The sequence below is a fragment of the Pseudopodoces humilis genome, chromosome 1 (genome assembly GCF_049639895.1).
Source record: "Pseudopodoces humilis isolate 2021_Gansu_Grassland_sample_001 chromosome 1, ASM4963989v1, whole genome shotgun sequence".
Taxonomy (NCBI): Eukaryota; Metazoa; Chordata; class Aves; order Passeriformes; family Paridae; genus Pseudopodoces; species Pseudopodoces humilis.
The window spans coordinates 147,076,962-147,221,140 of NC_142200.1; the positions used below are offsets into that span (position 1 = coordinate 147,076,962).

Sequence of the window (144,179 nt, forward strand, 5' to 3'; positions counted from 1 at the left end):
GACCCCATATTGACTAAAATTTAAGATTTTTTACCTGATTATTATAATATATGTAGAGAGATAAGGTTTAAAGCTATCCAAACCCTCATCTCTGCCCCATTTTAAACAAAACTCACATCTTCTTTACTTTTTCTTCTTCTTTCTTATATAGCCAATGATTTACTTATTACTGTTTCAGCCTCCTATTCATGGTCTAACTCTCTTTTACACTGGAAATTCTCACTCATTTTGTTTTCTGAACTTTAAACTGCAGTTTTCTTTTAGAACCACCCTCCTCCCCCTCCCTCTAAGCTCTCTGCTTCCTGTTAATACTTCCTGCTAATACTGTAATACTTTTACAGTATTAACAATTATTTATCTGTTCAGGTTTCACTTTACTTGAGACACGTGCCCCACTATTTTTTAATTTTTTTTGACTTTGAAAATGTCATTTTGATTGAAAACCACTAGGAGGAAGCATTCAACAAGTTTCCCTGTCCAGGTGTAGATGCCAGTCTTCATTTTATTAAATTCAAACGGTTTTGAGCAGGAACTAAGGGGCCTGATGGATCACAGATCCCCTCAAAAGTGCTGTGGCACATAACCCCCTGAAACCTGTGCAATCATTTACCTGCCTGTCAAACTGGCTTCTCTGCTCCTGCTAAAAACAGTTTTGTGAATCCATCCTCCAAAGAACAGAAGCCACCTCTAATTTAAAAGTTAATTTTCCCCTGACTATTCTGTTTTTCTTTTAAACATTTTTCTCCCTTCCTCATGTTTTCCCACCTGCTTTATTTACTGAGAGTTACAATGCATCATCTCAGCTGTTATTTCCAGGCTGAAAACACTAAGCTTGGATGTCTTCTCATATCACACATCATTTTTCATCCTAGTACTGTTTCCCAGCACATGATCGAGTTTTAATTCACAGCTGTTGGATTGCAAAGATCTCTGGTGAATGGGAGGAAAAGATGTTGCCTTTCTTTCAAGCACAAATAGAATTTCATGCTGCTCCATCAATTTGCCCAAGAGTTGAGAAACACTGAACTAAATTATTCACGTGGTTCAATTAATGAGAGTCTCAATGGTAAAGTCAGTTTAGCTTATGGAACATAAGTCCTGAAGAAAATATTACTGAAGAAAATAGCTTTTTTTTTCATTAGTTTCTTTTTTTTTTTCCATCCCCGTTAACATTTTTGACTGGTTTGTAATTATTCAAGGATTTTCCATTACTTTGATTTCCTATGAAAAATGTGTGTGCTTTAGGTGGTAAAATGAAGCTCACTACAGAGAGGTACAGATGTTCTGGAATTCTCATGTCATTCATTCATATATTCATTATTCCACATCACTGTCAAAGGAACAAACTGATACGTTATGTTGTTGAGCTTGTGTTTCTCATGGGCTGTCAGAGGGAAAAGCTCTCAAGCCTCAATTTTTTTTTTTTTTTCCTTTTGTCTGTATTAATAACCTCTTTAAAAATGCAATCATTTGGGGTAAGATTTTAAGTATAATAATATATGTATAATGTAAGATATATAGTTTATAGAAGATGTAAGTGTTGAAAAGACCAGGCTATTAATGCAGCCAGGATTAAATAATGACTAAAATCACACTAAATATTGCTCTGAATGACCAAAAAAAAGGAAAGCAATCCATCTGGAAATAAGGCTGTGTGTTACACAGCCACCACAGGAAAGCACGATGTTTGTAAGGACATCAGTAGGATCCAAAATTGAGAGGCTCAGAGGAGAAGCAGAAGGATTTGGAAGATTATTTATTTGTAAGAGCACATTTTCTACTGCTGCGCTTACATTCATAATTTTATCTCCCAAATGGTTGGGACTTCCTTGTGGCTTGGAAGATTTTATTGTGGCCTTCCATTACATAAAGAGGGTTAATAAGAAAGATGGAGGGAGACTTTTCATCAGGGTTTTAGACTGAAAGAGGGTAGGTTCATCTTTGGCATAAGATATTTTTGCTGTAAGGATAGGCCCTGACAAAGGCTGTCCAGAGAAGCTGTGGCTTTCCCTGGATCCCTGGAAGTGTTCAAGACCAGGTTGGATGGGGCTTGGAGCACCCTGGGGTCGTGGAAGTTGTCCCTGCCCGTGGCAGGGGGTGGAACTGAGTGGTCTTTAAGGTCCCTTCCAGCCCAACCCATTCTTTGATTCTGTGATTAAAGAACATGACAGCTGTCTTCCCTTAAAGAGTATCACCTTTACTCAGAGTTTCTGCAGAAGGTAAAATCCAAGTGTTTTTTGAGGGTATTTATAATTTCTTACACCAACCAACAATTCCCTTAGGGTACCAAATGAAATTTAGCATCTGATCTCCTGCACTGGTGGAGCTCTGGCTCTGTTCCAGGGTGGCCTTTCCAGAGAAAAAATCAGTAATGCTTGTGTAAATCTGACCAACAATTAACTTCTCTGACAGTAAAAAAATTTTTTCCTGGCACACAAACTGGCAGAGATGAGTGGCATCACATTTAGGCATGGATGTGTTTAACACAATCTCCTGGGAGGATGTGATACCAGGGCTGTTCTGTGCACCCCCAAATCCATGAGAATGATGCATGTGGCTCATTACTGCTCCTCAATGCATCCTGCACATCTTGGGAAGCTGACACTGAGCAGGCTGGAGCTGGGGAACACCATCCCACCAGTGCCATGTAGTCAGCTTCTCAGCTGTGCTTGTTCATATGCTGTGAAAGTGGTTAAAAAATAATTTTAGCCAAATAAACCCATTTAATTTCATTAATTCTTTTATAGTTGTTAGATATATTTTTTTATTTGAAGGAATAGAGCCCTTGGGTTCTAAAGGCACAGAGCTGTTGACTTTTCTGGTATAACACAGATTCATTGTACACCTACCTTAAAATCTGAGGGAGTATTAGTCAAAACTAATTAAAGGTGCTACATTTTAGGAATGGGTAGGGAGAAGTTAAAGGAATACCATAGATGAAAATAAAAGGCACTATAAATATTATTTATTTGCATCAGTATTCAGACAATATTAACTGAAAACAGAGTCTCGTTATCAGGTGTAATCTACCATCCACAGTAAAAGAGAATTTCTGTCCAAAAAGCTCACAGTCTGAAGAGATGGAAAACACAGGAGAGGAAAGCAACCCAAGACATGAGAATATAACTGCTACCAGAGAGAAGGGGCATTCAGGAGAGAAGAAAACTTGCTGCAGGCCGCAAACAAGTGCACAGCAGGACCCACTCAATCACTGTTCTCTCCTCTGGCTGAAATCAGTGTGGAGGGAAAAATCTCACTCGAGCCTTGCCAGAACCTGCCAAACCCAACAGTGATCACAGAGCTGCAGCCTTGCAACTAAGAAAAATAAAAAACATCTTAAAAATGTTAGTGTATGTAAGAAATTAAAATGTCAGGGGTAATTTGTGACTACATCTTGTACGAGACAAAGGGAAAAACACAACAGTCCTTAGACAGCAAGGTGCATCAGCTGAACGTACCTCCAAAGTAAATATACAAAAGATAAAAGATTAAGTAGTGTTTGGACATGTGTTTATCTAAGAAGCCTGAGCTATAAGGATATGAAGAAAAAGGACTTCATAAGGAAAATGTGGTGAGATGGGAAACCATGAGAGCCCATCTGCACACGTGGTTCCATGAGAAGTAGAATTTGTGATTACATCCTCAGTCTTTCATTAACCCCAGATCCAAGTACTTCAACCCAGATTTCCTGATTGTCTACATTACTCATAATATAGTTTCTTCTAACCTGTGTAGGAGAGAGAAGGCTGGTTCTCCCATCAGAGAAACACAGGCAGGGGGGAGAAAGGCTCCTATCCCAAGGGACACATCCAGGGCCGTAGATGATGTTCATCACTACAACCACAGACACTTCTGGTGGGTACCTTGTGGAGCTCCCCAGCCTTGGTTTCTGATGTCTAAGGGAGTGCCTGAGGTGATATTACCAATTTCCAGCCAGTGTTATTTGTGTATCTCTTCTCTAACAAATTATCAAGACTGAATTTGAACACAAAACTCAACCATTAGGAGAAGTTTGAGGAAAGTTTGCAATAAATAAATTTTTACGGGGTGACTGATGGCACAGCTGCCTTCACCTCACTGCCAGAGGAAAACAGGTCAAAAAAAAGAAACAAACCTTCCAGGCAAAACATAAAACAAGGTTTTTCTCTGCTCAGTATGACTTCTGTAATACTTGTATTTATTATTTCATTAAACTTCAGTAACACAACTATGATAATGTACATGCCATGGTTTATTCTGTAAATTGATCACATGGGAAGAAGTCCACTACATTGTGGAATATCTGTGGATCATGCAGGGTCTCTGTTTGTGGCACATCTGTACCCAAACATAAAAAATAAAGGATTTAAAAAATCATCAGAGATTTGTTAAACAGGTTTATAATGATAGAGTCAGTTAGGAATTGAGTAAATTTTATCTCCTTTCCATTCCTCAATTTATACTCATATTAACATTAATTTCCTGTTCTCCAGTAGATCCACCGGTGCTTGGACTTTTCTCTGCTTCCTGTACAGGGGAAGTATCATCTGAGGTTGCCTTTCACTGCTGTGAACATGTCACAGCACCCAGGCACTGTGGGACCTGCTTTGCAGTAAGATGCCATTGATCAAACAGACCCAAAACCTTTCTCTGCATAGGTAAATATTGAAGAAAACTGAACACAGCAGAGCCAAAGGCCACGATTCTCAGCTGCCATAATTAACTGATCACCATCAGCAGACCTGGTTTCATAGGGAGGCTGCCTCCACTGACATGTATTTACAATATCTTCTGTGAAAATTTAAAAAATATTCTTAACAGCTTTGTCACCAATTAACTACTTAATGTCTGGAGATTGTTGATTGCCCGTTATTTCTCCATTTTCAACCACAAGATTGCCACTACTCTCTCTTGTGACGCTGTCATACGATGGAGGGATGGACACTGAGGACAAAGTTTCAGACCTGTTAGGACTCCTACCATAATATGCACGCAGCATAGATGCAATGAGTCCTTTGTTTTCTGGAGCAGCATCTCCCAGAGTGTCAGAGCTGCAAGTTCTGCGCTGGTACAGGTGGGAAGCCTGTCTGAGGGAGCGCTGGAGCAGGTGACTCCTGTAGGCTCGCTGGATCACCGTGGCCGACGCTTCCTCCTGCCTGTGGCTGAGCGTAGTCGATATTGGCTCGTAGGATTGTTTTGACGGATTGGCAGCCATGAATTTCTCCTCCATTTGTAGTTTCAGAGTATCCAGGTCCTCAGAATCTCCCAACACCCTCTTGGTGAAAGCAAACAAGATATCCAAGCAGTGTATCTTGTCCCCACTGACCACAGGCAGGTCCATTGCTGTGAGTTCAACTTTGTTTGGTTTTGGTACACGCAAAGGCTTAGGCAGAGCATCTGCAAAGTCTGAAAGTGCAGAGAAAGTTATAAACTGGGTTGCTTCAGGATCAAACTTCTCCCAGATTTCATAAAAGATATCAAAGTCATCTTCCCCTAAAGGCTCTGTACTTTCCTCAGTGGCAGCATTGAAGTTCTCCAGAATTACGGCTATATACATGTTTACAACAATGAGAAATGATATAATGATGTAACTTACAAAATAAATAATACCTATGGCAGGTTTGCCACATTCACCGATGGTACCATTTATGTTTGGATCACAGAATGGTGGCCCAGTGTTTAAAATAGGACTGAGAAGACCATCCCAGCCAGCTGATGTGGTGATTTGGAAGAGACAGAGCATGCTGTTAGCAAAGGTTTGGAAGTTGAACATGTCGTCAATGCCATCTTCCATCTTCACATAGGCAAAGTTAGCCATGCCAAAAATGGCATAAATGAACATGACCAGAAACAGCAAGAGGCCAATGTTGAACAGGGCAGGTAGGGACATCATTAAGGCAAAGAGCAGAGTTCGAATTCCTTTGGCTGCCCGGATGAGTCTCAGGATCCGGCCAATCCGGGCCAAACGAATGACTCTGAACAGTGTGGGTGGTAAGAAATGTTCAAAGGCTTTGCCAATGCTGGAAAGCAGTAAGGCTGAAAAGGAGAGGATAACAACTTGTTAGAATATAATATTTTTTCTTAACTAGTAAAGAGGCTTTAATGATAACATATTCACAGCTCAAAAATATCTGATGTGTGTTTGCTAACCCCTACCAGAACAACTTTTAGGAGAAGCTGAATTGAAATAATAGTTGCTGAAATCAGTAATTATGGACTACACTTTTCAGCCATCAGAGAACAGTCCCTGTTGCACTGAAGATGACAAGGAATTTTTTGTGCACAATTTCAAATATCTGTATCAGGTGACATTTGAAGACTGATGGTTTTCTTTGACTCTGGTTGCATGAATATTTCAGCAGATTCAAGTTGCCTTCTACATTTGTCTTCAAATACTGACACTACAAATCTAAACTAAGAAAACAAGATATAATGCAATGTCATGGTTATCATTTAGATAATATAGGCATGATATGTAGAAGCAAACAGAGTGATGAACATAGAAGTTGTGCATGCCACTCTACAATGGCTTTTGGTTCATCCAGGGACAGGGCTACACATGGATGTTATTTTTCCTTTGTTTGAATGGAATAAATGGCATCTAGTAGCACTAGAAGAGGCTTGACTTTTATAAGTGTAGCTGTTTTGGATACATTTTTTCTGTATTTACAATCCAGAAATTTAATTTCTCAAGAAAGAGCCATAGTCTTACTGGAATCTTACTGACCCAAAACATGAGTCATAGTAAAATGAAATATCCTTCTTCCACTAAATGCCTGTTGCTAGGGCAGTACTAGCCCTGGGAATAGTTAAATTGGCAGGAAGTTCAAATTTGCAACAGAGCTCTTTACCCCATTCCTCCACTGCAATCCCTTAAAAACAAAGAAACAAACAAACAAACAAACATTTTTGGTGATCTTTTCTATGGTGTTACAAAGTGGGGACCCTTATTTTCAGTCAGCAATGCCTGAGTTTACAGAAACTGGATTCTACAGGCTATAATCTAATTCCAGTCTTCCTATTCTGTACGTATTCCTATTTTTCTATATATTTCAGTCATATGTCAAAAACTCCTATGACAAAACCCAATAATTGATTGGATTGAATATTTCTTAGTTGATGCTAAATCTGTGACAATGGAAATTATCATGTAATGTGATACTGCTATGATGGATTATTCATTCTGTATTTTAGATGAGACGAAAAAACCCTAAAGAACCATTGAAAATATAGACACACTTTTACTAAAGGAATTGTTTTAAATCTCATTTAATATTATTCAATATAATCTTAAGGCTGGTTGCTTATTTTTTCCTTAAGACTTTACAGTATTACAACTTACATTTCAATGACTATTTGCAGTTAAAAAAAATTTAACTACTTTTTTTTCCTCTCTAAAAAGAATAATAATTGATATAGTAAAGAATTTTCAAGAGAATTTTACTTACCAACAAGTGACATAATAACAACAACTAAATCAAATATGTTCCAGGCATTTGAGAAATAGTACTGCCTCAGAGCCAGCAATTTCAGCACACATTCTGCAGTAAAGATGGTAACAAAGAGTATATTGATTTTGCTGAGGATGTTTGTCTTCGTTTCACTTTGCTCATAGGTTTCCACCATCATAGTGATCATGTTGAGGCAGATGAGACCCATGATGACAACATCAAACATTTGGGATGTTAAAATGTCGAAAAGAAAACCTTGGTATCTGTTCTAGAGGGGGGAAAAAAAATACTTTTGACTCCAGTTATGAAAATAAGGAGTGCCCATCCATACATGTTTCCAACATTTCCAATTTTTATGTCTCAAAGTCACTCAGCAACAATGAAATTGGAGAAACTGGAGAAAAGCAGAATACAAAAATGGTATTAAAAATCCCTTTCCATCCTGAAGTTTTATCAGTTCCAAGGTGAATATAAAAGCCAGTAATGTTTATGAAGAGGACTTAATAAATTTTTAACTTGTAAAATAATTCAGTCAACTTTTTGGTGTGGAACTGACTTTAGAGCACCATGTATCAATGTAAAGATAACAGGAATAATATACATGCAATATATAAATACATGCACTTTTCAGTGAATTAAATTGTATTTTTGCAGTGCATTTTCTCAGTGAAGAATTCAGTTTACCAAGGGTCTTGGAATGGGTTTTTGAGGCTTCTTGGATCCCAGCTTTTTCATTGCATTGTAGTATTTTTTCTGTTCTTCTGTCATAAAGATATCTTCCCCACCTAAGTATACAAAGAAGTGTCATTGTTATTTGGTGAGAAGAAAAAGCATTATACTTAAAATGTCTAAAATTTCTGAAAATGGGCATTCCTTCCTTTTTTACACCTTGCTGTTACTGGCTCTTTTCATATCATGTGTCCGAAAAGTCAGTGGCATAAACCAGCCATTCACAAGAGTAGAAGTCTTGGTGTGAAACTCAGCTCACTCAAAAGACATGCAGACAAAAAGCATGGACAGGATCAAATCTTTCCCTGGCTTCTCATGTGCTGGGCTTGCTGAATCTCCAAATCAGTCCTCAGAGGATGTGTAGCAGACCACTTTTTAAATAAACTGTTATGTTGAGTACCCCAAAAGGAGTGAAATTTTAATTGGCAGTGAAATGTTTGGGGAAGATCTAGGTGTTCAGGTTACAGGGGAAAAGAAAGCAGAAAATTATTTATTGCAATTTAATTATTAATATTCTGGTTCATGCCAATTGTAGTTTTAGATTCCATGTGTAGGACCTTGTTCTCTAAAGCACAACCAATACACTTATCTTTTTCTTTTGCTGGTTGAAGTTGTCAATGATTACGCCAACAAAGAGATTCAGGGTGAAAAAAGATCCAAAGATGATGAAATTCACAAAGTAGAGATACATATACAGACTGTTCTCCATCTTTGGCTGATCATCTTTCTGCAAGAATCAGAAGCAACTTGAGAAATAACACACAGCAACATGGGCCCAACTGAGAATAATCTTCATATTGAAACTCCTCTCAAAAATTGATTCCAGGAGGAGCTAAGATTTAGAGCCTTACTGCTAATTGTGATAAAAGTGATATAGTTTAAAACTAGCAAGAGTGCATAACACAAAATTTTGTTTGAATATTCTTGACATGATTTTCACAGGCACTGCAGAAACACCAGTTCAGTTCCTTCCAATAAGAACAGGAGCTGTGAACTTTTCAGTAGGTGAAAAATCAACTATGCAGAAGTCAAATTCCAAGCCCTTGTCATTAAAATTCTTGGCCTAGATATGTTGTTCTTTTAAAACTTCTGTGATGGCTATTATGAATAAAAACAAAATTGGAGGAAAAATAACTTTTCAAATTGAAGAAAAAAGAAGAAAAAAATTAAAACACACACACAAAACCACATAAATATATGAAAATACTACTATTAGCATTTTCATATTTTATATATGATTTATATTTTCATATAAAATATTAGCAATATTATAATATTAAAATACTTTAAAAATTCTTTTGTTCCTTTGAACTCCTGATGAAATTAAGACATCCTCTACATCTCAATTTATTTCCTTACTAATTCATACCACTTTGTTCTTTTTAAGCAGGTGGATCAAGAGCTGAAACCCTTTCCCCATTGCAACAGAGGAGCTTTAGGATACTATGAGTCATTTGCAGATTAAATGTTTACATCATCTGACAGAAAATAATTACTGGTAGTGTTTAGCACAGACAAACAGCAGATGTAGAACTGCAAAACAAATACTGCATTTGCAGAAAGCAGTAGCATTCACAAAAAATATGGTTTGAATACAGTTACTGACCTCTCGTGAATCTACTGCAGCATACATGATGTCCATCCAACCCTTAAATGTTGCCTGGAATGAGAGATTATGGAAAATGTGTTGAACCTTGACCTTAAAAGTCTTCCCATAATTTGCAATATCTGAATAATGATGACTGGAGAAGAGCCTTTGCTGTGTTCACATGCACAAAACACCGAGCTCTGGCTGCTGCTGCTGCGTGTGGCATTCTCAGCCTCATTAGGATATGAAAGCTCTCAAGGGGGAGACAGAACACTTTAACCTAGGATTCTGACAGAGCAAACCTTCATCAGCATGGCATTGAAGGCCATGCAACCCTCATGGCTGAACAAGTGCACATTTTGTCAGAAAAGGTCGCTATTTGCCCCAGAATTCCTTCTGAGATGGACTTTGGCTCTCAGGATCCTGAAACTGGTGGGAGCTGCAACAGCACTTGACCACCAAATGTTCCTTTATCACCTGGAAAATCACGTCAGGGTCTCATCTAACCTGCTTTTCCCATTTGTGTGCATGAATAGCCAGCAACAAGGATATTTCCTTGCAAGCTGCAGGATATTTCACTGCCTGTATCACCCTCAGAGATGAATTAGGAACTGGTGAAAGGTCCAGCCCATCTGACAGGGTGCTGGCTACTGAGGACAAGCAGCACTTACCACCTGAAGGAGAGCCAGGTAGCCAGAGCCAACATTATCAAAATTGACTTTAACGTTGACCCAGAATATTTTTCCAGTGTTGTTATACATCCCACAGTCTGTTTTGTTATCGATCTCACTGCTTAATTTGGAATTCTCATCTGTCATATTGACACATTTCCCAAACTTCCCAGCAAAGAGGTTCACTCCCATGATGCTGAAGATGAGCCAGAAGATGAGGCAGACGAGGAGAACATTCATGATGGAAGGGATTGCTCCCAGGAGGGCATTGACCACAACCTTGGATGAAAAGGGAGAGAAAAAATACTCTTCAGAAAAAGGATGAGCCCAGGTTTCTGTAAGCAGTCACTTAATCATCTCTACAAACAAAAACCTGATGTTTTCCTTGTAAATACTAGTCACAGCTGAACCATATCTTTAGTATTTATTAGGCATTCAAAGAAATAGTTGATGCTTCTTGGTATTCTGTGAGACCCTACTACTACTAAATTGTAAGCCCACTCAGGTTTTTTTTTACTTTCCTTTGTTTTTTGGAATAGGACATAATCCATTTTTTTCTTTGTTTCAGACTTTTTTAACACAAGATTTCTGAAGTATTCATCCATGAGCACTAGTGCAGAGGACTATTTTTAAGACTCTCAAAAGCAGTTCTTAAAAGGACAGCAGAAATAATTCTCCACTAGTAATTTGCTTCATTTATTTTTAGGGGATTATGATTTTGTTTGGGTACAGCCATAAGCCAGGTATGTTTTCTGTGCTAGGTGCTGCACAACCAGAGAAAAGTGTCCATGCAGATTTTAAATGTATGCTAAGACATAGCAGATTGCTTCAAAAAACTGGGTAAGGGAATGGTGGGAACATTTCTTTGGGTTTCACAGTGAAGGCAGTGAACTCATCTGTCAGGTAGCAAAGAAAAACTTGATGGACCAGCAGAAAAATTTGAAGGCTTTGTGGAAGTTTTTTGGAGACTGCCTCACACATTCTTCATAGCAAGACAGAAAGTATGACGTCCCCTGTTTCAATATCAAAATTTACTCCAGACATGGAAATTTTGATACATTCTGCTAATTAATTTAATGATTTTTCTCTCTGTCTTCACAGTGTCAAGCTTATACACAAAATATTTTCAGTCTCACTTCCAGAGTAAAAAATAATAAATAAATGTGCTCTTTAAATGGGAAAATCTAGTGTTCTAGAGACAAACACTTTTGTTTTCTAGAAGAACTCTATTTGAAACAATAATTTGAGTAAAATACTTTTTAACAGGCTACAGATTTTTGTAAATCCATCCATTACAAACTTTAAAAATTGATGTGACTCCTCTGAGTTAGTTTGTTATCAGATTTCAAAAATTATAATTGTGCTCACAGTTCTTATTCTTCACGAAATTCTTGCCTCAGTAAGACAGGAACATGAGAATTAGCAGCAAGGGAACAAAGTTCCTCCTAGGCCAGTTTTAGTTTCAACAGCACTTGGATCAATCACTCCAGGAAAGTCTGTAAGGAATGCCCACGAACAGAAGATTGCAACCATGGGTCTCTTTAAAAATTCATTTTATAGTTCCTAAACTGATCTCTGGGTGAACATGTGAACTTCATAAAGACACAGTGGTGAGTCACAAACCTGCTATGTGCTCATCAGTTCTGACAAGCTTTAGTTTGCAATCAGTCTTACCCTCATCCCCTCAAACCGTGACAGCGCTCTCAAGGGCCTCAGAGCTCGCAGAGTCCTAAGAGATTTCATGGGGCCAAAGGTACTGCCAAAGAGGTTTACCAAAGAGACCTGAGTGGGAAGGAAAAGGAAAAGTATTAGCAGTGTCCTGTCATCTGCTTCCTTTATTTCTGTTAAAAAAAGCCAAAACCCAACCAACAAACAAAACCATGCTTTCAGTGCCTGGAGTACAGTGAAGGGCACTGTCTGGCATTTACATCCAGAAAATAATCAGGGATTCTGCTGCTAATGCTGTGTAGGGACAGCAAAGGCTGAACTCACGCCTACAATGAGGAAGTCCAGCCAGCACCAGGCATTGGTGAAATACTTCTTGAAGCCATAAGCCACCCACTTCAGGAGCATCTCCAGGACAAAAATGAAAGTGAACATTTTGTCAAGAAATAACAATATCGCTTGAATTCTTTCTCTCTTATGTATATGGATGTCTTCAAATGCCTGAAATCATAATAGGTATAGATAGATGGTAAAAAATCAGAAATTAACCTAGTACAATTAAAGTCAAGCAACACTGAAACCCCTTCATCATTCAATTTGTTTTAATACAGATCTGAACACCATTTGTTACTCAAATCTATGCCAGCTGATAAAATTCTCCCTGTGCCTTCTCTTTCTCTATATAATACAGCCCTGTGGATGCATCCTTCCTGCACAATGAAATCCCAGGAGAACAGTACATATTTTTAGAAATTTATATCGTAAAGTTTATCTATTGAAGAGAACTAAGTATTTTTTTCCAAGTATTAAGAGTTATTTGTTTGCTTTAATGGTATAAAATCCCCTTAATGTTTCACAATTGTGACTGACTTCCTGACTTCCTGAGAAAAATTCAGTATACAACCTTATACTAAGGTATACTAACCTATATACAACCTTATACTAACCTATATACAAAGAGAAACCTTCTGAGATTCATATATTCTTAGCTTAGCTCATGTTCTCTAATAATTTTTAATAATATCAATAACAGATTTTCAATAATTAAAATGGTGAATAAATGACTGCTATTTGAAGACTTTTCCCTCATTATGAGTTCAAAGATATTCACTTTGTTTGTTGCTAAAAACAACTTCTCTGGGTGCAAAGTAAAGCCAAAAATCCTTCACGAATACATGAAACTGTGCTACACCAACCAGGGCTCCACTGCTCAGAAGAATCATGAACACGATAAAGGATTCAAACCAGGAATGTTCAACAATCTGGTAGCAGGTTTTTCTCAGGTTCCACCAGGTTTCTCCTCCAAACTTTTCAGCACTGCCCAGGCAACAATGAATGTACCGAGCACAACCTGAGGGACAGCAAGGAGAGCATGGAAGGAAAGCACATGAATGAGAAGGCATGGCCTGGAAACTTCTGGGAATGGGACAAAGTCAATGGTCACAGTTACTGCACCATTGTTGTTGGCTTTCCCTGCTTTACCAAAAGAAAAAACCATGGGGTACATCTAGTTTAATTTGCCTTGTAGCCCCTATTCATAAACACAGCAAGTAGAGCCCCTTTGGACAACTTTCCATTATTTCAAGATATTCCTGAGACACTGGACAGGCTCTCACTGACCTGCTGCTGGAGCACAGAAAACTTCAGGGCCATGGGAAGAGTCTTGGTGTTACAAAAGCCTTTCTCAGTTTCTGCACACTCTTTGGAAAGCAGAGATGAGATTCTGTAACCCCAGTGTAGAAAGCCACCAAATTTGTCAGGATTGATATTATGAAGCCAGTGTTGTTACATATTAGGGTAGGAAGAAATCATAAAAGTATTGAACACATCCTAGAACAATTTTCAAAGCTAGATATTGTCTGATGACTTTAAAAGTCCTCAGATTACTGGATGATATTTAAGGCCCTTTCCAACCCAAGTCATTCTATAATTCTCTAATCATCACCCTATAGAAATTCAATTAATCTTAGCAGCTTCTATTGCTCCTTTCACTCCTTTGAGATTGTTCATGAAATGTTAACCAAGGAATATTTTACTGCTGCAAAGTATTAATAAATCTGATGTGCCACTTGAGACATGATCCTACACACTTCTCTTATGTTAAAGCCCCAGAGTGACTTGGTTGTTGTCAAACCGAGTGAAATTCAACTCACCTCAAATCCTATTTTATTTAATGGGGTCTGTGCCAATCTCTTGGCCCACTTGGAAGGAACTGGCTTTTAGGGGTTTTATTTTTCATGTATCCCAGTCTCTGTGTTGACTAGATAGGGACAACTATTTAGCTTTTTTTCAGATAAGTAAAATTAACTGAAAATAATTTGACCCTACTGGCTCAGCATCACCAGAGAAACAAGCTGAGTTTTCAGTCTTCTCACTTCCCAGCAGTGAAACCATGAGAGTCTTACCTTCTGGAAAACATTGTTCTGGAGTCTTGAAGTCTTCAGAAAATTCTGGAATCTGTTTTAAAACATCTTCTGGGTTTGCCAGATCCACTGTGCTGGCTTCAGAAGAGCTGACACTGTCCAACTACCAAGCAAATAATATCAGTTATTGATTCTTTCTAATTCGGGTCCAAATGAATAAATAATCCATAAACAAATAAAACTCAAAATTAAAGCTTTTTATGTACTAATATTACTAATATTATTGGGTAATGGAGTTTTTAATTTTAAAAGATCTAAGCTTAGAAGTGGATCCAATATGTGCATTGAAATAGAGGCCAAAGCTCTGTAATCCCAATATCTATCTACATGAACCAGATGTAACTGCCTAATCAGCTGGGAAATTGAAAAGCTTTTAAATTGCATATTAATGTATATGGTTCTCAAAACAGGAGAAATTACTTGGGTTAAAACCATGAAATCATGGAAAGATGCATTCACACAGGAGACTCAAATAAATATATCTGTTATCATGCCAGGAACTGAGCACCCATGACGGTATTTAGGAAGTAGAAATTTGAATCCTACCCTGTATTCTTCAGTTACAAAGCTTTTTTTCCTTCCCATTAAATCAAAGACAATTTGTTATGAGTCAGCAGTTTGTTAGCAATTACTCTATGATTTTGTTCTTTCATGTTTCCATAATGTTGTTTTTTATTTCTTAGAATGTGTTCTACATTCCAAATTATTTTAAAAATATTGTAAACTGGTAACAACAATCTTTAATGACATAGAGAGAAACTCATTTCAAGCATTATGTTTCTTGAATCCAAGATACTTAGGATACAGGCAGACTTGATGGAATTTCCCACATGGAAGGTTATTTATCTCTCTCTTTTTTCTTTTTTTTTTCTTCTCTTTTTTTTATTTATTTCTCTTTTTTTAATCCTCCTTTTTTGTGGAGACAGAATTTAATAAATGGAAGGTATCAGAGAGTCTTTTATAACTTATTCAAAATTACTACCAAAATTACATTGTAGTTTTCCCATTTCTACATGCTCTCTTTCCTATACTTATATTTTTCTTTAAAATAAATACCTAGAAACCCTTTGATTTGGCTCACAGAATTCCAGCTCCAGTATTGGTTCTTGTGCTGCCAGACCAGGTATTGCAAATTCGGAGCTTCTTATGCACTAAACTTCTCTCTGGTAAATCCCTGAACAGGAATATGCCTGTGTTTGATCAGTACTGGAAAATCAACATCACTGAAAAAAAAATTAAATTTTTACCTCTTTATCTTCTGGTGATGAGAGTTCACCCTTCCTGTCCTTTTCTAGATAAAGCACACTGAATTCTTCAGAGGCAAATCCTGATCCTTTACTCCAGCTGCCTGAATTTTTTGCTCTGTCTCCCCTTTGCCTCAGTTGATTTTCATCCTGAAATTAATCTGTGGATTAGAGGGGCTTTCTTTTGCCTTTTTCAGGAGTGCACAAGTCAGAGGGGAAAAAAACCAATAATCTGTACATTTCATTTAAAGTGGGAATCTCCAGACAAGAGTTATAAGAAAGGATCATTTCGAGTCTCTGATTTTGCCTAAGGATAGAACTTTTCCCTAATAGACATGCAGCAAATGAAGGCATTTTGGTGACCTATTCAAAATTTAAATGAGAATTCTTACACAGGAATTAAGAGGGAAATTTAAGGTGGGAAATTGTGATACCAGAATGACAACTGTAATTGAAACAGAACTGAAAAATTCATAGAGCACAAAGAAATAGGGTAAATATATGATGTAGTATAAAAAATATGTCCTTAGTAGAGCCACTCCATACTTAATCCCATCCACTTCTAATAATTACTACATACTACACAGAGCAAGGAAAAATACAAAGTAAGGATCAGAAATATAAATTCATGTTCTGAATCCATGATAATGTTCTGCATGCAGAACATGTATTTTTGCTCTTTTGTGCAAATAATACCAAAACAGTTGACATTATTCATAAATATTTACATTTAAAAATTACATGTTTGCCAAGGACTGCCACAATTACCTGTGTGCACCACATCAGCTAGAATTCCTGTGTAAATTTTCTTTTTAAACTATGAAAACATCTTGATTTTAAACATTCGAGATTCAAGATTAAAAATCAAGTGATGATTTACCCTTGCTGAAAATATTTTTACTTTTGGTTCTAGTTCAGGACTTTGTAACTCTCTGGAAACAGATCAACACACCCCACCCTGCTCTGCTAGAGACCATCTTCTCCTGCACATCCCTGCCTCTCTTCATCTCTCTCCACAATTCTACTCTTCCAACACAAATAAAGAAATCCATTACCTGTTTGCTGCATTCTGTGTCAGTAAATGTGCTCAGTTTATCATCATCTTCGAAACCCTCACTCGTATTCTCTGCCTCAGCAATAGGGACACAAACAAATATGTTGGGATTTCTAACAAAATCTTCAAGACCTGGGCACTTATCCCCGTTTTTCTCAATCCATTCATTATTGTAATTCTCTTTACAACTCTTTGTCTCTTCACTCTTGAACCCAAGTGAGTTTTGTGCAGTCAATTTGATTTTCTTCCTGTGCACTGTCTTTATCTGCCTGAGCTTCCTACAACAGGCATCCCACGTCGCGCTCTTGACAAAGTGGAATCCCTTGCGGATCCGAGCGAAGGCAATCCGAAGATTGTTCATCTCTCCATCATCCTCTGTTGTCTGGAGACTGTCAGCACTAAAAGAGCTCAGCAGCAGTGCAATGAAAAGGTTGAGAACCTGAAAGCAATTGAAATAATAATAATAAAAAAAAATAAAATTAAAGTCCAGACACCAGCATTCAGAAATCTGAATTCTAACGTTTGAAGAACACAGATGCTACCAAAGTTCAGTCTGTCCTGAGCAAACCAAAACAAGGTGAAAAGGAAATGATTATGACTGATCACATTGTGGTTGATGAAATCAACTTCTCTGTCAGAAATTTCAATGTTCCCATTCCTCTCTCCTCAAAAAATGTAAGTTAAACTACAAGAGAAACAGGCCTGTGTGCCAAACACATTATTTGGCAGAAGTAACTTTTCAAAGGTTAAAGTGGTAACATAGACTCACATCCTGTCAGTTTAATAATTGTCTCTTCATTCTTCAAATTATAATTAAATTGGGCCTCTGTGGAGTTATTTCTGTGAGATCAGATTCAGGCCCAGAAAATTCCTCAAATCTGCCACATTATCACAAAAATCAAAACCAAGAGAAACTCAAATTTCTCATTTTTAAGGACCTTCAAATAAAGGAATTTTTAAACCTCCATTTGGTTTTTGTTTCTTTGCTTTTAAGGGAACGAGCAAATTTAATTTTTCACTAGTATTTTGGTTTCTAATGGGTTTTGTGTATCTTAACTTTTATCATGTCAGAACTGGGCAGGTTACACCCCTGAGCCATCCAAGAACCACAGGCTGTGGAGAATAGCAGCTCTCCAGAGATCAATTCATCCCATGTGTCTTAGTTACTGACTTTTGGCTGGAATCAGTCTCAGTCCCAGATACCTCTCTCTGCATCCTTGGACCATAAGAAAGCCTGGACAAAAAGTGGGGGCTAAACATTTCATTGTTTTACAGTTAACATTATGTGATATAAATCTCACTCACAGCATTTCATCACTGACATCAACCCTTGCAGTGTGGAACAGGCAGAACATTAAATACATATTTAGGATTCATCCACAGAGCAGAGATTTCCCATAAAAGTCTGCCCAGAGTTAAATATGTTCAGAATTTTTTTTTTACAGTTAAGAGAAGTTTTCCATATGAAGGAAGGACATGAGGAGCAAAGATACTAACAAAAGATATTTATGATTTAGTCATCAAGAAAGGACAGCACAGGACCAGGGAAGGCAGGCTGTCCCTTATGTCCCAGCACAGAGTGTTGAGGCAGTGTAGCTTATGCTATTGCAAGAGTGAGCTCTTGGATATAAATATACTTTGAGATGCCTAAAAATAATCTCAATTTCTGTGGTAGAACTGCAGATTCTGCCATTTGCTGATAAAGAATTCAGTACTTGCATGAGGTCTTAAAAAAAAATAAATAGAATTGATTTAGAGAGGGACTTAAGCACTTGGCCTAATTAATTCAAGCAGGTAAGCCATAAGCCTCACTGATTATTTACATCCAAATCCCAAGATATGAAGAAACATTGCCTGTGGTGTATTTACTGCAAAGGTATTTCTCGTCACACTGCCACATGAAAAGGTCAAGTGATGCTGTGTGCAGAGCTCACAAAATGGGAAAATACAGACAGTGGCTCAGAGGTGAAAGGAAAAAGAGGATTTTGCAGACTATAACATGCATAGGTAACTTTTCCACCTGTTTTTAGGGCAGCTACCTTTTGTTGTCAGAACAGCCATTAACTGCAGTCCACCACAGACAGGATGTGGAGAACACATTGAGAAACTTACCACCAAATTTCCTATCACCATCACCAGCAGAAAGACAACCAGACACAGGGATGGTTCAGCAACCACCATGCAGTCCCACATGGTCTCAATCCACTCTCCACACAGAATTCGGAAAATGACGAGGAATGAATGGAAAAAGTCCTTCATGTGCCAGCGTGGCTTGCAGTCTTTGCTTATTTTAGAGCAGTTGAGCACATAATTTCTCCCAAAAAGTTGCACCCCTACTATAGCAAAAATGAAAATGATGATTGCCAGGACGAGGGTCAGATTACTGAGTGCTCCCAGGGAGTTACAAATTATTTTAATTAGAGTGTTTAAAGTTGGCCAGGACTTTGCCAGTTTGAAGACCCTCAGCTGTGTAGCAACATAAAACATAGTGTTAGACATCGGTAGAGATAACTCATCTTTGCACCATGCAAATCTACAATAACCAAATTACTGATATTCTGAACTATTCCAGCAATGCTACATTCATGGCACATTAATACTTTAAAAAAGTATTTATAGATATTTTTTCTTTTGACTGGGCAACTGTGCAAACATAAATTAATCAATTAATTTGAGACCCTGATGAATGCTTGGCCCACACAGGCAGGTGTCCATGCAATGCTCTTTATGTAGATTATGGTGCTTAATTTACATGTAAAGCAAGGGACCAAAAGCTCAGGGACTGCTGTTGTAGCACTATGAAAAGAGTCTATATTTTGGCAAAGCAATTTAAATCAGTCCCTGGTATATGAAGTGGATGCCTTAACATAATTTCACACTTCTCTTTAAATATGGTTTATTTCTGTTTGTACACTGACACTTTTTTCTCTAATTTCCTGTGCTAGTTTTTAATTATTTGCATCAGTTTTATAACCTGTCCATTCTAGAATATTTTTTCCTTTTAATATTTCTCACTGAATTCAAAAGAAATATATGTCTTAAACTCTGACTTTAACATCAAAAGGAGTTTGAGTTTGTTTGTTAAAGCCAAGGAAATAAAAATAATTGGGGTTAAAAAAATAGAGAAATAAATTCTTGCCACCTAACTACAGAAGTATTCTCTATTAAATTCACAAAATAAAATTTCATACAACTGAGCATGCATGAAGCATTACCAGTCTGAAGGATCGTAAAACTGACAGGGTTCCTCCTTTTCGCCTTTCTTTCTTGCTTTTGTGTTTGGGGAAACTCAGTTCAACTAAACTCAGTGTGACAATGACACTGTCAAAAATATTCCAGGGCTGCTGAAAATAGTAATAGGGATCTAGAGCGATGATTTTTAAGATCATTTCTGCAGTGAAGATCCCTGTAAAAACCTGTGACAAAGAAACAGTAGCATTAGCCTGAAAGCAGCCATGAATTCATCTCTAGGTTGTGTTGCCTCAACATTCATGGACATGTTAATAAAACCCATGTTTATGCAGTCCTAATGCACTTGTGATTGAATGGGAGGATTCTTTTCTGCCTTCTCAGGAGCATGCCAAAGCATATGAAAAAAGCTGTGAATCATCTCTAGCAGAAACAAAGTTTATAAATGCAGGGATTGCTAATTTTTAATTTTTACTGATACTTTTTATGTTTTGAGTGAAAACACACATCAACCAATTAATTAATCCAAAGAAAAACCACGTAGCTGAGAATTTGCTTACCAGGTTTCCTATTTTAAGCATGAATTTAAAAGTAGGTGACATATTATTGTGCTCCAGTGCCATGAACAAAGTGTTCATCACAATGCAAACTGTGATGGTGAGATCAAAAAAAGGATCCTTTATGAAAGCAGACACTTTTTCCTTGATTCTCAACCAAAATGGGCAACAGTCCCAAATTAGGTACTTTAAAGCAAAGTTCTTCAGGCGTGGTGGGCATTTCTGCTGAGCTTCTACATGTTCTAAATGAAAAAGAAAATCCTTCTATCATTAGTTATCACTGAGCAAGACGGTGAAATAACAACTTCAAGAATTCAAAAGAGCAGAGAAGAAAAGAGAAATCTCTCATCTGTCACAGAGCTTCCCTGTACTTTCTACCATTCATGTGGCTCTTACATCAGCTGATAAATGTGGAAACAAAAAATTCAGAGAAAATGGGATTCCAAATTCTTTTGTGAGCACTTCTTTCAGAAGCCTTTGGAAAGGGTTTTATTTGTCTCAGACTGGTACTACAATCATCTGACAATGCAGATATTTGTGATGCAGAGGCCTCACCACAGCTCCCCCTGCTCTTGCAGGACAATAGAGCCGCTACAGAGCTTCCCACCGTGTCCTCACGGTGTCTGGGACAACGGCTGTGTCACACCCAACAACTTTTTGTCTCCCCTGACTCTCAAGGCAGTTTAAAGATTCAATGGGAGACAGGAATTCTGACTCTGGCAAATCCAAATTGCCTGAAATTTGGCCTTTGGTCTTTTCCATGGGAAAGGTCACACCCACCATTTCCCAGCTGATGCAAGTTCAATTCATCTATATTTTCCACAAATAGAACTTGGGACAGAAGCTGTTTTGTCTTTGTAATTTTCATCCTTTTAATCAAATCTAAATCTCATAGCTTTTCTTTCTTTATTATTAATATTAATGAGCCCTTCAAAATACTTTTGACCCAGCTTAAGCCCTGTGCAAATTCATTGACCAACTGAAACTAGCTTTAAATACAAGCACAGTAGGAATTACTCATCTGGTTTTCAGGGACCTGGAAGCTTTTCAGAAATAGATGAGCTGGATGTGACTCATAACCTTTTCTTAATTGTACCTGTCCTTGTTTCTTCCTTCTGTTTAATTTTCATTTCTTCTCTCCCAAGCTCAACACCTACACCTGTACCTACAGCACTTATTCCAGAGTGATCACTTTGACTCAGTTCTCACTCCAGGTCTACCTCTCGTCTTGCACTAGAGCTCCAAGTCCTGTTCCACCCCAGTTCACAGCTGAAACTGTACAACAAAACCCACATCTTTCATGGATTACACTGCAATGCAAACTCAACTGGATGTGTTTCAACCATGATTCTCCCAGGAAAAAATATTTTAAAAATTTGAGAAAAGGGACCTAAACAGGTACCCCCCTGTTCAATCCCATACTTGTAGTCCAAGAACTGGTGGTAGAGCTCCTCAAAAGGGCCAAAAGAAAACAAAAGTTCATCATCCTGGATTACTTGGACCGAAATTTTTCAGCAAGATCTGCAACTAAACTATCAGTCATCAAAATCACTGTCGCTAACTCCCACCAAAAATTCACATGGGAAGGTAAATTAAAGTAATAAAACTGTGAAGTTAAGTATTCAATATCCAAGAATTGGCACAACTAATTTCACTTGCATAATCTTGTTAATTGTTGGATTCTGCATGCCTGTGAATACTCTGAATTCTGCCACAGACACAACAGAAATCAGAGGATCACGATGAAAAAAGTGTCCCAGACCTGCAGGTCAGATGATCAGAAATATCTTCCACCCACCCTCACCCCAACCCCCTTCACTCTCTGTCCTTCAAAACCAGCTTTTTCAATAGGCAAAGGATGTGTTCCACTACATAGAGACTGTGTAACACCTTTTTTTCTCTAAAGGAAGACCAAACCAACAATGAAATTCCTAACTACGTGCCTACAAATCTCTGCTAATCTTTAAGAGATTTTTTCTTATTTCATGGTAGCATTACTTTAGGGTTGAAATAAACTTAATAAGGAACCACTTACCCTCCAAGACACTGGTAATTATGCTGACTACACTTGCTGCCCTTTGTCTGTGAAGAGCTTCATTAAAGTGCTCCACTGACAGATGAGGAGGTAAATGCATCGTGCTGCTCTCATCATGCACAGCTGGCTGCTCAGAGAAGTAAACACGATTAGGGAGATACCACGGGAGTGAAATGAGCCAGGATGTGATGATGGGTAACTGTGAGAGTTAATAGGAGCAATGACACGCAGCCAAATAAATGTACGTTTTTACAAGGTGTAATTGATGGTGAGATTAAAGGTCCTACTCTGTTCTGGGGCTGCAGTGAATGGATCCTGCAAGTGCATAACATGGGACAAGCACAGCCTTGGAAATGAGTGCATGAGGGGAAATAGGCCTGGGAATTATTCAAGAGAATAATGGAATAGGAGAGGAGTGAAGGATAAATAGGGGAAATTGGGGAACTTAGAGGCAAAGCTGCTGCATGATGCTGAAGGGGCTAGGAACAGCAACAACAGGTTAAAAAAATAAAAAGAAAAAAAAAATCACAGGTATTGAAAATTACATCCCTGGGTAGCATTACGATGAAGAGACTCTTGGGTGGCTTGTAATTTCAGCACTAGGAACATTTCAAACTATGTTAGTACAATTAATGAATAGCAGAAATGCAAGGTTTACAACAGGAAGGCTAAAATCTAATTTTCAGGAAGTATCAGACTGTTAAAAACCAGTTTCTACAGACAGCTGAAAAATTGCCGTATCAGTATGCTTGAGTTGGCATCACTGTGTGCCATTAAGGTGAAACTCTTAAAACAACAAAAAAAAACCCCAACCTTGCCACTGATTGATAAACCACATTATAAAGCAAATATTTAAAATATTCTATTTTTCCTTACCAGACCCCCTTTTCCCAAGTCTTCCATGACTGGTGGAAGCATGGCTCCATCAGAGGACACCGGATCTTGGCTGTGCACCCTGCTGCTCCCTCCTCCCATGCCCATCCCCACCCCAAGGAGGTCATCCACGTTGCCCCCCTTGCTGCTGCGTGCACAGTTCGGGGTGGCAGGGTGGGAGCTGTGGCCCAGTTGGCTTTGCAGGCTGGGGCGTCTTCCCATCTGCGCCCCCGACAGCGACTGGCAGCGGGGTTTGTGTCCCCTGGGACCGCGGGGGTCCTTGTCACCCAAATCCGCTCCGGGATCCACCTCCACGGCGGGGATTTGGAAGTTGAAGACGCTCCCGTGGCTCAGCCGGCGCTTGGCCTCGCTGGCGTTGGGGCCGTACACCAGGCCCAGGAGAGACTGGAAGCCCAAGAAAAGCAAAACAGAGAAGAACAGCATAATATCATAGAATACATCTGGGGAAGCTGTAATTATTAACATTTGCTATCTACCACTGCGAGTCCAAAACTCTTATTTGATTTAGATTTTTCAGCAAGGATTATGTTTAGATTCTCAACAGCAGATAATAAAATTTTATGAGCTATACCATCTACTTTTGAGATAAGCTTTATACTTATATTTTAAGAATTAAATTTTTTGCAGAGAATGATGGTATAAAAGCTAAGTTCTGATAGTCATTCACTTATTTTTATTTCTCATTGTTATAGAAAATTTATTTAACTATTTTAACTTTGCTTTCATCTTCCATTTATAATACTACTTTTTCAAATTAATTTTTACATCTAATTCTTTTTTATCCCACATATTGTTTATTTTAAAGACTTAAGAGTGATCCATGTTTGTAATGGGATTTTGTTTATGCTTTCAAGCCATTAAATTTAAAATAAAACTAGAAAAGCTGTAAGGATCTCAGATTCAAATAATAGATTACCAACTTTCGTTGACTATCTGGGAGCTGTGACTTGGGGAGTTCTTCTTCTTCTTCATTATCTTCTCTCCCCAATGATTTATTTCTCTTTTTCCTATTGCTCCTTTCTTTGATTTCTTTGGATGACAGAGAAGAGGCTTCAAAGGAGCTAAGCGATAGGATATCAATCCCTTTAATACCCAGCGACTGAAATGCAAAGAAAAACATAGGCGATATTTTTCTGGGTGCTTTGAATAAAAGCAGAAAGAAAGCACTTCTGTGCTCTATATTATTATTTCCTGTTAACAATTTGTGTTTCACAAAACTCATTAAAAATCTTCAAATGTATGATAATGCTGAAAGAAAGAGGAGATTCCCCCACATATGGAGTACTGAACAATTTTCTATTTGCAGTGTGTTCTACGATCAAGTTCTGGGCCTGCCAGAGGCAAAATAATCACATTATAGCTCCCACTCCTCCATATGGCAAATTTGCTTACAATAAAAATGCTCAGTTTGAAAATAATGCAGTAGAATATATCATTTCCCCAAAATAAATCTTCAAACCATAATAAAATTATTTCTTTTCATTGGGGATCCTTGGGACTATATTCACAGTGTGGATGATTTTCCTTCCCATGCTGAATTCAGGGTGATATTTTAAAAATACAGGAGTATTCTGTTCCAGAAGTTTCTGTGCTATTTAAGTTACCAAGAGATTTTTCATTCAACTACAATAGGTTTTGGCTCAGATGTTGATGCAGCAGAATTACTGTATGTTTCTTTTCTCAGCAGCCCAAATGACAAAATAGAATAAAAAAAGAACTAAAAAACAACTACATTTTCTTTTGGAAGCTGCTGGTTGATGGAATTTTATGTTTTCCAGATTTAAAAATACTGCTTTTCTTTAAGTAACATTGATCTTTAATGTTTTTTATCCAGAATAAAAGTCATTGTTTCACAGGAAAAATACACAGTTGAACAAGGAGTTGTTGTGCAGCTCCAGGAATCACTAATTTCAGTAAGTCATCACTTGCTCCTGTTTCCATGGGTGGTTTTTATATACAGGTGTACACAGGGGATGATGCTTTTTCTTATGTCTGGATGAGGCTCTGAGGAACCTGGTCTAGTGGAAGGTGTCTCTGGCCATGGCAGGGGCTCAGAATGAGATGATCTTTATGGTCCCTTCCAACCTAAACCAGGCGACATGACTAGAAATAGAACTAGACAAACACTTGCAAGAGAATAATTCACGTACCTCTTGCTCCTTCTGCAGTAATTCCATAGCTTCCCGAAATTTCCTTTCCTTTGCCTCAGTTTCAGCAATGGTGGCCTTGTTCTGGTCCTCGTATGCCATTGTTACTACAGCCAGAATCAAGTTGACTAGATAAAATGAGCCCAGAAAGATGACCATCATGAAGAAGACTACATACACCTTCCCAGAAGCTCTGAGGGTCTGCAAGCAACACACCCCAGAGATAAAACATTACCACAAAAAATACCAAGTAGGCTTTCAATGTGTCTCTGAAATTCTTTAAAAGCACTGAGCTTCCTAGACACGGTGCTTCAGGAAGCTTAAATGGAATTAGAAATTTCTTTGCTATTCTTCCCTGTCTTCCTCCCTCCTCCTACACCCTCACATGTGAATCCTTGATTGTACATCCCATGAAGACCATCAAGGAGGCACTTCTACATTTTTGAAGGACAGTACAGAACCCTTTTAGGATTTTTCTCCAGGAGCAGGGTGAAAGGGCTGGGAAGCACTTCAGCATCCCTTTCCTAGGAGCCACAGGCAGGAGGGAAGACGTGGGCTCGATGCCTTGCAGCTATTCCTTTTATTTGAGGTTTCTTGTCCTCTCTACACATTTTCTGCTTCAACTGATGAAGTTCAGTTCTGAACCATGCACAAAGCTGGTACCTGTTGGTACAGACGCTCCCAGTAGTCCTGGGTCATCAGGCGGAATAAGGAAAGAAAAGCCCAGCCAAATGTATCAAAACTGGTGAAACCATAATCAGGGTTTGGCCCAATTTTACAGCATTTATATCCAGGAGGACAGACCCTAGAATTAATAACAAAAAGTGGAGCAGATAAATGTGCAGATTTCAAGGAAAACTTCAGCTTTATGTAAGAGTTCTGATTATCTTTCAGCTCTGCAGTTCATTAGATTACAAAACAATTTTCTACTCCGGGTAATATTGGCTGGAAGAAGGGATGGAAAGAGCAGCACCCACAATCCAGAAACAAAGGAAGAAGACAGGCTGGAGCAGACCACCATCCCAGGACAGTCCCCTCATTACCAATCCTCATCCCCTTCCCCTCACTGAAAAGCAGCCACATCTCCCTCCTTCCCCAAACCTGCCCTCCAAAATTCATGTTTTGTTTTTCCACTTTAATGCTCATGAGCCTTCACAGAGAGGAATGTCTGTCCTGTGTTATATCTCAGATATTTCACATTTTCAGTTCTCTCATACATCCATGGGAAAGAGGAAGACAATACTTCAAGAAAGTCTAAAAGACTAATTAGATCTGAATAAGCCAACTGCAAGTTCATATTTCATTCCCTACAAGACTTGAATTATCTGACTGTTTGCTATACTTTTTTTCTGTGTTCCTGTTTCTGCATTCAAGGAAAGCTTGGAATTTCTGCTTTTGTCTCACATGACTGAGCAAATAAAGGAGCACTGAGGCAGAGAAAACTTCCAAGGAAGAAATAATCTTAAGTGCACTCACCCAGCACCAGGACCACACAGCAAAATATCCACAGTACCATTTTTTATAGCAAAGTCATCTATTGAAAAACAGGAAAGAAAAATTAAACACAGAGCACTTTCTAGCCTGAATCCTCTATCATTTAATATGAGTAGTGATGAGTAACCAGTGACCTGTAAGAGCACAGGTTTCCTGTGCTCACATTAACTGCAGCAGATTGCAGGATGCCCTGGCCCCACCTATAAACACTCATATGTGTTTGCACAAATTTCACACTGAAGGCAGTCCTTCAATTCAGAATTTTTAAAGATGTTATCACTTTGGCTACGTCTGCATAAAGGAAATGAAGAATTGGAAGACATAGGCTCAAACACAGTCCCAGAATCCCAGAGTGGTTTGGGTTGGAAGGGACTGTAAAACCCATCTCATCCCACCTCCTGCCATGGCCAGGGACACCTCCCACTATCCCAGGTTGCTCCAAGCCCTGTCCAGCCTGGCCTGGGGCACTTCCAGGGATCCAGGGACAGCCACAGCTTCTCTGAGCACCCTGTGCCAGGACCTCACCACACTCTGAATAAAAAAATTTCTCTCTAACTTCTAATCTAAATGTTAAACCAATACAATATTTGGTAAATGTTGGCACAAATTGGCAGAGATCTGGCCCGTAGCAATTGCCCCTCTCCAAGAATGTGTGCAAACATTCCAGGAGTAGAACAGACCAGTTCTGTTTCCAATGAACAACAAAAAACAAATCCAGTTCTGAGAGGGAAGAAAGAATATTTGATTGTGTGAATGTCCACCACTGCAGAGCCAAACAGCATCTCCTAACCCTGCTCAGCTGAGAAATGCAGATATATCCATTAGGATGCTGGAGCTGTGCCCTTTTTGAACTCTTCCCCTATTTCTCCTAGCATTAGTTACTCTGTTATCAGCAGAATCAAAGTAAAAGCTTTAGCTAATAGCTAATTATCTCCATTAAGATGTGGGTTTATTATTCCAGATGTAAGGGAGGTCTCGTGTCCCCCTGGTGCTTCTCAAACCTCTCCTGTGCTCATCAGATAAGTCAGCACGACTCAGCCACCAGGAACCTTTGATATCAGCTCTGCCATACCCTGGAAATGCCCCATAAAGGAATAAATCCCTATTCCCTATAAATCCCTATATAAAGCCCTATATATAATCCCTGGGCTACTTTCCACTGAAATTTTCCTCAGCTCTGCTCCTGCAAACTGAAAAAAAAAGGTTTTTTAAGAAGCTTCAGTGACTGAATTTCAGAGAATCATAATAATATGTATGGGAGATGGGAACTTCCCACAAAATTAGGAGGAAAGCAGTCAATATATATATAAATATATGTATATAAATAGAAATAAAATAAATATAGAATAAATATAAATATGAATATAAAAATCTAAAGTAAATGAATATTAATAAATATATATAAAAATAGCTTTAGAGGAAATTTGGTTTATAAGGCTGTACATCCTCAATACTGTAAGAAAGTCCTCTACCATGCATTAAACCTCTCTGGGCTCTCCTAGTCCTTTTGGCATAGAATTTGAACAACACAAAGGCTGTGAAGCAACACAGATTTTATATTTCTTGAGTTCCATTTCCTTTATACAGCTTCAATGTTCTGCATATACTAAAATATAGATCCTTTTACTTCTTGTTCTTCAGCACAGAAAATCAGAATTTTTAACCCAACTTTGTCACATCCATGGTCTCTGCTACAGTGTTCTAGTAATTGATTGTTTCCTTTTCAGGTTTTCTTTCAATTATGATTTTTACAGCATTCTGTACATGTAAATTTCTTGTTTCTTTTGTGTGCTCTTTTGGTAGGAACAAGAAAAAAAAAAAAGGTTTTTCTCAGAAACTTTTTCTACCCTTTTTTCCCCTGGATTTTGAAGTTATTAAAGAAATCCTGTCAGAACAAATCTCCCACACAGAGTTTGGACAAACAGCAATTCTGGGTGACTTTTTATGTATTTTGAGAGTTCTTCTGGGAAAATTCTTCTCTTCCTGTGCAACTGCTGCTGTGTCTGAACTCACTGGGAGAGATTTTCTTCAGTGATGAAGCTTTCTTCATATTCCTGGCACAGACATTGATTATTTTGTTTTTCCAGTTCTGGGTTTTTTTTTTTTTTTTCACATATATTGAGGCTTCTCTTTTAACACAAGGCTTTGCTTTGCTATTCTGAATTGCATGTTATAGTTGTTCCTCTGAGAATGTTTTGATGCAATTTCAGATCTCTGCTCCATGGTTCCATCACCAGTCTCAGCCAAGGTGTAAACATGAAACATATGTACTGTATATATCTTGTATAAGACATAAAATAAAACACATTTGATACCAGAAAGTAAGTAATTTGATTTTTCAACAAATTCTTCTGTTTTAAGTTCTCACTGAGCAGGAAAATGAAGATGCATGGGCTCTTCAGCCTGTAGTAAAAGGTGAACTTTGGGGAATTACAACAGAGAATGAGCTAATGCGTGTTTCTGTTATTGTCATGTCATTTGGGGAAACAGATCTGGATGTTACTGGAAAATTTGGGAGTGCTTTTTCTTATAATGAAGGGAAGGATTGCATTCCTGGATGCCTGCAAGCTGCTCTGGCAATCAGAAGGCCATTATCAGGTAGTTACTCATCAAAATATCAATCAAAACATCAACATAATTCACAGCAGTGGTTATACATGTGTGCATAGGTGTCTATAGGATCATCTAAAGAAGAGTGAAGGAGAAAAATTACCTGAATCATTAGCAAACTTTTCATAACTTTCCCATGTTTTATTACAAAACTCTGTAGTGTTCCTGATGCACTTTTGCCTGAGATTGCCCTTAAAAATCTGGAGGCCTATGAGGGCAAAAACACTCAGGCAGAAAACGGTCAGGATCATCACATCAGCAAGTTTCTTAACAGACTGGATAAGTGCCCCTACAATGATCTTGAGCCCTAAAAAGACAATGTAAAAAGAAAAAACAGGTTGAAAAACTGAGATTCAAATGCCATACTTGATTAGAGTTAAAGCAATATATAAAAGCCAAAGTATAAGAATTACAGGATAATATGTGGTAAATATATTTGCAATACTAATATATCTAGGATGTGAGATAAATATTTTTTTCCTACTTTCATTGACCCTACAGTTTTTAGGTGTTCCTTTATACCCTGAAAAATATTCACTCAAAAATGATGAACCAGAGACAGTCTAGTTTTCTTTATCCATTAAATTAATAGGCATAATTCAAATGATACTTCCAACACTGGCAATTTGTGAAGATAATATCCAGTCTGAACTCTCCTGGCATGGATTGATGATATAAGATCATTAGGGGTAAAGTTCCTTCAATACCCAGAATTATTTCTTTGGAACCATAACACTCACATCAGGCAAAAGAACATTCTGTAAAGCTGAGATCATAAACTCTGGACAGTATCTTTAAAAGCATAATGAAAATAAACTATATTCAATATTCTTTCTAACACTTGATTCATTCTGTCTGGGACAGATGAATTGAGACACTTTTTGTGTGCACAAATTCAGATGTATCTGCTACTTGTGAAAGATACAGGGGAAAAAAAAAGGCAAAAGGAAACATTTTGAATGAAGAAAAGAATGAGTTGTAAGTAGGAGAAAATACTCAGCACATAAGATTTCTTACCTGGGACTACTGAAATGGTTTTTAAAGCTCTGAGAACCCTGAAAGTCCGGAGGACTGACACACTCCCCAGGTCACTAAATGCTCCCACATACCTGTAAAGACCAGATGTGAAATACCAAGTGGTTGAGCAGAGTTAACAGGGCAGTTTTTTACAGTGATCATTCTTGGATATCAATCTTTCCAAGTGTATTTTAAATATTAAAAAACTACATATCAAGGCTTTTTTCTGAAAGCTCATAAAATAAAAATTGATTTCTTAATTATTTGAGTTTCCCTCTGAGGTGGCTCCTGGCTTGTGTACAGCTGCTTTTGTGTGAGCATCTTTAAACATAATTCATTTAAAATACAAAGGTACCACTCAAAATTATGAATTTACAAATGCTGGCTGAGCTGGTTTGATCTCCTTTCTGTAGCTGCATTTAACCAGTATATAGAAGCTTGTTAATTACCAGAAAATTAGACTTTAACTATGATTTTTGGGGATATAATCGTAATTTAATCTACTATCCTGGTGTCTATACCCATCACCCTAACTGCAAATTAATACTTTCATTCATGGGGTCACAAAGTCTGTTTTTATGCCCAACTTTTACATTTCACCAGTATAAACACATCCATTCACATATATCCACCACTGGGAATATCTTGTCCTGCACAGCTCTATTCCTTTCTTGAAAGATTAAAACATCATTGTAAAACAGTGAGTGCTAAACAAGGGGAAAGGTCAATGTTCTAGACAGTTTCAGGTGCAATTAGGAGCCATGGGTTGGTTTTTAAACCACAGACAGCCTTTTGCACCACAGCAATGAGAAGTTGCAGCACGGAGTCGAGGCAGATGATCCATATTTCATTTGTTCCCACTTACGCCATGACGATAACGGTGAAATCCAACCAGTTCCAGGGATCCCGAAGGAAAGTGAATTCATTTAGACAGAATCCTGTCGCCAATATTTTTATCAATGATTCAAAAGTGTAAATGCCAGTGAAAGTAAATCTAAGGAGGGGAGAAAAGAGCCAAAGGGAAAGAACGGTGTTAGCACCCAAATCAAGAGGCACAGACTATTGAATGTCTGGGAAGAAAGCTGAGACAATGCTGGAGAGAACAGATTTCTGCTGGATTTCTGTGCATTCCAACAGTATCTGGTTCACACAGAGCTGGAGACAATAGCTGACTGCAATCTGGACGTGACTATTAATGTGCAACCCATGAGACACTTTTTGGCATTTGACATTTTGAATTTTTTTCCAAATTCTTTCATGTGAGTGCCCATAATTTCAGAAACACCAAATTCCCAGTTACTAGCTAAAATAAAGGTCCAAATTTCTATCTTCCTCCAGTTTCAAGCAGCCAAGTGAATGTGTGATGTTCTCTGTTATTTCCTTTGGGCACAGAGCAACCATTTCTGTGCAGAATATTTAAAACACTTAGAGGAATACAAGAGTGGAGGGTTTTCAATTTAAGATGGCAATTATTCTTATTAATGGAAAATTATCAGTAAAAGCTCTTCTGGACTTAACTGAGTGCACTTATAATTTCAAGAAGGCAGCGACATCCCTACAGAATTCAAAAGGCTTTCATTTGGTAGTCAGCAAATGCACTAAGAAATTATATGGATGTAGTGCTTCCCTTTTTATTTGGAAAGAAGTATTCTGAAATTATTCTTGAAATGCATTTGAGTGGTAGTTGATGCCAACAACAGATACAACTCTGTTACAGCCTTTAACTCTCTCATAGGTGGAGAAGAACCACAGCATCTTCTGGAGATGTGTATTTTAATACCATGCAGAGCTTTGTTCTTGCTTTTTTTGAAAGAGTTTGCCATTCCAAGTTGTTTCAGTGTCATTTAACATGATATAATAAAAAGAGAATAATTTAGAACTGTTTTTAATACTAAGTATTTGGGAATCTTCTCCTTTGTGTTAGGTGTCAGAATTATCAATATTCATATTCTAACATTTTTGCCAAAGTGAAAAAGTGACAGCTGAAATAGTCTCTAAAAAAAAAAAACCCAAAACAAACCAACAACCCATGGCATTATACATTTCAATAATGACTACTAAATATGGATTTATTGTGATTTAACATTGCAGCACTGAGGATAAAAGATTTACATTCTAACAGCACTCTGCAGGCCAAGTGCTTCTGACAGAACATTTTATTAGAGCAAAACTCATCATTTCAATATAATTAACCAGAATTTTGAAAGACAGCAACTCCCATGTGCTCAACCAGCATCAGTAACAACAGGAAATGCATCCTGATACAGAACAAATAATTGAGTAACTTCAGAAAGTTGGAAAACTGGAGCAACAGAATAGACATAAAGACAGTTCAACAGTGGAATTTAATCTACACTTACTCTCTCCTATAACACTAAAATTATTGTATATATTGTGTTTCAAGACAAAACTATTTCCTCAAATAAAACTAAATTAAAAAACTCCCTTAAGACAAGCAACTTTCCTTTTAAATCTCCCACAAACTATCTCAAGTGAAAGTGTCAAGTCTCAATAACTCAATAAAACTACATAAATAAAAAATATACATACCCACAGATACTTACTCAACATATGTGTTCCATGAAGATGAAGATTTAGATGACTCAGACAGTGCCATGAATACACAATTAGTTATAATGGTGCACATGATAAACCAGGTGAACAATGTAAGTCATGGGAGTGAAGGCAAAGAATACAACATGGATTCAGAAATGTAACTAAATATTGCATCAGTCACTGGCATATTTTCTGGCTTTTTGTTTAAAGCACATGTAAGAAGAGCATGCACAGGTATTTACTGATTTTGAGCCATGTTGGATGACAACACACTACTGCTGTTATTCACAGACTTCTGTATTGATTACAGATCTGCTTCTCTAAGCATTTCCAGCCTGGAAAAAGGACCCTCAACCTCTCTAGGATTGCGTGCAAGGATGCAATTGCAGTTTCATTTTAAGGCATACAAGTTAAACACTTGCTCAGATCACACAGGTGGAGCCCAAACCTGCCTCTGACCTGGCAAAGCTCTTCTCTTCCAAAGGACAGCACGAAATCTGACAGGGTGATTGCAGCAGTCTCAAACAACTCTAGGTCACAGAACCATAGGATATGCTGAGTTTGAAGCGACCCACCAGGATCATCAAGGCCATCTCCTGACCCTTTTCAGGACACCCCAAGAGTCACACCTTGTGTTTGAGAGCATTGTTTCAGTGCTTCTTGAACTCTGTCAGGCTGGTGCTGTGAGTCTGTTCAGTGGGAGTCTGTTCGGTGCCCAACCACCCCTGGGTGAAGAACCTTTTCCTGATATCCAACCTAAACCTCCCCTGGCTTGGCTTCAGCTGTTTCCTTGAGTCCTGTCACTGGTCACTACAGCAAAGAGATCAGGGCTGCCCCTCCACAGCCCCTCACAAGGAAGATGGAGACCACAATGAGTCTCCCCTGTCTCCTCCAGGCTGAACACACCAAGTTCCCTCAGCTGCTCCTCATCTGGCTTCCCCTCCAGACCACCTACCATCCTCATAGCCCTGCTTTGGATGCTCTCTAATAGATTAATGGGGTTTTTATAATGTGATGCCCACGTTTAGCCAGCCCCAGGGGTTTTTCAGGTGCCATCTGCTGGCCCAGAGAACAGGAGCTTGGGCAGCTACCTCATACTTTAACACCCAAGCTCAAGCACATGATTCTGGAGCTGGATCTCATACCTTGTTGTACCACACGTGGGTAATCCATAGGGTAGAAGAGTATGGGAAGACATCTATCTTTGCCACTGTCCATCCTCTCCATCCCCAGAAAAAATATAATTCCTGGCTTTAACTCTAGGCCTGGTCCAGCTGTCGAAGGAGCTGGGCCACTCACGTGGACATGCCAATGTCAGCCAACTTCTGCCCAAAGAAAGCCCCAGATGAGAGGCATGGCTCTTCCAGGGATGTCTGCACACTGCTACGATGACAACCTCGAGTCATTGAAGTTACCTCACACCACAGAGCCAGCAGATGGCTGGAAATCTGAAATCCACACAGGGACATCACAGACTCCACTCTGGGTCTGATTCCCCAAGCTCAGGTGTCCTTCTCCAGTGCCAAACTGGAACAATACACTTGTGATTCCCAGACCCTAAATTTGATATATGAGGTGGGATATTACCTTTATATTCCCAAGGCATTCCCTGCAACAACATTTCCGTAAATATTTACTTTCATATACCACATGTACACTTTTTGAATCTTATTTCCCAAAGAAACTGTTTGCATGGGTTTTTTCTATGTGTTTTCCTGTGTGTGCTTGCCTATCTCAGCCTTTCCTCTCAAAACTGGCCAATGGTTGATTAGATTTGGCATGTGAGTTGAATTTAATTCCCACCTTTGGGTAAGCAGAAGATGAAAAAGAGGATGTAGAATTTATCAATCTTCTCCCTGGGAGAGGCTTCAGAATGAGATACTTGTTTATGACACGTGAGGAAATCAATATCAGAGCTCAAAACACAAATCTGTATAAAATCAGGCTAAATAAGCCAAATACTCACAAAATTTATTTCTAAATATCAAAATAACAAAAGCACCAAAACACTAATAATATCTAAGGCAATTCACAACTAGAATCTGTAGTGAGGAAAAGACCAGATTAACTCAATGCTCTAAAATAAAAAAAACACAGGATTTTTCAGGGTTTTATAACCAAAAAGAGTGAATAAAGCTGATAAAAGGATATGAATGCACTAAAATTTTAATTGCTCTTCTTCGTATTGGATGGAAGGGACTGAAGATCCACAGGGCACGTGTAGCAGTAAATCTGTAGATTGTTTTCTGCTTGTTTAGCACTATGAAAACCTTTTAAAAATAAATAAACAAGAATTTGTCAGAAAGTGAACACAGAACATATTTTTGTGCTATATCCTGTCGTGTCAGTCATGAGCAAGAGCTAGAATTTCACTTTAGCCTGGTTAACTGGAAAGGCTGTGTAAATTTGTTATCCATCAGAAACTTTAACTGTCAGGCAGCAAAATATTCCTTAGCAGAAACTTCTTTTTTCAGCCTTGTGATTTGCAAGGAGCTGTGCACAGATCTAATCTTGCTTTTGATCATTCTCTTAAAATAGAATGAGCCCCTCATTGAGTCAAGATATACAAGAGGTGCAAGGAAGAACTGCAGCCTTCTCATTATTTGCTATTTTTGACAGTGATCCTCTAGCTCTTGGACTGTAGGAATTGGTTCAGTGTTTAACCTCCTCTCAAGTGAAAAGCATATTTCCCAATGGATTCGCTTCCATTTCTCTGTTTGTTATTGAAAATCATATTCTTCAATATGTCAAAACCGAAATATGGAGATTGAGTCAGGAGGTTGTAAGGATTCATCAGCATTGTTTTAAAGTAATTTTTATTTTAAATATCATTTATTTTGTGTGTAAGTGGAACAAAAACATTGAGATGGAGTGAAACACGTTGTTCAAAACTATGGAATTTATGAAAATATACAAAATTATGTACAAAATGTACAAAATTACTATAACTTCCAATTATTATAATTTCTCTCAACTCCCACATTTTTCTTCCTTTATCCAGTTTATTTTTTCTGCTTCTATTCTGATTCAAATGCTATTTGATTTCATATTATTTCATTCTTAAAAATGAAAGTTAAGCTTTTTTTAAAAAAGATTACAGTGCATCATTCAGCTGTTTAACCTAGAAAGGGATGAGAGTTTTATAAAGAGGTGTAAGCAAAACTCTGATATATTGCCCATGGAAACTTTTGGTGATAGAATAAATTAAATTAAATTAATTAAAAATAAGATCCAAGTATCTTGGTTGGCTCTAACCTTATGATCTTTGTAGTACGGGTCGAGATCCTCCAGTGGTTCCCCAATGAGCTCTGGAGGAGGATTTCCATATAGAGCTGGCAACTTCTGGAAAGCTTTTAGGTCAAGCTGAGGACGTGATTTCTCCTTAGATTTCTGCTCTGTAGCATTTCTTTTACAAATCTTTTTGGCAGCAATTCTCTTTTTGATGGCTGCCAAGGATTCCTGAGTGAACCTACGGAAGTTGTTGGTACCAGGTAGCAAGAATTCAGCCATTTTTCATCCTTCTCTTCCTGTCACTAGTTCTGTCCAAACAATAGAAACAAGTAGAAAGGAAGTCAAGTAACTCCAAAACAGGGAAGTTATGGAAATGAAACAACTATTTGCCCATGCATGGCTAACAACATCAACTTTCTAAACCATCACCTTCTACAAAGAAGAAAAAAAAGAAGAAAATATAATATGATATATATGATAAATACCCTTTTCATTGAGCCTTCTCAGTATTTTTTCTAATTATATGTGCAGATAGGATGTGAGCAAACCTCTATAAACTTAGGAGTGTATTTGGAGCACCTCACTTAAGATAAACATTATCCTAAATGCTCTTGAGCTGCTCAGAAAAAAAGCCCTACTCTTCTGGTTGAGCCCAATATTTGGAAAAGGGACAGTAAAATCCATCAAACTGCACCATCAAATGTGTGGAAGCTGTCAGCAACAGGAGGACAGTAAATTCAGGTATTGAATTTACTAATGCAGATGGGGATACTCAGACGGAAAGTCCATCCTGGTGGAGCCAGCACAGGAATGAGCAGCATCCAGGAGGATTTCATTTGTCACCCACAGAGTCAGTACTGACTGACATGGAGCACAGAAATGCTTGATCTGACAAAGTTTATCTTTTCTGCCTTCCTCTCAGAACAAAAATGAGAGAATAGACTAGAAAAAAACCCACTTTGCTTTTTTGATTAAGAAATCTGGCCAGGTTTTGGATAGAAGCCATCCACTAAACACAACCTGAGTGCTGGCTCTGCAAGGACATTTCTCTAAAATATTTTCTTTGATTATGACCTCTGGGAAGACACTGTTGATTCAGTAAAGGGTCAGGGATCTCCTGAGCCAGTGCAGCCCCACCTGCACACTGTGCAATGATCCCACCTGGCTGAGGGCTCTCCCTGGGGTGGGTCAGTGCTGAGCAGGCACAGGTGAAGATCACTTTAGAGACACAGTCTGGTTTCTTTCATTCAGTTTTTTCATTTAGAAGCTGCCACCACCCCTTCAAGTATGCTTCAAATTTGACTCCAAAACAGCAATGAGAGCTTAATCTTGACATTTAAATCCTCCTGCCTGAACATCTGTTCTTCCACCTTTCCTTTCCAGACGCTACATGGAACACCCCAGGAAAACACAGCCTGAACCAAGCAGCTTTATTTTACTTTGTAAACAATTTTTTCTGTGTGTGCTGACTGCCTGTATCTTCCCCAGCCACGCAATGCCTTTTCATTTCTCCCCAGACACAACATGATTTCAGTTGACCTCACATTGCTGAGCTGTAGGAAACCATTGCTATGAGAACAACAGCTGGAGGCCAGTGACAAACTAACTGCAGTGAAATTGCTCCATTTTTGCAGTCTGCCTGCCTCTCCCATTAAAGCAGCACACGAAATTATGCATATGAGAAATAACCCTTCCTCCCAGCACAAATTAGCATCATTTCTGGAAGAGAAATAGGACAGTCAGGCAAGAATACTCATTATTCTCTACTTTTCAGTATCAGGTTAACAGTCTGGAAGCTGTGTGTATTATTACAGGAAAAACAAAAAATACAACATCACCTTGCAAGATTTCAAGCCTTCATTTGGACTTGAAGGTGGTGTTTGATTTGTTGATGTTCAGTGTAATTTAGATGTTGGGGTATCAGTAGGAGCTGTGAATGATGCATGAAAAGATGCAATTTCTGTGCAATGCGTGGAGGGAATACAATAATTACTTTATTAGGCTTTGTGCCAAGTTTTCCAAACATACCCATCCCTCCACTTCCATATAAGTTTACCTGACCTCAAAAGTTCACCATTAAAATTCTGTGTTGCAGATTTCATTGTGGTTTTATGTCTTCCCTTCCATGAAACCATCTTGTGACCTTCCAGAAAAGAAACTTTGATTCTCACACCATTTTCACTCAAGACTATTCCAGGATAGAGGAGATTCCAGGAAAACAAGAGGTTTTCTGGCTAAAGCCAAGGATGTGGAATTAGAAGGAAGCACAAGAGCACAAAGAGCCTGGACTCCTTTGCCAGAGCTGGAGACCAGGCACGGATCTCTTTCCTGGTGGTTTTATAAATTGCTTCAAACAATTATGGAAAAATTAATTTTTCAGACATTAAGGGAAGGAAATCAAGCCCTGAGCTGGTTGTCTCACATGTCAGCAGCAAAATTTCCATGAGAACAGCTGCAAGCCATGGAGCAAAAGGCTAAAACTACACTTTTCATCCATGGGCAATTCTGAGCTAATCAGCCTAATGCTGAATAAAATCCAACAGTTATTAGAAATTGAGAAATTGGGAAAAAAATGTCCCTGATTCATTCAAGTGTCTAAAAAGATCCCCAAAATAATTTCTGTTACTCATAGTCTCAGGGAGGGTAGCACACAAAAGACAGTTGAGATGTATTTAGTTTTTATGCGACCAGGTATCAATGGAGCAATTTGACCTAAAGAAGAAAAAAAATGTTAATGGAAAGTCATTTTCCCCCATTATGTCACAGAAGAAACAAAGTGCCATTTTGGCCTTTTCTCAAGACTACTTACAAAACCGTGTGATATTTAATACTTCTTGAAAATTTAAATTTTTTTTATCATTGGGTTTCCTGAAGACCAAACACCGACCATGAACTCACCGTGACCAAAGAATAATTATTTAAATTAAAAACCACAAATAAATGAACAAAAAAGCATTTATTATTTGTTCTACCAGCTGTCAAACATACTTTCTATGAATTATTTCTCAAATTCCAAAATTTGTAGCTGGATATATTTCCAAAGTAAGGATACCTTCTTCCAAATGTGTTTTCCTCTTTAGGAATACTCATTGTGAAGAGACCAAGAAACAAGGTTATTGTCAAAGATATTTTTGCTCCTCTTATTGCTATAACAATTACCCCAATTCAATCCCAGTTAATGAATGAAATTGCTCTCAATTATTTGTTTTTATGTCTTTGTCATCTGTAATAAAAAAAGGTGAAATTGTTGACTATTCCTGTGTTCAGCATGACCAAAGTAATTAGTGTCATCAGAGTGGCCAGGATTACCTTGTTTATTTTTGTTTCTTTCTTTCTTTATCTTGGAAGATTGTTACTGTGCTTCACTTGGGCTGTGTTGCATCTTTCTACACCTGAATTTCCAGAGGAGAAGTCAAATTTTTCTAGAACTGAATAAAAAAAGATGTAATAGCAGATCAAAGTTTCTGTAGAACTGTTCTACTCTTTCCCCAAAAACGTTTCTGTGTTTTGAGGCAGGTGATTTAATCAAACCAAACTGACATTTTCTCAATGGCTCATAAGATACATATTAAAATAACACTTGTGTATTAACACATGTAACTTTTTAATCAGAGAATAATTTGTGTTGAAAGAGGACCTAGGAGGTTCCTCAAAATGGATAAGTCATGAGGTCAGGGCTTTACCCAGACAAATCTCCAGGAACAGACTCAGCACAACCTCTCTGAGTAACCTGATCCAACACTTGACTGTCTCAACACATTTGCATCCCCTTTGTTTTAATTTATGCCTCTTGCCTTCCCACTATACAAAACTGTCACAATAAAAAAAAAAAAGAAAGAAAATATTGCATTCATAGAATAATTGAATGGCTTGGGTTGGAAGGGATCCTTAAGATCATCCAGTTCCAATCTCCCTGCCTTGGGGAGATGCCCTTCCACTATTCCAGGCTGCTCCAAGCCTTGTCCAACCCGGCCTGGGACACTCCCAGGATCCAGGGGCAGCCACAGCTTCTCTGGGCACCCTGTGCCAGGGCTTCCCCACTGAATAAAGAATTTCTCCTTAATATCTAGTTTAAATTTCCCCTCTTTCGGTTTAAATCCAAATCCATTGTCCTGTGACTTGATTCTCTTGTCTAAAGTCCTTCTCCAGCTCTCCTGGAGCCCCTTTAAACACTGGAAGGGGCTCTCTAAGTTCTCCCTGGAGCTTTTACTTCTCCAGGCTGAACAGCCTCAGCTCCATTAGTCTGTCTTTTATTTGAAAGGTAAAAGGCACCCCCAAAATGCCTCTCTATAAGGAGAGCACATATTACCCCTTCTGCAGCCCATTCAGCTCCTTCCTCTATTGCAGCCTACAAGGAACATCTCCCAGGTCTGATTATCACCACCCTGTGCAGCTCTACTGAGATTGCCAAGGAAGGCAGACCCCTCCTTGCAATCAACAAAATTGTGAATTGAGAGCAGCTAATGATGACTAAACACAGAGATTAACACAGACACATGAAGAGTATAAAAAAAAAAACAGCAACAGATTTTTATCACTAGTGTCAGATAAATCCCCACTCTTCAAACTGGGATTTGCAGTTTACTGTTCTCAGGGCTGGAGAATGAAGGTAGCAAACAGTGTGGAGAGTCACAAAATAATTCACCTGATAAAGCCATTTAGCATTCTTCCAGAAAGCCCCTCTGTGTGGGACTCATTTCACCTCAGTGAAGACATCTTGGAGTTACAAAACTACACCTCCACAAGCTCCTGCCTGCTGACACCCCTTTTCACATTTCTTTCAGAAAAGAAATGCCAGTTGACTACTACAACTGATGACCTGAGATGTCTCAAGTGAGATGAGATAAATTCAACTCTTTGCATCCATTACACCTACTCCTGTCACTTCCCCTACTAATGGACAGCTGCTAAACTTCCAAAGATTGGTGATTGTACAGTCAGTGGTGGAACTGGGAAACATCATTAGTCACCAGACTGTGAACACATAAAAATTCTATGATTGCTTAATATTGAATTGTCTCATTAATGACTACTTCCAGCACAAGCCTTCTCAGCAATTAGTGAAGCGTTAAGTCACATTTTCTTTTGCCTGGTAAGGGGGCACTAATTTTCAGCTACTTTGCTATCATAAATAATTTAAATCTGTGCAGAGATCACTTTCTGTAAGTGCTTGAGCAGTCAATTGACAAGTTGTCAAATGGCCAGTTGCGAGCACTGAGGAAGCACAGAGTCCCTGTGGCAGCACAGGAGTGAACCTGAGAGAAAAGAGCTGAAAAGCTGTTAAAGACCACAGATGAGTCCTTTACTGCAGGAGTTGGGATGAGTTAGGTGTAATCATCTGGTTATTAACATCAGCCCGTGAACTTTAACTGGTAGCTTTGGTGTCCCCAAGGAAATAGCCAAGGCATGGAAACAACCTGTTGGTCATCAAGAAGCACAAAACCCTCCAAAGGTGACTAGAACAAGATTGTAAAAGCCAACAGCAAATGTGACAGTGTCATTTGAACTGAGTCATCATCATCCAGGCATTCCCTGCCCATCCTTGTCCCTAAGGATAGTGGGTGTAACCAGAAGACAAGGAAAGCTTGGTTGGAAAGTCCATGAGCCAACAACAGGATCCAGAATTGTCTCTTCAACCTCTGAGGAGCCCAGGGAGTGGAGAAGACTCCAAGGAACCCCCACAGATCAGGACTTTGGTTGTTTATAAGTTGACTTATAAAATCGCATATATTTGTGGTTAAAATGTGATAATATCTCAATCCACTGATGCTCCACACTGTGGCTTTTTATGGTGGCAATTGCACAAAGAATTGAAATAATATTCTCTTTCCTCTGCTGTTATCAAGGAAACTGGTCAGATGCTGGTGAGATGACAGGGAAATTAACCTCAGGTATGAGGTTTCACAAAACAAACAAAACAGGTCAGGACCCAGCCCTCTCCTAACCTGAATAAGAAATTGAATTTATCTTGATTTAGAAGTGCCATACCAAGAAATATCAGCAGGTCTGAGGGCAGATTTAAGACTTGTGGCCAGACAGTGTGAATCACTCATTTTCATCACTCTGAAGTGGGGAAGGGGAGGAGGAAAAGGAGAAGGGGAAAGGGAAATTCATTCATTTCGCCAAACTTGGCAGGCAGGGTCCTGCCCGAGGATGACAGTGGAAGGAAGGAGAACGTGCTGCAGGTTACACTTGGCTGCCAGGAAAGGGACAAGCTGTGATTTTTAACCATATATTTTCTACAGTGCTGTTCTGAAAATCTTCAGATTTTATGGATATTCAAGCTTTGAAGCAAACAGGAGGAATCAGAGTTGTCTTTGCCACTAAGGAATGAGAGCTGTGCTCTTGCTGCCTCTAATATCTGAGATCTTAAGGACATCCATGTAGGAATTGCTGCAGTTTTTAACTTGGAGTTTTTTGCATTTGAAATTTAGGTTTTTAAAGGTCAGGCTGGAAATATGTCAGATTTTTTTACTTTCCACATATAAGTAGTGTTTCAAAATTGTTTATAGTGATTAAGGGTTCTATAAATTTATAACTCATATTAACGTGACTTGATTACAACAAAAGAAAGCTGTAGAAAATCATGGTTTGGATTTTGGACTGTTATCATTAACAGAAAGTACTAAATGCACCAAAAGTATCACAGACTTGCCAGTTTGTCATTCTGAAGATTCATTGTGTACACTTTGATACAGAAAGGTCTTTCAGAAGCTAAAGATAAGGAGAATAAAACTTATAACAAAATGCAAGAGAAGTAGTTCTCCCAAGACCATAACAAAATTCAGCTGGCCCATGAAAGAAAACCTGAAAGAAAACCCCTCATCTGTCACTAAAACAGTGAAAAAAACCTCTTAACTATACATTTTGAAAGAAAAAAAAAATAACTTGATTGCACAATTTAATTTAACTTGGATTGCCAGATGTTTACAATTCCATAATTTAAGGAAATTTTCAAATTACATGGTCTTTTGTCTGACACAGTTTTCTAAATATATTAGAATGTATCTAATCAGAACTTAGTTCTGAACAAACCATTTGCATTGGGTATGTCATTTAATAGTGTCACTTAATAAGGACATACATAATGCCATTAGGTTCCTCACTTTTCTTTATTAAATTCACTATTTGCCCTTTTCAAAACTAGAAAACTCAAATATGAAAAAACTTTTTTTGTGGATATGGAGAATAATCTCAGATCAATTCAAGTAATTACACAGAAACCCAAAATGTAGTACAACAAAAAAATTACAACCTTTGAGACATGGAAAAGGAGCAGCACCTGTACCACAGGAGGAATCTCCCAAGCATCTAGTTTTCTCAGGTTTCACTTTTTAGTTTATTTTTCCCCACAGTTTATCATGATAAAAGCATTCACCAGGGACAGTACAGCATATTCCACAAATTAAGCAGATGTAATTCTGCCTTATTCACACACACAAGAAAATCTATTTAAAATAAGATCCATTTGTAAGACTAAAAACCCAAATGTTAGTCTGTATCAGAGCAATATTACCAAGCATAAAGCAATGTAAGAAAGACTAATGTCATAAAACTTAAGGTTATTGAAATTTTTCTGTCTTTGCTTTGAAATAAATATTATAACTAGAAAATCTGAAGTTTGTAGATAAAGTAGATATATCTGCAATTTTCATGCTTGGAAAAAAAACTTCCTTATATGTCTATTCACTTCTCTAGGATTCTATTTTTTGACCCTAGTTAACTTCATCAAAATAACAAGTCAAAAACACTGGGGAAGCTCTTGTGCAAAGGAATAAATAAATACTCACTCCTCCCCACTTCCACTTTTTTTCATGCCACTCAGGAAGAAAAATTTGCTGCTCGGGTTTTTTAATGATTTCTAGGCAAATAAAAGGTCACTGAATCCTATAGAAGAGTCTACCACAAACCACCTTTTTTTTTTTTTTTTCCTAAGAAGAGAAAGTGCAGTAAACCACAGGACTTACGTTATTTTCCATCCCTCTAAGTGAAGGTTCAAGGAGTCACTTCTTTCTGTGCAAGAGAAGCATTATCTCAGCCCAGTTGTCTCCCAAGAAATAGTTGGAAAAACCTCCTCACTGCCTTTATCATCTCTGTGTCCCCTTCCAGCGATCCCTCACCACTCTGGAGATGCTGTTCCTCCAGGAACTGTGCTATTTGTACAGGGGGGTGTTGAGGGAGGTGTCTGTGTGAGCCATGGAAGGAGCTGAAGTGATTACACAGGATCTCCTGGGAAAGGCAGAAACCTCAGCTGGGGAGGCTCCAAGCTGAGCATTTCTCCGTGATCTTGTTTCATCCCTGGATTTCCGAGAGTCTTTCGCAGAAAATCGGGAGTGAAGCCGCGCCATGCGGGTGGGGAACACGGAGGAAAACGTTTCTGTCAGCCTCACAGTGGGAGATGGCTGCACTCTAACAATTATCTATAAAAGGCCTTGGCCTTTATATTTTCTTTGATTATCTCAGTTTCAATTCTCTGCTGAAGTACAGTCCACAAAAAGCCAAGGGTGGATCTATAAAGTGAACTAAAAAGCTAAGGCTGGAGCTGAGTGGAAGGATGGAAAACTGGTGGCTGTTACCTCTCTGTGTCTCTGTGTGTAAATTTATGTGTGTGTGCATGAACAGGCATGTAAATATAAGTTAAATGTCAGTGTATATGTAAGATTCATATATATGGGCTGTTCATCCTGGGAAGAGCAGGCTCCAGGGAGATTTGGAGCCTCTCCCAGTGCCTAAAGGGAGCTGGAGAGGGACTTGGGGCAAGGGGAAATGGCTTCACACCGAGAAGGGGCAGGGTTCTGTGAGATATTAGGATGAAATTCTTTACTGTGAGGATGAAAAGGAGCAAATTATCCAGAGAAGCTGTGGCTGCCCCATCCCTGGAAGTGTTTGAGGCCAGCTGGATGGAGCTCTGAGCAACCTGGACTAGTGGAAGGCATCCCTCCCTGCCCATGGCAGGGGCTTGGAACTGAGTAATGTCTAAGGTCCCTTCCAACCCAAACCATTCCATCATTCTGAGATTCATATTAATTTTATACAGATGATGATATAAACAAGCAGTAGCTCAGCAGCCTGGGAGAATTCACTCACTCCTGAGACCTGCAGCTCCTCCCTGGCTGAAACCACTGTTGGGTAGTGTTATAGATACATATCATATTATTGGCTTTTTGCAAATATTATAATGAATGTTATATGTATAAGATTAGAAAATTTAGCTGTATTAATATTGTTTCCTTTATTTCTGTTATTAATGAAACAGAAATAGTGGTATAATACATATATGTTAAGCTATGGCATAGCATTAAAACAAAAACTACTTTTGTTTGTATAACCCAAAAACTAAATAAGATAGCTAGAGGCTCCCTGCATTTGTAAACTTATCCAGATGAAGACAGAAGTGACCAGAACACCGGGGGAAGAATTTATTGCATTTCTGTTATCAGAGAATGTAAATCTCAATGGAGCCAAGAAGATTCATCTATTGGGAAGGGGGCAAGAGAAAACTAAACAGAAGAACACCAAAAATCCTAAGAATGTATGAATATATATAAGAATTTATGGATATGTAGTAGGGTTCTGTTTTTAAGGGACAATCCTTTGTTAGTAGGTGTGCTCTCTTAGCTGAATGCAGAGACACCCAGACGTATCTGTATACTTTACTTCATTTTTATCTCATAATTGTCTTTTTATTAAACTTTTAAATTCTATAAAAAATATGTGAGCCTCGTTTTTCACAGTAGGATGGGAGAGATCTCTGTCTTCTCTGCTGTGTCTGCCCTCCTAGAGAAATGGGACAGGGCTCATTCCCTGCCCTTGAAACTAAATAGCATAGTAAACTTCTGCCCATGAAAGTAAGTTTTCTTATCCTTGAAAAACAGAGAAGGAAAGAGGAGCCCACCTCTCTAAGGAGGAACTCCTGCAACTTCAGAGCATCCTTCCTCCCCTGCAGGGGAACCAGGCTTTCTCTTGTTTCTCCAAATCATATAATCTCTTGTTCCCTCCAAGCTATCTGTCTGTCATAGGTCCAAAACAGCTTTTAAACCACCTGACATTAATTTTATTGAGTGTGAGCTTTTTGAAGCTTAGGTATCAATGAAGGTGGGTAAAGTTCACCTCCTTTGTACAAATATCTGCACCTTCTATTCATAGGAAAGGACAATAATAAGGGTAGATTTTAAGATATATTTATGCCCCCAAAGAAATATATACATGCCAGATGGGATTTTCAGTGAGAATGACATTACAATCCATGTGATTTAAACTCCTAAACACTCTTAAGAATGACACCATAAAGGGTCTCCAACACCAGTTACATAGACAGCTTTCCTATCCATCTCCATTTCAAATATCAAAAAATTACATTTAACTAATATCAAATTACATTTAACCTAAATTTAGCGATTTCACCCAAAGTTCCTTACATTTCATCCAGAGTTAGAGATGAATAGCAGCAGCTGGTTTTGGCCTCTTCCCTATGAGTTACTCCCCTGTAGTTAAGGGGGAAATAGAACCTGCACTTTCCAGAGGCAAGAAATAATTATTGTCACCCATGGATAAATAAAGCAGGAGGGTGTCTCATGTTTGTCTCAGGCTTCCCCAGGTCCTTGTGCTCACCTAGAGATGGCCCAGCCTGAATCAGAGATAAGATTAGCTCTCAGAAATTAAAAACTTCCCAGGGTGTTTCCGAAGAGAACTTTCTTTTTCAGGTTCCTTTCCAGGTACATCCTTGTGTGCACTGAGCTATCCAAGCCCACTGCTCGTGCTGAGGTCACTAATCAGCCTGGCAGTCAGCCTGGTTTATCCCAGTGGCTGATGAAAAAGCAGGTGTTTCGTGTTCCCTGTGAGGCAAAGCATCTTTGGGTCACAGCTCTGTGCAAAAGGCAGCAAACACATGAAAAATGCAGAATTGTTGAATTGCAGTAGCTGAAAAAAATTTAGTTGAAGGTGAGAGAAGCAGCGTTCTGGGCTCCCCTGGCTGTGCTGGTGAAATCTCCCTTGGGAATAAACTGGGATTTAGATGTGTCCCATCTCCTTTTAAATGTGTGGGGAGAAAACAGACAATCCCTGCTGGACAGGGAATGGTGAGGAGCCTTTGGCATTGACTTTTCCTTCCCTGTCCAAAATGAAATACTTAATTTTTCCCAGCAGACTCAGAGCAAAGCTGTTTGAGTCCCCTCTACTCCATCAGCAGAAAAAGTGAAGCTTCTCCACCCCCAGCAAATTCAAGTCTAGAGAGCAGCTGGAGGGAAATAAACCTCAAGTTAAAAGAAACTTTAAAAAGTAGAAATGTAAATGCTGCCATCACAAAATCTAAACCTTGCTAAATGAAGAAGAAAACCAAAAAGCATTCCCCATTTATAAAGAATAAATATGGAAATAGTCCATGAAAAATTAAGGTGTTTAGAGGGAAAATATGGAGAGAAAATATTTAAAGAACTGAGAGATATCTGAATTCATAAATGATACAGAAATGGCTTAATGGAAGAAAGCAAATATTTGATAGTAATGGATATTTGAACTTAAGAAAAATTAGTACTTAAAGACAAGTGCAACATTCACGTGATGTATGTTTGCTATTAGAAAAGAAGAATATTCATTAAGTATAAAGCAGTTTAATCTAAAATAAAGCTGGTCAGCTTTAAGTGAGTGTAAAATTACCCTTCAGTTTTACCCTCCACAGCTTAGCAAGAACTTTGAGGTAGGGAATGGTTACTTTAAACCAATACAAAATAATTTCATTTACTGGTTCTTTTAAAAATAACTACCAACTTATTTCTGTGTGACTCCTGGTGATGCTGTAATTGATGTGTGTGTACACACCCATCTGTTATGATAATTGGTGCTATTTTATGGCCATTTAGGAAGTAAGGAATGGAAGGTAGAGTGTGAAAAATTATACATGAAATGAAGCAATCCAACTCTCCAGGTTTCTACATAGATTTCATCACTATAGTAACAGAAACACAATGGTGAATACAATGGCAGCTTTAATTGGGAGAAAGAGGATGAGTTTCATGAGTGCAATCCCTTTTTGATATATTTCTGAACTCTCATAACAATAACAGATTTGGTAAAGATTAATTTCTGTCTTTTCCTGAGAAGTTAGATATGATTTGTAAATCTCAGCTGTAAAATCCTTTTGCATTTCACTATCCCCTTCTTTTAGGGATACAGCATGGGGTTTTGTTTGGTAACTGAACCTCATTTTTCATGGCATAAGGATTCCTCAGTCAGAACCATTTCACCTGCATGATGTGGGAGAAAGGAGATTAAAACCAAATAGTAAGTGTCAATATCTAGTTTGTAAAAACAGATCTGAATTCTTCATCTGGAAAAGGAAAAATATCAGTGTTGGGATGTCTTTCCTCCACTATTGACTTTTTGGGATATGCAATGCAGAATTATATTGTCCTTAATCAAAAGGAATCTAACACATTTCAAAGAGCACCCCTCTAACTAAAATAATAAATTATAGCTTTTCAGCTGAAAGAACTGTAATTTTCAATGCCATTCAGCACAGACTGGAACAAATTATTCTGCAACTTCGGTGCAAGTAATATTTCAGTATAAAAATTATGGTAAATTTAGAATTGCTTAACTGACATAGTTTTGCACAGATAAGATAAAGAACCTTATGCTCACCTTATGCTTTTTTTTCCCTCACTAGGATGAGGTTTATATAATAAATTTCCCATTTTTTGTAGATGTATTGTTGATTTTATTTGGTTAATGAAATTATAGTATGAAAATTCACCTCGCAAATGCTGCCTGTCAGCTCAGGAGTTATGTTCACCTGTGCATGTTGAAGCTTTTCCGTGTTTCAGGATTTTTTATAACACAAGAGAAACTGAGACCTCCTGGCCAAGAGGGGAAATCCTCATAAATTGCTGTTTATGGGACGAGTATTAACATATGTGGGATTTGTGGCCCAATGTGAAACTGAGGGAATGATGTTGCAGAGAGCTTCCAGAGATTTATGAAGGCTGTTTACTGCACACAGACTAGAATAGCTTTTATCATATATTACATTGCTACTTTGCTTTAAAAGAATAGCTGAAGTCATTTTGTGACCCACAGAATAGTGAAGTCTTAAATGGCATAAATTGCTAATTGGCATTTTTGTCAAAATAAAAGACCTAGGATAAAGGAATCTCATTTACTTTTATCAGAGAATGAAATGATATTAAAAAAAAAAATCATGATGATGTAAAATTCAGACTTTTTGAATGGATAATTGTTATTACAGAGTAACAGGAAATTGCTTTCTCTGTAAATACGTATTAAAATCATTGTTACATACAGTAATCTCCAGCGTGCTAAATGGTCTGATGCACATTTCCATCAGGAAAATTTGCTTATCACCTACTCAAATAGAAAAATATGGATTATTCTTCTCTCTCTCCTCAGTGGCCTATCAGAATAATACTAAGAGAATTAGAGTAGTGAAGGAAATAAAATTGTCATATTAATATTCCTAATATTGCTTCATCAAGGAGCATTAGGTGTATATAGAAATTTCCCTCACTGTTCCAGACACTGGATATTTACATGTTGAAAAACTTTTTTTTTTTTTTTTTTTTTTTTGTATCCAATATATCTTTACTTTTATGAAGAAGCAAAACACAAAAATTTGATTATCTGAGGTAAACCAGAGGCAGCTTCAGGTACTTTTAGATATGCCCTGTAACTAAGGTCCAGGTGGGTCAGAATAAACCACAGCCTTCAGCAGAGGCGGATTTTAGGCACCTAAACACAGAGCACAGTGGATGAGCTATTTAATACATAATAAGATGATTGACTAAAGCATCTGTTTGGCAGAGTGTGGTTATTTAGAGACTGTATTATTTATCAGACAGGAAGAGCTGAAAAACATCCAAGTGTCAGGCACTCCAGAAAATGAGATCTTTTACAACACAAAATAATTGTGAAGGAGGATCTGAACTGCACAAACCCCAACAGAGCACTCTGTTCCAGGTGATGTGCTGGGAACCACACCCTTTATTCTTTCCACCTTACCTGGAACAGAGGAATTTCTCACTGCCTGCTCTTTTCAACAGTTTTCTGCAGGAATTTTCACTTTTTCCTTAGTAACCTTTGTTGGAGTCAGAGGCACAGAGAGTGTGCCCTTATCTCTGATACCTGGCTCTGATGTCCAAGAAAACTCTGAATTTCATATCACACCCTGAAAACAACTGTTAAAGTTAAATAGAAAAGCTAAAAGTGTGTGTAGATTAGAATGTTTTCTTAAGTCACTGGGTGAAAAAGTTAAAGTTTGGAATTTAAACTAGTTTAGAGAACAGAAGACAAGATGGAGGATTCCGGGTGTTCTCTCTTGTCCTTGTCCTTTTTTCTTCTTCATCCTCTTCTTCCAGAGGTTTTTGGGTAGTAATAACTGATTGGATAGAGATGCTTCAGTGCAGCACACAGGTGTTGGGTCATTGGGTCACCAAGAAAAATAATTTACTTGGCATTTGTTAATTGGGTAAATGAACATATAAAAGACCTTGAAGAAGATCTTTGTTAATCATTTTTCACCTTTATATCTTAGTGCACGTAGCTCCTTGTACTCTGTAAATATGTAATATAGATAAAAGAAGAATAAACAACCAAGTCTAAACAAGAGAAAACTGCCTCTCTCTCAGCAATCTCAGTCCAAGGGGGAAAAAGAACCCAACCACGAATGTCCTATCAAGACAATCTTGATATCATAATTCTGCACTTATGACGTGTTTCTGTGAGGTTTTTTTCCAGCATCTGCACCTCTGGTTTTGTGGTTTCCTGTCCAGCGGGGACCTTGATGGCTCTTGTAGTCTGTGATACAACAGAAGTGAGCATATATCTATTTTAAAGTTCTTTTTTCCCCAATTTTTGTACATTTTCAGTCAGTCTTTAAACTTCTTGTGTAACAGGAGTGTGAAAAGAAGCCAAATTCAAGGCTGAGACATCACTTCATTACCACAATTCTTTCCAGTGCTGTGTCTCAAAACAGCTGCAGAGCCCCAGCCAGTCCTGCTGATTGGAGTTCAGCAGGTTCATTCCAGGTGGAATGTGTAAATCCTCCAAATGAGGGCCCAAACACCTGCTCTGCATAGTCTGCCATTAAATCTGGGAACAGCAGCATAAATGGTTTGGAAAGGAAGAGGAGTTTTGTGTACAAGAAGCCACCTTAATGAAAGGATAACTCTCTGGGTATTTGCAAACTGTTGTGTCTTTTGAGCCATAAAGTTTAATTTATGATAGTAAAAAATATTTAATTACCTTTTAAAATCTATGAGAAAGTTTCCTGTATTTTCTTTTCTTTTCTTGAAGTTACGCTTATGTGGAAATTAAGACCTTTTAAACATCAGTGATCAAGAACTTTCTTTAAAGAACAGCAGGAAATGACTAATACAAATATACAGTGAAACCACCCAGTCATTTACACAAAGGAATCTTCCTCCAGCTTTTTAATGGACTAATGCATGCTGGATTGTAATGGGGCTAATTTTCTCAACACCTACTTAAGGAGAAGATGCTGGGGTGCCTGATTTTTCCCCTCTTGGGTCTGAAAAAGCAATATATTGCCTACATGAAAGTGTCCCTGACACTTTGATAGATGCAGTGAGCAGCAGCCAATGCATAATTGGATGATGCTAAGAGAAGTGTCTGAAATTGCCTCTCAGAAGCCAGGCTTTAAAAGTCTATCATATTCAGCAAACAGAATGGGAAAAAAAAATATGTCTAGGATTTGTTTCATCACTCCTCTCACTCTCACCTTCTCAATACCTGGAGTTTTGAATCTGTAGTAACAGGAACACGCAACTGGAAGGTGAAAAGGATTTTCTCCTGCTGTGAAATGTGTAATGTTCAAATCACCTGCCACAAGTGTTTTGGTGTCAAAATAATATAAAAGCAGGAGGAAGTATTAATCTGAAAAAAACATCAGTGTCTCAGCTGTGTAAGTCATCCTCATTTTTCTTGCAAGATGTGAGCCTCACTGTCTTACAGAAGAGAAAGTTCAAGGCTCCTGTTGACAATACCTGGTATAACACACTATGGACACACAAGCCCATAAATGCCAAAACTGGGTGTTTTCTTCCCATAAAAATCAAAGTTTGTGTAGTTGGGGGCACACTTTAATGTTATGAACATTTTCATTCTTATATACTTACAAGAATACAAGCATTGGCTGGGTGACAGACATGAAATACATTCAACAAATATTTGTAGAGGCTGGTTTAATTCTCATATCTTGTCCACCAGGTTTTCATCATGCAATTTCTTGCAACACATAATATATAAAAAATCAAGGTTTGAAAGGGAAAAACATGCAAAAAAGGTGACAGGGAAAAGAAGGGAAAGGGAAAGGGGAAAGGGAAAGGGAAAGGGAAAGGGAAAGGGAAAGGGGAAAGGGAAAGGGAAAGGGGAAAGGGAAGGAAATGTTTGTATTTATCCAAAAGCTTCATACAACATCCCACTCAGCTACTGAGCCTACTCAGTTTTGATGAAAGTGGATTCAGTTTCTTTTTCTCTGGGTAGGAGGTTGATCTTTGATATAAAAGGATCTTTTCCTTTGCAAAAAAAAATCAGTTCACAATACCAGAGCTGGTGCATGAGGGATTACTTTTTAAGGCAGCAAAATCTGGTGGTTTTCACACACACACACATACACACACACACACACACACACACATACACACTACCACACAAAAAAGGTCCATAGGAATCTTTACAGCAATCTTGATACATTGTTGGTATATAAAAACTTTTTTTTGTGAGATGTTGGGGCCATCAATAGTCTTTGGTTTAAAGTTCAAGCAAAAGCTAAAGGTATGGTCTTAATAGCTGGGTTTGATTACAGCCAAAAATCTCAAAATTATTGGGATCTATAGGAACATGCAAGCACTTTTCACTTTCAGCACTGGGCAGCTTTAGGACTCACTTTATTCATTTTTTGGGGTACATGCACATGGGGTACCTGATATACAATCACTTGATTCCTAAATGTTTGGGAAGAGCAGATTTTAAAAGATTCCTGGGGATTTGCTTTGTTGCCTGGAGTCTGAGGCCAGTCAAAGCCTTTCCTCTCTATGTGGTAAAAGATTTGAAAATTCAACTTCTAATTTAGCAGAACTGGCATGAGGAAAAGGCTACCAGCCTTATAAACCCAGTAAATTGCTCTATGCTCTTCCATACCATAGAAAGATGGAATTAGACAAATGCCTTGCAAGCAGGATGGAATAACATTTGGTTATGCAGAGAAGCAGGTTTATTAAATCACCTTCAGAAAACCAGAAGGTGTTTTGTGAGAAAATGGCTATTACTCCTCAGCCATTTACAGTGATGTTCTGCTTCAGTCCATGAGAGATGGGCACTGTGGAAGCAGTGGCCACAAAGCCAGGTTTGAAAATGTGCATTTTACAGTGAGGAATGGCCCACTGGGCACTGAGCACTGGTGTGAGATGAGTGGGACAGTGAGGTGGCACCTGGAAATGAAAGCTTCTGCCAACCCAACCCATTGTTTTCCCTTTACTACAGCAGAGTGTTGCATTCAAATCCATTAATTCACATCAACAAACCTGGAAATATGGAGACAAATTTCAATTTACTTCTTATATATTATTCATGGCTTGCTATGAAACATTATGAAGTTAATTTAATTGAGCTGCAATTAAAATACCCATTTCTGGTATTTTATTTACCTATCTGGTATAGGTAAACATGCAAAATTTAAAACCTTAAATGAAGATGGTTGTTGTCACTGTTTCTATAAGCACTGAGATGAGGAAATAGGTTCTAAAATAACAATTTTTGCTTTTACCATTGTCTCATCTTTAACAAATAGAAAAGCTTTTCTCTAAATGTTTGCTCATTTGTATTCTTGACCCTGGATAATTTCAGAAAGAAGAACAGCCATGCCTGGTTCTCAGAGTCCAATAATCCAAGCAGATTCTTTCAGCTTTTCCAAGCATGGAGCATGAGATGTTTAATGTCAAATTTATTTATTTCAATATATTTGATTTTACATGGGATTTTGATTTAGCAGAATGATACATAATAAGTAGCAGAGTGAACCTTGCTAATGAACTTCATCACGCTTTCACTTTCATATTGAACCTGCTCTTGCCAGTGATACTTTGAGCAACCTAAAACACTCATTTATGGCAAAATCACAAAAGTTACACTTAACAAAATACAGCAACATAAGATTTCAATCACAATACCTGTGTGAACTCCATTGCCCTCTTGGTGGATTAGAAAGTGCAACTTGCACAGATTTTTACCCAATCTTGTACATTGATTCTCTCTTTCCTATCTGGATTTTTTGGGGGTCTGTATTATGGTTGTTAAGGGTGAGCCCCCCATTTAGGAAAGCAAGGGACATTAACTACTACCCATGATATTTGATGTTCTGGCAGCCATGGGATCATCTGTCTTGTGCAGAGCTGGCAGACAAAACAATTTACAGGAGGAAGCTGAAGATAAGTGCAATGGACATAATGGACATAAGCACAAGTGTTTTATTGAATGGGATGTCAGAGAGCCTGATAAATGAGTGATGGGCATCATGTATGTTTAGGAAGGAGATGTCATTCTCTAAAGGTGTTGTGGTGGAATCCTCTTGCTTCTGTTTTTATTGAAGCTTATTGTTATCTCACTGAAAGGGGAGAGAAATTTTCTGTACACTCTCTTCGGGATGGGGTGGGGGGGAAGGATCAGCTGGAAATATTTTGGTGAATTTCTGTGCACAGATGCTGGAGAATCTGTCTTCTCATGCAAACACAGATTTCTGGCTGCAGCAGTTACAGGCTGCACTGGTAGCAGCAGCAAAAAATATGAGTGAAGAACACAAGGATGGCTTTTTATTTGCCTCACCTTATTACTTCAGCCACAAACACAAAAAAAAGATTATTGGAATAAGGGTATGAAACCTTTGCTGACAAATTCTGTAGAGACTGCTGAGACTGGTAGCATTACTAAAATACTACCTCTAGTTCTACCCTCTTCATTTCAAGAAAGGTATGAATATATAAAAGAAAACTTAGAAAAGAGCTGTTCTTTCCAGTGACCACTTTAAATTGTCCCTGGGGACAAATTCTACCCAATGTTTGGGCAGCAAGGTAGGGTGGCTGTTGTCTGAAACCTAACCTATGGATATCTAACTTTGGAATGCTCCTGCATAGACCCAACTTCCCTGGAAACTGGAGAGGAAACTTCAATTGCTCTCAGTCTGCCCAGAACTTGAACAGCTCTGCATTAAGGTAATGACTATCATTAAAATCAGCTTGGCCTGTCTTACCTTAACTCCATGGAACCACAAAGTAGAAAACTGCAACAGATTTGCCCAAACAGCTATAGTTTCCCAAGGAGTTGCCAAAATATCTCTATTGCTCTTTCAAAAGTCTCTGAAGATCAATAAAACCACTTACTAAGTTGATGCCTTTACATATTTTCCCTGGAACTGGCAGAGAAAAGAATCAAAAAATTTGCCACCACATTCACCTCTGACACTGCTCAGTACCTTCATCCAAATATTTTTAATGGATGAGAGTACTGAAGAAACTTGCAGACAGAAATCTGACATGATGTTGTAGAAGACACAGAGGACACAGAATTTAGTTTTCAGAGATAGGCAGGTGAGAAATCTCTTGTTAATTTGCCCTAGACTTGATATTGGAAGTGCATGTCCGAAATAGTATCAATTGATAGACTCCCAGGACCTTGATTAAAGTGTCTGTTTAGCCATACTATTTAAGTCTGAAAAGCATGTGGCTGCTGTCAGGCTGGTTTTAGCTGGTGGTAGCTAATGAAAGTATTTAATACAGTTCCTGCATCTTTGAAACTTTTACCATAAATATTGAATAATTTGTTCACTCTAGCTCCAACACAACAGATCTCTTCTCTACCACTTCTAGCCATAACCCTGACCTCTGCCTTAAAGCTGCTCAGGTTGTTTGGTGTGCTCTCCTTAGGGGAATATTCACTCTAAACATGAATTATAAAAGCATATTTTGGGATGTCTTCCTGCACCACCTAAGTTGTGGGGATTTCTCATGTTGAGAGAGAATGCTTAGCTCACTGATGGCTTTGGACAATGACACTGTAGACTTGTCAAGCACAATAACCCTTGGTAGGTTCAGGGATAAGATGAAATGGTGAGATTCTATTTCTGGTACTTTCATAGAATCACAAAAAAAATTTGTGTAGAAGGGGACTTTAAAGATCATCCAGTTCCCACCTCCATGCCATGAGCAGGGAACCTTCCACTAGAGGTTATTTCTTTTAAAATAACTTATTTACACATGGGGTCTCTTTTGAGTCCTGAGGAAACAGTGGATAGTGCAAACATTGCAAGGTGAGCAGTACCTGAGGAACACCAGAAAGTAAAAGGACAATTTCCACAAGACCTTTGGGGATCCTGCTCTGAAGGATACAGTGCTACCACAAAAGTAGGAAAAAGCTCTTATTTCCAAGGGGTCATTCTATTTCTACACAGGAACAGTGACACATGGAAAGGAAAAGAGAGATCTGCACCATCACTAAGGAGCAATGCTGGCTCTCTCTACTGCTGACTCTCAGAAATTCCCTGGGAGCTCTGCATTCACAGTGTTTCCTGGCTGGAGGCATCCAATATTCCTTTGTTTCTGCTGTTCTCTGATTTAAGTATCAAACTTCTCAAACAGAAAGGAATATTCTTCCACTGTGTTCCAAGCACTCCTGAATTTCTAATGGAGTTCACATAAATCCAGGAAGTTTTACCTGGAGGAATTCACAGTTCCAGACTATCACAATTGTCGAAAGCTCCCACCTGTTCACTGCTTTAACTCATCATCATTTACAGACTTATCAAAGAAATTCTACGTTGCTTCAGGAGCTGAACTGGCTTTTGGACAAATACAGCAAGAAGAAGCTGCAATATCTGGATATCACCATTCTCCTTCCAACCCCACAACAGCCTGCTAAGGCAATTTTAATGCTTAAGCAATACTAGAGAATCAGTCAGACTTTTAAATTAGCCCTGTGGTGAATTCAGCTGGTTTTGTATGATGCTGAGGTGACATAATCACTAAGGATATGTTCATGCCAGGTGTGATTTTGTACAAAATTTCTGCCCCTGCAATGGAAATAAAGTGCTCATCTTCAAAATGTTTCTATGTATGGACAGAGAACTTGGTGTTGCATTCAAACAAATATTTTTTAATTACAAAGATCAGAGAGATTAATGTTTAAAATTCTCTTACATGGCTTTTCTAATCTTTCCTTCTTTTCCAATATCCCAGAATAAAGCAGTCTTACTTTCTATAAGAAATATTTCCTTTTACAGTGCTACAGAGAAATATTTGAACTACCCCTCTGGAAAGTCCAAGCACAGGAGAATAATTTTATTTTTTTCACAACCATTAAGGTCTATCAGACACCAGAAGAGTCAGCAAACAAGCACTTACTGAGACCTGTGGTTAACTTGAAAGCCCCGGACAGGGAAAAAGAGACTTGTGACACTTTTCTTCTGAACAATTTAGAATTAATTTAGTAGCTCTATGCTGAAGTGTGTGTGTTTCACCTGCTTCACTGAAGACTGGCCAAATCCTAAACCACAGTAAATGCTGCCATCTAATGGAACAAAAGCTGATGCTTCATTCCAGAGCCCATTCCAGCTCACACTGAATAAAATCATTTCCTGACCAGCATCTCTGTGCATGGAACAACTCAGGCTGGGTGGGAGACAGACCCACCTGGTATCTCTGTGTTGCACTGCCCAGGGCTGCTGACCCCTGAGCTCTCCTGGGAGCTCTGCAGACCTTTTTTTATGAGCAAAAACTGGCTCTGAAAGTAATCACATTAAGGTTGGAAAAGACCCCCCCCAAGATCATCGAGTCCACCCTTTGATTGAACACCTCCCTGCCACTAAGCCACAGCACCAAGTGCCACATCACCTCATTTTTGGAACACTTCCAGGGACAGGGAGTTCACCACTTCCCTGGGGGGGCTCTTCCAATGTTTGACCAAAATAAATCCAGTTTAAACTATACTGTATCTGAGCTCTTTAACTCTTCACTTGCCTGTGCCTTTATATGTCCTAAAAATAGCTTAGTTTTGACTAAATCTGTCCTGTTTTAATAGTTTTTAATAAGGTAAATGACAGTAAAAATTCATTACCTTATTATTCTTGATATTCTTGGCCTGAAAATTCTAAATCTTTTCCAACTCCCTGAGAATAGAAAAATATTTTCAGTTTTCTTTTGCTAATAGATAGCTACTTTGGGAAAATTATATTAGTGTTTTTCTATCCCTCAGTAATAGAGTATGTCTTGTAATAAATGAAATTGAAGTTACTTATTAGAAAATAGATAAAAAATAGGGTAAACATCTGAAGTCTTTATTGAAGAATCTAAATCAGTCATATTCCAAACTAAAAAAAAAAAAAAATCAGTAAAATATTATTACACATCATTCATACTTTTTTTTTTTTTTCAGAATCAAAGAAATAAATGCTTTCTTTAACTTAAATGAATGTTATCTCACAAGGTACACCATTAACTTCTTCTCAGATTACTAAGTAGTGCTTTCTAGGGATAATGATGGAATTTTATGTACAATTATTCTTTCTTGGAAACAATATCTCTCGCACAACATTCTTTGATTTTGATTACAACAATTTTCATACACCGAATTATACAAAGGACAAATTATGTACAAGTTTCAGGTACAGGCAACTGAGGATGATCTGTTAAATCCCTTTAGGTGATTGTGTGAAGACACCTCAAAAATTCTTAGGCTTAAACAAATCCATTCGAAGATACTAGGAGGAGGATGGTCCCAAAAACATCAAAATTAGAGGCTGATTATACTCAAGTGTCTTGAGTGAGCTCTTTTACAGAAGTGCAGTAATTACTTAATTTTGCTACAATAAATCCTGTACGGAAAAATTGGTTCTCCATAAAGACATATACCTTATTCTATATCCTTGTGTGGTCATAAATAAGTGCTCACAACTGATCTTTGACTTCTTATGTAGACACATGAACTAATATGAAAATGACAGCTTAAAAAATTAACTCACTAACTCCAGTAGCTGAGGAAAAAAATTCCATGGTTTGATTTTCCTCTAATATTTAAGATATAATTGTTCAAATTTTCATTGCTTTAAGGAGCATTTGCAAATCTGAACAATTAGAATACTTGAAGGCTGCCATTATTATTCTAAATTTAGAGTATTTGTGGGATCAAAATATGGTCTCCATGTGAAAATAAGTGACATTGGTTTAATTGGAAATGCTGCAGCTGGGGGCAAGCTCATGTGTCAAGCTTATTGCTGTCTGTCTCAGCAAAGCCATCATAATATAAAGGAAGGGATATGGAAGAAGCAGGACGTAATTTATCTTTCTTCCTACCATGATTTTCATCAAGCAGTGATTCAAGAATACTTTGCTTGTCCTGTATTTCTTGTTCAAAGACAGCATTGTTATGTTCACAATGGTATAAGGATAAATTTTCACGAGAACGTTGTCTCAAATACTTCCTGAAGGCCCTTTGAATAACAACAGCTGACACTTCCTCTTGTTTTCTTTTAAGGGTAGAGGAAATTGGGCTGTAACAACTTTTAGATTGATTGGCAGCTGCAATCTTTTCTTCCATGTTTAATTCAAGATCCTCCAAATCTCCAGATTCTCCCAAGACCCTTTTAGTGAAAGCCAGCAAGATATCCAAGTAGTGGATCTTTTCTCCACTAACTATAGGGATGTCCATGGATATGAGCTGGATTTTATTAGGCTTTGGGATGCGCAAGGGCTCTTCCAGTGCATCTGCAAAGTCTGAAAGAGCAGAATAATCTATAAACTGCGTTGCCAGAGGGTCAAATTTTCCCCATGTCTCATAAAACATATCAAAGTCATCCTCACAAAGAGGATCTGTGCTTTCCTCAGTGGCAACATTGAAGTTCTCTAAAATGACAGCTATGTACATATTTACAACAATGAGAAATGATATAATGACATAGCTTACAAAATAGAAAATACCAAAGCCCTTACTTATGCAATTATTTTTCTCTGTTCCTGCTTCATTTAACTGGGGAGCACATGCTCCAGATCCTTTTAGCACAGGGGCCAGAAGATTATCCCAGCCAGCTGATGTGGTAATTTGGAAGAGGCAGAGAATGCTCCCACAAAATGTTTGGAAGTTGAAAATGTCATCAATCCCACCATCCCAGCGGAGACAGGCAAAGTTCGCCATGCCCACGATGGCATAAATGAACATTATCAGGAAAAGCAAAAGGCCAATGTTGACCAGTGCAGGAAGAGACATCAGTAATGCAAAAAGAAGAGTTTGAATTCTTCTGGCTCCGTGAATTACTCTCAGAACTCGGGCAATTCGTGCCAAACGAAGAGTTCTCAAAACCGAAGGGGAGAAGGAAGATTGAAATCCTTCAGAAACTCCAAGACCTTTGAAAGGAAGAAGAAAAAAAAATGTTGCCAGGTCAAGTTAGTCAAATTTATGTCTGTTTTGTTATATTCTGTGCTTTAGGTGTCAGAAGTAACACTGATCATATTACACTGCTCTCAATAGAACCATCATCAATTCTAAAACTGCTCAGATAAAAGCTTAGGTAAAAAAAGAAAAATTGTAATATCTTTCAATATTAAAGAGGCATCACGATTTCTGCAAAGTTTGGAAGCTGCATTCTTCCAAGTTTCTCTAATTTGGGGAGTGAATTTATTCATTCATTGCTCAAGTACCTAAAAAATCCTTTAAAATCCTTTCAGGTCCTGTGCTGGAAGCTCTGGGACTGTCTCTGAGCCAGTGTCTGAGTGCTGCTTCTTCTGCAGGCCTAAGCCTAAATGTGAGACTTTGACTAATGCTTGGCACTCAAATGAGATCAAAGAAGAACAAGAAGAAAATAAAGGAAAAAAAATTTGAAGACTCCATTTCCCATTTAGTACTCTGCAGAAATATAAGGGAAAACAAAAATGCATCCTTTTAGAAGGGATCACTTAGCAGATAGTTTGAAAAAATACAATGGATCTGGAATTTGTTTATCAGTCACATGTAGGTGGTTATTTCAAACTGGAATTTGGCTTAATATTGGTAGGACAATTACCTGACCTAATGATTGATACTTACTCACTATTGAAAGGACCACAACACTGAAATCAAACACGTTCCAGCCACTTCCAAAGTAGTAGTGCCTTAAGGCCAGTATTTTTATGACACACTCTGCAGTGAATACAGCCACAAAAAAATAGTTGATTTTATTAAGAACATCCTTGGTGTCTTTGTGGTTGGTTTCTGCCATCATAACAATCACATTTAGAAAGATGAAAGTCATAATGATGATGTCGAATATTTTGTGAGATACAATGTCAAACAGCAATCCTAGGAATGCATTCTGTGGAGAGAATGAGAACTGCTTAATGCCATTGCTGAGACCCAGCCTGCATTAAAATATTAATCAGTGATTTGTGCTTATAAAAGGAACCTAAGACAACATAAATGAACAGAAAGCTACTAGATGCATTTTCATGTGATTTCTTTAGACCCTCAAAGAAAACTCACCTTACTTTCAGTGTTTTCAGGCACAGGCAAGCACATTGGCTTAGAAAAAAAATATGTGGCAGGAAAACATTCAGAGTACATTGTGATTGCTATTTTAATAGAAATACTTATTGAAGCAGATATATTAGGATAACCAATTCTAATTAAAATGTCTTAACATGGAAAACTCTGAGTAGTTACTGTGCAAAGCCAGGCCTGGAATTAAATTTAAGAAATTGCAAGAAATAAAGCATAAGATTATTTAAAAGCAAATAACAGCCATGGGGCATGTACTGCTCTCTATTCATTCTCATCTGCAATAATCCAATCTAGCTGCAGAAGCAACATCATGCAACTTAAATAACCAAGATCATGTTAAGAATATCAAATACTTAATATGAACTGATTTTAAAAAATTGTACATTTGAGTAGGTGATAAATAGGTTGTAAATTTTCTTAATTAATACCATCAAAGATGACTGTGTTAGATTGAATTTTTAAACAAAAGAGAGTAAAATCTAAATACTATATTGACAGAGGAAGGTGAGGGACTCTAACACAAAGTTTATTTCCCAATGCCTAGCTACTGAGTTTAAATATCATATTTATATGATGTCATGTTCTTCTTAAGGTGGTCTCACCAATGGTCTTGGGATGGGTTTTTGGGGTTTCTTGGATCCAAGTTTTTTTAGGGCATTATGGTACTTTTTCTGTTCCTCAGTCAAAAATAGATCTTTTCCACCTAAGTAAAGGGGAAGAATATTGTTGTTCAGATGAAGTCAAATATCAACAAATGTATGTTAAAGACTGTAAGTTACAGTTGTCACGAGTGGGACCTGAAAGAACACAGAGAAGAAATGCATCTTCACCATTTCTCCTATTCCCCTTGATCCTTCATCTGATCTGATTTGACCATCAAAGTCAAGTCCAGGCAGTGATCCCAAGTTAGTTCCCTCAAGTGTGAGAGATTTTCTGAAGTTTTGCAAATCTATTTCCTATTTTCAAAATTACTTAAGATTCATCAAGAAGTAGAATATTTTATAATTTTGGGAAAAGTAGAAGCAGAAGTACATTGCTGGACAAGGAAGTAAATAGAAGATGGTGAAGAAGCATTTTGGGACTAAGTTCTATGGGGGGGTTCCTGTCAATGAATTTCTTATTACCATGCACACCACCTGTATTACTGAGCAATCACTTGTAACCCAGTAATCCGAAATCACTCATCATAAAAGCATTGAGTGATCAGCATTTTGTACAACAAACACATAACAATGTTCAGCAGGCATCTGCAATTGGAATCACTGCAGCAAAACCTCTGAAAATTCTGCTTAACTGCACTACATGGAATCTCAGTGAAGAACCCAAAGAAGCAGATAATAAATGAAAGAGAAAAATGAAAAATAAAAAAAATGTCAGATTTAGCATGTACTAAGAAAAGAAAAAAGGTGTTATAGCCACATAAAGTTCTAGCAAATGTTCTAGCATATAAACTACTTAACCATTTTATCTACTGGGATTATTGTAACTGGGACTTTGTTATAAAAGAATATTCTTACAGTGAAGTTGAACTGCTGTTCCTCAATCCCTACACATCCCTTCCCTGCCCAAATTCAGAGAACAGAAGAATTTATTGTGGGTATTATTCCTATCTTTCTCTACCAAAAGCAGTAATGCTTTGACACTTGGTGTATAAATCAGCCTATGGAAATAATAAATTATTCCAGTAGAGATTCCATCTTCCAAATGTGGACCTTGAAGTTGTAAACCTCCTGTTGGGGTCTGCTTTTCTGGTACTTTTTCAATGAGCAAGATGCTTACTTGCTATAAGACTTCCAAGTGGAGAAATTGGTACAATTTCCCTCAATATTCTGGATACTTTAAGCCATTAAATGAGTCAGGACAGAACTCAATTGATAAATAAGATGGGCACAAGGAAGGTGAAGTATTCCATGAAGGGGTGAATGTTGCTTTTCTTTGCTGCATTTTCCATTCTAAGATTTTGCCTTCCATTTCTTACTGAATAACAAGAACAGAGAATGTCACAACTATGAGGAGGAAGTGGAAGCAGTCATTGCTTCATGGGCTTTAAGCAGCCTTTAAATTTCTACACAGCCTCCTCCTGGGGCTTGGATCCTAATGCAGAAATCTTTTAAAACCTCACTAAATTAATCTGTAGGTTTATTTTCAAGGTTCTTTACCAAGAAAAAGAGGTTACTTGTTCTATGACTGATTACCCTGCTTACATCTGTGAAGTGTTTACTCTCAGCAAAAAGGGTTATTCTGTTCCCCAAACCAAATGTTCAAAGCAGAAGAAAAGAATTCCACTCTCCTGTAACAAAATCTAGGTAACTTTTCTGACTTCTCATTTCTAAAGCTACTCACTCCTTCCTCCTCATCCTCTACTTAGAACAAATTCAGGACTTAGCAGGAAAATATAGTTTATAGGTTAAAGCCTTGAGGAAGAGGGAATTCCTTTTTTCAAAACTTGGTTTGGAATGTTATTACTTTAAATTTATCTAGTCAAATACATGTTTCAAAATCTTAGACCTCTAGATATCAAACCAGCATTCACTTAATCAAATTTGGATTACAGGAGACCATGCATTAGCTCATGCAGTACTTATCTTTTTCCTTTGCTGGTTAAAATTGCTGATAACCACTCCAATGAAAAGGTTCAGCATGAAGAAAGATCCAAAAATAATGAAAACCACAAAGAATGCATACATGCTTAAGTGTGCTTCAAATTCTGGCTGTTGATTGACCTGTTTAAAAAACAACAAACAAACAGAAAAATAATATTGGTAAAAATGAGATAATCTCAGATTTGTCATTTCCAATTTATTATAGCAGATAACAGACATTTTTGTTGTCATGAGGGATAAATTGTTTCTGCACATTTAAACCTTTATCTAGATGTACAAGTGGAACAACTGTCTAGCTCTATCTTGTTACTGTTTGTAAAGATAATGAAAAACAAAGCCAAATCCTGCTCTAGTAAATTTTTTAGTAATAAATAAACAGTTCCAATCAGAAAGGATCCTGTGAAAGCTCTGATTAGAAAAACAGCTCAGATTAAACCTAATGGGGAATTCCATCCTTTGGGATGTCATCCCAGGCAAGAAGCAATTTAAACCAGCCATACAAGGAGCAATATTGTTATTTAGCATCTATTTACATACCATCAAGAGTACAGTGATGGAATGAGCAAGAAAAAATGCAAAGTCATCTAAAGTTATGCTAAATCTAGAAAAGTTAAAACACAGTGTGCTCGTAAGAGAGAGAAGAAGGACGTTCAAATGGGGAAGAAATAGTGAGGATGTCAAATGTAGGGATGAAAACCTTCTCAAATAACTGATAAATCTACAGGCTTTGTCAGTTCTACTGCACATATTTAAGAAAATTTGCTTCAGAGGCACAGTCTTATTCTGTTACAAAATTAGATTTGCAAAAAAATTTATATTAGCTTGCCCTCTTTTTGTGTGGTATCACTCTATTGTCACCAGTTTCTTTTATAAGTTTCAGATATGTGGTAACCCAAGGATTATTGTTTCACTGTGTAGTGGGATGCATTCATCCACTTGTATTTTTGATCTGATGTTGCAAACAAACTTGAAAAATTAATTGTATGGATAGAAAAGGGAAGAAGGAAAGGGAAAAAGTACTAGAATTTCATTTTTGTGACGTACCTCACGTGAATCCACTGCTGCATACATAATATCCATCCAACCTTTAAAAGTTGCCTGGAAGAAAATGCACTGTTTATTACCACTAGAAAAAAAAAATTGCTATTGCTAATATAAATGTGTTAGTAGTTGTGAAAAAAATTAGAAGTGTGCTATAAGAAATATGCATCAATTCTAAAGATATGCTTGGAAGTATGATTCACTGGAGTTTAATACAGAGAAAAAAACATCTCATGAAAAGAAAACAAAAGCAATTCATGATTCACGTCAAATGTGCTTTAATGCTAACACTTGTTCAATTGAAATTTTTGTAAAGACAAAAGAACACTGAAAGTTTCAGCTTAACTAGAAAATATAACTTGAAAGGATAAAAACAATTTCTAACAAAACAGCAGATGGTTCCATCCTGCAATTTTATCAATCATAGAACACTTTGGAGGATCCAGAGCAAAGAACTTCATCTAGAAAAGATACAGGGATAACAGAGACTTTTAAAACAATGCCTTTATCTCCTTTGTTGTGGTATTAAGGAGCTCAGTGAATTAGCCTTCCAACACCTCAGGACTTTTACAATAAAAGAAAACATAGAATTCTAAATAAATTGGTCCACAAGTTTTCTTTCTTGTCCACTTGAACCAGAGAAAACAAGAATAACTTTAAATACAGAAATGGGCAGACTATTTCAGCCTTAGTTTGTTATTCAAAATTTTTTAAAAATTGAAATTTAAAACAAAATTCAAAAGCTGTGAAACAGAGTTCTTGATTTTAATAGAAGACTGTACATGCCTATGTTCTTTAGGAGAAACTGAGCAGCTCATAGATAAGGAAAATATTCATGGAAGCTAAAAAATCCCCTTCAGTGAGATAAACAGAAGCATAATGGTCTCCCTTGGTTGGGCTGCTCAACCAATTCCTTGAGGAAAACAAAAATGAGCATGTTTCTATAAAACTTACCACTTGGAGAAGTGCCAAATATCCATTTCCAACATTGTCAAAATTTACAGCACTATTTGTCCATGTCCCATTGTGGACAAAACAATCACTTTTGTTATTAATGGAAACATTATTTTCTTTTTTGAATGTGCATTTCCAAAATCTGCTTCCAAGCCATTTTACTCCTAGAACATTAAAGAGGAGCCAAAAGACAACACAGACGAGCAGAACGTTGAAGATTGAGGGGATGGCTCCAAAGAGCGCATTCACAACAACCTGAATGAAATGAATGATAAGTATTAATTATTTGCATTCCATAGATCACTTTTCCCAGAAAGCCACTGATTTTTTCTTCTTCTGTATCTTGAAATTGTATTGAAATCTTGTATTGAAAATTCTCATCCATATGAAAACTAATATCATTACCTTTATGCCTTCAAATCTTGACAAAGCTCGTAAAGGCCTCAGTGCTCTAAAAGTTCTGAGAGATTTCAGGCTGGTCCCAGAGGAACAAGGTGAAGAATCTTCAGAAATAGAATTTCGTCCCCAGGAAACAAAGGACAGCTGTGTTCATTGAATTGGAACTGGGATCATTAAATGGCATACGATTTTTTTTTTAATTCAAATTAGTAGACAATTCTAAATTGAAAGTTACAGTATTTCACCACTAAGTCAAATTAAAAAAATACACATTCAAAGTGATGAAAATATAATTTTACTTCATTCTTTTCTAACATGAGAAAAAAATTGAATTAATTCTAATTGGTTTTTTTTTTAAAAACAGTTCATATAATTTTGTTTAATGCTAATATAACAATCAAATTGGTAACTATGATACTTCCACACACTACCAGACCAGAAAAGTTTATTCAAATAAAATACTCCCATTTTTCGCATGGTTATTCTCAAAATTGTATACAGGAATTTGTTATTAGAACTGAGGATGGGGATGTGGAAACAATTTTTTTTTAAAAAAAATATACCTTGCTCATTTGAGCTATTTCTAAGAGAGAAATTAATATATTAAAAATCATTTTAATAATTACGTTTTTTTCACTGTTCATGATTTGTCTCTTCCTTCCTATTTGAATTTGTTGCCTCATTGCTCAGCCATTGGATATTTCCATGCTTATCCTCTGTTTTGGACTGCTATTTACATTGGAAAACTGTAACTGCTCAAGTATTCTTTTCAAATAGTCATAATATTAGATCTTTCTGTTGAAATTTCCAATTACTTCATAACTTTCAGTGCTGACTACCCTTAGACTATCAAAAGCTACTGTGATGTTACAAGTCAGCAGTTTAGACATCCTTTTAAAATACTTAACTTCAGAACAGTCCCAGTGTCATGTTGACAAGAAAAATGTTTCATTTTTATATAGCAAGATTATAGTATTTAACATTTTCTACATTCAGAGCAAATATATATGTACTGAACACTGCACTTATCTCACTCTTGGTGATTCCAGCATTTCTCTTTAGGGCTGTGCAAAGAAAAAGATACCTCTCTAGTAAATGATTTTTCCAACCATGCTTTTCAACTGTCTTTGCCATCTAAATTTCTTCTCCTTCAAGGAAGGAACTCTTTCTCTTTTTTTCTGTTTCTAAATGCCAAAACCACAGATTTGGTTTGGGTTGGAAGGAGCCTTTAAGATCATCTAGTCCAGAACTGTCAGTAGCTTCACATTTTCTACTGTCTTAATCAATTTATTTTAATTTTATTTCTGATCACTAATTGAACTCTCTAAAATTGAAAAGGTTTTTAGAGCCATCATGGTCCTCAATGATTGTGATACCTAATAAAATCTTCGTCTTGATTATTACTGACAATTTTCATTTAAAGTCCTAAAGCCACTTTTGGATAGAATGTTTTTCAGCTTTTGGAAACTATCTTTAACACCTGTATTAATTCATAATCAGAATTTACAGGTAGTTGTTTAGATAGAAAATATCAAAAATTAAAATGTATGACAGGCTGAGTATAATACTTACACACACAATTATGAAGTCCAGCAAACACCAAGAATTTGTGAAATAACTGTGCAAACCAAAAGCTGCCCATTTCAGAAGCATCTCCATAAAAAAGGTGTAGGTAAATATCTTATCAGCATAATCTAGGATAATTTTCACTTTTTCCCTCTTCTGTAGGTGAATATCTTCAAATGTCTGGAATTTCAGAATTCAGTTTTAAAACAGGTCAATAGCTTTATGAAATATTATTTTTGAATTGCACAAGAATACACAGTTTGGCTTATTATAACCATTTAACATTAAATTATGGACAACCACCACTTATTTTTATACTTAAAAGTCAAAATCTAAATTTTAAAGTAAGTACAATCTCATTTTCACATTGATTGAAAAATCTCATACTTTCAGGTTTTTATGTTCAACACTTCAAAAAATGTCTGACAAGGGTCAATTGTGGCTAAAATTTTGTCTTCCCCAGGTAGCTGATAATTTTGAAGGGGTCAGTCTAAAGTTCTTCATAAAAAGCCTGAATTTAATACATTAACCAGTGTCTGTCAGACTCTGACCTTCCAAATGAGTAATTTTGAGTCATCCTGCAGAGTTGTAATACAGACATGGTAAAATGTGACAAACACCTCATCAGGAACTGCTCATTCCTGAAGTTGCACATTTTTCACCTAAACCTTGACATTGAGGTCTTAGGAAAATGTTTCACAGATTGATGTTGTTCACATCAGCGTTTGTTCATGTTTAAAGTATTTGCTGCCTTGCTAATTAATTTCATTTTTTTAAATATTGCCCATCTATTCCAAATTCCTATTAACACTTTGCATTATTTCCTTACTGAGCCTTTGGCAATGTAATTTTCCTTTCATCTGCTTCTCTTTGCTTTTCTGAGCATTCTTTTCATGATCACTATCTCATTTAATTTCACTACCATGATGGATGGTCTGGTGCTCATTTATACTCATTCAGAAATTTTCGTATCAGTAAATTTTATAAACAAGCCAAAAATGGGCAAGTCTTTTTTTGCAAGAGGACAAGTGTGTCTTAGAATTGGGAAAGTTCACACTGCAAAACATCTTTGATGACAAGAAATTGTTATTGTTTTATTATTTTACATCTGGGTACCAATTAACTTTTTGTTCAACAGGACATTAAAAACAACTCAGTTTCCTTCCTCACTTCAATTTGGTTCCCCATGAACACAGAGGAGCCCTCACTGGAATCCCAGGGACTTTCCCTGGAGGTTTTGTCAGGAAAATTTTAAAGCAGACTGTTCAAATCTATGGTTCAGGGAATAACCCAAATGTAATATACACAGAACTGACTTTAGCTGGAAATTCTGACATCTACTACATAGATCACCTTCAGACTATTTGGTTATGTTCCTTCTGCATTATATAATATTTTATTTAACAAGTTGCTTTCAGTAGACAATGAATAGACTTTCAAATAAAATAATTATTGCCTTATTCTTCAGTAGAAATGGATATGATCAGAGTAGCATGGAAACATTACCTCACCAATTTACAGCCACCTTCACTTTTAGCTTCTGATCATAATATTTGGATGATTTGCAGTCTATATTTTTACTGAGTGGTTAGTTTGCTTTACAAATTTAGACGTGCTATTATTTTTTTCAAGCTTTCCTAAGTAATTTCAGACTCTGGTTTAGCCTTGTAATTAACACGAAAGTAAAGAACTATGCTCAATGAAGACCTATGATTCTATATATTTAAATCCATCTATTTAAATATCTTATCCTAGTGGAGGAAAGCATTATAACTTCTAAGTGTTTCATTTATTGCACTCTTGTCTCCCTGCGGAAAGGAATGTCATAGTAGAAGAAATTAATTCAATACTATTCCTTTACTGACAACAATTAATTCAAAAGTGGAGAAATTAAATTAAATTTACCAGTGCTGCGCTGCTCAATACAATCATAAAAATCATAAAATATTCAAACCCACTATGGTTAACAATTCTGTAGCAGGTTTTTCTAAAGTTCCACCAAGTTCTGCCTGGAAACTTCGTGATATCCACTTCACAACGAGGGAAACACTCAACACAACCTGAAAAGAGAGAGAACAGCATATTGGTTCAATGGAAAATGATGAGATGTGGATTTAAAAAGTATAAAGCATTTTACATATTATAGGAAGAATGTGCTCTTTTATCTATGAGGTGATGCTGTTGATGAAATGATATGAAGCTAAAGAAAAGACAAAATTTCTATGCCAAAATAATCTCCTTTAATAAAACAACACATACATGGAATAACAGACATCTTTTTGTGTCCTTCTGCAGAAAGGCTTGTGGGCACAGAAGAAGCCTTTACTTCTATCTAAAAATGTTTTTATTTTCTGCATTTTATTTCCTTTTTTTTTAATTTTGAAAAGAGATACTGACTAGCAGGTCAGTAAATTATTATTTTTTCTGATTATTTCACTTTATTGCACTGCAGGGACATTACATCTGAACTCTGTTCACTGCCCTGTGCCAGAAACACTCTTCATTAATCTGCAAAGGCAGCAGGATTGGACCATGAGAGTCAACAGAGTCTAAGGAGAAGTTCAGGTGATCAAAGGCAGATATCCACGCTGGGATGAGCAGGCAAACAGTTCCTGCTGATCGGGACATGCTCCAAATGGATATTTTTGAACACTGGTTCATTTGGCATTAGTGCACTACAAAAAAATAAATAAATAAAATAAAATAAAAAATAAAAAAATAAATAAAATAAAATTTAAAAAATTTTAAAAAATATAAAAAATAAAATTAAAAAATAAAAAATAAAATAAATAATTAAATAAAAAATAAAAAAACAAAACAAAACAAAACAAATAAAATAAAATAATAAAATATTCTTACTTCCTACAAAGCAGTCCTTAGGCAGCTGTGAATTTTTACTCTGGGAAAACATCTCCAGAAGAGCAACTGGATCCACAGTGCTGGCTTCAGAAAAGCTACGAGCAGCATTGTATTTCTGCAGAGGAGAAGGAGTAAAAAAATAATTTATTTGCTTTTCATTAATATGGTTAAGAAATATAAAATAAATTAAAATTATCATCTCGTCTCCCTCCCCAAAAGAAATTTGCAGTGTATAAATTATCTTAATGCTGCTGAATTACCAAATTAAGTTATAAATATTAGGACAGAAAAAGCCAATCCCAATTTTTTTTTCCATCACTTTATTTTAACAAGTTTCTTGGTTTCTTTTAGTCATATACAGTGGACTTGCAGGGAGGGAAATGTTTAGAAAAGACTATATTATGTCACAGTTTTACACAAAACTCTGATTTCTTCAGGCCAATCCATTTTTAGAGATACGAATCATGTATCAAAAGGCTTGAAGAGTGGAAGAACCAGCATACTCCACAAAATTATAAAAGTTATAATTACCTCTTTTTGTTCCTTCTTTGGGTGTGTTACTGTTAAAACATTTACTGTTTCAGAAGCCCCAGAACTCTGACTGAAGCTGTTTGAATTCTGCCACTGTTCTCTGTGTCTTAAATTGTCTCCCTGCATGAAATGATGCAAATCAGTTGATTTTCCACTTATTTTTTTTCCTTACAGTCGTTCTTGAAAGGCAAAACTATTTAACAGAATGTAAAACATCCATGCAGTTTAGACTCACATCATCACAGAATTATTTGAGTGTTTGGTTTGGAAGGAGACTTAAAGAACATGTAGCTGCAGCCCCTCTGCCACAAGCAGAGAATCTTTCACTAGCAAGTTTTCTTTTTACAAATAATTAAATTGTTTTCCTGAAATTCTTGTAAAAGAATTATGTTTCCAGTTACAGGCAGATCTAAGCGATCAGAATCAGTCCTCTTGACACTACAAATTCCAAGAAATACCAGATTCCACTGCAGCAGGGAATGAAGTTCTGACATCAAATACTTATGAGCAAGATATTTGAAATAGCCAAGGATGATTCTAAGATGATCAGCAATTTTTTTCTTTGACAGTTTGTCCAAAGATATTGCACTCATAATGCTTCCTATGATCAAAACCATAGAAAATTGGTCCTAGCAATCCACCTAGACAATAACCATGTGCTAATCCATTCAAAAAGAGATCACTCCAGCCCTAACAATTCTGTGATTCTGTGAAAAGAGTTCCTATAGCTTCTGTGCCATATTTGACAATCCTGTGTGGATGTGACGAACACCTGAAATATTTCCAATATCTCTAAATGTCTCTGTACAGCTGCCATGGCAGTAAAAATATCTTGCTCACATGCAGAAAGATTTGAGCTTTATCCTGTCCAACACAACAAAATCAAGAGATATAAAGGGGAGTCAAAAGTACCATGGAGGTGAACAGACGATTAAAATAAAAAAAATCCCCAAACAATACTAAGAATTTATATTTTTAGATGTAGCTTTCATTTACATTCCTTTGGATTCCATTCAACTGAGAAGCAACATATAATTAACACAAGAGGTCTGCTTTCCAAAAAATCCAGGTGTAAGGCAAAGGAGGCGAAAAGAATGTTTGTCTTGATCAAACTTTGTTTATCAATTAACAATAATAAATGGAAACAAAACAGTCAAAAGCAGAATTTTGGCTGTCATTGAGGAGAATGAGGAAAAAGTGAATATTCAACACATCATTGAATAACCAAGACTATTTGGTGGCCCTTGTATTAGAAGAACAAAGAAAATAAAATTGCAGAAATGACAGAAAGGATAATATTTACTGTTGAGTCTTTGAGACTGTATTTACAGATGCAAGTCACAATAATTTTTCAAATATCAATATTCCTTACTTGTTTTCTGTATTCTACAGCTGTGAGCAAAATGTGCCCATCATCACCTTCCTTGGTGGAAACCTCTGCTGCTGTAATGGGAACACAGGTACTGTGGATGGTCAAAATGTCTTCATATTTTCTTGCTAGTGAGGAACTCTCTTCCATATGGCAACGCTCTATATCAAAGCAGCTGCTGTCTACATGTTTTCTGACATCTGTCATGGCATAATTAATAACCTCTATGCCTTTCCCAGAAACTTCTGCCAAAGTCTTCTTTTTGTTTGTTCTTCTGAGGCTTCCTCTCATTCTTTTGCAGCAGTGATCCCAAATTCTGTCTTTCACAGCCTTCAGGCTGTTGTGAATATGTGCAATGGCAATTTGGTATTTAGTCCCTTCTCCAGCCTTCTCTTGTCCCTCTGGGCCGTCAGTGTTGAACGAACTCAGCAGCAAAGCAATGAACAAGTTGAGCACCTTAAAATAAAGTAAGTTGGAGACACTATTGCTAACAGAAAAGACACTTCAGAGACCCTCAAACTCGCTTTCATTAACCACTACAATGAATTTACTATGATGCTGTAATATTGTTATATAATGATATGGCTCCTTCTGGAAGGAATGGCAGGAGAAAAAAGGAGGGAAGTGAGAGTTTGGGTATATCAAATATATTTTCATGTGCTTTGATGTCCATAGTGTATGGGAAGGCAGACATGTAGAAAAGTAGCAGGCAAAGATGAATTTTAATTCCATTGCCATTAAAAAAGATCTAGTATAGACCAACAAACCAAGCAGATGAAAAAGATTTTGTCTGCCAGTAAATTTACATTAGATCTAGTATAAACTCCAAAATCTGGATACTGTAAACTGTTGATAACATAAAGGCAACATGTTAAGCACTAAAAACAATCAACAATTTGGTCATTTGGTCCCATCAACACAAAAGATGAAGACATCTGACATCAAAGTATGATAGTCTCTGCACTTCTATTCTCTGTCTATAAGTAATAATTTTATTTTGCTTCTGTCTTGTGTGAGAAAGGGGTAAAAAGAAGAAAGGAAACAGAACAAAACCATATGTCAAGTGACACCCAGAAAAGAGAATAAAGTTAATACTTTTCAAACAGTAAAGTTTGCCTCCGAAGAAAAAAGTAACTGGATGCATTCCATGCAAGTAGGGACTGAAAATTGACTTGAAACTCACCACCAGGTTTCCTAGCACCAGGACGAGCAAGAAAATGATGAGACATTTCTTTTTTCCAGCCACTTCCATGCATTCCCACATAGTTTCAATCCATTCTCCACATAATATTCGGAATATAATCAGGACTGAATGACTAAAATCTTTCATATGCCAGCGTAATTCGCCACTGGGGCTTATTTTAGAGGCATTTGCGGCATAATCACTGCCCAAAATCTGCACTCCTACTACAGCAAAAATAAATACAGTGATTGCCAGAACCAGAGTGAGGTTACTCAAAGCACCAAATGAGTGTAGAATTATTTTCATAAGAGTATTTAAGGCTGGCCAGGACTTTGCCAATTTGAAGATCCTGAGCTGTAAATAAAACACAAGGAAAAAAAAGTTAAAAACAGCCTAGATAGCACAGCACACATGAAAGCCAGACCCCACATTTACCATGATGTTTTACTGCAGTAATATCACTATATTTTCCCCAAATAAAGCCTTTTAATTGTTTTGATGCAGTTAAAATCACTCCAATTTAAAGCCCATGTCGTCTTACTACTTACCAATAAAGAAAACAGATTTAACATATCCATCAGTAAAATAATGAGGGTATTTCACTATACAACACATGTACTTTTAAAAAACTAAATAATTTTATTAAAATAAATAAATAATTACCAGCCTGAAAGGTGACAGATTTGTTCCAAAGCTTGCTAGGCCAATCAAAACAACAAAGCTATCAAAAATATTCCACTTTTTCTGGAAATAGTAGTAAGGATCTAGAGCAATGATTTTCAAGATCATTTCTGTGGTAAAAATCAGGGTGAAGACCTGCAAAGACCAAAAAGAAATTCAGAAAAAAGTCACTGAAAAGGTCTGTCTCCTTATGGGAGTGTCCAGTATAAATACAGGGCTATAACTCCATTTTCATTCTAACACAGACCTAACTTACCTTGTCACTTAATGAAATCAGTCGTTGGTAATTTGGTTGCATGCCAGGGTACTCCATAGCCAGGAATAAGGTATTCAAGATAATGCAAACCATGATTAAGAGATCAACAAATGGATTCAAAATTACCAGTTTCATCTTCTCTTTGACTGCTCTCCAGAATGGACAACAATTCCAAATTAGATACTTTTTAGGGAGATTTTTCCAAAATGTAGGACAATGCAGTTTTGACTCTGGCAGACAGAGGGAAAGTGGCATATGAATAATCCTTTGTAGAATATCACAAAATAAAGAAAAAGACAATCATACATTGAAAAAATTGAAAAGCCAATCTCACATGAGCAGAATGGCATCATTGAAAAAAAAAATTGTTTAGCTCATTCTGCACAAACTAATTATGGACTAATAAAGGTCAGGCAAAATTTAGCCTCTGTAATTGCGAATTACATGAGATATGAGAATATTTATTTTACTGAAATTTACATTTGGCAGCCTAATTTCCCCTAGTGGCTTTTAAAATAATGCTGTTTGTGACAGTTTGATCTCTCAGGTCGAGCTACACACTCATCACAGGAAAAAGAGGAAAGAATGACTTACTTGAATTATCTGTAAGAATTGTGGCTGCACTCATTAACCTCTGTCTTCGGACAGGATCATTGATAGCATCCACTGACACCTCATAGGTCAGCAGGATCTGTCTCTTTGGTTAGAAAGGCAGCAGAAGATAATATAACAAGGGAACATGAAGTTATAATAATTACAATACAAATTGCAATACAAAGATTATATCCAGCATGAGATAAATATGCCTTTCCAAATACACATTATAGCGAAGCTTTAACTTGCTGAAAGAACATAAAATTAAAAAAAAATAAAAATATCAGGTGTTTGAAGTCAAAGGACATTTTATCAAAACCAGTACAATATTTCAAGATTTTTTTTCTTTCTGAAGATACTTAATTAGCAATTATAATGCCATTATAAAAGAAGTATAGAAACATTAACAGGGGGCAAGGGAAAATAATCAATCTTTCCAGTGAATGATAAAAACAACAGACAAAAAGAACCATCAGTTTGAATAAACTATTGGCTATTTAACTATTATCAATAAATAATCTTGTATTGATGTGAAAAATAGTCACATCTTAATACAAATTACTGGGGGTTTTAGCCCTACTAAGCCTATCAAGATCTAACAAATATTGAACTGCCTAAAACCAGGAATGGGATTACTTTTGTTTTTATTAGAACAAGCAGATGACAAGGAACTTGACAGACTGGGAGTGGACAGATTGACCACATCACAATGCACTCTACCTTAGTATTCCCTCTCAGCATAACTGGATTTGTATCATTTTCTTCTTTGGGAAGGATAAATGAATAAAAATATATCATAATGTTACCTCAAACCCTTATGATATTATGATTTTTATTAACTTATTCTGTAAAACTGTTATTCAGGGAATAAAACTGACATCCTTGGCTTTAAAGGTTTAATAATAATTATTTCTCTTTGTCGCTGTGATATTTTAATGAAAATCTAAGCAAAACTTAGCTGATAGAACTGTCAGAGAACAGATCTATAAAATGAATTTATAATACAGTGCTAAAATGTTCATTTTCCCCCCTGTTTTTTTTTCTGAATCCAAAAAGCTCAACTAGACTATTCTAATCATGGCCGGTGTAAGTCACCCTTTCATTCCTTTCTCTAAGATTTGGTATCTCAGAAAACAGAAACCCAGAATAATCTGTGTGCCAGCCTGACTAATGTTCTCAGTCTTGTTGAAATTCACAGCTAGGTTAAGAAACCTTCAGAGCTGTGTTTTTGGAAAGGACAAGGACATTCACCAGCACTGAACTGCTTCCTGCTGCTCATGGATCTTTAGCTGAAGAAAATAACTGGGGCTGAGAAGTCCTCTGACAAACTGGGATTTAAAATAGGGATGTGAACTAGAGAAATAATGTTTATAAACTCATTCTGTCCTACCAAAAAGCCTCTACAGAATATGCTTTTGTCTTTGACTTAGCACCTTCAGCCTCTTTTTATGATGAAAGGAGAGAAGACATGGTTTGAAGAGTCCTCAGATGCAGCAGAGCTTGTACTACCCCGTAGTTGTCTAACATGAAATAAACTGCCAGGTTTGTTGCAGATTATACTTATTTGACTAAAGGTAAAAATCTGCATTGGAGCAGCTCATATTGTTTGGATCAGGTTTTTCTAGAGATATTCAGAACTTTGTTCTTCCCTGGACACAGAGAAAGGAAGGGAACTTGGAAAGGTCTGAAGATGTTATTTCTGAGATATAAAAATCCAGATTACACTTGGCATCCATCTGTGCAGACTTTGTAGCCTTGCAGAAGTAAGGTCTAGCAAATAATCCAAATTTATCTCCTGTCTCATACGTCTCCTGTAACACAGTCACAGACTTAGAAGAAAAAAGTTAAATAGGAATAATCAGCCATAAAAAATGATTTTTATACTTACATTAGATATGACAGCTATTACAAAAAGCTATTTTTTTCTGAATAGGTACAATAAAACACTACCATGGGCTGTGACACAGAACTTCCTTAAAGTGTATAGGTCACAAAATTGAATTATATTCTTAACACAGCAGGGGAAACATTAATGACACTACAAGAAGCAAATGCTTTACTAAAGGAGATGACAAGTAGCAGTTGCTGCCAAGTGGGTGATTTGGATTCCTTCAGCTCAAATATATAATTTATTATAGTTAGAATTATGGAATTTAGAAGAAATTCTGACCATGGTGACTGTCAGAATGAGAATTTAATCAATTTTAGCTCGGATTATATGTCTGAGAAATATTCCTCTTCAAGGATGCTTTTCAAACAGATGGAAGTTGAAACATTATTTCTCTTAGCGCTTCTATAGGAAAACTTCCATTTTCAGTGAGATTGGTGGAATAACCCTGATGTTCTCTCAGAAGCAAAAGAGAATCTGTCTCGAAATGAAAGTATAAAGGCATTAGAAGCTTTCTTTTTAGATATTGTTGAAAATAATTAAGTAATATGGATAATTGACTGAGAATTATTTTGAAAGTTTCAGCTCAAGATTAAAATATCTAAATATAGGTATCTAAATTAAGATGTTTACAAAGAGCCAGAGAAAGATTAAATTTGGGATGGTCTTCTAGAAGATACAGTATTTTGTCAGTGGCAAAGATATTGTGGAAAAGAAATCTCCAAAATTAAGAAAGTGAGAAAAACAGGTCTTAATAGACTTAAAAATGAGTGGTCAGCAGAGGAACCAGAAATAACTTCTGTAAATAAGATGTGAAACAATATGTGTGAGATTCAGCCTAATATTTAGATATCCATGTTTAATTTATCCTCATGTGCCATGCATTTAAAATCCCAGTATATGTGACACACGTTTCTGATAAGCTTGATTCACATAAATAAATGTTTCTGAAGCCATTTGAGATGGTCCATTGAGACATTTGGTAGCTGAGGCATCCACAGTAGCAGACATGGCACATAACATCTGTGCTCTTCCTTAGAGGAGGTGAAAGCCAAGTAAAACACTAGGAAAGCTCTAATGCTGCTAGGATAACAGTGCCAATTTGTCAGATCAATTTGTCATCTAAAAAATTAAATCTCCACTTCACTCTGGGAGTTTAGAACCTAAAACACATTTTACAAACCTAAAAACCTCAAAAAATTCAAACCCTGGAAACAATCCATTTGCCTGAATCTAGGAATTTAGCAACATTTGAGATGCTGTAATGTTTATGAGATACCCACAAAGTGCTGGAAGATGTGCCACAGATATCAAGGATATCTAGAATATCCAATATATGCAAGAGCATCTAAACTGGCACCAGATGCTTAAAGTCAGCAAGTGAATCACACCCCTAAGATCAGAAGTCTTCATACTGCACTACATCCTGTCCTAAATATTTAGGTCAGATAATTAGCTGTTTGTAGAAAATAATATTAATTTTAAAATAAAATTTAAAAAAATAGTTAGGTCTTTGGGGAAATTCTAAAACTTGAGAATTTTATACATTTATTTCTGCAGCACAAACAGGGATGTTGACAGATCTTACCACAGCTGGCAGAGCACAGGTCTATGATGTGCCATAAATGTAGCACTGACAGCCACTTCCAGCTTCCCTTCAGGTGCAAGTAGTGCTGGCTCCCTGCCAAAATCTCATCCTTGAATTGTCATATCATATGCAAATCTAATGAATGCATTTTCTATTTCAAATACTTACAAGCTTCTTGTGGCAGTGATCAGGCTGTGAATGAAATATTTTCTCCTCATTTTCCTGGTCATCTAAAATCAAGTTTTGCCTTGAAGTAGGTGTTTTTTTATTACTCTCTTTTCCTTCTGAATTTTTCAAGTCAGCAACTGGCATTTCAGATCCACCATGCAAGGCCTTACTGCTTTCTTCCACAGCCAGTATCTATAACAGGAAAAGCAAAACAGACAAATGTATGTTAATTCAAGGCAAATACCAATGCATGGACTAGGATCATATACATGTAATTATTATGCCATCTGAATTATTTGCACTGACAATTCCTTTCACTGACAATTATTTGCACTAGACAATTCTAATTTCAAATGTTAAACTGACATAAAAAGACAGGAGTAGAAAATGCTATTCACAATTCTGAAAGACAAAGCAGGGTTACCTGTGAGCTACTGTAAATAAAATCTGCCCTTGTCATTTGAAATACTGTCTTTTATATCTGATTTATGAAGTATTATGTCTTATCCTTTTACTTTCCTTTTCTTGCTTTGAAAAGGACCTTGAGTCCAAGACAGCAGAAGACTAAGGGCTCAAACTAAATACGAAAATGTTAAATTTTCCTAAGTCCTAATCCTGCTGAAAAAAAATAGAAGGAAGAAAAAAGAAAAACAGAAGGAAGAAAAGCCTAAGCAAAGCCTGGCAAGGTGGAATGTCAGGCAGAGAAACATTACAGGGCTCTCAATAGATGTAGGGGAGGAACTTGGTAAAATGGTGATGCCTTACACTTTAATGATGAAATTTGATAGTTGCTAGAGATTATTTGTTTGTCCTCTTACAAGTCTGACTTTTCTGACTGCTAGCAGTAGATCAGGGGTATCTTTTATTTAAGGTAGAATGTAAAATGTGTCCACTCATGCTTCTTTCCTGCAGTAATATCAGGAAGATACTCAGAGAAAGGAATTTTGGGCACAGCAATAATGGTACTGTACAATAGGGCAGCACTCATGAAACACCATAAAAGTTGCTTTCTTGCCAGAAAGCCATTCCTGTACAATGTCAGGTCTGCAAATCCTAAAACTTAGTATGTTTTAATTTGGATTAATGATGGTTTCTTGTATCACAGGAATGTTTAGGTATTTAAACATATATTTACACACATATATGCATTTGTAAAGACATAAAGAGATTGAAGTATCAGCAAGTATTGTAATAAGCCCATGTTTAATTCAAAACATTATTTCCCTAATTCACAAACAGAAGAAAACAAAAGGAACTACAGATTATATATGTTAACTTACGAACCTGTTCCTTCTCTATAATTTGTTTGGCATCCTGAAGCAGTTTTTCCTTTGCCACTGTTTCAGCATGAGTAGCTCTATTTTCCTCTTCATATGCCATGGTTACCACAGCCAAGATCAGATTGAAGAGATAAAATGAGCAGAAGAAGATGACGGCCATAAAAAAAAAGACACTGGATACTCCAGATGTACGGATGGTCTGTGAGGAAAAGGTAAAGGTGGTAATAAATTCTTAACAAACTAACATTTACAAAGCAATTTCAAAACAACTTTAAACAATTTATTTTCCTATGCAATACAAAAAGTTAATGTACTGCAGTGTTTTCAATGAAAAACAGTAGGATCTGCTTCTGGTCTAAGTTATATATAAAAATGTCACATACTGCAGAAAAGAATTAAAAAATCCCATTATTAAAATTAAATTGAATATCCTCTAGCAGATCAGTCAAATGATCATCAGAGTTTTAGCTATAAGAAGACAATTTCATCTGTAAAGACAAACAGGTGACTGTGGAAGAAATTAATGAAACTCAGTAATAAAGATGAAAGCTAGAATTATCTATACAATCGTAGAAGACGTTTAATTACAGAATCAGAGGCAATATTTAGAGTGATTGTCTTATTTTTTTTTTTAATGATAGCAGAGGAGAGGGTTCAAAATTCAGCTCTGAGACATTAAAAACCAAAAATTGCATGACATTCAAATGGCAAAAGACATTGCACCCATTTTAAAAAGTCCCAGGTAATAAAGGCTGATGAAAAAAAGAGTTAAAATGGATCAGTATGAAAGGTACAGAACAAGGCATAAAGTTCCTGTCTGGCAAAGGCACTGGATAGAAGTAAGGAATCCAGGAAGATCTCTACAGTTATTTTTACATCATTTTTTTAAAAAAAAACAAAGAATTGAGAAGTTACATTCAACTCTCAGAATAAAAACACAAAAGCTCCAATTGTTTCAGTAGCATGTTGTCAAAAATGAAAGAGTGTATGCTGAGCCAAAAGTTTTGGTGAGGAGTTAGTGCTTAAAAGGAAAAGGAAAAGAGAATGTGACAAATCTTCACATTCCCTGCAGTAGCAGAGAGCTCACTGGCTGGATCTGCTCCATATCCAGTCCTTGGATGGTTATATAAAAATATTTAACTCTCATTTAGCTCTTAACCACTGACCTGAGGGTGTTCTCCAACAAAACTATGAGCATTCACAGCAGGATTGCTCCCATTCAATGTCACTTGCAGAAGGTGTTACAGATCAGTCACTTGATTCTACTTCCTTAATACTTACATTGATTTTAAAAGAAAATTGATGTCAATAATGTTAAAACCAATACAGACTTTTCTAGTGGACACAAAGCTCTGCACAACTCAAGGCATTCCAGCAGGTAAAAAATGTACCCACTTGTCTGTAGAGACGCTCCCAGTAGTCCTGGGTCATGAGACGGAACACAGAGAGGAAGGCCCAGCCAAAATGGTCAAAACTTGTATACCCAAAGTCAGGATTGTTCCCAGTCTTCTGACAGGTGTAGTTTGCTGGACACTCTTTACTAACCACAAAAGAAATGTTAAACAACACTTATGTAGAGATTCAATTGAACCTGAAAGTATTCAATACACAGCAACAATTTAAGATTTGTTCAGTTTGTCTGAAATGAGGTTTCATTATTCCTCAAAATATTCCTGCCAGAAGGGCTGATTCATATCTGATCATCCCAGAAAACCATTTGTCTAGTAAAGAAAACTAGACAGAAACCTAGTTTGGGACTGGACAAAAACTCTCACTGATGTAGGATATGTCCAAATAAATACACAGAGAGGGGAAAAATGGAAATACCTTTACTTTTAAATAATTCACCAAGGTGAGGAGAGTTTATCAACATCTGAAAAGTCTTCAGTGATCTATTCTCCTCCTCATTTATATCATTCTACCTTACCATTATACTCACAGTGGTTAGAAACAAAGTACAGATAAAACTGGCTGCATCCTTGTACTTCATTCTTTTTCTGGTGTGAAATATCTGGCTTTTAATTTAATAACATACCCACTGATCCATTTCCTTCTCCTGAAAAATCATCACCATTCCTTTAGAGTAAAAATAAAGTCACAGTGCATCTGAAGGAAAAATTAAGAAAGTACTGAAATTTCTTTGTTCACTTACTCGGGTTCTCCAGTGTACCCACAGAGCAATATTTCAGAAGAGTCTTTTAATCTGGAGCAGTTGTCTAATGAAAAAAAATAAAAAATCAAGGAATCATGAAATCAGAAGTTTTCTATTTCTACAGCTTTCTGACAGTAAACCAAACATTACCGCACTTTTTAAACACTCTGCTGGATCAAACCTCTGTGAAAGATCCTTTTCCAAAAAGGGACATACAGGACTGATTCTCAGTGGATCTGTCTCTCTGACAATATAAAATACATAGTAACAATAAAATAAATTAAATATATTATATATTTAATTAAATGTAATAACTATTTAATTTATTTAATTTAATTAAAATCAAATATAAAATAAATAGCAACAAATTGCTGCACAACTAACAATGTAAGATTTTACTTGATCTTTGGTAAAAATACGAATCTCTATGAGAAGTAGACAAAATCCATGAAATACAGAGTAAATAATGGAAAAGATCATTCTTTGTGCAGTACCCCTAAACTATGATCTCTGTGCAATGCACAGATAAAGAAGAAAATGCTTACAGAAAACTCAGTCCCTTCTATCCCACAGAATGCTGATCTTTCTCCAAATCCAAGATTCACTAATCTTATATTCAGTTGTCCCAGAGACTTCATACTATTACTTACGCAAATGGAAGAACAAACCTTGTTTTGCAGAAGTACATACAATGATATTTTAACATCTCTGAAAAATCAATACATACATAGGAAGATACACAGATTATGTAAAGGGAGCAAAGAAAATATTTACCTTGATCATTTGGTACGTATATCTTGGGATCCTTACATAATGAGTCACTGAACTGAGTTCCCTTGAGGACACATTTGGATTTTAAATTGCCCATAAAAAGCTGGAGGCCTATCAGTGCAAATACACTCAAGCAAAATACAGTCAGGATCAACACATCCACGAGCTTCTTAACAGACTCAACAAGTGAATTGACGATGACTTTCAGACCTAGGAAAATAAGATCCAATAACAGGGAAAGTGAGAAAAGGAATGCAAAGATGTTCCTCTGTGACAAGACACGACAGCTGCAAGTTTGTTAAAGACAAAGTATTGATGTGTGGCTTTGACACTAAAATTAAACACCATCAATGTTTCTTCCCGCTATAATTTCATAGCAAAATTAAAAATATTTGAAATTACATGGAAATGATAAAGTTAATATATATTATGACCAGGAGATATAAAGTAATTTATAGATTTTCAAGTAAATTTTTGCAGTTAGACTCTGAAATCATTCTTTGGTACCTTAATAAAGGACACGACTTACAAAAATATTGAATATCTGGATTTTATGCATATGCAACATACTGTTGAAAGTATTACACACAATCCAGTGGCTGTGGTAAGTAAGGAAATAAATGAAAGCCTCTCAAATAGTGAAATCAGCATTCTGGGAAATAAACCAGAGACAGTTAAGCTAGTGAGGAAGAACATGAAATCAGAAATATGGTGGTTCAGATGTATTAAGGGAACATATTATATATGGTGGGCTGCTCCAGGAAGACAAATTAAAGAGACAAAGGCACTGGGCTAAATAAAAATGTACATCAGTGATGGGATAAAAAAATGCAGAATATAAATTTGCCTTTGTCAAAACCATTTGAAAGAAAGATGATTTAAAAAATTGTGTTAGGGCACTGCTGAGAGTGCAAAACAGTCACACCTTGGTATTCCTTGGGGTCACAAAAAGTGACCAGAGAACTGGAAGACAAGAACAGGAGTGGAATTAGAATTTATATTCTGGTGAAGCAGGGAGAAAATCAGTAAGATGTGTTGTTCCTTACCTGGTATTACTGAAATAGCTTTCAAAGTCCTCAGTACTCTGAAAGTTCGAAGAACTGAAACATTGCCAACATTGTGAAATGTAGTAATGTACCTGTAAAATTAACCCACACTCAACTGAATGACAAAGATGGAGCTTTTCAAAGCATTTGCTGATGGAGCAGGCAGTAATGAATAGATTTCAGAAAATAAACAGGTTAAATATGTCCTAAGATACATGCCTAAAATTAGGAATCCAAGTCCATTTCTAGGCATGGATATAAAGTAATGGGGCTTTGGAGCAGTGCCCCTGAAAAGAAATACAGTAAGCTCCTACTTAGTGTAGATTTGGATGCTTTAACTTTGGAAGAGTTTATCCATCAAAATGTCAAATAAATAAATATAAAAAATAAAATAATATATAAAAATAATATATAAAAAAATATAAAACTGGCAATGTCATAACCATACTCTTGCACTGAAGCTCCACTCATGAAAGTACATGTTGCAGCTACCTCAATACAAAATACTTCAGGAGAAGGAAATTGAGCAAGAGTAGATTTATAATGTGTTTATTCTGTACCACATGGGTCTTTCTAACCTTTAACAGTCAATGAGAACTTGAGTATTGCAACTTGTTTCAATTTTAATATTTCAACAATTAGAAAGTGTCATCAAAGTAGAGTTTTAAAGCATTACATATTCTATACAGCACTTTAACAGGTTACCCCAAATTTTCTTCTTTCATGTCAGAAAGGACATGAATTGTGACTCATCTCATGACAAGGTCATAATTGGTAACAGAATTCCTTAAAAAATAAAGTCTCAATAACAAAATCTGAGACAACAATGGTTGGAAAGGCAACCTCCCCCTCAAAGCACGACTTTGTCAGCAGCAGATCAGAGTACATTGGCTTTGCCTAGTCTGTAAGACTGAATAATTATCAAGTACCTTAAGCAATAATTATACTTGAGTTAGCAGTTGAGCTAATTTCTAAATAGTTTTCTTTTTATTTCTACTGTAAGATATGGAAAAAAACATGTGGAGGTACTGTATTGTGAAGTTGAACAGTAATTAATTAGGGGTGCAGGCAGGGAAAAAAGGACCATAAATTAAAATTTTCATGCAGCTGTTGGACTGTCTTGTGATAGTTGTAACTACCAGTAACTATCTAGTGATAGATGCTGATGATCAACAATATTCAAGCTCCTTAGCAGTCCATTATTACCCATAAGAATAATTGTTCATATACATATAGATGTGTGTGATGACACCTGTGTACATATAACCTATTATTTATAAATGAGAAAAAACCTACATGTAGTGTTACAAACTACTCCCTTCTTTTTTATTCTGCCACATGACAACTTCATTTGGTGCCTTTAGCTCTGCTTGTAGGAAAAAAATACTATTTATTCTCTTCTTGTCTCTGTGCTGAACACTCCAATTGAGTTCCTGCTCTGCAATTGTTTTTTCATGTGACTTTTACTCTATTTAGTCTTTTGGTATGTGGAATTACAGATATACATATTCACTGTATCTTTTTTAATTCTGACATCTGTTGGTATGTGAGGAACAAAACTACACAAAGTCCTAAATTAAAATACAGACTACAGAAAGAAATAATGTGTGTTCTGCTTCTTTACTTCTTACCCACGATGTCTTCATTTCCTACCTCCTTCTCTGACCATGACTGCATGTTGGAGTGGTGCTTTTACAAATATGTCTGTTTAAATTCCAGCATCATCTTCCCAACAAGTGAAGGCTATTTCAGAGCCCATGAATTTGTATGTAAAGCAAGGTGTGTTCTTCCTTGAGCATCAGTTGACACTGGGATTTCATCTGTTATTTACCACCAAGTCATTCAACACTTTGTGACCCATTTTGGACCCTTTTCAAATGAGTTCCATCTGAGGCAACATCAAGAGGCCGACTTGGTTTGGGCTGTTTATGCAATTACCTCCTGACAAAATTCAAATATAGACTAAATTGAGAATAATCATACAGTTCTAAGATGAGCTTCTTGTTTAGGTCTTACTTTAAAGTCTGTTTTTCTCATTGCAGACATGCAAATTGTGATTCAAGCACAGTATAGAAGGGAGGATGCCAACAACTGTAAAGAATTTCAGCAACACCAAACAGTATTTTCTCTGTGTTTTTGTCCCCTGAGTGTAAAAGAAAACTGAATTTTACTTACATTACAATAATAATAGAAAAATCCAAGCAGTTCCATGGATCTCGAAGAAAAGTAAATTCATTACAAACAAATCCTCTTGCTACTATTTTAATCAATATTTCAGCAGTATATATGGCAGTGAAAACATGTCTGAGGAGGAAAGTGTATATTAAAGTTACAGAAATAAAAATATTAAAGAAGCTGATACACATTCAGGCACATTTCTATCTTGTTTCTGATTTAGTCCCTGCTTGGAGATAAAGGTAGAAAATGTGAAGCAAAATAGGACAGGTTACATTACTTTAAGAAGCATCATGGGGACAAGATATCGTCTTGAATTTTAGTAAATTTTCCATGTAAATCTACAAACACAAGTCTTCACATAAGCACATGATACTATTGATGGATGAAGAATAGCTCACATTTCCTTAGGAAACATTTTTAAGACTGTGTTTATGTTCTAAAGCAGGCTGGAAAATTTCAAAGCCTCAGCATTTTGGCAGAACAATAACAACAAAGATTTATTTCAGCTGGTAAAGTTTGCACACTTTATATATTTATTCTGACAAATACACTATAAGTGAAAGAAATCCTACAGAAAATTAAGTTATCACCACGTTTACCCCAAAATGAAAGGAATTAAAATTACAGAACTTCTGAGGCTCCAGGCACATTTTCCAGACTTAATTCTATAACATTAATTCAAGTTACACTGGATACAGTGCACAAGTACAAAAGGAAGCAAAACATGACCAATAAACGGCTTCCAAGTGGGAACAACTGACTTAGGAGAGTCACCAGGAAACAGAGGAAAGAACAGAATGAATATTAATTCCTTTATAGCTTTTGTATGATGCAACTATAACAGACATTCAGGTTATTGCTGTAAAATGAGAGATATTAAGTTAAAGTACTGCTGCACAATCTCTCAAAAAGATTTAATCCTCAAAAGGAAAAATGGGTCACCCACCTCTGTTACACCAGATGGCAAAATTAAGCAACACAGGAAAAAAAGGGCATATGGTGAGAGCCTCTAAGAAAAGGCACTGAAGCTCCACAAAAGATTGTGTGTTATAATAACAATCCTCAGCCTTCCTCAGAGGTCTATCTGAGACTTTTCAAGCCCCAGAATTAGATCACCGCATTATTTCAATTTTTCAGTCCTGCATGTTAGCATCCTTGGCAAAATAGTGAGCACATGGCCATTGAGGTACTTACTCAGGCCAGAAGACTTCTGAAAGAAGCTGAGGGATAGTCATAGCCAAACAATTGAGTAACACAGTACATGTAATAATGCAAAGGAAAAATGTGAATAGTAAGTTAAGGAAAAAAATGCTACATTATAAACAATGAACTTCATGCAAGTTGCTGATTTCCACACACAAAAACCACACAAGCATTCAAATAATTATTTTTCATTTGAATATGCTCAGAACTTTCCATGTGTTTTCCAAAGAAACTTATAACAGAATCACCAACTATCCTGAGTTGGAAGGGACCCACAAGGATCACTGAAATCCAATTCCCATCCTTACACAGGACCATCCCAAGAATCCCCCACCAAGACCAAACCTTTTCAGCTGGGTAAAATACATGTTTTAAATATAAAAATAAATTATTTGCATGTGGAGACAGTTTTGGAAGTTAGGACACTAGTGGGACATAATGCATTTGACATGTTCAGATATTTTCACCTAAAAAGACCTATTTCCACTAACTAATAATTCCAAATAAAAGTAGAAAAAGTAGAAACAGAGGAACAGAATGACATGAAATGGCACAGAATATTTTAAGATTCAAATCAGGGAAACCAATGAAAGGATATGAATGGATCAGAATTTTAATTGCTGTTTTTCTGACTGGATTAAAAGGACCAAATATAAACAAGGCAGGTGTGGCAGTAAACCGGAAAATAGTCCTCCTTTTACTTATCACCATAAAAGTCTATAAAAAGAAAAGGATTTATATATATGAAACATTTAAATGAATTAAAAATTTCTGCAAAAATTATATATTCAGTTTTTCAAGTCTGCATCTAAAGCTATATCTAACTGCAGGTAGGAATAAAGCTTTTCTTTATTCCTGCTTGGAGCTGTGACCTGATTATACACATTTTGAAGGAAAGACAGCAGCTCTGCAGAAGTTCATTATTGCCTGAGAGGAAGAAGTTATAATGGGAATGAATATGAAGAGCAAGTAATCATAAGTAATTACATTACTACTCTGGGACTGGAACAATGGTCTTAATACCTTACTCTTGGACAGATTTATAGGCTACAAGAGATTATTTACAAGGTACACATTGTGTAGCACTGCCAAAATCCTAGATGGTCAAAGCAAAAATTTTAATATATCTCTGTATTGTCACATAACACTGCAAATTCCCTCTAAGCTACCTTAAGATCCATGTAGCTCAGTACTTTTGCCATATAGTAAAAATTAAATCTCTGGAATGAAAAACACAGTTTCTCAACTCAATCAGCCTTAGTTCCTCTTCATCAATAGTATCAATTTAATTACTTTGAGATAAATCTATCTGGAAGACCAAAGTCTAAAGTATGTTCTCTGATAAAATTTTTACACTCCACTACCTTGCTGGCATACATTAAAACAGCAACTAGGACTGGTTGGAACCTTCTGGTCTTCAGATTAAGTCTTCCTTGACAGTAGTAATTTAATTTAAGTATTTAATTTAGAAGGGATTCCTAGACTATCTGCTTTATACTCTGCTATAGTCAGTCTCACCATCCACTTTGGAATAGCATGGAGTATGTGCAATATAAATATGGAACAATAAACAAAGCCAGTGAGACATAAAGTTTCAGAAAATTAATTTAAGACAATGCAAATACATGGGTTTGCTACACCAAGTAATGGAAATATCTCAAATGTGTCTCCCTTCATTTGTACAGTGTTTGTAACTCAGTGAAAGCATCTGCAATTCCAGCATGACTGATTATTGGACAGGCACTGTTTATACAACAGGGAGCTCAGCCCCACAGGCATCAGAGAAATTGCTCTGGAAAACAAAGCATCATTAATCCCAGAACACATTTACTATTAAAGTATACCAATCACATGCCATGCTTTCATAATTAGTTTTAATTCTTGACTGGAACTTAAAATACCTCTTCATTCCATAATGTACCTTAGAACTCCACCTAGAAGTTACCAGTAATGTTCAAAGGTCTGTCTATAGAACAATCAAACCCCAGCCACTTCTGCATAGAGCTTTTACTATCCCTTAAGATTTCAGCAGGCAAAAATAATAATAAAAAAATGCTTTGGGTAGTTTTAACCTTGTGATCACTGTAGTATGGATCAAAATCCTCCAGGGGTTCCCCAACCAGCTCTGCAGGAATGTCCCCATACAGAGATGGCAACTTTTTGCAGGTTTTCAGGTCAAGTTGAGGACTACGTTTTTCTTCAACTCCTTGCTCCTTATTCTTTCCTTTAACTTTGAATTGCTCCTTTTTTTTGTTGGCAATTCTTTCCTCAATTGCTGCCAGGGACTCAGGGGTGAATCGTCGAAATCTGTTAGTTTCTGATGCCCAAAACGAGGGATCCATTTTTCTCTTCTTAGTGTTTGTTTCCAGCACTAGAGGTAACTTAAGAAAGAAAGCTCTTGACAATTAGAAAATATCAGAAATAACATAATATTAGATAAATGATGTTTTATTTCTCTGAAACTCCATGTCAAAATAGAATAAAATAGAATAAAATAGAATAGAGTAGAATATGAATAAAGTATTTCAATTGAAAAGAATCTATAATGACCATTCAGCCCAACTGCCTGACCAGTTAAGGACTGACCATTGTAAGCCCTTGGACAGTGCCCAAGTGCCTTTTAAACACTGACAAGCCAGGGGCATCAACCATCCATCTAGAAAGCCTGTTCCAGTGTTTGACCACCTTTTGGCAAAGAAATGCTTCCATGTGTCCAATATAAACCCCCTGCAGTGTGGCTTTGGACCATTCCCATATGTCCTGTCACTGGGTCCCAGGGAGAAGAGCTTATTCTCTACCTCCCCTCCTCAGGAAGCTGTAGAGAGCCATGAGGTCACCCCTCAGCCTCCTTTTCCCCAAAGAAGACAAGCCCAAAGCCCTCAGCAGCTCCTCTCAGGGCATTCTTTCCAGCCCTTTCACCAGTTTTGGTGCCCTCCTCTGGATACACTCAAGGACCTTCTCATTCTTCCTAAATTGCAGGGCCCAGACCTGCCCACAGTGCTCCAGATGAGGCCACACCAGCACTGGACACAGCAGGACAATCACCTCCTCTGACCAGCTGGTCCTGCTGTGTTGAGGCACCCAGGAAATAAAGCAAAACCAACTAGAAGTACATTGATTTAGAAGAATGAGTAATGAAAAACAGACCAAGATCAACTACTTAATCTGGATCTACCCTGTGCAATTCAGGTTACAGAAGAGATACTTTTTCCTTTGTCTTTCTAGCTTGGAAGTGTCAAAATCACATCTCTATCACAACTCTGACAATCATCTAACTGTTTCTCACTGTAGATTAAAGTATCAGCAGCCTTGCACCTCAGTTACCACTTCTCTGTACTTCCCAAAAGCAGAATTTAGTTCCACATGTCCCACTTCTAAGAATCATCAGATCCATCCCCTCCTTTCTCATCAGAGTAAGGCCAGCACCGAATTCGGCTCAAAGCTTTGTCCAGTTGCATTTTCAATTATTCTGCTTGAGGCTTAAATCCCTGACAAAGGGAAAGGGTGGCAATGAGAAGCACTGAGGTGACAAGGCAAACCACTGTAAGTATTCAATTATTAATGCCCAAATTTACCACACTGCTGTAGATGACAGCAATTTACATGACACCAGTTCTCATCCGCAGAAGATGAAGAAAATTTTGACCCATTACAGAATGATTTGTCCTTTGTGACTCACATCAAAACTGATTACTTCCACTTAATAAACACTTTTGGTCACTGCCAAGTCTTTAAAACACGCTGCATTTTTGATTGCTGAGGTCCAGCTGTGCCGCTACTTCTCATGAGCTCACATGTGGATCATGTTAGAGAATCAATACTCTCTTGCAATTACAGCTCTCCTCTTTAGATGCAGACATGTTTAAAAGAATGTGCAATCAAGAATGGTTGTGTAATGATTTTGATGGGGTCTGTGGGACTTAGGAGAATTTTTTTCTTCTTCCTCTGGGACTTGCCAAGCATGTTAAGGGCTGATCAGGAACTGCAACTCAGAGATCAGCATTTATCATGGTAACAAAATGGAAGTATATAACCAAGTAACTGTTACTTTGCCAAACCACACACACCCATTTCCAATTGAAAGCTCAAAAGATAAATTGAAAACCAAGATGTTCTTTTTTTTAAAAAAAAAATAATAATTCTAAGAAGATCAATTTTATCTTAAAAGAGGTTTTAAGGAAAACAGAGAAACTCAACTTTTAGGGAGCTACATCAACTGAAATAAATGAAGCAAAGAAAACAGTTTTAGCAAATACAAACACCATTTTAGTATTAAGGATTTCAGAGCTAAATAAAATAAAATAAAATAAAATAATGAGACAAAAGCATTGATGAAGAGCAAAAAGACGCAACACATTCCCTTCAGCAAGTGTGACCAGAAGTAATAATTGGACAAACATTGATGGACATTTATGAGAGGATTTCTCCAGCAGATCTGTACCAGAAATATACTTGTGCTCACATGGAACAACAGACTTGGTCCTTGATTAACTACCAAGTATTTATAGATTGTGACTCGGGTTAGAAAAAAGGAAGCTAAAAAGATGTGACTGAAAAATCCTTCCAATACAAAGGACTAAAATGATATTAAAAAGACAGAGTGACTACATGGAATTCCTGAAGCTCAGCTAAACTCAGCTGCCTCACCATATACTGCTGAATCAGTTGAGGTTTTAAGGCAAGACACTAAGGTAAAGTGTTATTCTGAGAAATAATTTCAATTTTTGCATGGGTCACAAAAGTTTCCCCTGTAACCAATTCTGGGAGCGAAGATGCAGAAAAAGTTTTTTTAGTAGTAGCTTAAACATGAGATTTATTCTAGAAACTAGAGAAGAAACTTGGGTGTATGACTACAAATTAACACAAAGAACTTGTAAGTCATTATGTCAATATGCTGCCGAGGCAGATGCAAGACTACAGTTCAGTTAAATCTGCTAATTTCCAGTATAGCAAATGAAAGAAATTTGCATTTAAACTAAATTAAGAGTTGAAAATCCTACAACAGATTTTGATATCTCTGGTCCTGTAGTAAAGATCAGTCCATGAATAACAGAGACAAATGCACTGGTACCTTCAGTTACTAATGTACCACTTTCTACAGGATCAGGGATGCATAAGCAAACCTCCAAATTCAACTTTTTCTTTCAAATTAAAGTGGAAATTTCTTGTTTCCTCTTGAGAGGAATTGCTTTCAGTGTATAAAGCTAGGCATTGCTTGAGGTTAGTCTTCATGGCTTAAGGGTACTGCGAAAGTGACACAAAATATTTTTATGTCAAAATCCAAGGAATTCCAGACATACTGATGAAATTTACTGAACAAATGACCTGCAAGGTACTAGAAAGGGATGAACAAAGTGTTATTAAGTGAAACAGACACTGGGCACTACGAAAGTACAATTTGCCACTGAAATTTCTCTAAAATTTCTTAAGACAAGGGTTTTCAGACAATTTTCTAGAATAGCAAATCAGTGCCAAAAACTAGCATATTAATAAAATGTTTCAGAGACATGAATTACAAAATTCTTGCTGGGTTAATGACTAATCGCTAGAGATGATAACTAAAAAATTTAGAATTTTAGATTGAAAAGCAAAATACAAATTCAAGCCTTATATACAACTCTTTGATTTGGCTCCACTTGTACGAATTTCAGAACTCTTTTCAGCTCCCTAAAAGCACAGAGTTTTTTTTAAATGCAGCGAGGTAATAGCCATTAAACTATTGACCAGAAGATATCCAACAATCCACAAAAGTAGAATTGAAACTGATAAAACTGCTCAGTAAAATGCTATCAAAGTCAGTAAGGGGCATTTATGAGATGTTTCTCAAAATAGGAAAATTAGTAGGAACATAAATATAAAAAATGTCCTTATTTGTGTTTCAATCTAATTTTCGTATGGATTATAACCAATTCTGAGTGCCAAATTACTTCTATCAACTCCCCTGTCAAGGACCACCCATTGAATATTTCCTATGAGCACCTGGATCTAGAAAAAAATAAAGGGTAAAGTAACTGCTAGTTTGGTTTTAGTGTGCATTTAGTATAGTCTTTCCCAAGGGAATAAAGATGTGTTCACCTCTTCATATGAAATAAGAAAAAAAGTGAAAAAGCAGCTCAAAGCAACACCTTATGAAACAGAACAGAAACTCCCTGTTTTCTGTTCTGTATCTTATCAAAAGCTCCTGCTATCACCTACTCTGCTTCAATAAGCAGAAAAAAATTTCTGTTTCTGATCACCATTTCCTTCTGTTTAACTGTCAGTGATGGTGAATAATCTAACAGATTTTAGTCCTTAGTAAAATACAGCTTGGACTTTAGAGGACTACTGCTGTTTCTAAAATACAAGGCCATTTCTTCCAGCCAGCACTTTGTCCCTCACTCTCCACTTCTCACTCATCATCCCATCTTAAGGAAAAGTTTGTGTTTGGATGGGTTGGATAAATATCTACCATCTGTTGGTTTTTTTGGTGTTGTTTGGTTTGATTTTTAACACAGGTAATAGACATTTATTCACAATATTAATATTAAATGATGTAATGATATTATAGGATATATTATATAATATTATAATATATAATTAATATAATATACTCATTACATCCAAAATCAGAAGTCTATGTAATGTGCATTACTTAAACATCCTAAAAAAAAATCACTCACCAGTATTTTTGTGAGAAAAACATTCCAGACTTGTGTAGGTAAAGAAATTTTAGTATGTTAAGTTCAGTGTAACTTAGATTAGATAGTACTAAAGCAAATTTGAGGAATACTCTGCATGAGATGATACAACAAAACAGAGCAGACAGCAATTAATATGATAATAATTAATATGAAAAGAAATAATAGTAATTAATATGATAAATATATCAATGCTCAGTAAAATGTTTCGCTGACACGTAAATTATAGGAAGAGCTACATGTTTACAGCAATGTAGTGTTCTTACATTAATGACAGATTTTCTTACATAGATGTTCCCTGTACCTAAAATAAAACCACATCTAATACTTGGAAACATGTCTGCACATATTTTATTTATATAAAGACACACACACACTTTTATATATATATATCCCCAAAATTTTGATCAAATTAAGATAATCAGCAACTGAGTTTTCTCATAGTATACAAATATTTAGCAAAATGAAATACTTACAATATCCCCTTCAAAATGAAAAAGGCTTCACACTGATTTCTGAAGGTAATGTTGGCTGGCTGTTATCTCCAAGGAGACAGAAAGTCTTGGTTTTCTCACCTTCACCTTTCCATTCCCAACAACATCATTTCTCCTGAGCCAGCTCCCATGCAGAAAGTTTTCTTTGTAGCGGGATGCCTGTGGGAGGGAAGGAGGGAGGAGCTTGGTTGCTTTTCTGAAAACAGTAAATGAAATTTTGTGCTCTCACCGACAGCACTGTAAGAAAGGGAAAAGTACTTGGGTGATACTTTTGAAGAATAATTCCCTAAATATTAATCAATGATTTTCTTTCTGCTGAAATCATAGCTACATTTATTAAAAGCAAAGATGGATTTTTGTTCAATTGCAACTAAAGGTGTACAATAGTAAGAAAGAAAAAGGTTTCATATTTCATATTTCATTCCAAGCTTTTAACCATGCTGACATGCATTAAATATTGGCACAAATTTTTCCTTTCATTAAAGGCTTTTAGTTAGAAATTAGAGTATATATTACTATTTTTTCATTTGTTAATTTCCGCTTTTTATTATTCCCAGGATCTGACATATGTTCATTATATCTTTCAGAGACAAAATCTGAAATTTAAATAAGCTATCTGTTATACACCAGACCAGAGCCCAAATTCAATATCACATGCCATAACCTCCATTAAACATACAAACCTTGTTTGAGCAAAATGAAAATAACAGCATTTATCCTCATATCTGAAATTACTTATATTTATTTTTTTAAAAAAAGTGATTTATAAAGCCTGCTAGCAACAGGTATCGGACACTAACACACACCCACATTCATGGGGAGCCCTAATGCTAAGTACAGTTATTTCTCTTAATTACATCAACAGAACCCATTACTGATTGAAATTTCTTTTCTTTATTAAGTAGAATATAAATCTTCCTTATCATCCTTCCTGATGATAAGAGAGTTACTCTGGATTTTGCTAGAATAATTCTACTGAAGTAACTACACTGTCCTTAAAAGCCAGACAGCACTAATGCACACAAAGAAACAGTGATTAAACATACTTCTGCATAGATACAACTGCAGATGGTTTTAAAAGAAATAAAACTCTAAGTGTTCTGGTGGTGCAAGAAGCAACAGGACATTTTAAGTTCCAGTGTAAGTTATTTTTCTAGAAAGCAAGATTATGTTCTCAAGACAAGTTCAATTAAGAGAGCAGAATTTTAAAGATCACTCAAGCATTACTCTATAAAGGCACTATAACTGCTACATTTACAATGCTGTACTAGATAATACCACTAAATGCAATAAAGATCCCTACCTGCACGTATTTATTCTGCTGTATCTTCTCCATCCATCTGTCCCTGTGAAAAATGGGGCACAGGGGATAAACACAGACCTCAACACAGCAAAAAGAATTGCACTCCTACTGTACACTGTAATGTTTAAAATCCAAAAAGCGAGAGCTCAGAGAATAAGTTTTTATTATCTTCAGCAGTTCAGGACTTGCAGCTAACCACAAAACACTTAGACAATTACTTGCGCTACAGTGGAAAATTTCCTTTCTGCCATTAGGAAGGCAGTTTCTTACAGTGGGGAGAGGGCAGAAAACCAGCCTGAGAGTAACAACTCCGCCTTCTTCCCTTTTTCATTCATTATTCCCATGGAAATAGGAGGAGGGAAATAAAAAAGCTGATGTTTAACAACAAAAAGATAATGTTCATTATATAAATTACTAAAATTAAATTCATTACAGAAATTACTGTTAATTTATTCACCATGCTCTTGACGTGGATCTGTTTCCTCCATTAACTGCAAAATACAGTACTTTTCTTTTTCCTTTTTATTGCCAGAACACAAGACAAATATTTCTTGTTGGTAGCATTAGCACACCACCATTAGTTTAATGACTAAGAGTGTACAGATGTCAAGAGCTGAAAAAAACAGATTTTTGCATAATTAAATGTATCTTGTAACTGTGCCATAACTTTAAACATCAGTTGCCACTTTAAATTATAGATCAGAAATGCAGTCATAAAAGATATCAAGGCATCTAACAATTCATGTACACTGTGTGATCCTCAGATTCCATCCAGCCACCTCCTCCACTAGCTTCCACCTACTGAGAAATGTTCCATGGTACAATCCCAGAAATGTGTCTCCTGTTCAGTGGGACACCCAACACACCACCCGTGCCCCTGTTTCAGAGGGATAAGGGTTCAGGCAAGGTGTCTCTTCCTATTTTTCTCATTTACAGGAATGGGACAGTTATTTAAGATCCTAACAAATTCAGCACGATTTACCTCCTTTTCCTGTCTGAGACTTCCCCTCAACAACTCACCGAACAGGAACCCCTGCTGTAGGACACCTGAAATGACTGAGATCATCAAAAATCTCTTTCTTACTACATTACCCTCCAAGATGCATCTGTATTATTAAGATTGGGTCTCAAACTGGCTAAAATTACAAGCTGGACACAAGATCCCAGATGGATATAAGAGGGAATGGAACAAGAATTTCAAAAAAACAAGTCATTGCCATCAGTTGATGTATCTGTAAATCTAATCCTGAAATTTGTGTACTGAGCTCTCCAACATTCTCTTTATATGATTCATACAAGCACAGAAATTTTGAGGAAAGAAGTGTTTTACAGAGAAAAAATAAATGCATTTATCAAAAATTTAATATAAAAATCAACACCACTTTACTTGTAGGCTAAAAACATCCAGAAACTTTGGCCACAACAGTTGGAAGGAAAATTATTTGAGTCTGAGAAAGATATTTCATATTTTCAAGAAATGGCTCCTGCAAAACAAAATCATACAATCCATAACTAGATCATGTCATCCATTGACAAAGAATGCCATTGAATTTGATATAAAGTGTCTTTTTGAGTGTTTTAATTTAGGTCAAGATTCTCAAAGAGACAAATCACGACTGTTAATTACAGAGGTTATGGTTATGGTTCACTGTCCATTAGCCAGCACCAACCACAAGTGAGTCTGAGACAAACGCAGCGATGCCAATGATCCTCCATTAGAATCAGCAAATGCAAATCACTTTTCACTCAGAAAACCCCACAAAGCACAGAAAATTCAGCTGTGCACATAACAGCAAAGTATGAACACAGTCACAAAAATACTCTCCTGAAAGCAAAATCTCAGACTCTGGAGAGCAGGGAATGGAAATCATGTCAGAGGGAGCACAGGGAGATTTTGAGTTTTGTTAAAGATAGCTGCACCATAGGAATAGAGGTTGTCTCTTCTGGGCATAATGAAAATAAATACAAATCATAATCACAGCAAAAAGCTTTTATTAACAAAAATCAGATGTTATTTTTGCCTTCTTACAATATGCAAGGAAAAAGTTTTCCAAGTAACTTTAGAGGTAAAAATCAGAAAGTTCCATTAATGAGGAGGAACTTTTAAATGTTGCAAACCTGAACAAGTAACTGCATGACAGACAGAATTTCTCAACAGAAAATCATAAAGACTTGCAGATGAATGAGACCTTTGATACGGGATGGCTCTTCAAGTTGAAGTTAAAAGTAGTCAAATGTAGACCAGTAAAATGGCACCAGTATTTAACAGGATGGACAATTTTCTACTGAAACAACTTGTGAGCACTTGTGGCCTTCTCAAATACTCAAAAGCATTATTGTCTGATAGTATCAGCAGACCTTTGATTTTGCATCCCTGCCTTGCTTTATGTACACAAGGAATTCACAGCAGAATTTTGTAGGGCAATAATTCATTATAACACAGATCTTGAGCAGTGTAACAGCTACTAACTCTGATCCTAACAGCTCATAAATGATATTTCTTACAAATTCATGTTAAAAAGGTACTTCACTGCTCAGCAATAAAATTTCAAACTCCTTGGTAATTCAAGGATTTGCATTGGAGACACTTGGCAATGAAAATTATTTGAAGAGTTTTCTGTTTATTCCAACTGCAACTTCAGAAAATTTGCAATTCTCCTTCCTGTCTGTAAACTGGCATACAGGGAGTGCAGTGCCCACAATTTGGGAAGCAGTATAACCTCTGGAATATCACATTAAGAGTCATCTCTAAGTAATGCACACACATTTATTACAATGCAAACCCAAATGCATCCTTGGTGGGCTGAACTAATTCAGCTGCTGGCCAGAAGCCTCAGGATTCCCCTTAATTTTGAAGATGACTAATTTCAAGATGCAGACAAGATTCCAGGAATGTCTTATAAAATATCATAACCCCAGAACAAGAACAAAAGTAATAGGGGAATTCAGGAAAAAAAAAAAAAAAAAAAAAAAAAGGGTGGGGAAATGCAGAAATACATCTGCTTTGTTACACTTGGAACAGAGAATAACAAAATATTATACAGTAAAACCAAAACAATACACAGAGAAAGTAATATACAAAATCTACAAATTATCTGTGAGATAAACAAAATATGCAACTCCATCTCTCTTAGGAAAGAATCCAAGAGTGTAAGAGATATGCTGTATTTATCAAGACAGTAATTTGCATGATTGCCATTTCCCTTTTTTCATGCTGCACAATGAAATAAGAAATCGACAGACATGAAATTTGGTATTTGGTAAATAGCTAATTGACTTTACAGAACAGCAGGAAATAGCTTTTATGGTAAGTACACATTAAATGCACTGTTACACAAAGTAGCTTTCTGCCTAATGACCTAATGTACACTGAAGTCTGAAAATGATCTCCGTGTCTGAAGTTCAAGTTATTCCATCTGTTTCTTCTTAGTGTTCTGAAAAACAGTATTTTTGAAACATTTTACATTTCTCCAGAGTCAGATGCTAGGAGCAAAATACTGCTGTTACAATCTATGAAAGACTTCCAGCATTTCTGATGCAGTCTCGTTAACACAGTTTATGAAGTCTCACCTTTTATTGAATGGGCCTCCAAATACAACCATGAAATGAGAAACACCAAGAGCCCTAGCAAAGGTTGAGATATTTGGTTTCACACCTATTTCCAACTGTACCTCCCTGTATGATTAAAGTCTAAACTTCAACATGTCAAGAATGCAACTTGTAAAAAAACTAATACGGAGGTATTTTTGTTATTGCTGTGCAAGGCTTACACAGAGCCCGCTTTTCCTACTGCCACACTGGCAGAGGAGGCAGGGGCTGCAGGGGAGGTTGGGAGGAGACACAGCCAGGACAGATGACCCAAACTTACCAAAGGGATACTCCAGACCATGCCTGGGAAAAAGTGGAGGGAAGAAGGATGAAGGGGGGAACATCAGCATTTGTCTTTCCAAGTCACTGTTCCACATGATGGGGGTCCTTCTCTCTTGGAGATGGCTGAACACCCACCCAACTGGAAGCAGGGAATTAATGCTTTGGTTTTCCTTGCTTGTGTGCATGGCTTTTTCTTTCTCTATTAGACTGTCTTTAACTCAACCCACAAGTTTTCCAGCTTTTACCCTTCTGATTCTCTCCCTGATCCCACTGGTGGGGGAGCAAATAAACGAATGGCTCTGAGGGGCTTTGGATGGGGTGAAACCACAACAATTCCTTATTCACCAAACACTCCACCCACTGAATCCATCTCTCTCCAGTTCAGAGAGGAGGATGCTGTGGGGGACCATGTCAAGGGCTTTACAGAAATGACATCCAGAGCCCTTCTCTTGTCCACAAATATGGTCACTCCATCACAGAAAGCCACTGGGTGGTCAGGCAGGACTTGCCCTCGGAGAAGCCGTGCTGGCTGTCCCAAGTCCCCTCCCTGACCTCTGTGTGCCACATTACAGCTTCCAGGAGGATCTGTCTTGTGATCTCCCCAGCCACAGAGGGAAGGCTGACAGGGTGGGAGCACCAGCAGCCTCCTTTCTACCTTCTTTAAAGATGGACACAAAATGCTTCCCTTTTCCCAGTTACCTGGGACTTCACCTGACTGCCAGGACTTTTCAAATACCTTAGAGAGAGGGTTGGCAACTACATCAGACAAATCCCCCAGGGCTTTGGGATGTATCTCATCAGGTGTCATAAACTTATTTACGTGCAGGTGTTGTGAGCCTGATTGTTACTCACATTGGGAAGCATTTTTTTTTTTACAGCAGTGCGAAAAGGATGATTTAAGGTATCTCCTAATACAAATTTGAAACGTGTTTATATTTTGTTTCAAATATAAAATGAAGGCTTGTTTTGTTCCGTTTAGTTGCATGTTGGCTTCAGGCTAATGGTAATTGTCGAAGTGTTTCAGATGCTGTCATGCACAAAGTATGGAGATTTATTGGATTCTGGGTTGGAAGGAATGAGACAAAGTGAAGTTTTCCCTGTAAGTAAATACTGAGCAAAGTACCTGACTACATTTCACTATACATTAGTCCATTAAGAAGCTGATGACTTCTGACAACACAATCATTTTCATGCATACACTTAAGTGATTTCTTGTCTTGTCTTAGAGGTAGTGAAATTCTGATATTAGTTTTGTGTTATTCTTTGACAAAATGAAATACTAATTTCATTCATAAACCCCACCTATCACTTCATTATCCATAATCACCAAAGGATTATTCATCTAATAAAGATAGTATTGTGTCTTTTAGAGCAGTCAGCATCTTTTGTGCAGTTGATTTGAAATTGACTTTGTTTATAGACAGAGAACATTCGCTTTTTACATTTCTATGCAATTTTAAAATGGGGTTTCTTTTTTTTGTTGTTTTTTTTTGTGCATCAAAGAACTTTTAAGTATAATGTGGTTGCTATTAGATATATAATGCAGTGCTTGTTCAACCTGTCAGGTCATTAAATTGCAGGTAAAAAAAATGTACAGTGATGCCTTTGTATCACAAAACCATTGTGCTTAGAAGAAATCTCTGGAGACTGTTTGGTGCAACAAAGATCACATTTACTGAGGGCTGCTAAAAATATGAGTATCATAATAGTGATAATTTCCTGGTTTCTGTGTGTGTGTTTATCAAACCTGAACTAAAGGCAATATTACATTAAAAAACTATGGTAAGTAATGTTTTCTTTGTTATGCAGGAAACTTTCCAGCCTTTCATCATGTTTGTGTCATTTCCTAGTAGGAAAGTGGTAAGATGAGCTGGTCTATAACACTAGCTGTTTGCTTTAGGTTTTGGAAGAGAAAGTATATGATGTTTGTATGAGTCTAAGGATTATTTTTCAATTTCCATGAAAATCTCATCTTAGGCTGGATTTTGAATTTCTGGGAACACTACAGTGAGCAAACTGCAGCTGAGTAAGAAAGGAAGTGATGGAGAACCAAATAGATCTCAGGAATGAAGCCAGGATGTTGAGACAGGGAGAGAAAGAAGAATGGAAGTGCCCTGAAAGTAAGCACTGAGTAAACAAACGTTGTAATGAAGAGTAAGTAATGTAAGTAAGAGTATAAAGATTGTATTTCCTTAATAACAGTGACTTGTAGAATGCTGTGGAATTTCCCAGTTTCCTCTGTGTGCTGCTGCATCTCCCCTCATAAGGCTTGATAGTCACAGAAATAAAATATTAAAATATTTCAGAAATACACTGCAAGAATTACTTGGAGCTTGAGAAGTATGATTTTGTCCAGTGGAGAAAAGATGGAGGAAACATGACAGCATGACAAATAGTTAAGAAGAAATATGGAACAAACTCATCTTCATGTCCACTAGGAGTGAACCCAGAAGTAACAGGCTGAGACTGCAGCTCAGAAAATTCAGATGAAGCACAAGAAAACCCTTTTTTGGCAGTGAGAACAGTGAAGCAATAGAATATGTTGCAGATGAAGGTATTGGCATCACCATCTGTTGCAACTAGGGACTAAACAGATATCTCCAGGAATTACATCAGTGGAGTTGATGCTGTTTTGGGATAAATGAACTAATTGGTTTTAAGACATCATTCCCAACACCATTTTTAAAAGATATAATTATACAACTACAAGTTGAAAATGTTTTGCATAAAAAAAGGCCTCACTAATCCTCCAGGAAAAGCTGTAATAGGTTCTCTACTTGGGATAATAACTACATAAATTCAAGATATAAAGACATGCATTTTAAAATCAGATAATCATGGAAAAAATACCCAAAGGACATGGGAGATTCTACATAGCTTGAAACCAAAAGTGTTGTAGGCTATATATAATTTATGGGCATGACTCAGATGCAACTGTTTGAAAATACTGTATTTAGGCTGTGCTTTATGGGATGTGAAACTTGGTGATCTAAAATATGATTTAAATGTTTTGTGTGAATAAAATCTCCTGAGATATCCTATTCTACGTCTGCATAAGCAAGGCATTCAAGTAAAACAACCCAGAGTTTGTGACTCCATCATGTCCAAAATCTGCCACAAAAATACACTCACATAACAATGTACAATGAGACCAGTCTTTGTAGTGGTTCTCTGGAAGTGATGTGTCTGTAACTACAACTCTTGCTGCTGGATTAAAGGAGAGAAATTACCACTGAGGAATTAACTTTGTCTTAAATTTGCTTCATTTAACCTGTAAATACTGTGTTCTAGTTCAGTTATTAGGAATAAATTCTTCACTGTGAGGATTGTGAGGTCCTGGCACAGGGTGCCCAGAGAAGCTGTGGCTGCACCTGGATCACTGGAATTGTCCAAGGTCAGGTTGGATGGGGCTTGGAGCAACCTGGGATGGCAGGGAATGGCACTGGTGAGTTTTAAGGTCTTTTTCAACCCAAACCATTCCATGATTCCGTGAAACACTGCAGATAAGGAAGGACTTTGGCCAAGGCAGATCTCATTTCACAACCACACACTCCACCTGCAACTGTGATGAAGACACTGTGTCCTGCACTGCTAGAAAAAGTGATCTGTATAAAAATAAAGTTTAAATCAGCAGAAGTAATAAATATCCTAATCTTCTACTTAGCCTTGCAGCCAACACTGAAGAATAGGAATACCTGAATGCATCGTTTCATCCCTAACTCCTGATATTTTATCTCTCACAGTACTCTTTTTTCACTGATTAACTATTAGCACTTTTACTGATCTACCACAAAGTGACCAGTCTAACAAATGGTGTGCCAAGAATAGAGTCTTGCATATAACTTCATACAGCTCCTCACCCAGAAGATATAGAATGAGATACAAAATTTTCTGAGTTGGAAGGGACCCAGAAGGATGTTCGAGTATAACTTTTAAGAGAATGCCCCATTATGGGGGTCAAACCCACAATCCTGGAGTTATCAGCACCATGCTCTAAACAACATCCCTACTTCTTAATCGACAAGAATATCTCACATAGAGAAATCTCTGACTATTGTTCATGAAGTACAAAACTACTGATAAAAGACCGTCTGATTACTGAAACAACTGACTTTGCTTATTCGATTGGGCCCTTCCTTATTCCAACACAAGCCTTTCGCCGCCACTCGAGACGAAGCAAAGCCGGACACCGCAGGAGCATCAGAACGTGGAGCGGTACAAGGCAAGAGCAGCGGGACCGCGGCGGGGACAAACCGGGCCCGCCCTGGGGCCGGGCTGAGGCGGCGCCTCATGAGGCGGCAACATGGCGGCCACGGCGTCAGGGCGGGAGCGCTGGACACGCCCCCATTGGCCACGCCTCTCGGCCACGCCCACTCCCACCGCTAGCGTATAAAAGCCTCGCGCGGGCCGGGTAAGGGGCCGGCACTTCCGGTCGGACATGACGCCACAGTGTCAACATGCAAGATGGCGGCGCATCACCGGCAGAACACGGCGGGGCGGCGGAAAGTGCAGGTGAGGGCGCGGCGGGGCCGGCACGGCTCGAGGGGAACCCGGAGCCTCGCGGACCGCGCTAGCGGCTGCAGGATGTCAGGCCTTGGGGGTTTCTATGGTAGCGCAGTCGCCCCACTCTCCCGCAACAGCGCTGCGGTGCGGGGAGGCAGCGCCGCACGCCCCCAGGGTCGCTCCCCCGCCTCCGTGGCCGCCGTGGCGGGGGCGAGCGGCCGCCCGAGGCACCGCGGGGGTTGAGCTGCTGCTCGCAGCCGAGCCGCGGTCGGGCTCTGCAGCCCCCAGGAGGCAGAGCTGAAGCAGCTCAGATCAAAAGCGGCAGAGCACGGAGGGAGGTAAGTTGAGACCGAGAGAACAGTGTCCCCAGACCTGCTTTGGTGTAACGTGAATTCGCAGCAGCCACGGAGCTGCAGATTCCTGCCGCGGCTGTCTCGCCTGTGTTCGGTGCCAGAGGAGGTTTAGATTAGATAGTAGGAAGAAGTTCTTTACTGCAAGAGTGGTGAGACACTGGAATAGTTTGCGTAGTGAAGCTGTAGGCTCCCCATCCCTGGAATTTTTCAAGGCCGGGTTGGACGGGGCTCTGAGTAACCTGGTCTAGAGAAAGCTGTCCCTGCCCAGGGCAGGGGGTAGCAATGTCCTTTCCAACCCAAACCATTTGATGATTCTGTGATCTGCTTCGCATCCTATTCCTGCTTACTTTCTGTAAAACACTCTGCCCCTTCGCACACATGAGCGAGGAGCAGGGTTTTTTCTTCTCAAATTTCACAAGTATTCCTTACCAGCTCCAGGCAGCATTTGTTGAAGGAAACCCATGGCAGAAGCAGTCAGGTGGGTGTAGACATTCTCAGCACACTTGGGAAAGAATTAAACCCTATGGTTTGGGCTCATGTGTAGCTACAAATAAATTGTTGTCGCCTTGGTGGAGAATAGAATTACCAAAGTGTGTTTAAAAAAGTCAAGACTCTTTAGCAGTAAAAGTCATTTAAATGGTTTTATTTTATGGTTCTCAATGCTTTTCTTCTTGTTTGTGATTCTGCCAGCCCTTTACATGTTTTTACAGGTTTCACTATGAAAAAGATTTACTGCTTTATCACTGTGCAAAGGTTCCTAGTGGCAAGTGCCAGTTTCAGCTGTACCTATCCGGTGTGATCAAATGAAATATTGATTAGGCTTGAAATAGCATTAGGAGCTTTCATAACAGAGGTGGGTTTAGTTTTTGGACACCTAATTTATCACACAGAGGAAATGTATTTAGTGTTTTCTGTGGTTGAGAGAAGCACTCTGTCAATTCTATATAATGAATTCCTGTACCTTACCAGAAAAAAAAAAATGGACGTACTTTAAAATGTAAAGAATGCCTGTGCTATAAACAAGTTTTTGCAGGTTACACCCCTAAGGAGGGGGGTTTTATTATACCTTGATATTTATTTTATGCACTCCTATTTATGAAGTAGTATTTCCCTGGCAGCAGCATGCGTCAAAGAGCCCACTATTTCTTGGTTTTTTACTACTACTTTTGTTCTCCAAGCATTGCTTAGCTTAAAAGCTTGATTTTACGGGTGGTTTTGTGCTGGTTTATGATGTTTGTTCTCATTGTGCTGTATGGTATTTTTTCACCTTGTGTACTAATGACACGTGATGTACATTACTCTGATCTGTGTCTTAGCAGTGCACTGTAAGTTTAGGTCCAGATCTGGGTATTTCCCAGAAAAGCTTCTCAGCCCTGGAAGTGTTCAAGACCAGGTTGGATGGGACTTGGAGCAACCTGGGATAGTGGAAGGTGTCCCTGCTCATTGCAGGGGGTGGAATGAGAGTGGAATAGGGTCCCTTCCAGCCCAAACCATTCCATGATAAATATTTATGAAGCTTGACTAGAAGCTGGATTTTTTTTCATGACTTAGTATTTCATCTGTTTGGTTAGTGACAGGACTTTGGCCTAGTAAAGGAGTTATAAGTGGTTATTTTATCTGTCAGCTGCTAATTAAAAAATAAAACCACTCATTATTTATTTTAATTCCCAAAGGCTGAGCACTTAGGGTGCTTCTACACAGAGTTTTTGAGAGAGACAGAATTGGAGAAATTTGTTCCAAACCTATGAGGCTGGAAGAAGAGGCTTTTACAAAAGACACCTCTCAGGCAGGAGAGCTCATTGAAGTTTATGGAAGTCAGAACTATTATTAGCTTGGATGCACCTGTTCTACTGGTAAGCAAAGCCATCCAAAATAGTCAGTTTAGGGTGCTTTTGCATGTAACTGTAGTTTCTGATGGTTTAATCAGAATGGATGTTTTAGTCCTCAAATTCTATGCATAGTAAAAAGGAAGGATGTTTAATTCTTTAAATGGGAGTCAGGCATGTGAAGTGTCCAGTGGCAGATGTTTGTGAAGCTTAGCCCTGCCTTTCTGAAGGCTGCAGGAGTGAGGTTGAGTGATTTGGGAAGGGAGTGATGATGCAGAGGTGTGCCAGAAATTTACCCCCACACTCAGAACCTGTTGACAACGCATGAGAATTTTGCCATATAAGGATCAGCATCCTTATAATATGATTGCATGAATTTTAAGCACTTGTTATCTGTAAGTCTTGTACAATAGAATAGAATAGAATAAGAATAAGAATATCTTGTTCTCCATCCCTGGATGTGTTCAAGGTCAGGCTGGATGGGGGCTTGAGCAGCTTGGTCTAGTGGAAGGTGTCCCTGCCTGTGGTAGTAGTTTGAATGAGATGGTCTTTATGGTCCCTTCCAACCCAAACCATAGTGATCTTTTTGAACTGATTTTGTCATATTTGTGCACTAATGCTGCAGCTTACTAGATGTGATATCTGTATTTTATATTACAGTTATAAAAATATGATATTAAAAATATTTTATTAAAAGTTATAATTACAAATATATTTATTTCATATATAACATTTAAGCAAACAAATAGCCAGTATGTTGGTTTCATTGTAAAAGGATAAAATGAGCTTCTTAATGCCTCCCATTACTTTCATTCTGAAGCCTGGATAAAAATTCAAATAGTCTCCTTAATTAAAAGCCATATTTTTAAGGATACATGTGCTCCACCAAGATAGTAAAGCAATATTGTGTTGTTTTTCTGTGGTACTTCACTGCTGCTTATGTCATGGACCCTTCCCATGATTTTGAGCAATACTTTTTTTTTTAATTGCTCTCTTAGAAACAAGGAATGAGTATCTTCAGAGCTCAGCTGGTTACTATTTCCTCCACGTGGTTTGGTGGGATGTTTTAAAAGCAGATTTTACCCATCTGTGAAGGTAAAGTCTGTTATAATGCAGGTAATGTAACAAGGCCCCACATCGGCTGATACTTTTCCCTGCAGGAAACACTTGTAAGTCTTGCAAGAAATTAATTTGGCTTTGTGTGCCAAAATGTATCTGTTGGCAGTAGCTTTATCTCTGGAGCTCTTAGGTAGTCATTAAAATGATTGGTTCTGATCCATTTAGGGTACTGAATCCCATAAACTCTTTACAATGAGTGGATGTTTGTGTACTGCTGCTGTGGAAGATTCTTATGTCATGTATTTTATTTGCCCCTCCCAGCCAATGGTGGCAGTACAGCCATGGTGATCTATATCCCAATTATTGTGTCTGTGGTTTGCCCCTGATTCTGTGCTCTGATGGAGAGGGCATGGCAGGGAAGTGCTCCAGCCTGTCCTGAGATCTTGGAGCCCTCACTTCCAGGGGGTTTCCATACATAAGATCTGTGTGCTTCAGGAGCAGAGGTGAATTTTACCACAGCAGTTTCTCCTCAACCAGAGCTTTACTGCATTTATATTGTTTAAATATATTTGTGTACATACAGACTTGAAAATATATTTAATGTTTCTGTATTTGTTTTTTATACTTACTAAATCTACTGATACTTCTTAATTCTATGCTAAATGGCACTCAAAAACCTAACCAAGCAAAAAAGCACTTTCTCATCTTTTTCTTCCCGATAAGAACATAATGGAGACCCACATGTGGATTATCAGTAATCTTCCTCTGTTCTTTTTACTGAATGTTTTGTTTCTGTGGACTTGGCTGTATGTCCACCACTCTTACACAAGTTTCAGCTCTTTTAGTCAACTCACTGTTGCTTTTATTGATGCATTTTAAGTTCCCCATGCATTTCAACAGCCTTTCAACAAATTTTGTGGAGTCCTTAATTTTTCCCTCTGTGTTAATATGGAATTAACACATTTAAGTACAAGCCTAGGTGCTTCTGGTGTTATGCTTCCCTTTCCAAAGGGTTCCATGTGGTGTGCAGTAAATGTCAGCCACATGTGCTGTGTGTCTTGTCTAGTTTTGTTACTATACAAGATGTTTATTTCACCCTCAGTGATTGGTTAGCAGGAGTGGCCCATTCAATATTTTTTATTTTGGATGAGCAAATAAATTTATTAAGTATTTTCAGTGTCAACAACTGACAGTTACTTGGATATCAATCATTAGGTCTCCAAAATGAGTTGGAGAGTCCATTTTTTGCTGTAGTCCTTTTCAGTTCATACTGTTTTCAGGACCAATGGTTTGCCTTGTCCTTAGCCAGCTGCTCAAATTGCAGTGTTTGTTTGAAGTGTTGGTGTGGTATCCTGTCAACTTGCTGACCACAGAATGATTTCCTCTCATTTTAATTTTCTTTTTGTCCTTGTAGTATTAGAAAAAAAGAGTCCATGTTTAATTTGGATGAGAATTACTTTTATAATTGAAAAATATATCACAATTTTTCCCCATGACATGGAGGAAGTTATTATTACCTAATAAAGTAGGGATTTCTTTTTCTTCTTACTCTTACTCCTTCAATTTTTAAGACTGTTTATCAGGACAAGTATACTATTCCTTCTGTGGACAGTAAATAACATTGTAAAACTATAAGGAGAGACAAAAATAAGTGGTTGAATTCTGTGCGCAGTAGCAGTCACTGATGGGAGATTTTGTATCAAGCTCTTTTCGTTGTTTTGCCATATTTTTATGTCAAAGATCTCTTGTATTTACACCAAAAAAATGGAACACTAGATTTTAATCTGGTTTAATTCAGTTGTTGCAGCAGAGTTATTTTCTCAAGTTTCTCACAGGGAGAAAGAAGGATGATGATGGGTTTCCTGCTCAACTTCTGCTGAGATCCGGCTCAGATCTACCAGGGAACAATAACACTAAAACAATATAACCTCTTTCTTTATCCCAGTTCTTTTAAAATAAAAACAATACTTGCCAAGAGATGCTTGACTAAATTAATAGGTGGATGTCATTAAAGGCAATAGAGGGCAAATTAACTTTGAATATTTCAGTATTCGTGGTAATGAGAAATGGTTGTTCATGATCATGTCTTCGTGTGAGGGAAAAACACCATTTGGTTGAACTGACTCTAATTTTATCAAGATTAATGTAGAAATATGACTCAATTTCCAAAGTCCTGTGAAAGTTTTTAACATATATGCAAAGTACCTTGTTTACTAAAGTAATCCATCATTTGGGGGTTTTTTTGCATTTTTAAATATTTATGGCTGTGTTTTTCTTAAGCTCCTTTAAATTGAAAAGAGTAACATCATTATGTGCAAAAAGCATCAGCATTACCATGCTTAGGTGACTAACATAGTTTGACAATCTAACTTATGAGTGGAAAGAAGAGTTCTTAAATTATACCTGAAAATATAACAAATATGGGAGGTAACTGACAGAGGAGGAGCAAACCTAAAAATTGAGTATTTCTCAAACAATATCCTGCTAGCATTTGAGAATACAAGAGGTGAAGGGCCCTGCTGATCTTGAACCTGATACTGTGTCAGGAAAATATTGTTGTCTCTAATGAATAACATTAAATTTGATCTACTGGCATCTAGGCTTGTGTCTTAGCTGCTCACATTTAGTATTTTTAACTGATTGTTTTCATTGACTTTATTTAAAGAGTTTAACAGCAGTGTGAATTTGATGGGCATCCATTTGCCTTGTGTTTGTATCATGTTAAACCTTGAGTTTGACTCAAACATTATTTTGTGCACATAATCTGTGTGGGTCTTTTAGCAATACAGACATGATATGATTAAGCCCAGGTAAGGAGTGGCACATATATCTTGCTCCCTGCATCTCACAAAGAAATAATGCCTCAAGTGCTTGAAGTGTTTCAACATAACACTGCGTGGTTGATGGTGTCTTCTTTCAGCAGCATCTCTGCAGCTGTGTGTAGGTGGAAACTTGAGCATGGATAGCGAGAATGTTATGGATGAGTCTGGAATGGGTGAGAGAAGCTGAAAGTATTGGAAATGAGGACACAATGTAAACCTGGGAGGAAAAGCTGTGATACTAAAAGGGCTGAGAGTGGCTGATAGAAGGTCTTTAAGAGCATTGGGACATAGAACAATTATGTCTGTGTATTGTACATATACAGTTATGTATTATGTACACTACATTAATAAGCGTAGTGAAGGACTTGTGGAGTGGTAATGGAGAGAGTGTTGTGGCAGATGGATTCAGGAGGCTCTTCGTTTTGATCCTTCAGTGTTGGTCTGTAGAGCTGCTGCAGCTGTTTCTCAGACAGAGAATAGCGCTGGATGTGTTTTCTGGAAGCGTCAGTGCTCTGGGTGTGCTGCCTGAGGGTAGGATAATATGATGGAGGTGTTTCCCACATTTACCAAATGGACCTGTCAGCTCTCATGGTACAGAATCTGAGCTGCTGTGAAATACTACTTCTGTGATAAGGACCACTGAACATTTTAATTTGTTGGATTTATTTTGTATCACTGAAATCTGATCTGGAGAACATTTTCTTTATACTACTTTAACACAGTTATTAAAGGGAAAAATTGCTTTCAGATCTCTAGCCCAAGACTACTCTTTGTAAGCATTTTCAAAACACTGATGCTTGTATATCCAGGGGATTCCTGCTTTGAGCAGGTTTGATTATACCAAGCGTGAAATTTTATCTTGTTCTGATTCTGTTTTGCAGAATCTGGGAAGATGCATAACTGATGCCTTCCCCTCCCTTTCCCTCAGCTTGAGGGCTTTCCTCAGAGTGTGTAAACCCAGGGATCAGGAAAGTGAGTGCAGTAGCTCTGAAGAAACTGCAGTGTCTTGAATTGTATTTACTGAACATAAATAATGGAGACTGCTGTGGCCTTTCAGGGTCTCCTGAAATTTCCTTTCAGTTTTTCTGAGCAAATCCATTAAATAACCTTTACACACAGTACTGTCAAACATGGAAGGAAAGAAACTTAATGGAATAATTTATCTGAAAGAGCACTAAGAGTTTGAGTTTCTTATTATATTGGCAGGTAGGTAGTTTTTAAAAAATAGGTTTAAAAATAATAGTGACATCTATTGAATTTCTATCTGCAGACTTTCAGTGCTTTGTAAGCCATGGAGACCATATCCTCTCCTCTGTGAGGCTGGGAAATGCTGGCATCACAGCTATAGAAACTGTGGAACCTGCTTGGGAAGTGAGACACAGACTCGGTGTGTTGTTTGAGATCACCCAGAATATGCACACACAGCAGGGAATTGAACTGAAGATTCTCTGGATCTAACTAAGCTTAAGTTGGAATGATTAAAATAATATTTTGGACTACTGTTCTATCACTGCTGATTTTTTTCTATGACTCTTCCCTACTTTTGGGGGCAAATGACTTTGGTGCTGGTAACTCTCAATACTCAGACAATGCTTGTAAACTTGTCATGTTTTCTGCTGAAGAGCCTTACAAAGAAGAACTTAGATGTTCAGGCTTTATGGCCATGTCAGTATCTTAATGCCATAATTGGATTTGTGCAAATGTGTTTTAGGTTTCCTATGTGATTAGAGATGAAGTGGAGAAGTACAACCGGAATGGGGTAAATGCTCTTCAGCTGGACCCAGCATTAAACAGACTCTTCACGGCAGGGCGGGACTCCATCATAAGGATATGGAGTGTCAATCAGCACAAGGTCAGTCAGGAGAGCCTTTCTGGCTCAAAACCTATTTTTGTTTTCAAGTTACCCTGTTGGTAAGCAGCCTGCAGGGCTATACATGATGCTGTTTTTAAACAGCTGCCAATTACTGTGATCACAGAATCCTTTTGATATTGCTCATACTGTGGTATCTTACATGACTGTGTAGTTCTCACTAAAAGGTTCTGGGAGAGTAATTTCAAACAACTCTGAATTAGGAAACTTTGGATCCATGTGCAGGTTGAAGACAATATGAAAATAGGATGTGATAGTCACAATCTTCTCCAATGGTGATGAACTTACTTTTTTCTTAATTTGCAGCAAGACCCTTACATAGCATCTATGGAACATCACACCGATTGGGTAAATGACATTGTGCTCTGCTGCAATGGCAAAACATGTAAGTACTTAGAAGTTTCAGAACTGAAGTATTCAGAAACTGTATACAAGTAAATTATCTGCTGCTTTAATTATTTTCTATCTTTTCTTAGCATTTAAAATTAATTTGTGATGTATATTGTAATTTTGGTAAATAATTTAAGCAGTTGTTTTAATGAAAATTGAAATGTGTATTTAAATGATTGTTTTAATCTCTTTTGAAAAACAAATTAGAGTAGTACAAATATGCTCTAAAGTAATATATAAGCCATTAAAATTTAGTCTTTATTCTTTCCAATTTAGTGATATCTGCTTCTTCAGATACTACTGTTAAAGTGTGGAATGCACATAAGGGATTTTGCATGTCAACACTAAGGACGCATAAGGTGAAAAACATTATCTGTAAATACTGTGTGTGCTCACTGCCACTCTTGTAATTATTAAGATGTAGACTTCAAAAGGATAACATTGATTCATATTGTTACATTTATTTCATTGTAGGACTATGTGAAAGCCTTAGCATATGCAAAAGATAAGGAGCTGGTAGCATCTGCTGGGCTGGACAGACAGATATTCCTCTGGGATGTAAATACTCTCACAGCACTGACTGCCTCAAATAATACTGTCACAAGTAGGTACCTGGGGAGGGGAGGCAAATGCAATGCATTATACTGAGTAGCATAATCTGTGAGGTCAGTTTAAAATTATGGTTGCCTTTTTCAAACTGTACATAAAAAATGGGCAAGAAATTTCAAGGTGGGGTTTTTATGCATTCAGTCCATTTGTTGTGTTATGTAATAGCTGGAAATCTAGAGCAGCCAACAGTCATGGCATTTAGAATAGAGGACAAGTCTCTTTGAACTGTTTCTCCTGAGCTATGACATGCTGGTTTCTTTGAAACTTGATGGAGCTTCAGCTTGAGAAGCTTTTAACCTCTCAACCAACCTTTTATAGAAATGTTTTTTAGCTTATTTCTTCCTACATTTTCTGTGTTTTATAGTTTGGGGTTGGTTTTTTGTTTGGGTAGATGCTGAAAAAACAGGTAGTACAGCTCCTAAAGCAGGACTTGATACATTTGTCAAATCTGTCAGAAGATAGATAGAAAATACTAGGTAAACTAGACTAAAAACCACACAGAGTAACACAAAGCACTGATTACAAATAAGGATAACATACTGGTGAGATATAACTCACTGGAGATTGGATGGCAAGGTGAAACTATAGATTCTACTCATCAGGGTTAATTCTCACCATCTTTTAGGAAGTCACCTGTCCTACTTCTCTCTCCCAGAAAGGCATTATATTAATTGTGTGATCTTTCCTTTATACAACAATTCCAACACTGCCTTTTTTAGAATGGTCAGGGTAGAGCTGGTTAAGTTGCTCTTCTGGGAAGTGTCACACCAGTCTTTAGGCTCAGTTGGATTTAAGTGAGTAACAGAGATCTGTGTCATGGAATCCTTGTTTGTACTGGCTATTTTACATTTGGTTTTTTGAGAGTCTAGTGTGACCACAGTGTACTTTGCTGCTTGTTAGGTTGAAAAAATTGTGTTCCCAGTGATTGATCTCTTTGAATTTTTAGTTCATTTGATGGATATTGAAGCAATAGCAGTCTCAGGTGTGGATTGAAAAGAACATCTTGCACACTGCCACATGTTAATTTTCTAAATGAGTCTAGCTGTTTCCTCAGTCATAGGTTAGGAATGACTCAAAGAAAATCTGTGAAACTAAAATTTGGAATTGACACAACATATTCCGAAGACATTTCAGGAACATGTGATTCTAAGTAAGAGGCAGGCGTGTCGTTTTGTTGGTGTGGGGACTTTTATTTACTCTATTGGGCTGATTTCAGAAGGTGTTCAATTTTATAGATTTGGTAGCTTCCAAAACTAGAGATGCATCTGCTGGGTAGAATTTGTCAGATTTGCATTTGTTGTCTAAATTTTATATTTTAATATTTCTTATATATATTATTAATATATTATTTATTATGTTATTATATAATATATTATATATAATATACAAATTAAAACATTTTAGATAATGTACTATATATAATTGTTTATTACTATATAAATATATTTTAATAACTTTTTAATTCAAGTATACCCTTGTGCTGATATGTCGTCTCTTTGGAAGAGACATGGCTTTAGAGAGCTATGTTGCACTGCAGAATGCTATTGGGATGGCATATGACTAAAGATATTTACTTTATATTTCCCAGAAGTAGGAAATCCTTATATTTCTTCCTTTTTTTCACTGAAAGTAGAATTATTTTATAGCCAAACTTTGCTGCTAACTGTAAGTTTTGCTGTCTTCTACTTGAACAAAGAGTTTTTGAAGGAAGAATTTGTGAGCTCACAGGAAAACTCAGTTGTGGGATAATAAAGAAACATGAAAACATTTCTTGTACCGTGTAACAGTGATACAGAACCTAAATGATTCAAGTGAATCAGAAATGGGAGATGGGGAGTACTGAGGAGCTGGTGCTTGTTTTGAACCCAAGATCAAATGGAAGTGGAGACCTTACCTCTAAGGTGACAGGGACAAATTTGCATTTCTGGAGAAGGAGCACAAATATTTCATAAGGGGGAGGAAGAGGAAGCAAACGAGTTTTTTCTTTCATTTTAGTGCTCCCCAGTAACTGTTTCTGCTGGAGAGAACACAGTATATGTCCTCACAGAACCTGTTTTCCTGAGTCCTTTCAAGCAGTATAGATTTTTTCAGTGTACAAGTGAAAATTGTTCTTGGGCATTAGTTTTCTGTCTGATTACCTGGAGGTGATGTACACAAACCAGCATTAAAAGGAAGCCTATTTTTAAAGAGACTCTCAGTCAGCAGAGCTATAATTCAAATTTAGTGGAGAGATTTAGCTTTTGAGAGGTAGTCCCTTCCGGAAGAGAGGGGAGTGGAGATTTGCTTTTGGTCTGGCATAAATTCTGCTTCCATACATTAAAGATTCTCCTATTCCTGCTATCCAGCTTTTGATAACTCTGTATATTATCCTTTCCTAAATTATGATTGTTGAACTGTGTTCTAACCTTCAAGCATTTTCAGTTCTGTGTTTTGCTTTTAGCTGTTCTCTGGGGACAGTGGAAAATTCTCATTTTATTTTAGTTCCAAATAATAGATTTCATTTGGACAGTTTGCATTTGGATGCTATAACCCTTGTCTAAGATGACTCTGAAGTATAGCTGCATAATTCTTCATAGGGTCATGGAATATCCTGAATTGTAAGGGACCCTCAAGAATCATTGAGTCCAGTTCCTGATCCTGCATGAGGCAATCCCAAAAATCTCACCCTGTGCCTGAGAGTGTTGTCCAAATGCTCCTGGAGCTCTGGCAGCCTTGGGGCCATTACCATTCCCTGGGGGAGCCTGGTCAGTGTCCCTCTGGGGGAAGAACCTCTTCATGATTTCCAGCCTAAACCTTCCCTGACACAGGTTTCTCCACTGTGGCCAAATGTGATATTGCATTATGATATTAGGTTACAAATCCTCTGTTGGAAACTTAGCTCCATCATATAAATAAATCATTGTGTGAAGGTTTACGTTTTTGCTGGCCATGCAGTTTGTTGCTATTCCCAGCCTTCTTGGCATACTGATGGTATGGATTTGAGGCTTGATGAAGTGCCTGATTGTGCTCTCTAAGTAAATGATTTTCATTTGCTGTGTCTGTGCTTTTCTGAGTTGAGGGACTGGTACTTTAATCTCCAGAAGTGGGTTAGGCTGGTTGGTATAGAATTCCTCAGCTCTGATGGTAGGTGTGATGCTAAGGAATTGCCATATGGTTCTCACAAATGCAGAGGTAGCATCCCTGCTCAAATAACACATTTCAGTGCTGCACTGTAAGTTCTCTGCATTTCTGCTGGAGAGCCTTTAATACAAAATATAGAATTTTACTGTTACTTGACATGAAAAAAAATCTCTGCACTTAAATCCAAATGCTGTGTTGCTAAAAAGATCACAAAGTGTCATATTCCAATAATGTAGTTGAACAAGAGTAGCTTGATGGCCCTGGCACAGAACTGTGGTGCCAAAAGGTCACCAAGATTGTAATGACCATTAATCTGAGGGATTACTTGGTCTTTATATAGAAGTAGATAAAGAATAAGAATGGGGTTTTCCCAGCCCTATGCTGGCTATAGTCTTTCTTAAAGTAACTTTATATGTGGGGCAGAGGGGCACTATTTTCATGAGTCAGAGAGTATTAGTATTATCAATAGTACTCAGGTTTGCGTGAATAAATGTTCTTCAAGTAACAGCATTAAAATTGAAAATGTGAATTTTATTTTGAAATAGCTTCTTCCCTGAGTGGGAACAAGGACTCAATCTACAGCCTTGCAATGAATCAAATGGGAACAGTTATTGTATCAGGGTCCACTGAAAAGGTAAGCAGAATTTGGTGAGGTTGATTTCACTTCAGTTTGATTTCAGTATAAAGAGACAATTTTATTCATTTTCAGTGTCTTGTCTGTAGCAGCTTTTGTGTTTTCAGTAGTGAGGGCAGACACTTCTCTTAAGTAGGAGTGCAAGTGTAGGATACAAATCCTGCCTCAGTCTGAAGATGTGATGTATCCATACAGCTTTAATACATAGGGAAGACAATCGGATCATCTTGTGTAACCCTCTTTGTCAGATCATTACATTTCCCCACAAGAGCTCTGATTTTGAGGGGACATGACTCAGATGATTATCGAGACTGAAGCAGTTGCTGCAGGTAGGAGAGAAGGTGCCAGCAATTTGCAAGATCCCTGCAGGAGGTGGGAAATGAAGTGAGCTAATGAAGCTCACGTGTTCCCAAGAGACAGCCCTTGTTCTTTGTTGTAAAGGAAGGTGAAACAGGCTTAAGTCTGAGTTGTTTTTTTAATCTAACCTTGAGAGAATTTTATTTCCAAGACAATATTAAAATGAAAATAGGACACATCAGTGAAGTGTTAATTTCTTTGAGAGAAGAAACCAGAACAAATTAAATTTAAATCAGGAGAAGATCACAGCTGATTACTAGAGCTTTATAAGATATAGTTGTGTGTCTTGTTGTAATGTATATTTTCAGTGATTGGAATAAGGGTTGATTCATTTGGAAAAGCTTAGTTTCTGCAGAAAACTAAAGGAGAAATACATTGGTGGAAAGAATGGTGTTAATGTCATTTATCCAATGCCTGTTCCCATAGGTTCTAAGGGTGTGGGATCCAAGGACTTGTGCAAAACTAATGAAACTCAAAGGGCACACAGACAATGTCAAAGCTTTATTGCTGAACAGAGATGGCACCCAGGTATGTGCTTTAACCTGAGACAAAGGCATTTTACAGAGAACAGAAAATGTTATGAGTCCATTTCAGTGTAAATATTGCATGTCATATTACAGATACTTAGGAGGGGAGGCTGATGGGTGAGAGTTGTTTTTATTACATGTTATCTGAGTGTGGAATAGGTTGTTTATATTAAATACTGGCAGTCGTGACTAGAGTTGTTACCTTTGTAGCACCATTTCAGTGGAAAAATATAACTATATGAATTATCAATTTTTATGGGGAAGAAATATTTTGAAATACTTAAATAGCCCTTTGATTGAAGTGTGCTGGTTGTTGCTCAGTGTCTTTCAGGCAGCTCTGATGGTACAATCCGCCTGTGGTCCCTTGGGCAGCAGAGGTGCATAGCCACATACCGAGTCCATGATGAAGGTGTTTGGGCTCTGCAGGTCAATGAAGCCTTCACTCATGTTTATTCAGGAGGAAGAGACAGGAAGATTTATTGTACAGATTTACGAAATCCTGATATCCGGGTGCTGATCTGTGAAGAAAAGGCACCAGTTCTTAAGGTAATTGAGTTTAATTCAGGGAATCATAGAATGAGGTTAGAAGTGATGACTGAAGATCATCTGGACCAATCCTCTCCCCTGCCCAAGAGCACTGGAACCTGGAGCCACATCAAGATGGGTTTTGAGTATCTCCAAGAATGGAGAATTTACAACCTGTTCCAGTGTTCTGTCACCCTCATAGTATAAAAGGATAGCTGCATGTTTTCTCATGAAACAGTGGCTTGAGGTATAAATTGATTAAAGAATTCACATTGGCTAGCAAGTGTTTACTATACCACATCTTCAGCAGATTGGCTCTGTCTCCTAAATTACATCTGAAGTTTAATTGTCTCAGGAAGATGGATGCCTGGCAGCTACTGGAAATATGTGAATTTGAATATTACTGAAATTGACTATGCTTCACACACAAGAAGTTTGGTTTATCAGGCTCTAGTACAGTTTTAAGAAACTGAGCTGGCATTGCCAAGGTTTTGTACCAAAGTGGATTTTTCTTGGCAGCAGCATATGTGTGCAGGACTGTTTTAGAATCTGTTACATACTCATGGGAACCAGGAATAAAGTTGTTTGTGGGTTTTTTGAACACCTAAACATGATGTTTGCATGCACAAGTCTGAGTCTTTCAAAGAGACCGTTTTTTGAATTTTTTTTCTGTCTCTAACTTTAGTGACATGACCTTGGAACCTGCAGGTATATATAAGGAGTGTGCAATTAAAACAGATACTGATAGATATAAGCAGCCTGCCTTTCCTTGGGAGTGAACTCTAGCTTAGTGTGTTAAGATAAAATCCTGGATATGTTAATTTAGTTCTGGAAAAGTCAGAATGTGAGAAATTTCAGTTCAAAATGGAAAACGAAAATGCTGGTCAGCTGTACAGAGGTCAGAAGGGGCCTCTAATCTTGGCTACAGTAATTCATTCATCTGAGAAATGTAATGTCAGAGCCAAATGTATAAAATTCTGCTTTTTCAGTAGTATAGAACTTCTTACATCCTTATCTTAGCCATATGAAGTGTCTGAATACAAATTGAGAGAATACTGTACTTAGTAAACTGTCCATTAGTCAAGATTGCATCATGCTGGGTTTAACTTCAAGTATTCTGTCTTAATACACATTGCATCTATTATTACCCATATCTACAATTCTTTTGTTGAATATTTATAATAGTTCCTCTGGATTTTCAGAAGTTTGATTTTAGCTACTTTTCATTTAAACTTTGTATTTCTGCAGTAAACTGAAAGTAGTGCTGTTTCTGAGATACTTCCAGTTATGGGAAAGGGGCTACACAAGACAATACTTTTATCAAAGGGAAACTAAGTGAAGTGTGACTGAAAGTTTGTTTCATTATTTAGATGGAACTGGATAGATCAGCTGACCCTCCTCCTGCACTTTGGGTTGCAACAACTAAATCCTCTGTGAATAAGTGGGTAAGTGATACATTTTATAGTCTGTGAATAAAATTGAATTGTCCTCGCATTTGCAGTCTTGCTTTGGGAACTGTTGCTTTGGGGCTGTTGCTTTCAATTTGACTGAGATGTGCTGTGATTTGTAAACTTCCTTTAAAATAAATCATAAAATAGTAATTTTGAAATTGCTGAAAAGGTATGAAGCTTTGAGTTACTTTCATTGCTCTATTTATGATGCTCTTTGAAATAAATTATATTTCTTGGATCTGGATAGTTAACATTTAAATAGCAGCATGAACTGGCAGTTGTTACAGATAAAAGCAGAGTTTAGATGATTATGAATGTGTCATTATTTTCTTTCTTTCTTAGACTTTGAAGGGAATCCATAATTTTAGAGCATCAGGAGATTATGATAATGATTGTACCAATCCCATACCACCCTTGTGTACACAGCCTGATCAAGTTATAAAAGGTAAACAGCTGTTTTGCAGATTGTAAAATCTGGTATCTTTAGCAAAAGTGATAGACCTTTAAGATTGACTCAGTTTTTTTTTTTTAAACTTGATACTGTGATTTCAACCAGACCAAAGTGGTTTTTGTCTGTCCAGTGTTGGTTACAGTTAAAATTATGTTTAAACCCTGATGACATCCAAGGTTTATACAAAAAACTGAAACCAAAGACCAGCATATGTCATGTTACGCAATTTCATTTAATGTGATACTAGAAAAACATAATTACAGTAGTAACCTTAATTCTTGTTTGTTTGCCAGGGGGTGCTAGTATTATTCAGTGCCACATTCTTAATGACAAGAGGCACATATTAACCAAAGACACAAATAATAATGTGGCATACTGGGATGTCTTGAAGGTAAGGATGTAATTTCAGATTTTCTACTGTTGGATGATTATTTTGTGCAGCTTTATATATATTTTTTTAGTGTTTGAGATTTCTGTGGTAGAAAATCATCTTTCTGTCTCAGGATATCATGCAAAGTTTGCCTTTTGAAAAAAGAGGGGGCATTTCTGAGCTTTTTTTATAGCTTTCCCTGATGCAAGGCTGATATTTGCATTCACCTGAATTCAATCCAGTATTGACATGTGCATTCTCCTGAAATTCAGACCTGTGAATTTTTTCCAGGAAGTAATACTGTCTGTTTTGATGAGGGTTTGTTTCAAAGAGGGCTCGTGTTTGCTGGTAAGTCAGGGAGGCAGAAATGAACAGAAGGAAACCTGGCTCCTGCCTCGTGTTGCCTGCAGAGACTTGGTGTGACATTTCTTTATGTTGCTTTACCCAGTGTTTGGTCAGAGGAGCGGGGAAAGAGTGCAGAGAGAAAAGACTCAAATCCCACATCAGTGAGATGGTCAGCAATTTCTTCTCTGGCAAAAGCCTGTTTAAATTGTAAATATTTTCTTCTTGAACTATGCAGTGCAGCAGCCAAGATCAATAATGAGGTAAAGCATGCTCAGCCAACTTACTGAGCTGTTGAATGAAGCAAAAAAGAAATTAAATTGGAGTATATAGATTTATACTAAAAATTATGTAGATAACTCTTTGGAAAATTTTTCTTTATTTCAGTATGTATTTAAGTGTGCAGCGTTAGATCTCAGGACCAAAGTCAAATGCTAATCTTAATTTTTACTTTCATTTGGTTTTATTTTGATTAGTAAGTCTGTGAGAAGTGTCACTTGGTATGTTTAAATACATATTCACTGTGGAGATGAGATTGTTTGCCAGGTCAGAGTGTTGCTCTCTGCACTTGAAAGCTGAGGCTTTATTGAGGATGCTGGAAGAAGAGAGGCAGGTTTTCCTACCTGTAGCTGCACCCTTTAGTCTTTGCTTGTTATAACTTTTTCTGGGTTTTGAGGGAATAAATTCCCTCAAAATTCCCTAAAGTCCTTAGAGTTTGCCTAAAACAAGTATTTCAGCATGACCTCTGCAAGTGGATTATAATAATTTGGATTTTAACAGAATTATTTAAAGGACTTTTACTTTAAAAGTAAGGAAAAAAACCAGAGATAAAGCATCTGCACAGAAATTCACTCACTGCTATTCCCATTATAGTAGTTGAGCTGAATTTGTTGCTTGATGTGCTGGAAATTCTGGTGTTTGATGGAGTGCTGAAATATTGGTACTGCTGGGGACAAAAATGACAGGGTATTAGAAGACAGCTGTCTACTCAGTGTAGGGAAAATATTTTCTAATATGAATTAATAATCTAAATTAATATTTCCAGACCTTTCTGCTGGCTTGATACCACTACCTTGGAGATAAATGAAGAATAAAAACTATTTACCATATAAATTATTGTTTGACTTTTTAAAAAGATTTAACCATTAACTTGTATGTTTTTGGACTTCAGTGCTCAGGGAGAGAGCATAAGTCACAGTCATTCCAAGTGTATATGAAAATCAAGACTTGATGTGTTGATATGATTCAGTACTTATACATTTCTTCTGGTGAGCAGGCATGTAAAGTGGAAGACCTGGGGAAAGTAGATTTTGAAGAGGAAATTAAGAAGAGATTTAAAATGGTTTATGTGCCGAACTGGTTCTCAGTGGACTTGAAAACCGGGGTGAGATACAGCTCCTAAATCTGTTGTCTTAATGTCATATTTCACATTTTTTCATGTATTTTGTTTAAAAAGGTTTTAGTTTGTTAACTTTAGAAGAACATTCATTGCTTATCTGATGGATTAAATTTATTTTCAAGTAAAGCAGCAAATTTTACCTTTTAATAAGCTGAATAACAGATTTTTTTTATTAAGTTTTTGCTCGTGGTGTAGTCCACCAATACTACTTATGAATTAATACAGTTTGGTAAACAAAGTGTGCTGCCATGCTTTCAGATATTCTTTGGTTTGTATTCCCAGCTAAGTAGGAGAAAAGTTACAAATTTGTGGACTTATTTAATCCCAGAAAACTATTACATTCCTTGTGGACTTTTGCCAACAGATGTTGACAATTACTTTGGATGAAAGTGACTGCTTTGCAGCCTGGGTTTCAGCAAAGGATGCTGGATTTAGCAGTCCTGATGGTTCTGATCCAAAATGTAAGTTTTAACTAATATTAGTGTTTTATTTTAACAAAGAAATCAGAAAAAAATTCAGTATATATGTTTTGAAGTATTCCAGTGCCACATATGTCAGTATCTGGTTGGATTTTGGGGCTTATCTTCTTAATACTCAATTCTGTAGCATATTCTCCAAAGAAAACACTGCCTTTTTTTCTGAAACAGTCATGTTCAGGGTTTACATTAAATTTTGTTTCAAACCTTCAAAATTCAAAAAGGGAAAACTAATTATAACCAAGTGTAGAGATTGTTAAAGCACGTGACTGATCCAACAGCAGGGATTCTAAAATCAGCTTTTCCTGAAAGATTGTAGCATGCAGCTCTCAGATTGTGACAAGCAGATTTCTGTGCACGTAAATAGTTTGCTTTGGGAACAGAACTGCTCAAACTCTTGAGTTTGAATTTTCAGCTGTGGATAAAAACATTATTATGTTGCTCATGTTTTTTTTGTGATTGAAGTTCTGCCTCCCTGTGTCTTGACAGTAAACCTTGGAGGGCTTCTGCTGCAAGCATTGCTGGAATATTGGCCTAGAACACATATCAATCCAATGGATGAAGAAGAAAATGAGATAAACCATGGTTAGTATTTTAATATTTTCCTTTTTTATTACTGTCTGCACATTGTTTATATATGTTTCTCAAACAGGTACAATATTTGTTGTCTTACACCTATCTCTGTGCATTATAGACTTCGTGTTTTTTTAGCATTTCTAAGTTTGCCTTACACCTGAAAGTGTGTTGTACTTCCAAAAGTGTCAGCAAAAATCTCATGTTTGTCTGTAAAAAAAGGTGAAAAAATGGTTTTGAAGTTACAGAAATATGATGAAAAACAATTACTGGCACACTGAGGCTTCACTTGGAAAAGAAACACTAGATAATCACAGTAAATAGCAATAATTCAGCTATCCAACATTAGCCAGCATTCTCTTGACATAATTCCAGTTTTCTTCTAGGTGTTGTGAACAAAATAAAAGCTTTATTGGAAAAAATATATTCAGTGTAATAGTACATGGAGTAGGTCTCTAGAAGTGGTATTTAAGGTAATAATGCTAAGTCTAATCAGGCCTCAGATGAAAGCCACAGCCATGTAAAAGGTAAGACAGAGGCTGAATTTGGCAAAATAAGAGACTGTAAATCCTGAGTTGGAAATCAATTCAACCCAGGCCAGAGTTGCCTGAAAAGTTTCATATTTGGTGATTAAGAGATTACTTTCTATAGATACATGATGCAATTAAGAAAACTGTACATTCAGCATGTCTTGCTGTTTTGTGACAAGACTGCCAAGAATTTCGTCTTTGAAGACTGGCCTCCATGGAGGGTTGGAGCACTTGGCAGACTCTTCTGGATCCGGTTGGTGATTCTCAGACTGTTGTTTATTGACAGTTTATGGCTTAGAGCCAGACAAGGTTTGAGAAGTGTCACTCACAGGCTTTTGTGGTGTTGGATTATTGATGCTACATTGCTTATTCTTGTGTAGACTTGTGGATTAGTGGAATGTTTGGAGTACTCATAACACAATCAGTTTTCATTGTCCTTCCAAAAGAGAAAAATTAGGAGACTGGCTCTGAGCAGTGACTTGAGGAGGTGAAGTGTACCTGTTGGATGCTGGCATTCTTGTAGAGATACAAATTTAAGTAAACACAAAATACATGCAGTGTTGTTCCTTTCAATTGTTCAGAGAAGTGTTATGAAATAATCTTTCAAACAATAGGATTTTTCACTTGCTGTAACTTCAGTATTGTTTACCCCTTCCAATATAGATTTTCTTTTTTTTGTTTCTTGGTGTGCTACAATTTCTGACCTTTCTTTTGGCTGTGTGTGTTTCTGGTTAGAAAGCTGAGGAATCATTCATCTCATGAGTCTGTGCCATTTAAATTTATTAACAGTGCTTGAATTCAGCATCTCCTCAAATGCAGTAATGAGTGTGATGGAGATGATTTTTCCAAAGTGCAAGTCAGGCATCCAAATTCTTCTACATTGTTTCAAGATATCTATTGATTAGAAGCTTCACTGTTCAAGAGATGTATAAATAATGCTGATTTTTCTTTAATCTTGTCCTGTCCATCTGATATGGAGCCAGGTTCTTCAGTCTTTGAAGACCATGCTTCTGTAGTTAGCTATAATAAATTGAATTTGTAACAGAGGAACTTCAAGGTACTGTGAGTCTGAGCTTTCCTACTGCACTGTTTTGACATCTGGCAAATCCAGATAGAAGAGCAGTGCAAACAACCCTTCAGAGTTCTGTAGTGTCACTGTAGAGGGAAGAACAGTCTTGTCTCAGCAGAGTCTCTTTAGTTGATTCCTAATATTAGTATTGTTCAGTTTGACAAAAGAAATAAGAAAAAAAAACATAATTTGGTTTTAGCTCCTGGGCTTTATTTTCTCTTTTTCACAGGCTTTTGAGGTAGGCCTTCTACAAACCTGTATTGAACTTGTAGCTCTCTAGTGTTTCTTTTTGTGTACTTGATTTATCTTGGAAATAGGGATTTTTTTGGTTTTCATGAAGCTTATGATCTTATTAATTTACAAAATGTATCTGCTGTAGGTGGAATGTGTGCCCAGTTTTAAGGCTTAGTGCAGTCTCACTGCTGTTTTACATGTGTTGTTTTTTTCCAACAGTGAATGGGGAGCAGGAGAACAGAGTCCAGAAAGGAAATGGATACTTCCAAGTGCCACCACATACACCAGTTATTTTTGGTGAGGCTGGAGGACGCACTTTGTTCAGGTATAAAAACTTTTAAATATAAATTCAGTGGCTGAACAATCCCTTTCTTAGTGCAAACAGGAATGTTACCAAAAATGTTCCTTGAATCTGTTCTATACATTTAAGACATACACTTAAATGCAATTTAATTTATTAAGCATGTATAATATTTAATATATATTATATTACAAAATATAATTAATTATATTTAAGTATTTATAATATTAATGATTATAATTAATAGTATATAATATTTGAGTTTAATTTAAAATACAATTAAACATGCAAAATATGCAGCTGTTGATGATGATTTGGCATTGTCCAACTGACCATGTGAGTTTGAATATCAGCAAGGTGGGTGGTTTCAAAGCAGTAAGAGTTGTGCGTTATATTTTTGGGTGCCTCTTTCTGCTAACTCATAACTTAAACTGTTTTGGGATGAAATTGTACTACTTTAAATTCTTGTGTGTTGTGCTGGTCTCTGAGCATTAATTACTCAGGAGCTGCTACTCACTAGAGAGTTGGCTTCTGCTCCCAAAATTAGTTGATGATCCAGTAGAAGGCCCTAATCTCTGGTAGGGAGGAGCACAGGTTCTGTTTTGCAATGTGTATACTAATTACCCTTCTATTTCTTCTCACTCTGCATTGAAAAACCTAACTGTGATCTGTGATACATCAGAGACAGTTTAATAGTGCTACAGAACAAGAGCTGAGCTTGCAAACACTGAATTATTTTATATTTACTGACATAGTGAATTTTCAATGTAAGGGGTGTGGGGCATGTTTGATTTGTTGGTTTTGTTTCCCAGGCTGAACAGGGGCCAAAATGAGGTAACTTTTGGCCAGTAAAACAGGGAAACCATTTTCAGCTTGGAAAACTGACTTTTTCCTGCAGTATTAATGTATTTGTTGTACCTGGGGCTTAATATTTGCCTGCTTTCTGTCCTTGTGGATGTTCCCTCTTACACAGCTGCTCCTCAGGAGACCCCTGCAAAGACCCCATTGGAGCCATGTTTATGGGACCTAAAAGGTGGCTTGCTGGACTGACAAAATACCTCATTGCAATTTATAAAATGAAATGTGGCTTTTTTGCATCACTGCATGTGCACATTTCTTGAAATTGGCTTTGTTCTTTCCTTTCAGTGAGGGCTTAGCAGATGCTTTACATGCAGAGCTCATTTTTCCTAAGGAGAGGAGAATTGCTTTATGCCAGGTGCCTTTCCTCTTCTCTGGGCAGCTCTGGACTTCAGCACACACACATAACACAGTCCAGAGCAAAGTACTTGTATACATTTTGTGTCATAGCTGTAGCCTCCTGAGATCCTCCTCCCTGTTTCTGGGATCTGTCTTACTACAGCTCCTTCTGGTCTTTACAGAAAATAAGTGATCTCTTCCCCAAGGAGCTCATGATCCTAACAGAGTTCAGGCTCTCTGTCCATTAAGAGGACAGAACCTCTCCTGAAAGCTTTTTAATGCAAATGACAATAATTATTGTTACAATAAGGGCTATTTCTGTGTGTCTCAGGTTGTTATGTCGGGATTCAGGTGGTGAAACCGAATCCATGCTTCTTAATGAAACCGTGCCACAATGGGTAATTGACATCACTGTGGATGTAAGTATTGGGTGTATAAGTTTAGCTTTTTTAGTTTTTTTATGATGTACTACAATTAACTTTGCAGTATCTGAAATGATACTTTAAATTTTTGCTGTATTTGTATTTAAAATAAGTGGTCTCAAGGTCTGTAATCAAGACCTTTTGAGATGCATCATTTTTTGATGTGTCCAGTTGAAGTACTTCTGCTCAATTTCTGTTGACAGACTGTCTTAGATAAAGAATTCAAAGTCCTGTGCCTAATTGGTGTCCTTTTCAAGTGAGGAACTCGGGAACAGAGAATACACTTCACATTGCTGCTGGTTTTTGATACTATCTAATTGCCTTTGAAATAAATGATAATTTATATTCAAAAGCTAGATGATCTGTGCATCATCTAAATTGAAGTGTCTCAGGAGTATGAGTAATTTGGAAGTTGGCTGTGGTGGGGATGTTGATTAGGAATCTCTCATGGGTTTTGATAATTAGGAGCTGAATATACTTCACACAGCAGCTGCTGCAAATAGGAGCTAATGGTTCATCCTAAATTAACACTTCTGAAACCTGTTTCCTTCTAGAAAAATATGCCCAAGTTCAATAAGATTCCCTTCTACCTCCAACCTCATTCATCATCAGGGGCAAAAACTCTAAAAAAGTAAGTAATGCAAATATGATTATTAACATTGAATATCCAAAATGCAGAAAAAAATGTGCTAAGCTCAAGAAAAAAACACACACAAAAAAAACCCCACCAAACCAATTCACTGATTTCCCAGAGAATTTTTTTGTGCTTGATGAATTTGTAGAAGTTCTTAGTTATTTAGCAGAATTGCTCTAAAGCACTAAGTTATATCAGTGGATATAACTGTGGATTTAGGGTCAACAGGCAGTTGTACAAGTTTATGTTAATAAATGTCTAAGAACTAACTACTGAAATGGGACTTTCTTTTGTAGTATTTAATCAGAAAACAGATGAATTTATAGATTGCAACTCTGTTCAGAGCCACAGCTTTGTTTCCTGATACTGACAGAGATGAATAATTGCTTTTTGAAAGGAAAAGGGACAAAAACTGCCAGTAGGGAATGCAGACTAGTTGCCAGTCACATGTGACTGGGAGCTGACTTGGTTAGAAATCACTGCAGATTTTTATCTGCTCTTTTGAATATCTCAACCACTTTTCTGAGTTTCTTGCTGTGACTCTGGATAAATTGCTGTTACCATCATGGTATTCTGGATGATCCTGATAATTTACTACTAGACAATATAAAATGATCTCTGTGTAGTTGCATAGTTTGCTACAGCTAAGGAAGGTGTTGTGAAGATAAGAAATCCAGCTTGTTTCTCAAGTTTTTTCCTGACAAACTTCTCTAACTCCTATAGAGACCGGCTCTCAGCCAGTGACATGCTTCAGGTGAGAAAAGTGATGGAACACGTGTATGAGAAAATCATAAACTTGGATAATGAGTCTCAGACAACGAGCTCCTCCAACAATGAGAAAGCAGGAGAACAAGAAAAGGAGGAAGACATTGCTGTGCTAGCAGAGGAGAAGATTGAACTTCTGTGCCAGGACCAGGTTAGTTCCCTGTGATTAAAACCAAGCTCTAGAAGTGAATCGGTTGTGAACTTTTTGAGTTCTGAACTTGAAATAAGCTAGAGATTATCTGTTACATTTAAAATTAAGTAAATGTTTTGACATGTTAACTTAGTACTGACACAAGTTTCTGACACTTGCAGATAGGCAGATGAAAGATTTTTCATAATAACCTTTTTAATTTGTTCTGAGATGGGGCCCTTACAGGGTTACTTACTCATAGCCAACAAATGGGCTTAATACAATTCCACAGAGTTGTATTTTTAGCATTTCTGGAATGTTTTGAATTCTGCTTTTTTGGCAGTTTTCAAAATTGGTCCAAAACCACTAATTGCCTAATAAGTGTAATGGAGAGTAGGTACTGAGGAGGTAGTTGTAATCTGAAGTTACATGGTACTGTGCTAGAATCTTTCAGTAATGCATCGGGCTCAGCTGCTAATTAAAAAATCTGAGCCTTTGCATGACTCATCTTGGTATCAGTTTTCACTGTGGGTGAACTGGAGTGTTTGGTTTGGATTTTATTTTTTTTTTTAATTTCTGCTAGTCTAGCAGACTTGTGGAATAAAAGCTTACTTTTTGCTGTGTAGGTTTTGGACCCCAACATGGACCTTCGAACTGTAAAGCACTTCATCTGGAAGAGTGGCGGGGACCTGACGCTTCACTACCGCCAGAAATCAACGTGAGGGCAGCACGGACCTGGAGCGGTCATCATTTACTTGACCTTGCTGTGCTGGTTCCAAGAATAGTTCTAGAGCAGCCCTCTGAACCCCTAAGGTAGATGAGACTTCTAATGCCTCAGTATGGATGGGAAGTAAACATTTAATTGAAGTGACTAATAGACCTGTAATATAGAGGAAAAAAAAAAATCTATATGACTTAAACTAAAGTCTGTCCTAGTCTCAGTCAATGAGATGGGAGGTCCCTGAGTGGTTTGTGTTGTGTGAGGTGTACAGAGAGTGGATGATAACCCAGTGCAGACTTTTGCTTCCTCCTTTTTTGCTTTTGGTTTTTTTCCAAAACATAATCCCCTCATCTGTTCATGCTCAGTATCAAACAGGTTTGGCCGTATTAGTCACTGTTCACAGTGTAATTAAGAACTGCACACAAGGTATTTTTAGTACATTCCATTCATAAAGTTCCAGCAATGATTTCTCACTGGTTACTTAAGCATTTCTACCACTAAAAGAAGTTTGGACAAGAAAATACCAGAAAAATAGGTATTGCATACTTGAATGAATGGGCCCATTTAATTGCAAACCAAGGGTTAACATAAGAATTGTTTTAATTGCTTTAGAGAGCTGTTGACATGCAAGATAAGAACACTAGAAAAATATCAGAGCAGTATGAGTCCAGTGATGCTGTGCATCATAATAGTGAACATGCTTTGCAGCAACTTAGAGATTTTTTTTTTCTAAATATATATGTAACTACTTCCTGCACTGTGTCCTAAGTGTTCTAAAGACACACAAGTCTAATTTTTGGTAACTGTGCTCCAAAAAGTATGTGACATTTTGTTAAAACTTCGAACCATTCTGATTATAACTTCATATGTTTAATGTTGAACTTTAGGAACTTCTCAGCAGATTTCATATTCATGAGATAAAAATACTGATTCTTCTTTTCCGAGGTTTTATATGCAATTGTTCTTTTGTTAGAGATTTATGCAGATCTTGTTTTCACTGCTATTTCTAAAAATCTGTGGCTGTCATAGGCTCATGGTAATCTTTTATAGAAGTTTAACTTATTGGGGGGAGGGAGGGTAAGGGCCTTTCAGCTTTTTGTGAGAAAATGTGGGGATATCCCAGAAAACCATTTGTAGCCAGAGCAAATTACAAATCCTTGTAGAGAAATGGTTTAGAAATTACTCTTGTCTGAAGCAGAAGCACAAGTGCCTTCAAGGGGCAGTATATTATTGGAGTTTCTTCAGGAGACACATGCTCTAGCCCTTCCTGTATCTTGTGATCAAGATTTAGGTTGAGGCCTAAGGAAAGTCCCAATAAATTATATTACTGGGATTGTATTGGTCAGACAAAAAGTATTTTTCATCATGTTTTATCTGAAAAAATAGGCAAAATATAGTCAAATAGTCAAAATAGTCATTCCCTTCTGCACTTTTAACCCAGCAAAACAAGTTCATTGCTTAGACAAAACCATGGTTCAGAATTATGCTAGGATGTCTTTTCCCATCTTTTGAGAATCAGGTTCAGTTTTTTTATCCCTGTTTCTGTGTATGCTTAGTTTGACACAATTGTGCTTTAACTGCACTTTTTTAGTGCTATTTGTGAATTAAGTAGTTAAACAGAACTGTAACTTTTATTGCTAAATTGTCCTGACTTGTATTTATTAATAGCAAGGGTCTCTGTCTGTTCCAATAGGCACTGTTTGGGTTATGTTTTGTTTCCCGATTGTCTTCCTGTCCTATTGTATACATTGGAGTTGCTCACAGTAATTTTTTGTTTGAAATCAGCCCGAGGTTGTAATTTTCCTTCTGTTTTTTGCTTTCTAACCATCCCGAAACACAGTAACAGGAAAGATTAATGAAAGAGTCTGCAATGCCAGAAGGGTAAATGATGTTTCACAGTTGTATAGAATAAAAGGCTTTAGTTAAAATATTTTCAAGTTGTTTTGTGTATTAGATAAACTGTGCAGTTTTGGAGCTTGAATTTGACAAAGGACTTCAGAGTGCTTTGAAGCCTCAAGTAATGCAATGGCTGAAGAAATGTCAGCAGAATCCTGTGAAGAAAATCTTGTGGGTGAATCTAAGAATTTCTGAGGTGAGCAGAACTTCAGATGTGAGTTCTGTTGAGGGGAGAATGTGACATGGGCAGTGCTGCTTTTGTACCATGAAAGTATTTTGTGCTAACAAGTGACTCACGCCAGTTGCTGCTGAGCTGTCGGCATGTGGAAAGGTTGTAAGAGGCACATGGGAAACCAAGCTGGGTTTCCTGATGTTGAAAAATGCCAGGACAGAATGCTCAGAGTTTTTACTGTGGGAATTGTCAGCTGAGCTGCTCTCTGAGGACTCAGTAATTCCCAAATGTGCACCCAGATTCCCAGCTCTGGCTTAGATGGAGTATAAAGTGAGAGAAGGGGCTTTTTGCTACTACCTTTTAAATTCTGTCACCTTTTCTGGGGTTGTGCTGTCCATAAGAGTCCTGAAGGCAGGAGGAAGAGAGCATTGAGTTAGTATTGAGAGTCAGAGCTCCTGGGAACATTGGCAATCTGAAACTCTGCTCACAGAATCATAAAAAAGGCTGCAGATTTGCAGAAGTTACTTAATTTCCAAGTTTATAATGGGAAGGAGGTGTAAATCTAGTGTTTAGTAGTGCAGACTGTCTCCCAGAAAAGCATTTAAACAGTGTATGACAGGTATCTTTCTATTCTCTTTAGGTGGGGTGGGGCTGAGAATAGGAGAGCTTAGCTCAGAATTTGTAGTTGAAGTGCAAGTAACACTTTAGGATGAGAAGAACTGCTTGAAGGAGTTACCAGTAACTTTAAGAAACACTGAAAAAATATTCAGAATAAGCTCTAGATGGAAAGGTTGTGGACTCCTCTTCCCTGGAAGTATTCAAGGCCAGACTGGGTGGGAATCTAAGTATCCTGTTCTAGTGGAAGGTGTTCCTGCCCAGGGCAAGGGCTTGGAAGTGGATGAGCTTTATTATAGAATCATAATTGGTTTGTGTTGGAAGGGATCTTAGCATAGTTCTACCCCTTGGTCTTGGGATTTATTAGTTGGATTATCCAAATATTCCCCAGGAGAGGGGCGGGCAGGGCAGTTACTGGTATAGAGACATTACACCAAGGTAGTATTCTTCCTTTCACAGAGGTCCTGTTTGATTCAAACTTTATCCCTAGAAATTTATTGAACTTGTCATTTAAAATCAATCTTCTAGCTCATGGTCTTACACTGTGGATGTGATGCTGGCTCCTGAACAGAGCCAGGTAGAGTCACCTCCCAGCTGGGTAACAGAGCTGTTGGGAACACACACACCCTTAACAAGAAAGTGGTTGTTTGAAATAGCTCCCTGTACTACAGTGGAGGCTTTTCTGTACAGAGCTGTGCAAACACCATGCAGAGCAGAGGTGCTGACTAGAGCCTGAGTGGGACATGTCTGATCTCTGAGGATATTGTGACACTATTCTGAATGTCTTTCAGGAGACTCTGAATGCTTAATTACATACTGTAGGTTAGAAATGTAACTTTGAACAAACAGCTGAAATTCTGCTACAGCAGAAGCAAAGCCAGTTGGTGTTTGCATAAGGTGAAAGCCAAGAAGGAGGTTGTGTGGGCAGTGCCCAGGAAATGGAACATACTAACACAGTCTAATCAATGCAATTAGTAACCTGTAACTGCTTTCTCTTAAGAGCCTGTTATTTTGTAACTGCTTGGAGGTGAAAATACTTGCCCAGTTTTGGAGGAAGATGGAGAATGCATGTGGAAGTACACAAGCCCACCAGTAAATGTGAGTGGTGTGATCTCTGCTCAGCATTGCAGGGATCCCTTTTCCTGTAGCATTTCTGAGTTGTAGCTCAGAGAAGCTCAGTCAAGTGTGGCTGAGCAGCCTCTGCACAGAGCCTAGAGCAGTACAGCAGAAGGTTCAGTAGATTGTCAGGCCTGCTGTGAAAGTTAAAGAGGGAAAATTAAATCGACTGCCTGAATTTGGTATTTTAATAGTTCTACCAGTGGGTGTTCAACTTAAAGACAATAAATACATCCATTCACTCATTCAAGTTCAGCATCCATACTGCTGTAATAATGAAATTTGCATGTTTATCTCCAGGATGGTTACTTTCTTATCATGCTCTTGGGGGTTTACAATCGTTCCTAGTACAGGGTTATGCTGTATGGAAAGTTCCCATGGATCAAGTTAGCCTCAGCTGGGGCAGGGCTTGGCCAGCTTTCTGTGGCCTTTGTTGGGCAGAGGTTTGAGTCCCTGTGGCTTGGAGGGCTCCTCCTGGCTCAGCCCCCATCAGCCCTGGGAGCTGTGCATTGGCTGGAGCACGGCTCAGTGGACATGGGCTTTGCCTAATCCTCACTCTAATACTTGAGCTGCTGGGAGCCTCTGTGGATTTAACGTCTGCCAGACCTGTTTCCCCAGGCTCAGCTGTTAATTGTAGGGAGCAGCTCAGGTCTGGAAGCTCATCTTGTTGTGTCTGGCCATGCAAACCACCCTGCTGCTGTAATGTCCGAGGTGACCTCCTCCTTCTCCCTTTGTTTTACCCTTCCCCTGATGCTGCCCAGATAATCCTTCTAGTGTCTACAGAAGAGCTGCTGCTGTCGGGTTTAGAGATGCCCTCAAAGTTAGAGAGTGGGAGAAAGGTCACATCCTGCTTACCTGGAAACATGTTTGGGACAGCAGCAGGCTTGCATGGCTGTTTGGTATTGGCTCTGAATCCAGCAACCCTCAGGTGCTTCTCTCATTCTTTTTATTTTGAAACTAAAATTCCAATCACTTTTCTCACTTGCGCTCACAAACAGGAGTACTCTCTGCTTTCAGGCTGTGGCTGTGAGGGAGTATCCAAGTTGGTCAGAGAAGAGAAATTTGATGAGGAGATCCAACTCTTCACCTCATTTAGCATTTGAATGATCAGGTTTCAGGTTTGGAGAACACAACATTCTCCTGCTCAAGATTAACTACTTGGTTTTCCAAACCCCTTCTCAGATCCAGTTAACGTAACACACAGAGCCTGGACACAGACTGAAATAAGTTTCAGCCATTTATTATGGTGACATTTGAAATCTAGCCTGAGTTTTGACATTCCCTGGTCTTAGATTTCTAAAAGGTGTTTATGGTACAGAGTCATTTAAATGAGTTATTACCCTCTCATTGCCATTTCTGATAAAGGTAAAGGACTAGAAACACTCCTAAATAAACAACATGAATAAAACACCACTTAGGTGTCTTCAGGCATCAGGCTCCAAGATTTAACAAACCTAGGAATAATTTAAATTACATTTCTTTGTAGTGTGTGGCTCTTTGCCAGTCAGCTGGGGGAACAAAATAAGAAATTTATTTTAGCAACACAGGAAATAAAATTGGCTTACAATTAACAGACCCTTTAGCAGACTAGAATCCACTGCCAATTCTACTGCCTTTAATACATTCTTTAAAGCAACAGGTACTTTGACAGTCCTGTTCAGAACTACTGTACTTGCAGTATTTCAGATGAACAACAGATCAAGAGCAGATTTTTTTTTGTTGGGGTGGACTCATCTGAAGCTCTGTTGTGCTGTGACTGCCTGCACCCTTTGGCTGAATCTGAGCTGTCACAGACAAACCTGTGGGACCCTGAGTCCCCCCCTGCATCAGTGCCAGATTTCAGCCCAGTCAGCTGTCACTGTCTGACCCGCATAGTGCAGAAACACAGCAGGAGCCAGAGCAAAGGAAATCGGGCAATATTGTGCTAAATAAGTGTACTTTAGTTTATAGCCTAAACACATGCCAGCCTTGTACCCCAATCTCTTAATTTACAAAGGATTTTCACTGCAGTAGCTGTATTACTGCCTATCAGCAGTTTTGAAATTCCATGATAAATCACTGCCCTGAGGATTTATAAAACCATCCATGTCTTCCATTGTTCATGCCATGTTTGCCGTTACATTCAGAAGTGATTTGGAGACAAATGCAAACAAAGCTACAAAAACAAATTGCAGGTGCTGCACAACAGCCCATGTCTTAAGCTTACAATAATTTGTATAAAAATAGTAATGAGTGAATAGGAGCAAAAGAAAGCTATTTCTCAGTCACTAGAGAAGCAAAGACATTCACCCTTCCCCAAAAAGACTCATCACCCCTACTTTAAAATCATCTTCAATTTGTTTCAAGTAACCACCATCACTCCCTCCCCCTTCATTGTTTATTTAACTGCACAGCCACCACCTGGTCCATGTGAATGGCTTTGTCCCATTTGGGGCTGCAATTTCGAACCCCACTGTATTTCTTTCCAGCTCAAGTAGGTATACAAAAGGTAGATGAATGACTGTTGCAGAGAAGGGAATGAAACCAAGAAAAATAACAGTCTAGTAAGTGAAAGCATGTTAGTGTAAGAAATGCCTTGCAAGTCACAAGAACAGTCTAACCAAGGTGTACCATTAGAAAAGCTTTCTAACAAAACTATAAATATTTTTATAATGCCATCAAACATCAGGATAAAATCGTCACTAAGTGTCACTGTTCAGGCACAATGCCTTTGTAAGTACATTCAGGAGCACTTGTAGGCAAACGTGAATTCCAGAACTTGACATTCTGCCAGTGTCCAACTTGTTTCTGCATTAATTTCTCTATTGATGGGGTGATTTTGGACAGCATTCAAATTTTGAACATAGATCAATCCATTAAACAGTGATTGGAAAAGACAACAGGATATGTACTTCATGTGATTTCTTTTCTAGTATTGTCTACACTAACAAAATATAGCAACTGTAATTCTTTCAAGATAAGAAAAATATTCCAAGCTGTAGCACTGCAGCATTCAGCAGTCTGTAAAGAGCAGCAGGGTCCACTCACTCAGGATCTTGTGCAGCTGCTTCTCCTTTCTGCTCACTTGCTGCTTCATGCTCCGGTGTCTCTGGAGCAGTGGTTAATGAGCTCTCAGTGCTATTCACAAGCAGCTTGGATTCCTGGTTATCAGCATCAGTTCCTAGTGTTGTTTTTGAAGAAATGTCATGAGGAAGATCAAGAGAAGGTAAAGATGGAATTGAAGGCAGGAGGTCATCCAGTGTGGGCTGCTTGCCTGATCCTTCAGGATACAGGGTTAAACCTTCAGGATCCAAAGTTGAGGCATTTTCTGGAAAACAGATAGTTTGTAAAAAAACAAAACAAAGTAGGCTAACAGACAGTGCCTCAGCATTTTCATTTAAAGAAAGAGACCCACATTTTGTAAACTTAGGAAAAGTGCATTAGGTTTTTCCATTTCTAAACCTGATTTCTGCTACTTTTTCCATCCCATCTTTGCCAGTCTTGCTGATCATTATTAAAATTTGCCTATTTCAAAAACTGTGATGATGTTAAGTGAACATGAGTTGGTGCCATTCCAGAAATTAGAACTAAAGGAAATCTTTAGCTTGCACTTACCAAAATAAGCAGAGGCTTCACTATTTGGCATTAGTGTTTCAGGGCCTACAGAAGCCCCTGCTGCTGGCACATTGAAGGAGGCAGATGGAGACATGCTGGACCTGTCTGTAAAGCTTGTGAACTCAGAAACTGAAATTCCAGACATATCTAGAAAGCCTGAAGGAGAAAGCAAATATTAGTTGCAACACAAAATACTAGATTCAAAAGGACATGTTCTATCCAGACTGAAGTCAGTGAAGTCCCCTTACCACTAAATACAAATAAATGTAACTTACATGGTAACCAAATTCTACAGCTCTAAAATCCAGGGAAGTCAAAAACCTCAAAGAGAACCACCACCACTGCTCACAATTCTGAATTTAAACCTCTAGCTTGTTTAAGACCATATTAGTTTATTTAGAACTAATATGTACTATAATGTACTCAAAAGAATTGGTGAAAAAAGGCACCCAAAAGCTATACCTGGATCCATAACTCTCTGGAGAGGGGGAGGAGGAGAAAGGGAACTTTCTGGTGAGTAACCACTCATTTCTTGCTCTGTGGAATGATCCAAGTTCATAACTGTTTCAGAGATGTCATTCTGAGAGGTAGGTGCCAACAATGGAGTCTGGAATAAGACAGCAAGAAGTAAAAACATTGTTTTATATCAGAAGCTTCACCTGTAGCCAAGCTTCCCATGAAAGGACATGTTCCAGTTCAGCCTTTTAAAGCCAGTCTGTTCTCAGAACTTTGTTTTTGGGGGTGTGTCTTTCTCCTAGAGAAGTAGATGTTTTAACATGAGCCTCATTGACTGGCACAGCTGTAGGATGCAAGACTTGAAAACAAGGAGACAATACCTGGCAGGAATTAGTATCAGCCAACACTGGTGATCTGGCACCTGCTCAGCAACATCAGTTCTCCCTTTCCCTTCAGCCAACTCTATTTCATTCAAGCAAGATTGAATGCTGTACTCAAACATTCTGTATTCCCACTGTCTGAACCAGCAGAAAATTTTGAAACTCCAGAGAACATGGCAGAGATTGGAATTTATCTCTTTCCTACCTCTGTGTAACCATTAGTGGATGGCACAGGAGTTCCAGCTTCTGGTGAGGGTGAAGGTGGTTTGCTTTCTGGCTTTTTCTTTGATGTCACAGACTGTGTTGGAATTCTGTGCAAATAGCCATATCCAATACCACATCCTAAACTGTACAAGAGGAAAAAATCAAGACAAAAGCTGCTCTTAACAAAGCTAATATTTTAAATTTTGACTCTTTTAAACAGGAGGAGTTTATAGCAGGAAATAGTTACCTGCAAGAATTTCCATTGAAGAGTACTCAAGGCACACTTTGCAATGAACTTTGAGACATGCACAGCTTAGCTTTCAGTCCATTATTTCATATCTTTACCAAGTATTTAATCTGAGCTGAGGTGGGTTTTGTTCTTGCTTTAGCTGAATGTTTTGACTATGAGAACGTAGATAATCTGCTAACTGGGAACTTAAGACAGGAGTTTTGCCATTTGATTCAACTTGAACAGGATTAGATCCTGAATGTGTTCAATTCCTAGTTCTAGGCTGATTTTTGTTTAATTAAAGATTAAGAGTTTTGGGTGACAAGTGTGAGGAAACAAGGCTTAACTTGGAAACACTAATAACTGATAGTAGTAATACTCCTAATAGGAGCTCATCTACAGCAAGTGTAAAACCTGTCAGCAAGAGCGATCAGTACCTTCCTTCTCCACCCCAAGCTCCATTGGGAGTCACAACTACCTCTCGGATGGAATCTGCTTCAGTGTTATAAACCATCAGCTTCAGTGGCTTCCCCTCATGGGATTCAATCAGGGAAAAGAAATCCTCTGACTATGGAAAAAACAGGAAGAAAGTAGTAGTTAATAAACCCAAATGTGAAAGTCAACATTTTACACAGTTATTTACTCAACGTCAGACATTAAATACCCAGAGACAGAAAAATCACCAATGTAGTTTGATCTTTAGTGGCAACTTATTTTAACTGTCAGACCAAAAAGAAAGATGTTTACCTTAACCATAAAGTTTCTGTCATAAACATCAGCCTTCCACAATCCCCCCCCACCACCCCCATACATTTGATCGGATTTATCCAAAACCCAAACCCTACAACAAACACTTGGCAGGCACAAAGACAATCACTCTGTGCTGGAAGGAACATGCACCCACCTCCTGAAGAATCTGATCAGATCCAACAATGTAGTCAGTGTATGGCTGGAGACCAGCCAGAGCCGCAGGAGACGAAGGCTCAACGTCCTGTGAAAGAGTGACACGAGTCATCTGCACCCACAGCAGGATAAACTACCATGACCAAAAAGAAGAGCTAACTTCCAGAGCAAGGAAGGAAAGAGCATTTTGTTAATGGAATAAAAAAGAAGCTCTTGAATAGTCTACATCTATGTGTGACATCCTGTAAAAGATGCTAAGTAAGAAAGATGTAAAACATGGTAAGAAAATTCTTACTCCTCTGAACATGTTGAGAAATTGCATTTACTTAAGCAACCAGAAACATAAACATTCTTTCCTATTCAGTTCTACTCTTTCAGCTCTTCCTCTTAATTTTAAAATAAATTTGTGGTGCTATTTGTAAGATTAATATTACTTGAATGAAGTTTAGCCAAGACAGAGACAATCAGGCCAGAATCTTTTTTGCTTTTGCCATTGATTCTTCAACATAAAATGAAAAAACCCTTCCCACCTATCCTGTTTGGTCCAGTTGGGACGGAGTTACTTTTGTCACTGTCACTGGGAACCCTGACAGCCACTTCTTGTCCCTACTCAAATAGCTCAGACAAACCTTCAGGACTGTGTTCCCTTTCTCTGTGTGACTGTGTTGCTGTACTTTACATTACTGCTAAACATCACAATGTAAAACAAGGTTACACAACCAATAATGAGCCAGCCAAGGATTCCTCCTCACCAGAACGTGCCACACATGTTCATTGGCTCCCTGGAAGCTGCAGAACCTCACACTGGCTCCAAGGAGGCCTTGTCCTCCCCACATGTTACTGGGGATCACCTCCACCTCTCGGATTTTCATTGTTTTGATGTTATACACCTCCAGCTTCACTGCTTTCTCAGCATTTGCCTTCAGCAGGTCTTTCAGCATATTGTTTTCCTTGTTCTGTAGAGCAGAGATACAGGATTAACATTATTTCCAGTTGCACCTGTAACATCTGTGGCAGAATTTGAATACAAAGAACCAAAAGTATGAAAGTTTAGGCTCTGTGGTTCACAAACAATCCCAGTAATTTCCAATTCAATTTTCTTTTACTATAAAGCAGTCAGTACTGTCAACACACATCCCTTTACATAAATACTTCCTGTTATTCCATTTCATCACTGGCATTTCTGTCCTTCACAACTGCTATTAAATAATACCAGCAGTATCAGATGTCGACTGTGATTAACAATGAGCAGCAACATTTCACTTCATGTCTCTGAGCCTCATCCCTCTTCAACAGCCCTTCAAAGTCACTGCAAACTGACTGTGAAAGAATATCTTCATTTCTGTCATGTTAGAAGATTAAATGATCTTCCCCCAAATCTGCCCTTATAATGATCACTTCTAAAAAAGACATCTCATAAAACCAAGACAAAACTTAATGAATTCAGCTTGTATTTGGTTAGGGTGGAGCATATGAGGTAAAGCTCTGAGCTTTAACAAAACCCCAATCAAAACTCAAAAAAACCCCACCAGACCAAAACTCAGCTCTTCTCTCATAACACACAGGAACTGTGTTCTTCGTCTCGAAAGTACAAGTAGACAGGCTATGATTCTTTTCTGTGTTTTATCAAATGTTGAAACTATTTTGTTTAAACAAATACTGAGCTCTGTTGACTCACTAGTTCAGTATTCACCTTGTGGTACAAAATATGTACAAATGAGCAATAACATAAACATTGTGTTAACCTGTTAAGAAGTTAAGGTGAGTAAAGGCATAAACAAAACCTTTCCTTCAAACTTGGATCCAGCCAAAGTGACTTTGAACACCTTCAAATTTTACTTTACTTTTAATGTCCAATGTGAAAAGTTTCTCTGCTTGTGCCAGTTACAGCTTTTACCTTTCATCATCATTACAGCACCCACAGTTTATGGAGGGTGGAAAAAAACACTGAAATTGTTGGAGACTTACAAGCCTCGTGTGTCCTATGGCAATGATGAAATCAAAGAAAGGTTCCAGTCCTCCTTGTTGGGCTGGGGAATTCTCTTGAACCTGCAGAACATATATTTTATCGTTATTCTACACTGATCTCCAGTTACATAAGTGGAAGTGTTAATCTTTACACTTGATTCAATATTTACTTTTGAGCTGAGCCAGAGATAAGGCACCAAATGACTGCCCTCAATCTTACTTTTATAAAGTTATGAACAGATATCCAAATGAAGCTGTAAAAAGCAGGTTTTGAACCCCATATAAGACACAAATGTTGTGATTCAGAGTTCACAGCTTGGAATTATTAAATGCTGAATACTTTGGAGAAAGGCTTGTTTTTCAATGTGCTGCTGCAGGATTTTCTTCCTTGGTTCTAGCAACCTGAGCACAGTGAGAGTCCCCACTTGCATCAGAGCCATTTTTCCATGAACACAAATGACAGTTGGCCTCCCACATTCCCAGCCCATTGGAACAGGAATATTTACACAAGCACATGCCTGCCCACAAGTTCTGGTCAAGAAAACTGCCACCACTTAGAAAAGATTCCTAAGAAATAAGAGTTAGGACATTTCAATTTTATTAGAACTGAAGTTGTCATAGAAGAGATGCCATGAATAGTAAGAACACTCATAAAACACCTTCATACCAGGAAAAACCCCACCAAAAGTTTTAAGATTACATTAAAGTCCACCCACTTCAAGGTACACAGAGAAAGCAAGTGTTACAGAATCACTGCAAACCTACTGACAGTTTGCTCTTGACTTTGTTTTTTGTTAACTCAGCAGCCCTTAACCTAAGATATATTTGACTCCTGAGGGCCACCTCACAATTTAAGTATAAAATTACAACCCAGACATCATCTAAACTGGGAAGTTCATTGCTAGGAAAGTTAAAACTCCTACATCTTGTATTTGGTCTGGTGTTACCAAAATGCTAGATATATATTTTTACCTTTTTTTAAACAGATAAAGTTGTACTGGTACTGTGGTTTTTGCTGGCAGAACTGTCTATAAAAGTTATAAAATATATTTAATAGCATAGTTACTTCAATAAAAGCTTCCAAAGCAAAAATAAATCTAAAAATCATGCTTTATTTTCAAAGTCAAAACTGAGCACTGTAACCACAGCTGGAGTAGAAGTAGTAACTTTGATCACAACCCTGAACTGCATCAAAAGCAAACAGGCAGCTTTATACTGATGCTGAGAAACAGAATGCAGATTAAGTGGAAACAGCACGTGGCAGCAACGCTCCCATTCTTATTCCAGGGAGAGAAAATACCCACCGAAAGAAACAATAACTCATGCAAACATCTGCCCATCCTTCCAGATATGCATTTACACCACTGTACGTGCAGACAATCTGCTAAAGAGGAGTTACAACAAACTTGCATCTACATCTGGGAGAGGCAGCCACGGAGGAAAGCACCGCTGGAGCGGGAATTAACCCCCTAACATGATGCTGTGAAGATCCACACAGAAGGGAGCAGGGAAAGAAGGAGGGAAGTAGGGGAATAAGGAGAAAGAACGGCAGAAAGAGAAGGGGAACGGGGAGGGGAGCAGGGAGAACAGGAGGGGAACAGGGAGGGAAGAAGCGCTGTTCTACTCTTTAACAACTTCGAGAGCAGCCCCCCAGGCTCCCCCAGGCTCCCCCAGGCTGTTCGGCAGCCAAGTCGCGCCAGGTCGCGGCCCCGAGCCCGCTGCAGCCGCCGGGACGGGCACCCGCTGGTACCGGCAGCGGCGCGGCCGCCCCGCCCCTGCCGGCGTGGCAGCTCCGGGGAGGAGCCCACAGGTGGGAGCCGGGGCGACCCAGCCACCACGGGCGGTATGCGGCAGCGGGGCCCCGCCGGACCCGCCCCAGCGCCCGCCGCCCCTCGCGGCCCTCCCAACCTCCCTCTTTCCCTCCCTCTCCCCGCGGGCCCGGCGGCGTGGAAGCCCTCTCACCCCGTGCACGTGGAAGCCCTCGGCGCCTCCGCCGGGACCCTCGGAGCTGGATCCCAGCCCCATGGCGGCCGCCCCGCCACCGCTCCGCCGGGACCCGAGCGGACCCGGCCCTCAGGCGGCGGCGGCCCCGAGCATCGCTCTCACGCCGCTCCCGCAGGCCCGAGCAGCCGAGCGCCGAGCGCAGCGCGGGGGACACTGCGGAGCGATGTGGTAGCGCGGCTCGGCTCCGCGCCCTGGCGCGTGACCGGCGGGGAACGCCCCCTAGCGACGGGGACGGGGAGGGAGAAGCGA

At 37.6% G+C, this 144,179-nt stretch overlaps 4 protein-coding genes across 6 annotated transcripts; 1 reads left to right on the forward strand and 3 right to left on the reverse strand.

The window, feature by feature from the left end:
- Positions 1-4,213: 4,213 nt before the first annotated feature.
- On the reverse strand, positions 4,214-36,813 carry LOC102099829 (sodium channel protein type 5 subunit alpha-like). The gene is made up of 27 exons (XM_088054185.1): positions 36,559-36,813; positions 35,453-35,573; positions 33,312-33,417; positions 31,613-31,741; positions 30,748-30,839; positions 29,834-30,037; positions 27,103-27,160; positions 26,290-26,431; positions 25,630-25,827; positions 24,396-24,578; positions 23,462-23,863; positions 22,586-22,712; positions 20,554-20,792; positions 20,020-20,220; positions 18,917-19,270; positions 16,806-17,243; positions 15,754-15,900; positions 14,489-14,609; positions 13,280-13,434; positions 12,411-12,584; positions 12,093-12,200; positions 10,419-10,697; positions 9,766-9,819; positions 8,745-8,886; positions 8,115-8,215; positions 7,428-7,698; positions 4,214-6,015 (listed from the first exon to the last, which is right to left on the reverse strand). Exons 1-27 carry the CDS (start codon positions 36,811-36,813, stop codon positions 4,817-4,819), a joined length of 6,000 nt encoding a protein of 1,999 aa, XP_087910311.1. The 3' UTR covers positions 4,214-4,816.
- A 22,992-nt stretch (positions 36,814-59,805) lies between these two features.
- Positions 59,806-95,615, reverse strand: LOC102100014 (sodium channel protein type 5 subunit alpha-like). The gene is made up of 26 exons (XM_088058954.1): positions 95,543-95,615; positions 90,462-90,770; positions 88,988-89,106; positions 88,381-88,470; positions 87,184-87,312; positions 85,009-85,100; positions 83,951-84,172; positions 83,192-83,255; positions 82,435-82,579; positions 81,044-81,238; positions 79,760-79,951; positions 76,116-76,218; positions 75,522-75,751; positions 75,248-75,400; positions 74,585-74,938; positions 73,405-73,857; positions 71,502-71,616; positions 70,548-70,702; positions 68,609-68,822; positions 67,083-67,171; positions 66,678-66,932; positions 65,727-65,780; positions 64,661-64,802; positions 62,682-62,782; positions 61,630-61,894; positions 59,806-60,950 (listed from the first exon to the last, which is right to left on the reverse strand). Exons 2-26 carry the CDS (start codon positions 90,729-90,731, stop codon positions 59,806-59,808), a joined length of 5,346 nt encoding a protein of 1,781 aa, XP_087915080.1. The 5' UTR covers positions 90,732-90,770; positions 95,543-95,615.
- Positions 95,616-105,163: 9,548 nt separating this feature from the next.
- WDR48 (WD repeat domain 48) lies at positions 105,164-132,323 on the forward strand. Of its 3 annotated transcripts, XM_014256768.2 has the most exons (20): positions 106,341-106,442; positions 107,263-107,442; positions 113,008-113,148; positions 113,473-113,551; positions 113,833-113,915; positions 114,031-114,160; positions 117,831-117,919; positions 118,703-118,804; positions 119,125-119,349; positions 120,699-120,773; positions 121,122-121,224; positions 121,524-121,621; positions 123,219-123,326; positions 123,706-123,802; positions 124,307-124,402; positions 126,443-126,548; positions 128,053-128,140; positions 128,698-128,774; positions 129,501-129,693; positions 130,299-132,323. In XM_014256768.2, the coding sequence occupies exons 2-20, from the start codon at positions 107,398-107,400 to the stop codon at positions 130,392-130,394; spliced, it is 2,031 nt and encodes a 676-aa protein (XP_014112243.1). In that variant the 5' UTR covers positions 106,341-106,442; positions 107,263-107,397; the 3' UTR covers positions 130,395-132,323. The 3 variants fall into 3 exon arrangements, with proteins under 3 accessions (XP_005527820.1, XP_087907441.1, XP_014112243.1); XM_005527763.3 differs by lacking the exons at positions 106,341-106,442; positions 107,263-107,442 and adding an exon at positions 105,164-105,245; XM_088051315.1 differs by lacking the exons at positions 106,341-106,442; positions 107,263-107,442 and adding an exon at positions 105,556-105,574.
- Positions 132,324-135,416: 3,093 nt separating this feature from the next.
- Positions 135,417-144,101, reverse strand: GORASP1 (golgi reassembly stacking protein 1). Its single transcript, XM_088051322.1, has 9 exons — positions 143,889-144,101; positions 141,927-142,007; positions 140,711-140,914; positions 139,960-140,046; positions 139,493-139,623; positions 138,828-138,969; positions 138,249-138,393; positions 137,787-137,942; positions 135,417-137,499 (listed from the first exon to the last, which is right to left on the reverse strand). Exons 1-9 carry the CDS (start codon positions 143,949-143,951, stop codon positions 137,216-137,218), a joined length of 1,293 nt encoding a protein of 430 aa, XP_087907448.1. The 5' UTR covers positions 143,952-144,101; the 3' UTR covers positions 135,417-137,215.
- Between the last annotated feature and the right edge of the window lie 78 nt (positions 144,102-144,179).

Excerpts from the sequence above, each read along its gene's own strand:
- LOC102099829 (XM_088054185.1), bottom strand. The coding sequence starts at position 36,813 with ATGGCTGAATTCTTGCTACCTGGTACCAACAACTTCCGTAGGTTCACT. Across the intron at positions 19,271-20,019 it reads TTTTACGATCCTTCAGACTG|CTGAGGGTCTTCAAACTGGC; the intron begins GTAATGCTTCAT and ends GTTGCTACACAG. Across the intron at positions 7,699-8,114 it reads AACCCATTCCAAGACCCTTG|AACAGATACCAAGGTTTTCT; the intron begins GTAAACTGAATT and ends TCCCCCCTCTAG.
- LOC102100014 (XM_088058954.1), bottom strand. The coding sequence starts at position 90,731 with ATGGATCCCTCGTTTTGGGCATCAGAAACTAACAGATTTCGACGATTC. Across the intron at positions 87,313-88,380 it reads TCAGAAGTCTTCTGGCCTGA|ACATGTTTTCACTGCCATAT; the intron begins GTAAGTACCTCA and ends TTTCCTCCTCAG. Across the intron at positions 61,895-62,681 it reads AACCCATCCCAAGACCATTG|AATGCATTCCTAGGATTGCT; the intron begins GTGAGACCACCT and ends TTCTCTCCACAG.
- GORASP1 (XM_088051322.1), bottom strand. The coding sequence starts at position 143,951 with ATGGGGCTGGGATCCAGCTCCGAGGGTCCCGGCGGAGGCGCCGAGGGC. Across the intron at positions 138,394-138,827 it reads CCACTAATGGTTACACAGAG|ACTCCATTGTTGGCACCTAC; the intron begins GTAGGAAAGAGA and ends GTCTTATTCCAG. Across the intron at positions 137,943-138,248 it reads CCAGAGAGTTATGGATCCAG|GCTTTCTAGATATGTCTGGA; the intron begins GTATAGCTTTTG and ends TTTCTCCTTCAG.
- WDR48 (XM_005527763.3), top strand. The coding sequence starts at position 105,198 with ATGGCGGCGCATCACCGGCAGAACACGGCGGGGCGGCGGAAAGTGCAG. Across the intron at positions 113,552-113,832 it reads CTGCTGCAATGGCAAAACAT|TGATATCTGCTTCTTCAGAT; the intron begins GTAAGTACTTAG and ends TTTCCAATTTAG. Across the intron at positions 128,141-128,697 it reads TAATTGACATCACTGTGGAT|AAAAATATGCCCAAGTTCAA; the intron begins GTAAGTATTGGG and ends GTTTCCTTCTAG.